Here is a 125,924-nt window from a genome sequence, read left to right as displayed (position 1 = left end):
CAATATTTGGCTCGCATAATTTCACATTTGGGCCCCCCCCCCCTAAGAAATCCTGGATCCGCGCCTGCCATACAGTGATCTCACACATCTCAGCAGCGTTCGGAGAGCTATTCAGGTGCTATGCCGGGCCCAGGGGGCGAAATTTTATTCCCAAACAGGTTTTAAATTTCTTATATTTCCGTTGTTCTGATTAGCTGATATGTTCTACGTCATTAGCAGCTTGGAAAGAGGTCACAAACAATTAGACTTTGATTATTTATTGCTTTGCCTCACTATTTATAAAGAAAAAAACTGAATAAACTCAAAGTGCTATTAGTAACAAGTTTTCCTTACCGATTGAGCCAACGATGGTTAATGAAAAGTGATTCTGCATGATTTCTATAACCCTATCACTCACCCTAACGGTTACGTCATTGCTAATGACGTAACATATCAGCCAATCAGATGACCGGATATATTAGCATTGGCAAACCTGTTTGGGGAAAAAAATCGCGCCCGGCGGGGTGGGGGGGGGGGGGGGTACTCAGATTATAGTCGGACGGGGGTGTGCGGCTAAGACCTCATAACCCATAACCACATCCAAGTGTCCTTTTGCTGTAAATAGGTACCCATGTCTAAGGATTTTTTTTGTGAAAATCGACCCATGTCTAAGGATTTCAAACTTTAATATTACATTTTTCACTCCAGCAAAGCATAGAGAGTCAATGCTAATGCGTATTGACCTTTAGCACTGCATACTTGCTGTGAGGCAGGCATTATACTCAAATATGCACACAATACAATATTGCATTGACTGCACACAATAGGACCGATTGTGCCGATCGGCAAATTTGAATTTTAAATTATTTTGTTTAACATCAGTAAGTTGAAACAAATGTATTTTTATTGCTTTTACTGCTATCATCATTGTCACTAAGGCAGGCGCGGATCCAGGGGGGGGGGGCCGAGCGTGCCTTGGCCCCCCCCCCCCCCGCAAAAAAAAAAAAAAAAAAAAAAGGAGAGAGAGAGAGAAGGAAAAGAAGGGAAAGAGGAGAGAAAGGGGAAAAAAGAGGAAGAAGAAAGAAAAGAGGGAAGAAGGAGATCGGGGGGAAGGACTTGCCTCCCCTCCCCCCCCCCCCCCCCCCAATAAAAAAATAAAAGAGAAGGAAGGAAAGGGAAAGAAAAAAGATAAAGCGGAGATAAAGGGAAGGACAAAATAGGAAGAAGAAAAGAAAAGAAGGGGGATATCAGTTGCAATTTTCCCGCCAACAAGTTGTGGATCGAGGGGGGGGGGGCAAAAGACCCTAGCCTCCCCCCCCCCCCCCCGTCCCCGCTAAAAAAGAGAGAAGGAAGGAAAAGGAAAAGAGGAGAGCTAAAAGGGAACAAAAAGAGGAATAAAAAAAGAAAAGGGAGAAAAGAAGCGGAGATTAGTTGCATATAATCCCGCCAACAATGTGTGGAGCGGGTTGGGGACCGAAATGACCATGCCCCTCCCCTACCCCCCCCCCCAGCAAACCTAAAAGAGAGATAAGGAAGGGAAGGGAAAGTGAAAGAGGAGAGAAAGGGAAAGGAAAAAAAAGAGAATGAAGAAAGGTAAGGGATATCAGTTGCAATTTTTCCAGCCAACAAGGTGTAGATCGGAGGGGGGGGGGGCCAATGGCATACTGATAGGGGAGGGGGGGTTAGAGAAATAGAATTTAAACGTGGTTTATTTATAATTCCATAACGGTGGTTAACAAATAATGCTGAAATGAGATAATTTTCCTCACTTCATGCGTTTGTTGGAAAATGACAAATTCCTAAATTTACAGCCAGGCAAGAAAATGCTTCTTGAGATGCCTACATATCAGGGCCCGCGGAACGGCGGGGATCGGGATCCTCGAGCCCCTCCCCCCACACTTTCTTTGAAAAAGTATATTAAAGAGAAATAGAAAGAAAGAGAGCGAGAAAGAAAAAATAGTTAACTGCCAGTGTCACATTATAATGGGGTATCAAAATATGCTCATCTGACCATGATTAAAATTAATGCCTAAAATGCCCCCTGGATTCCACTTGGGGCCCTAAGTCGGGCCCTTAGATGCTCATATGACGGTCATTTAATGCCTAAAACCTCTGATTTCTGGGGGCTCTGCCCCCTGGACCCCACGCCAAATAGTGTCCTGCTAGTGTCACAAATAATAAGGTATCAAAAATGCTCATCTGACCGTAATTAAACGCCTAAAACCCCTGAACTTGTGGGGGCTCTGCCCCCTGGACCCAACCAAGAGCCCTTAGACGGGCCCCTCGATACTCATCTGACCGTAATTGAGTGCCTAAAACCCTTGAGATTCCAGGGCTCCGCCCCTGAACCCCTAGCCAATTAGTGACCTGCCATTGTAACAATTAGGTATCAAAATAATGCTCATCTGACCGTAATTAAATGCCTAAACTCCTGAACTTCCGGGGCTCTGCCCCCTGGACCCCGTCTAGGGCGCTAAGGCGGACCCCTGAATGCTAATCTGACCGTAAATTAAAACCTTAAAACCCTGAGCTTCCGGGGCGGACAAGGTATCAACATATGTTCATCTGACAGCAGGCGCGTAGCCAGGGGGGCGGTGGGGTGGTCCCCAAATAAACGCCGGCCAAAAAAGAGAGGAGTGTAAAGGAAGAGGACGTAGGAAGAAAAGGAAATAGACAAAGAACATATTTGAAATTCAGACAAGTATTAAGAGTCGAGAACGGTACAACGAATCGTCTTCTTTCTATAATAATTTAATGAAACGTCGAAGCTTCCGGGCTTCGCGCGGAAGGGGGGGGGAATTGATTTAGACAAGGATTAAGAGTCGAGAACGGTACGACGAATCTTCCTCTTTCATTAATGATTTAATGAAAAGTAAAAGCTTCCGCGCTTTGCGCGGGTGGGGGAAACTAAATTATTTTCGAGAGCGGAACAACGAATCGTCTTCATTCTCTAAAAATTTAATGAAACGTCGAAGCGGGGGGAAACTGAATTTAGACAAGGATTAAGAGTCGAGAACGGTACAACGAATCGTCTTCTTTCTTTAATGATTTAATGAAACGTAAAAGCTTCCGCGCTTCGCGTGGGAGGGGGAAAAGGAATTTAGACAAGGATTAAGAGTCGAGAACGGTACGACGAATCTTCCTCTTTCTCTAATGATTTAATGAAAAGTAAAAGCTTCCGCGCTTTGCGCGGGTGGGGGAAACTAAATTATTTTCGAGAGCGGAACAACGAATCGTCTTCATTTTCTAAAATTTTTCTAAAAACTGAATTTAGACAAGGATTAAGAGTCGAGAACGGTACAACAAATCGTTTTATTTCGCTAATGATTTAATGAAACGTAAAACCTGTATTCAGACGAGGATTATTTTCGAAAACGGTACAACGAATCGTCTTCTTTCTCTAATGATTTAATGAAACGTAAAAGCTTCCGAGCTTTGCGCGGGAGAGGGGGGTGAATTAAGACGAGGATTATGAGTAAAAAACTGTACAACGAATCGTCTTCTTTTTCTAATGATTTAATAAAACGTAAAAGTTTCCGCGCTTCGCGCGGGAGGGGAAAAACTATTTTCAGACGAATAGGCACGTACGGAAGGGGGGAGGGGGTTAGGGAGTTGACCCTTCCCCCTTCGGTTTTTTATGTGTGTATTTTGGAGCAACTCCCCCCCCCCCCCTTTCTGTGATTTTTTTTTTTTTTTTTTTAATTTAAAAAAAATAAACAAAAATATGCCAATGGCTGACCTAAAAATGGTGACCTCACCCCCCCCCCCAACGGAACAAAACGAAAAAAATAAGTGTCCTCTTCCCCCCCCCCCCCCCCCCCGCTATTTAGCGGCTGGCTGAGTCGTTACGATTTTTTTTCGGCCCCAAAAAAAAAAGTGGGCCCCCCCCCCTAAGAAATCCTGGATCCGCGCCTGCACTAAGGTACCGACTTTGAGTGAAATTAGTAGAGTTTTGTACAATGGTGTTTGAAATGTTGAGAATCAAAAGCACAGTGTTTACTACACAGCCAGGATAGTAATGCATCTTGTTTAATTGAAGGACTTTTCCTGTTTTTAATAATTGAAAGATTTTTCAAAGTACACCATAATTTTGTTTGCACATAGTATAAAACCATTTATACACTCCTTTTCAATATGACATGATTTATCTTTTATGTTAACTAAATGCACCCCGTACAGGCACGGATCCAGGATTTTTAAAAATTGCGCAGACCATTTTTTCAATTCAACATACCAATACTGACAATTCGGCTAGTGAGCGACGCAAGCGAGCAAAAATTTGAGCATGTATTTTGTGAAAGTGTTATTTATCACCAAAATAAACGAGAAAACATATCAAAAATTTACATTCGAGCAGCTCGCCGTCCCCCTTCCCCCATTACGCGCGAAGCGCAGAAGCTTTGATGTTTCATGAAATTATTAGAGAAAGAAGAGGATTCGTTGTTCCATTCTCGACTCTTAATGCTTGTCTGAATTTAGTTTCTCCCCCCCACCCCTCTCCCGCGCAAAGCGCGGAAGCTTTGACCTTTAATTAATTATTATTAGAGAAAGAGTTCTCGACTCTTAATCCTTCTCTAAATTCAGTTTTTCCCCTCCCATGCAAAGCGCAGAAGCTTAACGTTTCATTATTAGAGAAAGAAGACGATTCGTTGTGGAAGCTTTGACGTTTCATTAAATTATTAGAAAAAGAAGACGATTCATTGTACCAATCTCGACTCTTAATCCTTGTCTGAATTCAGTTGCCCTCCTACCGAGCGAAGCGCGGAAGCTTTGACATTTCATTAAATTATTAGAGAAAGAAGACGATTCGTTGTACCGTTCTCGACTTGTCAGAAATTTCAAAAATGTCCCTTTGTCTTTTTTTTTTGTCCTATGTCCTCTAACTGCCCCTACCGCCCCTGGCTATGATTGTGATAGCACACATTAGGTTAGTAGAAATGAAAGGGAAAAAAGGATTTATTACACCAACCCTGGATAAATCACGGCCGGGAGCGTCATATCATATATAGTTTTGTGTTGTCGGGCTTTCATTTAAATATTAGTATAAAATGTACTATATATTTTATATAGCGCTTAATACAAATGTCTCTAAGCGCTTAACAAATATACTATTACCCCGGTCATTGGATTCAGTGCTTGCCCGCACACACTGTGTGCACAATCTCCACTCCCTGTGGAGCATTCTAGCGGGACGTTACTTGACGCTCACAAGCTGTTTGACCAACAATGACGGCCGCATCCTACCGGGTACCCAATTGACACCATTATCATCATAGCAACGGGACTTAAGAGAGATATATCATTAAATGACATTATACTTCCTCTCAAAATATTAATCTGCTTGATGATAGCATCTACCCGCGATATATTACATTTTGTTTATCTATGGTACCGTTGTTGAGGAGGAGACGGCCCTTAGCAACTAAAATTGTCATTTAACTTCATTCATTTTAATTCTTTCTTCTCAATTCGTTATTCGACCAGCATCAAATAATTTACAATGACAATATACAATATAGTTGTAAGGACACCTTAGAAGCAGAAATCTGCTTGTAATCGGGGGCCTATAACAAACAATAACAAGATAATAAACATAAATTAGCAATAAAAAGTAAAAGACTTGCATAATACAAGTACCCACATACACATCAACACACGCACACACATACATAAAGAAGGTTACACAAAAAGAAGAGAAAGGAACGAAAAATAGGAAAGAAAGAGATAAAAAATAGAATAAAGGTGGAAAAGAGAAGTAATACTAAACCATGGCTACCAATCTTTGAAAAATACCTTTTTTGTACATTGATTTAAATCTGTTACTTGTAGAACTGGATCTTAGGTCATGATTCATATCAAAGTAAATAACAAATAACACGTCACACATAGTAAAATTATGTTCCGTGAAAAAGCAGTTTCCAAAATAGTTTAAAATGGAGTCCAATTTGAAAGCAGCATATTTTCAAGGTTGTCCACCTAAAAATTGTACATGAAGGTGCCCCGAACACATTTTAAAAAACATCCCATGTCAGTATGTTAATCTGATTGAATCAAACGCGAATTTGAATACACAGATCACGAATTCGAACGTTCTAATAACAATGCTGGGACAACTTTAATTTCGATTGAATGGATTGAAAAAGTTGAGAAATTGGCCAGAAAAATACCTTTCTCTTCTTTTCTGATCTTCTTAATATTATTCTTTTCTTCTGTTTTTATTCTTCTTTTCTCACTTGCTTTTCATTTTCTTCATCCTTATTCTTCTTTTTTCGAGGCCTGCTGTAATGCTGTAGCACATGATATAATATGAACCGAATGTTCACTACCAAGACTCCAGTCTTACTCAAGCTTTTGCTTTCTTTGCATGGGTGTCGATCCCGGGGGATGGGGGGATATATCCCCCCCCCCCCCAATATTTCAGGTGGGGGGATGGCCTGTACAATCATCCCCCCTAATAATTCACCATCAAAAAAAAATGAAGAGAAAAATTAAGGATGAGAGCCCGATGACAGTAGTTAATGGTTATTACTCGCAAGATGACCATCAATATACACATTTTGCTATCTCATTTTCATAATACATACATAATACGAAGTAAATAAGACAACCGTTTATGAAACAAGAATAAATTGAATTCTCGCTCATACGGCTTCATCAGGAATTTATGAATTTATTCAATTTGTTCAATCAACAGCATCATAGAAATGCAGTGCGCCAAATGTAAAGACGCAGCATCAAAAAGCAACGAGCTAAATGTTAAGCGCGAAGCGCAAAAATAGCAATCTGCAATGCACATCAGACAATCCTGGACAGTGTAAACATAGATGAACTCTGTGACTATGTCGTGATGAGATTGGAGACAAGGAGACAGATTTTCGGACATTAGTATAACTTACAAACTAGTTCTCTAGTTGTTATGTTGTTTCCGTTCACCCTTTTTAAAATTCACGTCATTGTATCTTTATTTTTGTTTTTTTCACTCATTTTATTTCCTGATATTTCCTAAAAGATTTTTCATTTTTGGAGAAAGATTATTATGTCACAACTTATTTGTAACACAAATTATTTTCAGTGGGGAAACTGAATTCAGACAAGGATTAATATAGAGAACAGTACAACGAATCGTCTTCTTTCTCTAATAATTCAGTGAAAAGGGCAAAGCTGTTAGGGGGCAACTGAATTCAGACGTGGATTAAGCGTAATAATCAAATGAAACGTCAAAGTACACGATACAACGAAGCGTCTTCTTTGACGAATAATTTAATGAAACGTGAAAGCTTCCGCGCTAAGCGCGGAATGGGCGAAAATGAATACAGACAAGGATTAAGAGTAATAATTTATTGAAACGTTAAAGCTTCCACGCTTCGCGCGGTAGGGGGGAAACTGAGTTCATGGAGGACACGATACAACAAGTCGTCGTCTTTCACTAATATGAAAGCTTCCGCGCTTCGCGCAGGAATGGGCGAAAATGAATTCAGACAAGGATTAAGAGTCGAGAATGGTACATAGGATCGTCTTCTTTCTTTAATCATCTAATGAACCATCAGAGCTTCCGCGCTACGCGAGGGGGAAGGGGAACTTGATTCAAACAAGGATTAAGAGTCGAGAACGGTCTATCGAATCGTCTTCTTTCTCTTATAATTTAGTGAAACGTTAAAGCTTCCGCGCTTCGCGCGGTAGGGGAGAAACAGAATTCATGAAGGACACGATACAACAAATCGTCTTCTTTCTCTAATGTGAAAGCTTCCGCGCTTCGTGCAGGAATGGGCGAAAATGAATTCAGACAAGGATTAAGAGACGAGAATGGTACATAGGATCGTCTTCTTTCTTTAATAATCTAATGAAACGTCAGAAGGGGAAGGGGAACTTGATTCTAACAAGGATTAAGAGTCGAGAACGGTCCACCGAATCGTCTTTTCTCTCTAATAATTTAGTGAAACGTCAAAGCTTCCGCGCTTCGCGGGGGGAACTCCCCCTCCCTGAAGGCAACCCCCCAGGGACCGCGCTTCGCGTGCCCACTACCGCCCCCTAAAATGAAATCCTGGCTACGCGCTTGGAAGGGGTACAACTTGCCACACGCTTCTACCTCTTGATGCTTTGATCCATTGCCGAAAATATTTTGGCACCTATTATCCCCCCCCCCCCCCCCAATCACGGATACAAATCGACACCCTTGTTTCTTTGGATGAAGTCACATGGACAGTTATATTTCTTTAAACTTGAACCACACAGCTATTATTCGTTGAATCATCATTCATTTCATCATACCAACATTGCTATCTATAGCATGCCCCATATATCTTGTTCTTGTTTTTGTACACATTTATTACATTATATCATTTCGAAATGTATCAAATACATGCTTATATTGAAATGGACCACGTGTAAAATGGCAAGCAAATCAAATGCAGACTCATGCATGGTAGCCATTTCACTACGATTAAACCTAAACATAAAATACTTACCATTTTACCGATCAATCTTCAAGGGCTTCCAAAAATGATAAAAGAGAACGTTGATAACCTGACGTCTTTCTCGGATAAAAAGGAACAAATTTGGCAACGAAGAATAGACTTGCTTGAATACAGAAGACGGGAACGATGAACCATAAGATCCAAACTGAAGGCTATGGCGATTGATTAATAGAGATCAATTGAAATCACGAGAGGCATCTACCTTCGACCAATTGCAAATGGTAAATGATACGTTTTTCTTCTCTGCAGGCGCTAAACTCGTATGAGAACGGGATCGATATGAACATATATATTACAAAGGAATTACTGACAACTGATGACGATTGGTTGATTAAAATTATGGGATAGCTCTGCAAGGGATGCACATGTAGCTCATTATGATGATTTGTTTTTGTTTTTGTTTGTAAGGCACCCGTTACCTTAGCAACATGTTGTGTAGTGAAAAGAAATAGTGGGGTAGCAATAGACGCAGATGATTGCTGTTCCTGTGTTTGATTTAGCTATTGTTTGAGAAAACTCATGTTGTCTCAGAAACATTATACCTTTGGATCGAAATAGGGGATAACACCTTAAGATAGTTAATAGCCCAAATCATATACGTTGTTTATTTGTTTGAGAAAACGCGATACCGCCGTACTTGCAAGTGCGTGCTGTCTACGTGCAAAAACGTGGGCAAAATTTGGGTATCCGTACGTGATGAGTACCGCCTCCGTACGGATTTGGGAGCACGCAGACACACCGTAGCACTTTTAGTGCACGAGGAACTTTCGCTGCGTTCGGGCTGCGTTTGGGCTACCGATTCACCCCAGTGCGTGGTCCGTGCTTACTCGCCACTTCCCCAGTTCAGCTATCCAATGAGCACGCAGAACTCACGTAGACCGTACCGAGTAAGCACTTACAACGCACGTTGTTCGCACTGATTTATGCAGTATATAGTCTCTTCGGTGGAATGGGCGGCGTCTTAAGGCAGCAACAGCTGGGACTTCTGGAGAACATCGGAATGTCGTCCTATATAAACACCGAGTTCATCGCTCGTGCACGCACTTACAACATGCGAGTGAGTAAGGACACCGTACGTGAGCAGCACTTGTAAGTACGGCATCCGTACGATAACGTGGCAACCGCACGGAGACCGTACGTTGTAAGCACGTTGTAAGCACGTACAACGCACTTACCACGTGCGCAACGTACGTACGATGCACGCAACCGTTCACGGCGAGGCGTGGCGTGCCGCGGGCCACGTACCGTTATACAGGTCGTGTGACGCGCGTTGCCGGTACTCCCTCCCTGCCTTTGCCACTCCCTCCCTACGCTTTCAGAAAAACGTGGCGGCCGTGGCCTCCCCAAAAACCGTACGGACTAAAAACACGCACGGTGGGATGTGACCAACGCTTTATCTCATAAAAATTTGGATCTAATTTATAAAAGGATAGCTCTGTTAGACAGGTATTCACATCGATGAACTTGTTTTGAGGATTGGGACGTACATAACTTTCTCTGTGAAAATACATGTTACGCTATAAAACATGCTAAAAGTGAATAGCAAGTTATGAGTCATCTTCATCCAGATACCTTTTCAGCGCCAATGTTTTTTGAGGGATGGAGTTGTATTTTGTTTGTTTGGGGAAAACACACGTTACCTTAGAAACATGATCGAAATTCTGGGAAAATAGATATTCATAGCATCGACCATTTTTTTGTTATTAAAGGTGCCACAGAAACAAACGAGGTGGTTAAATTGAGGGGGGAAAATATTATTGAAATGCCCATTACAATAGAAACAAGCTGATTAATTTTATAGGTAGTATAGAAGGAAAAAAAGACCGACCGTTATGCACAATCAGACAAGTGATATCGAGCCTCATCACAATTCCCGCCCTGGTTAAAAACATACCAATACCGCGTCACACTTGAATGCTCTCGCTTTGGTAGAATAATGGATGGCATCCTTTTTTCTGAAGATACATGATATGCACAATCAGACAATTTGATATCGCGTCTCATCACATTACCTGCCCTAGATAAACGCAATACCAATATCAAACGCGTCACACTTTAAAGGGATTATGTCCCATTTGCAGGCCAACAAAAATGAAAAGGTTAAAGGTGAAATTCAAAGAAAAACACGATATGTCAACTAATGCATCACTAGAAACTGGTAAGCTAACAGATGGCCATCGTACAAGTCTTAGGTCAACTACATATCGGTTGATTAATACAAATACAAATACAACCACCTCCATAACAGCTGGGATATACGAGAGATTCGCCGGAAAAATAACGATGTTTTAATGACGTCACTATATGGACCAATACTGCCCAAGCAGACGACATCCCATAAAGAATGAACATAAATGCAAAGCTATTATTTCTCAAATGAGTTCAGTGTATATAAATGTAATGGCATGTCAAACCATTCAAAAGGGGATATGACCCGATTCTGATAAAACATAAAACCATGTGCGGGGTTTAGAGTGAGGCAATAGATTATACATTTAGCCTGACGGTAGTGAAGTAAGAGAAAGAACTCAAGAGAAGCTGAAAACACAGGCACTGAAAATGTGTGAGATGTCATGGGACATCGTCTGCTTGTGCAAATCATGTCCATACTTTGATCTGACACATCTCAGCAACGTTCGGAGAGCTCTTCAGGTGCTATGCCGGGCCCAGGGGGCGAAATTTTTATTCCCAAACAGGTTTGCAATTTCTTATATTTCCGTTGTTCTGATTAGCTGATATGTTCTACGTCATGAGCAGCTTGGAAAGAGGTCACAAACAATTAGACTTTGATTATTTATTGCTTTGCCTCACTATTTATAAAGGAAAAAAAAACTGAATAAACTCAAAGTGCTATTAGTAACACGCTGTCCTTACCGATTGAGCCAACGATGGGTTAATGAAAAGTGATTCTGCATGATTTCTACAACCCTATCACTCACCCTGACTCACCCTAACGGTTACGTCATTGCTAATGACGTAACATATCAGCCAATCAGATGACCGGATATATTAGCATTGGCAAACCTGTTTGGAAGAAAAAAAAATCGCGCCCGGCGGGGTGGGGGGGGGGGGGGGTTACTCAGATTATAGTCGGACGGGGGTGTGCGGCTAAGACCTCCGAACCCATAACCACATCCAAGGGTCCTTTTGCTGTAAATAGGTACCCATGTCTAAGGATTTTTTGTGAAAATCGACCCATGTCTAAGGATTTCAAACTTTAAATATTACATTTTTTTTCACTCCAGCAAAGCATAGAGAGTCAATGCTAATGCGTATTGACCTTTAGCACTGCATACTTGCTGTGAGGCAGGCATTATACTCAAATATGCACACCATACAATATTGCATTGACTGCACACAATAGGACCGATTGTGCTGATCGGCAAATTTGACACTAGACTTAAAATTTGAATTTTTAAATTATTTTGTTTAACATCAGTAAGTTGAAACAAATGTATTTTACTGCTTTTACTGCTATCATCATTGTCACTAAGGTACCGATTTTGAGTGAAATTAGTTGAGTTTTGTACAATGGTGTTTGAAATGTTGAGAATCAAAAGCACAGTTTTTACTACACAGCCAGGATAGTAATGCATCTTGTTTAATTGAAGGACTTTTCCTGTTTTTAATAATTGAAAGATTTTTCAAAGTACACCATTTGAAAATTGCGCAGACCGTTTTTTCAATTCAACATACCAATACTGACAATTCGGCTAGTGAGCGAAGTGAGCGAGCAAAAATGTGAGCATGTATTTTGTGAAAGTGTTATTTATCACCAAAATAAACGAGAAAATATATCAAAAATTTACATTCGGGCAGCTCGCTGTCCCACCCCCCCCCCCCCCCATTACGCGCGAAGCGCAGAAGCGTTGATGTTTCATGAAATTATTAGAGAAAGAAGAGGATTCGTTGTACCATTCTCGACTCTTAATCCTTGTCTGAATTTAGTTTCTTCCCCCCCCCCCTCCCCCGCGCAAAGCGCGGAAGCTTTGACCTTTAATTAATTATTATTAGAGAAAGAGTTCTCGACTCTTAATCCTTCTCTGAATTCAGTTTCCCCCCTCCCACGCAAAGCGCAGAAGCTTAACATTTCAGTATTAAAAAAAGAAGACGACTCGTTGTGGAAGCTTTGACGTTTCATTAAATTATTAGAGAAGAAGACGATTCATTGTACCATTTTCGACTCTTAATCCTTGTCTGAATTCAGTTGCCCTCCTACCGAGCGAAGCGCGGAAGCTTTGACATTTCATTAAATTATTAGACAAAGAAGACGATTCGTTGTACCGTTCTTGACTTTTCAGAATTTTCAAAAATGTCTCTTTGTCTGCTCTTTTTTTCGTCCTATGTCCTCCTACTGCCCCTACCGCCCCTGGCTATGATTGTGATAGCACACAATTAGGTTAGTAGAAATAAAAGGGAAAAAAAGGATTTATTACACCAACCCTGGATAATTCACGGCCGGGAGCGTCATATCATATTGTTGTGTTGTCGGGCTTTCATTTAAATATTAGTATAAAATGTACCATATATTTTATATAGCGCTTAATACAAATGTCTCTAAGCGCTTAACAAATATACTATTACCCCGGTCATTGGATTCAGTGCTTGCCCGCACACACTGTGTGCACAATCTCCACTCCCTGTGGAGCATTCTAGCGGGGCGTTACTTGACGCTCACAAGCTATTTGACCAACAATGGCGGCCGCATCCTACCGGGTACCCATTTTACACCATTATCATCATAGCAATGGGAATTAAGAGAGATATATCATTAAATGACATCATACCGTCGCTGTTTTCACGAAGTGACGGTAGTGAAAAAAAATTGCATTCACTTTGCGGTACGATTTTCCTCGCTACCGTCACTTCGTGAAAACAAGGACGATACTTCCTCTCAAAATATTAACCTGCTTGATGATAGCATCTACCCACGATATCTATGGTAACCTTGTTGAGGAGGAGACGGCCCTTAGCAACTAAAATTGTCATTTAACTTCATTCATTCTAATTCTTTCTTCTCAACATATTGCTCCGATTGTCTCATTTTCGCTCGCGTGAACATTGCCAGCACAAACCACTGACCTCTACCTCCTGAACGGATCATCGCCCATTCCCATTCACTATACGTTACGTAAAAGGCTGTATTGTCTGACCGTTCATGAATATTCATGTTTTTGCTAAACTCGGCAAAATGTTTGCTTTTACTAAATGGAAAAATTACGGTGGGGGGTTGGATGAAATGGACATAATGAAATAGGCAGAAGTGATCTATGATAATTCATGCGTTTTATGTTTCGTGTGCTCGACCTATAATCTTCAAATCGCTTGGTAAACTGAGTCCAAAGTTAGACTTGTTTCACATGTGTATTATAGGCAATGACGAGCTTGCAACCTATTTTGAAAAATTACGGTGGGTGAACTTTCAAAAGTCAATGAGACATGAGGGCTCAAATGAAAGAGCTAGTGATAACGTACGTCGGGGTGGATGTGCTTTTCGTTTAAACAAAAAATGAATTTTTAACGATTTTTTAAAAAAAAACGTCCATAGGCTAACATGTTAGGCTGCTGACGCTGACCATGCTCTGACGATAGGGGGCGTCGTGAAATGAGACTAAACGGAGCCATATGTTCGTTATTCGACCAGCATCAAATAATTTACAATGACAATATACAATATAATTGTAAGGACACCTTAGAAGCAGAAATCTGCTTGTAATCGGGGGCCTATAACAAACAATAACAAGATAATAAACATAAATTAGCAATAAAAAGTAGAAGACTTGCATAATACAAGTACGCTGCACGCACATACACATCAACACACGCACACACATCCATAAAGAAGGCTACACAAAAAGAAGAGAAAGGAGCGAAAAATAGGAAAGAAAGAGATAAAAATAGAATAAAGGTGGAAAAGAGAAGTAGTACTAAACCATGGCTACCATTCTTTGAAAAATACCCTTTTTGTACATTGATTTAAATCTGTTACTTGTAGAACTGAATCTTAGGTCATGATTCATATCAAAGTAAATAACAAATAACACCTCACACATAATAAAATGATGTTCCGTTAAAAAGCAATTTTTAAAATAGTTAAAAATGGCAAAGAGGACACCTTTTTTTTTTGGTCTCGAAATCTGAAAAATTGACATTTTGTCTCGTTGGGGGGGGGGGGGGGGGTAAGGTCAACTTTTTTTAGGTCAGCCATTGGCAATTTTTTTTTTTTTTTTTTTTTGTTAAATCTCAAAAGTTTTTTTGTTTTTGTTTAAACAACATACACAAAACATATACATGAAACAAACTCAAGGGGGAGGGGGTTAGGGTTACCTATGGTTCCCCTCCCCCCTTGAGTTTGTTTCATGTATATGTTTTGTGTATGTTGTTAAAAAAAAAAAAAAAAACTTTTGAGATTTAACAAAAACAAAAACAAAAAAAAAAAAAAAAAATTGCCAATGGCTGACCTAAAAAAAGTTGACGCGCCTGCATGGACAGTTATATTTCTTTAAACTTGAACCACACAGCTATTATTCGTTGAATCATCATAGCATATTTTTATACCTTATTTGTGACACTGGCAGGTAACGAGTTGGCGTGGGGTCCAGGGGGCGGAGCCCCCGGAAGCTCAGGGGTTTGGGGCAATAAATATCCGTCAGATGAGCATATTTTTATACCTTATTTGTGACACCGGCAGTACACAAATTGGTGTTGGGTCAAGGGGGCGGAGCCCCAAAAAGCTCAGGGGTTTTATACATTAAATTATCGTCAGATGAGCATATTTTATACCTTATTTGTGACACTGGCAGGTCACGAATTGGCGTGGGGTCTAGTTGGCGGAGCCCCCTAAAGCTCAAGGGTTTGGGGCAATAAACTACTTTAAGATGAGCATATTTTGATACCTTATTTGTTACACTGGCAGGACACAAATTGGTGTTGGGTCCAGGGGGCGGAGCCCTCAGAAGCTCAGGGGTTTTAGATATTGTATAACGGTCAGACAAGCATGCAGGGGCACGGTTTAGGGCCCCTGGTTGGGTCGAGGGGGTGGAGCCCCGGAAACTTAGGGGTTTTAGACATTTAGTTACGGTCAGATGAACGTATTTTGATACCTCATTTGTGACACTGGCAGGACACTAATTGGCGTGAGGTCCAGGGGGCCGAGACCCCAGAAGCTCAGTGGATTTAAGCTTCAAATTACCGTCAGAATTAGCATCCAGCCGTCCGCCTTAGCGCCCTAGGGGGGTCCAGGGGGCAGAGCCACCGGAAGTCAAGGGGCTTTAGGCATTTAATTACGGTCAGATGAGCATATTTTGATACCTTTGATATCTTCCCCCTTTTATTTCCTTCTTTTTTTTTCCTTCTTTTTTTCTTCTGTTTTCTTCTCTTTTTTTTTACTGGGCCCTTCGGCGCCCCCCCCCCCCCTGGATCCGCCACTGTCTGTTAGATAGGTATTCGTGCCGATGAACTTGTTTTGAGGATTTGGACATACATGTACATAACTTTGTTTGTAAAAAAAATACATGTTACGCTAATAACATCCTAAAAGTAGATAACAATTATTAGTCAGCTTCATTGGAATATCTTTCAGCGCCAATGATATGTACAGGGTTGGAGATGTGTTTTGTTTGTTTGGAGTTTCAAATACAAACATGATAGAAATTCTGGGATAGCATAAAGGGATAGATATTTATAGCATCGACTATTTCTGATGTTAAAGTTGCAATAAAAACAAGCGAGCTTGTTAAATTGAGGAAAACAATTATTGTTGAAATGCACGTTACGATAGAAACAAGCTGATTAATTTGATAGGTATGATAGAAGGAAAAAAAGCACGACCGTTACGCACAGTCAGACAAATTAATATCGAGCCTCATCACATTATCTGCCTTGGGGCCCGTTTCATAAAACTTGTTATCTATAACAACTGCTAAATTTTTATGAAAAATTTGCTCTCAGCCAATCAGATGCCATGATTTCAGTAGCTTTTAACAGTAGCTTGTAACTTGTGATTGATATCAAGTTTTATGAAACAGGGCCCTGGTTAGACACATGCCAATACAGCGTCACACTTTAATGCCCTCGCTTTGGTAGAATAATGGGTGACATCGTTTTCTCCCGAAGGTTGGTACTTTCAAAGGTTCGTTTATTCGAATTATGAGAATGAAATAGGGTTAATCACTAGTCTTAACCAGGTTTGAGATCGTGCAAATTGAAATTCTCTTTTCTCTTCGGAAGTAAGAACCCTATTTCATCTTTAGAATTGTCATTAGGGACTTTTAGATTGAGTGGACGAGAACACGACGGACGCCGACTGATCATGCGTGTCAACGTACTCAACTGCCCATGTAGACTACAATTAGAAATCTTTTAGATTGCACTCGACGATATACATGCATGCAGGAAGTAACTGTATATATTTTATGCACACGCGGCATATACTAGTACCGTACTAGATTTAGGAAAATCAAGGTTGACGCATTCTCGATCGCCGACTGAGACGACGTGACGCATGCGCAATGCCTTAAAATGACGTCACACTTCGCAGTCAAAGCTGTCGACGTGCAAATCTAAAAGTCCCTATTATGAACCTTGGAAATGACGAACATTCGGGAAGACGAATTTTCGGAATAATGAACTGTCGGAATTAAGAATTTTTTTCTTATTAAAAAACCTTCGAAATTACGAATCTTCGAAATGTTGAACCTTCAAAAATTTCATCAGCGCCTAAGAATTTAATTTGAGGATTGGGACGTACATAATTTTGTTTGTGAAAATACAAGACACGCTTATAATAACAAGCTAAAATTGGATAGAAAATTCTGAGACAGCTTGTTTGGATGACCTATCAGCGCCAATAATGTTAAGAGGGGTGGAGTTGCATTTTTTGATCTGGTAAAACACACATTAACTTAGAAACGTATTGAGTGGATCGAAATTCTGGGATAGTATCAAGGGATAGATATTGATAGCGTCAATCATTTGTGTTGTTTAAATGCACGTTACCATAGAAATAACCTGGATAAATTGAGACGCATGAAAAACACCAGACCGTTATGCACTGTCAGAAAATGTAATATCGAACTTCATAACATCAATTTCATGAATATTTCCGGCATGAAAAAAGGTTTGAATATTTCATGCGTACTTGTATATAATTTAATTCCAATAATGCATCACGCTTGGATGCTCTTGCTTTGGTAGAATAATGGATGTCATCGTTCTCTCTCTCTCTTTCTCTCTCTCTCTCTCTCTCTCTCTCACACACACACACACACACGCACACACACACACACACACAATTTTTTTGTTTCGTTTTTCAATTAAATTGCACCTTCAAAATTGTATTTTGGAGGCCGCCATCCTAATCAAGCGTCGCTTATGATGGCGGTCTCCTGCACTTTTCCACACATAGCTAGGGTCAGGCACGTAGCCACGGGGGTGGGGGGGGGGGCGCGGGAGGGGGGGACATGTGCCCCCAAAAATGTCCAAGATCGGTTGAACTTTTTTAGACCCCTCCCCAGGACGTCGATAGATTACATGTATGTGCCCCCCCCCCCCCCCCCCCCCTCCAACATCAAACTCTGGCTACGTCCCTGGCTACGTCCCTGGCTAGGGTCATACTTAAAATTCATAATACTATATAATTATAGATATATTAAGTTCATCATCATAATAGACCTATGTGAATCACATTTTGACATGAAGTTATTATTGTTTGCACATTTGTATTATACCTTAAGTTTGCATTTTTTTTTCTCCTTTAGTTATTGTATTTGGAAAAACGAAGAAAACAAGTCGATATAGCGAATTCGTGACAATTTTCAACTTTTATATAAAAAATAGTTTAAGATTTACTAGAATCTTCTCGTTTTGTAACATAAGCTACTACTGTTAAACAATTATATTCAACCAAGTATATACACAACTTGATAAGAATTAACAATGATTTTCTTTGATTCTGCCGAATAAATAATAATAATAACAATTATAATTAAAAATGTACTTACATTTAATTGGTAGTATGGATATGGCCAGCGATGGTGTAAGAAAACAAGCTTGGAAAATTATCTGAAACCAATGGAACTGTCATTTTCTTTTGCGCAGCAGTTACTAAACATCTGTTAAATGGAAAACCACCAAATGAATTAAGATGTCAACCAGGGGATTAGTTGGTATAAAACAATGGCGGCCAGCGTAATTGCAACTAGAACAACATTTGTAATAGAACTAAAGGACATAAAAAGTACATTTTGAGAAGGAAGATACATTAATATTCTTCCATTTCCCTCCATTACAACGTTTCTGATAACATTCCTATGACAAAAATCAGCATCTGTTATGTTTCTCCCTCTCTCTCTCTCTTTCTTTCTGTCTCTCTGTCACTTTTTATCCAACCATTTTCTCTCTTTATCATACACACGCATAATTATGTTGTACTCCCTTTCTCTATTCCTTTCTCTCTCTCTCTCTCTCCCTCCCCCCCCCCCCCTTCTTCCTCACCCTCATATAGCTCCGGTGGTATAATTTATGCTTGGTGGACTTACTGGATATAGGTAGATATAATATATGGGGATGGGGAGATAATCATAACAAATTAACTAACAAAATAATGTAAGGTTGCTGATGTGAAGCACATTGAAAGTCAGGCAACTTCATCATCCCTGACAGAGCGTAGAAAATTGTTTTTGAAGTAGGTTACAAATAGAGAAAAGAGAAAAGACGACCCCAACATTTTTACTACATGTCTGAACATATTTTATTGGGCGATGTGCATCGAAAACACGTTTCCAAGAACGATGAACTGACAGGCGTTTTTGGACAAAATTGGACGGGAAGATTCAGAAAGGACCGAACATGTTGCTATATACATTGTGCTTGAAACAGTAACTATTGTCATGAGCTTATAGAACATAATGCCAAGCTAAATATCACTCCCTCTACAAAATCAAAAGACATTATGAATCTTGAAGGATCTGTAAACAAGCTTGCTCGAAGGATTGTTCGGAAGTACCAATGTATATCAATCAGATACCAAAACAAGGATTCCAACCATACAATAGGGCCCAATCCTTTCGTAGAAAGAAAGTCTTGAAGAAAGACTGCAAAGCTGCGTTAAGTTTTCTCACATATCAAGCTCTCCAGGTCCTCCTTCACAATGAACATGAAGACAACGCTAAAAAAAATCAATAGATAAAGTCAATATTATATTTGATGTAAAGGATAATTGGGCATATCTGATGAAGCGTATCTGATGTTATGTTCTGCGAGCTATTTGTTTAGCATAATACAATCAGAAATGCTATAGCCCACCTCGATCAATCATATAATAATAATGATAATATTCGGTACTTGTAAAGCGCATATCACATTATAACGTCTCTATGCGCTTCCAAAGAGTTCTGGAAATTATTACCACGGCTTTAAGTTATGGCTGTCATTACGGTGCTCTAGCATTTCAAGGAATTCATCCCTGCCAGGTACCCATTTACCTCGCCTGGGTCGAAAGTGGCAAATGTAGATTAATGTCTTACAAAGGATATTAGTGCCGCGGGCGACGGGACTCGAACCGCTGATCTTGTGATCCACAGTCCGGTGACATATATTCACTCGACCACTATACGCCCGCCCCCCCCCCCACTCAGTGTTATTTAGGGTACGCATATGCTCGTACCCTATTTTTGAAAGCACCCCCTATCTGAGGACTGCCAACATTCCCGAACCCCCCTTTCGCGGGCTTTTCGCGGGCTTTTCCTGCTTTGGAGACCCCCCTAAATCAGGAAAAATGCTCAATGTACCCCCCTAAATTCGGAATAATTTCTCAGGAGTCCAAAGAGATGAGAGAAAAAAAGAAAAACACCCCCTTTTTTACAATTCTCGGGCCGGACTTTGTCGCACGAAAAGTACCCCTTTACCGGACATTTTGGCAACACGCATGCGGTCATTCCGACCTCTGAGTGGGGGGGGGGGGGGGGCGGGACTATACGCCTCTAACAAAATACGTACAGGTAAATATTGTAGAAAATCTCTATTCTTTTGGTATCACGTAAGCACAGTTTACAAGACTAAGAGTAGAAATAGATCAGTGCTATACACAAATGATTATTTCGCTTGCTTTTTTAAGGAGTCCCTCCCTGCACTGTGAAAAGGTTGGGCAATATTTTCCAACACTTTGCCAATAGTCAACCCAACCGTCTATTGGGCAATATTTTCGTATTTTTTCCAACAGTTGGTCAAGATTTTCCCAACAAGTATAGGCTACCGTAATCGGGCAGTTGTTAAAGGTCATATTTCTGCCCAAATTTTGGTCAAAATACAAAACAATTGTGTACATGTGAAGTAGGGTACTTACGTTTACCAATACCACTGGGCAAAATATTACACAAAAGATGGTTGGGTTGACTATTGGCACAACGTTGGGCAAATTGTTGAAAAAAAATTGCCCAACCTTTTCACATTGTATAGTTTTACATATATTTTCGCCTAAGGGGAAAGGTGTACATCTTTCTAAAAACATTATGTCAAGGTCATCACTTTAATGTTTCACTCACATTCTGAAATCCCATCCATGGCCAAGCTCCCTACTTACTAAAATGTATCTACTAAATATTTACAACCATTCGGAATGCACACTAATTACCGGCAAAGTAAAATTTAAGTTTGAAAAAAGGTATATTGCTTGTTTTTATACTACAGTTTTGCTGAGGAATGTAATTTTCTAGTACAACAAACTTTAAACACCTGTGAGGGGGTAGTTACTTCCGTCACCTTCGCCCCTCTCGTTCACATTTAATAAATCACTGTATATAATGCTACTATATTTCAATGACTTCAGAAAATGAATCATCCTTTACAATAGGTGAAATGACCTATTATTCTCAGGAGGAACTCGATATCAAAACATGGCTATATGTGTAAAGACCCAAGGCGTCAATATCTAGTGTAACAATGAAACAGTTTAATTAGGCATATTTTAGTCTTTGAAAATTAAAGTGCCCCTCCCTTGCCCCTTTAAAATGAGAGTGGTGAAGTGTGACGTCATCAAAAATCTATTTTTAGAATTTCTCAATTTTTTCTTCATATTCCGAAAGAACATCAAAAATAATGTCCAAATGTCGACAACCAATTGAATATGTTAACTATTGGCTGCGATATGACCATCTGAATGAATATATGTCCTATGGGAACTCAGTGTTATATGCTCTGGCTCCTAACCATTAGGAGCCAGAGCATATAACACTGAGTTCCTATGGGGAGTATATTTATTCAGATGGTCATATCTTAGCCAATACTTAACATATTCAATTGGTTTTCGACATTTGGACATTATTTTTGATGTTCTTTCGGAATATGAAGAAAATATTGAGAAATTCTAAAAATAGATTTTTATGACGTCACAGCTTCGGTACTCTATATCGTTCTGAAATCAAACTGTGATGAAACGTGCATGTGTTATTAGACGCAACATGTACACATCGACTAGTCTTTATATTCAGTCTTAATAATAACCTTGTCATTCAATTAGGATACTTAGGAATTTAAAAATTAATCAGCGTATTATAAAAGATTAATTTACCTACATATAGATATTTTTCAGTTCTTGACTGAGTCATTATTTGAATTAATTATTTCATCTGGAAAAAAAAATGATAAAAATATTTGTGCCCATAATTTAAGCTGGAAACGTGTCTTTGTATATATATGTAACAGACTAGTAAATGTTATGAAGTGAGACACATCGAAGCCAGTCAGTACCTAGAAGGAAAGGAACTAGAAGGAAAGGGTTGAATAAAGTGAACAATATGATCAGACAAACCTTGGTAAGTCTCTAAAAGTTCCATATAGATAACAGAGAAGTTTTTATCTTGATAGGGTTGTGCAAACATGGCAAAAATTGACTGACCTACTTTCGAATTGGCCTCAATATCAAATATGTAGTCCCAGCTACTGTTCCGTGTGTATGTATATGATTCAAGATGGAAGAAGCATTAATTATGGCGATGTCTTTTGTGCATTGAGCCAATGAACGAAGAAGTAATTGATGATGATGGTGGTGCTGGTGGTGGTGGAAATGATGGTGGTAAATATTGTTGACATAGACATAGTCTAGTCTAGTGTCAAGTTAATATCATTCAAGATTTCATTTCATTTGCAGATCAGAAAAAATTTGAGACTATCACCTGATCACTATCACTATCAATAGTATCATTAGTAGGGTAGCGCGCCCGGTATTCGGTCACGTAACTAGGGAAATCACAAATATTTTGAATTCTTACCTCCTTTATTTGGCAATCTACCCATCAAAAGAAAAGAAAATTAGTCCTCTAACAGGATTTTAAAGTCACTTAAAATACATAGAATGATGATAAGCGATTTATTTCCGAAAGAAGAAGGAGCAATTTTCTGCCCAGAATTTGGTCGCGGTCGCGCCGAATAGAATTCGGTCACATGGTTTGTGCATGGTATCTCCGTTGACAAGGAGCGAAGCGTATTTGCGCACTATTTTCACACAATTGCGCGACAAAGCACTGAATGTCAATGCGTTGACCGAATACTGGCTGAGCGATACCGCATGGCAAGGGTACATGTATCGTATAAATACCTCTTGCACATCGGCAAGTGCGTCATTTGCAAATTCGCTGTGATGGAGCGAACACGGAAGAGCTCCTCTTCACACACATACTAAATTCATTGCGACAGCACCCATAGTTGTTTCGCAATAGACTTCTACATATGGCTATGCATGTTAGCGCATGTGCTAACAGAACACGGAAGTGCAGAAAGTTGTGCGACACTGACCAATTTCGAGTTAAGTTGGAGGTCTTTCCGGGGCCCTATACCTGATTTAATTTTGAGAGTTAAGAAAAGTTGTTCAGCTGCCTAATTTGTGCAAGTTTCATGGCTCATAAATTATATTTTAAATTTGTACAGCTGTTGAAACGGCTGTTTGACCGAATACTGGGCGTGCTACCCTAGGCCTATAAGCATCAAACTTTAAAAGTTTAAACAATTCAAAATCAATTAATGCAAACTCAGAATGTTGAAGTCTTCTAACATGATTGAGTGATATGAACATGTTTGCAATCTACATTGTAATATGTTCCATGGATATTTGGAAAGGTTTGTTACTATATGTTGTAAATATTATAAATGAAGAACATTATTGTTGCTATTTGATGCATATTTTTTCCTAAAACCCTACAGCAATAGAGACAGCTCTATTTGTGTAAAGTGTCAAGATACAGTGACCCTTCCCCCGATACTACAGCTAGAAAAAGAGCCTTATGGTTCACTTCCTTTGGATTTTTCTCCTATAAATTACCAACTACCTGAAATATTTTCATTATTTCTGATATTGATAATCATAACGAAGTTGACAGCCCTATGCTACTGTTACATTGGGGATGACACATGTCACATGATGAGCATGATTCAATCATGTGACTCATCATGTGACTTCCTTTTTAAATGAGCATTCTATTCACAGCTCACTTTTATTTGTACTATCTGTGTTCTCCCCTGTACCTCACTCTGCACAATGAGTATTTCAACATGCATGAGAATGTGGCATATGTGGTTTGCAACCAGACTACTTGATGAAAAAGTATGAGTCATGGCATGTGTTTTTAAATCACTTTCTTAAAAGCTTTCTTTTTCAAGTGAAATACGTAATTACTCATTCTGCCATAAAATTTCCTGCTGACTTTCATCACATTTTAAGAATAAATACAGTGTATAGTACAGGGGAGTGTTTCACAAAGACTGAGCTCGACTTTAAAAGTAATGCAAAGTTTTGGTATGGGGTCATGAATTTGGTTCAAATGAACATATTGGAAGCATGCGATCCTATAATATCGAGTGAACGTTGTCGCGGTTGAAATCGAGTCTAAAGTTATGAAATTGTAAATAATAAACTCAAGTTCAAGTTCAACATTATATATAAAACGACTCCAGTTGGAGCAATGTATGTTTTAAAAAGAAGAAAAAAATCAGCAAATGTGGAAGGGGTAGTCAAAAATCAAGAATGATTTGTCGAGGACTACCCCCATATACAACTCTTATGTTGTATAGCTTCCTCTCAAGGTCAAGGTATTAATTAAGCTGTGAAACAGTGTTTCTTGACTGAAATCGACCAACTAGCTATTCCCGTTTGGAAATTATATATCACATCTAAATATTCTGGGATTTTCATGGTCGCAGCTACCATTGTACGTCCATAGTCGCTATTTGAAATTCATCCAAATTTACCGGTAGCACCAGTAAATTTTCATGTTCAATTTTTCTCGAAAGCCGAAGTGTTTTAGGGGGTTAAATTTTCTAGTGCTTATAATTAATACATCCACAGGGAAAACTAAATAAATCAAAATTGTAAAGAATCACTATCCACCCAATTTTCAAAATTTTCCAAAACTTTGTATTACCTTTAAGTCGGACTTAACTATGGAAGGCCATTCACGCCACTGTTTGCTCTCACCATTAATACTGGCATTGGTCTCTCAAGGGACGTACACATCATGGTCACAAATCTACAGAATTTTTATTTCATGATAACTCATTATTAAAGACCATCAATACTACTGGGCCAGAAGGGATTAGACCACACAGCGAGGTCACTGACTCATTAACTCAGCTCTCAACTAACATAAGAAAAAGAGGATCATGGGGGACCAACAGGCACCGATTGGGGAAGTTTTCTCTATATAAAGGGAGCATGTAGCTACAAGTAGGACAGTGGGGCTTTAAAGGAAACAATATTATCTAAAGATCATAATGGTGAGAGCAAACAGTGGCATGAACGGCCTGCCATAGTATAAGTCCAACTTAAAGTTGATCTTCGTCTTTGTGAAACACTCCCCTGAAGTGCTTTTAAATAAACTTGGCCTTGTTATTATCCCTGAAAAGGCCCTATAAAATGTACTTGTAGCACATATAATTGCAGCGCTTGATATGATATTATTCTCACCTTTGTTCTATTTTGTTTCCAGTACGCTTTAACCGCCTGGTGATCATCCCAGCTAAGAGAAAACGATGAAGTTGTACATACATCAAAAAAGCTTCAGAGGTGAGTCTCGGTAATGAGAAACAGAGAAATTCTATTCCCATTTTATTGGAATAATCAAACTATTATTGTTAAAGGCATCTTTTAATAATGTTAAATCTGAGATGCATGGCCCTATGTGTTATCAGTGTCTGTGATATGGTGTAATATTGAAGTCCTAAAAAAATTGCGCTTCAAAATGATCATGAAGTGCCTCAAAAAAGTAAAAATCTTTGAGTGACCGGTTTAACCATACTCGTTTTCCCCAATAGACTGTAGTGTTATAAAAACCGTTTGGAAAATGAAAAATTAAATTTCGATTTGGAATCATAAATATCTTGATAATCAGACAGGCGTTCAGGTTGTAAAAGTCATGGGATACGTGACTGACCTAATGGTTTATGATTATGAATGCAGCATGAGCTAAATCCAGGATTTTGTTTCAGAAGCTGAGGCAATATTACCAAGTCACTTTAAACAAACTCTTGCCATTTTTTAACCAAGAATGTTTGTGTATGTGATATATTATATTTGAAGAACTGCGTAATAATATGAAGCTCTTCTGTAAAAAGCATTCAGCGTGCTATTTTTTGTACGTGCACATGATATTGGACTTAATTCTGGAAAATACAGTTAATTTGTAAATTGTAATACCGTCCTGGTTGACGCTTCTGATCGAGGTTTCCACCCTCTCAGTTTAAATCTTGGTTTACGAATTGAAATTCACTCATCAGGGCAGATATATTTAAATTTTCAATCAGGACTTGGTTTTTGCAACTACACTGTTCTAGTAATTCAATATGCTAAATTTGCTTACTCTTATTTAGGGGATATTTGATAAGCTTTGAGGATATAAATGACACAATTCACATTTTTTTCATCCTGGGTGCAAGCCAACAAATACATGTAATTTACATTAGTTCAAACCTTTGAATATTGTACTCGTGCTGTGAAGCACCCTGTTTAAAGTTAAATAAATACTTGTCATGGTACAACCAGGGACGATGTATCTAGTACTTCACAAGGGGTCAAGTGTCATTTATTTTTTATACCTGTTTCATAAACAGAGGAGCATGTGATCATCAATCCAAATGACTTTCCCTCAATCAAGATTGGAGACTTTCTTGAGATATTCCACCCTGATGACAAACAAAGGTATGTAAACACTCTTATCGTATTTCTCTAATATATAAAAACTTTTTAAAAAGGTTGAAATCGTACATCTCACAAAGATCTAAGTGACTCTATCCCATGCACAAAGAATCTTGCAAACTAAGAGTTGAAATAGGGTCACTTGCAGGGCTTAATTCACGAAAAAATAAAGTATATTATTAACATGATATTTAGTACCGGTAGACATTTCTGATTGTCATGCCATTCAGGTTGCTACCCACTCTGTTTATCTTTGTTTACCAATTGAAATTCACTCCACGTGACGTATTATATATTGCATTTTTAAGGCAGTCGGCAGCACAGGTGGGAACAGTACTTGAATGCATAATATTTTGCTGACATGCTGTAAGCCATCCATAATAATTTTGGTCATATATCTGTGTATATACAGTGTATATGTTACTAACATTGATTTGATTTGATTTGATTTGATTTGATTTATTTTTCCACTCAAATATAAAAAATAAAAAAAATGACATGTATAAACCATACCGTATTACAATATATGATTTTTTTAAATGAATTAAAAGTAGCAAATACTGATAAGTATCTATGTAACAAAATAAGTTTACAGTGTACATTTAAGTTTGAGAACAAGACAAAACATCAAACATATAAATCAATAATAATGTCATTCATACAAGTGCAGTGATATGATTCTTTGATTTATTTTCATTGATTTTTATTTATTTCAGCCATCTTTTAGTCCAGGTGCAAACACTAAGTGTAGAGCTGCCTCAAAAAGGTATGTAATCGTATACTGATCATTGTATCTCAGTTATTATGATATCATAATATATATTTGTACAACAGATGAATTTTTAGTCATCTCTTGGAATTCTGGAATGATATTACAGGTAGAGTTATTTCGCGCTCACATATACATGTACATATATTATTAGAGGCGGCTTACGGAAAGTAACCCAGCATGTACATGTACATTATGTGTAGGTTATACTTGCCAACTTTCGGTGGTAACCTCATTGGATTTTGTTCTCCATTTCATTTTGTAGAAAAAGATAACATTTGGGATGTGGCCATGGACATACATTTAACATGAACAGTCTATTTCTGTGTGCTTATATCCCAAGTTGTTCAATTCTAGTAAAAGTAAGAGATTCTGAACTGAACAATTTAAAGTCCCACTGCACTACTTATAGCTATTTGCGCCCTCTATATAACCACCAATGCCTAATCGGTGCCTGTTGGTCCCCCATGATCCCCTTTTTCTTATGTTAATAGAAAGCTGATTTGACGAGATAACCACCTGTCAGTGACCTTGCAGGTTGGTCTAATCCCCAATGGCTGAACTAGTACAGACTTTAAGACAAATAATTGCTCTGGTAGGTATGATGCCTTACAACCATCTTTTTTTCACTTTCATCTTTGCGTTTTGTGTTCCTGCATCTTCTGCACCGTAGGCGTGGTGAGTGTAGAGCAGGGCGTGGCCTCCCTCTTCCAGCTCCGAGCCTACCAGACGGTCCAAGTGAGACGGGTGGAGCCAGACAGTCAGGATGTGGCCTTAGACCTGGTAGAGTTGGTCTTCAAGGACCAGTACGTCAGCAGGAGCGACATGTGGAGACTCAAGAACAGTCTGGTGAGTACACTGTTCCACAGATAGGATGTTAAATGGAGGGTTTCCGAGACAATTTTATAACAAAATGTCAAGATCACTAAGGTCTAGTCTGGAGATGTGGCCTTAGACCTGATAGAATTTGTCTTGAAGAATCAGTACATCAGAACGATCGACATGTGGAGAATCAAGAACAGTCTGGTGAGTACACGGTTCCTCAGATAGGATGTTAATTGAAGGTCCTGTCTTTTGGAGAGAGGCATCCTATGCACATTATGAATTCACAACTCTACATGTTAGGAGTAGTTGCGAATGTTGTTTTATCAGTTTTAATACAGGTTTAGAATATGTTTTTCCACCCAGGCATAGACTTTGGGGATTGCCAAACTTGATAATGATGATAACAAGATTATGCTGCTGCTGATGATGCTTATGATGATGATGATGCTATTGACAATGTTGATGGTGGTGATGATGATGATGATGATGGTAGTGATGACTGATAATATTAATGAAGATGATATGATGAGGACGATAATGATGATGATGAAAACGATGATGGTGATGACGATGATAATGGTAGAGATGAAGTTACTGAATTATCTCATCAGCCCCTTGAAAAAACCTGTATCTTATTATGGCCAACATTTTTCTGGTAGAACATCATTATTCATTCATCTTTCAATTCAGTGACTCAAAAGACAATACCATTCAATAATGTTAATTTATTTCCAGATGATGGTACCATCATTGTTAACATTTCCTCAGCTATTTCATCATATTTCACGTTACTAATTATTTACTGCCATAATTGTTTTTTGTCGTTATGCTTTATCTTGCTGATCTTTAATAATATGTTTACTGTTATTTTGTGGAATGTAAAACAAAATAAAAAACAAAACAAAAAACAAAACAAACTGTATATTCTCCTCAGGTGAAGTCATGTCTCCACATCCAGCAGAAGGTCGAGAAATGTGGTGTCAGAGCCCAGGTCCAGGACCTGTGGTCCAGGGGCGGCACCGTGGCCTGTGGGATCGTTACCAGTGATACGAGGGTGGCCTTCAGATCGGCTACAGCCATGGTCTATCTCTTCATTCAGATGAGCTCAGAGATGTGGGACTTTGACACATGTGGTAAGAATAAACTCAGGTGCAAAACTGCCAGATTGTGTTCACTGTAAAGGCCCATACATACATGAAGAGCTAGAAACTGTTAAAGGCATCGTTTAACAATTTTAAATCTGAGATGCATGGCCCTACGTGTTATCAGCGTCTGTGATATGGTGTAATATTGACGCCCTAAACAAATTGCGGTTCAAAATATCATGAAGTGCCTCAAAAAAGTAAAAATCTTTGAGTGACCAGTTTTACCATACTCATTTTTCACAATAGACTGTAGTGTTATAAAAGCTGTTTCCATTGTGTCCATTATGGATGTTTATTAAAACAATATTGACTTTATACAGTAAGTTTGCGGTTGCACCATGTGAGAGAGGGGGGGGGGGGGAAGGATTACCGAGAGTTCTTTTCAGGACTCCCCAATCCTTCCCCCTCTCTCACATGGTGCAACCGCAAGCCTACTGTATATCTACATCACCTTGCAAGCCGATACTTATAAGCAGCAATATTGATTTTGATTTCATTTCTTTGATATCAGGTGACTTGTACATGGAGAAGGCAGTGAATGGGTTTCTTATAGAGCTCTTTACAAGATGGAAGGAGAAGAATAGCAATCATGAGTTGAGTATCGTGCTCTTCTCCAGAACCTACTTTGAAGCAGATTCTGTAGGTAAGCAAATCCATAATGATGAATGTCACCATAGCCATATTGATATATTAGATTTATTTCTCACTATGAACATGACGGACAAAGAAAGAGGACAAAATATACAGTTTGTCATTCTACCCTCACGATTGCTGTGGTAGACAAGGGAACATCCCTTCACTGCTATTATGTAAAAATGTGTAGAACAGGTGTCACATGCATATTCACCTGTTCTACACTGGATGTTCCTTTGTCTACCACAGCAATTGTTGAGGGTAGAATGAGGAACTGTATATTTTGTCCTCTTTCTTTGTCTGTCATGTTTATAGTGTCTATCCTCTAGATCCGTTATCATTATGCAGTATACATCATTTGTTGATTTATCTGTCAAACAACAGAAATTCTATTTTTTCCATAAGTTGAACAATAACAAAGATCATGGCACAGCAGAATTATACATAACATAAAAAAAAGTATAAAGAAGTGTAAAATGACAAATACCGGTATATACATTATGTGATCACAAAACAGAAGGAAATGCAATTGCAATTAGAAAATTGCCAAATCTTTATCTTTAACAAATTTTTCAGATTTAGAGCCAAAATTACACTTTTTTATGCTAACAATTTCTATGCCATTTTTGTGATAATGGCAGAATATATTTGATTTTGGATTGTTTTCTCAGATAAGTTTCCAGCTGAAATGCTGCCAAGACTTCATGTTCATGAAAATGGTCGCTTCTATGAAGATTATTACAGGTAATATTTTAAAGGTAAAGACCAGTTCTGGTCATGCGATTGCATTGTGAAAGAAACGTTGTGGAATCGATCAGAAAAGGTTGATCATGTAGCATATAAGTACTGGTGTGTACTCCAAGGTTTTGGAATCATTAAAATGATAAGAAATTTGGTCCAGTCTTGGTAAAGTTACAAGCACTGTACACAGAAAGATGTGTATGGGACTACGCGAAACGTGCCCGATATATATTTGGTCCGGATAGATATAATAATTTACCGAATAAATCAATTAATGGACGGTTTCCTGGCAAAATTGTTATCATGACGTATTGGTTAAACATATTCTTTCACATAATTGGTAATAAGAGCTTGCATTTCATTTTTTTTTAAAGAGGGGGCCGTTTCCAAAACAGGTTTATACCTTTAAGGCAGTATATACAATTTGGCCCACTGCCTACTGTACAATCCTACTTCGATCCAATTTTCAAAGAAATTCCAACATCATTATACAGTGTATCTGAACCTATCGTCGCCTGTCTGGCAGAAAGGCGTTAGTTAAAATTTCAGGTAAAAAATGAAGCGTTAAGCAGAAGGGCGTTAGCACTAAATCGCCTCAAACTTTTATAAATCTGACTCATTTCCGAGAAAAAAATTGTGGCCGTGTTCTGTTATAACATTTTTATTAGTCTTTTAAGTTTTTAAAACCATTTTCGGGACGGAAATCAGTTTAAATATAAAACAAATCTTTAAATGCAAATAATTTGAAAAGTAGTTTTCGAGTCGCTCGCACGCTAACGCCCTTCTGCCAGCAGTGCGACGATATATAGAATCTGGCCACTTTGGGCGTTTGGTCAGAGAAAAATCCGATCAGCTGCAAATCATATTAATGTTAATCCCAAATTTGAAGCTGAATTCACCTTTTCTCTGACTGAAAGACCTGCAATACCTCCCAATTTTGACTTTACTATTTATACATGTATCAACATTAGGACCTTAATCCGAAACTTTTTTGATAATTGCATTTTTATTTCTTCATGATAAGGCAATTTCAGAAGTCATGTAAAGATCGTCAAGTGGGCAGTGAGCTCAAGGGGAATGGGGGTGATACCCTTATTTTTCCAATATTCGATAACATACATGTCACATACACTGTAGTCTGAGGTCACCACGTCCATATCTTAGATTACAAAGAAAAAGCATGGCTCATGTTTGCAAAAGTTCAATTTGCAAGGTTATCAAGGTTTGTTGAATCTACATTATAATGTATCTATTAGTCTTCATCAGAAAATTGTAGGATATTTGCAGGGTATTATTAAATCAAAATGTTTTCCCACTCCCAATGTTTCACACAGTATTTTCATAATTCAAACCATGCTGCATTGTTAGGCCTGATGTCACTATTAAAATATGATTCTGGAATACATCTATGTCCTCTTTTTTAATTATTATTTTTTTATTTTATTCTGTAGGGTATTTGCTCATAATGAGAGAAAAGAAGACTGGTTGCAGGTCCTTGCTCCGCTCAAAGCTACCATGCAGCGCTATGCAAAGGACATCAAAGACCGGCAAAGAAAGGGTAACATTATAAAAACCTATACTGTTCATAAGTCAAAATGAATTTTCAATGTGGTAAAAAAAGAAGTTTACATGTCGCTAAATGTCCTCTTGACAGACATGCACATGCGGTATCATCAATCTAGGGAGTGGTACTGTACATGACAGTGTATTATTTAGTTGAAAATTTCATTTGGATATATATGTCATGAGAGATATCAGCATTTTGGTGAATCAAACCAATAGTTTCTACATGTATATTTGATTATTTGATTCTGTGACTTGTTCAATCCTAATTCTATTTGAAGACTGAACTTAATGACTCGTGTAACCCAATGAAATATGTGATGAAGGTATACACATGTCATATTTTCGACCTAGCAGGGGTGTTAGTACTTGGACTTTGAGATTTTGATTTTCAGTAGTACGTACCGGTATTACCTTTCACATACATGTAATCATGAGTCTCATTTTCAAAAATTGACGTGTTCTTTTTCTTGTTTCAGCTGGATGTGTGATAAAAGGTGAAAACTCTAATGCCTGTCAAGGGAACCTCCTAGAGGCACTTAACCTCAGCTTGAACGGTAAGAATATTGAGGGGAATCTCATCAACAAGATATAGTGCTATGAATGGAACATGTATTGGCACATTTGATGTACAGTGAATCCTGCTTTAGCAACAAGTTAAGATATAAAGACCATCTGCTTTAATGAAGACTTCCCTTCTTGTCTCCTCGAGTGGTGTTTTTATACCGGGTAACTTGTTGCTAAAGCAAACAGGGACAAAATGAAATGTGCAAATGAAGGACTTCTCTTTAAATACTTATTGCAAACCATTCGTTTATGAAAATCTGTTTTTTAGAATTTTCTTTTTCATGGAATTAATTTCATAATGAGATTGTATACAGATGGCTGCATTTTTGATATGTTACATAAACAAATAATTTTAGTGCATTAAATTTCTGTATTGTAAACACATACAAGTTAAAGTTGTGTTTTGTTTAGTATTCACATCTCATTTCCTTCAAAAGGGAAAAGCAAGACCTACCGTACATACTTTTTGATATTCATAATCATACAAGTGAAGGGGAAAAAATATGTAAGTTTTTAAACTGGAATTTGAACATGATCTTGAACTTGAATTTCAGCCTTTTCACACAATTTCAGCCCTTTCACACCTTTTCATTGTATCTAGAGCTGATATCGTAGATACGAAGTCGCGATTCATACGCCGGTCAAGCAGGCTGTAGATACTAAGCCCGGATCTAGAGAGCAAGACATTTTGTGTGTGAACGGATATACGCCCTTAACTAGACCGGGCACTGCTCTTTAAACGCTCAGTAGGGCCATTGCGCATTTACGAGCAGTGAGTAAATGCGCAATGGCCCTACTGAGCGTTTAAAGAGCAGCGAATCTCGAACGACCGCACCAAAATTTTCTGTGTGTAAATAATGTTGTATCTAAAGCTGAGTTTTAAATAATTTTACCCCTGTGTGAAAAGGGGGTTTGATTCAAGTGTGATATGGAGGCCTCATGGGTAAAATTCTCTCTTCCCCCTTGTAGTGTTTGACAACCACTACATGAATCGTAACTTTGACCGGACTGGACAGCTGGTCGTCATGGTAACACCGGGGGCCGGAGTCTTTGAGGTGGACAGGACGCTGTGTAAGCTGACGGAACAACGGATGATTGATTACGGTAAGTAACCAAAGACGGTGCCGACCTGGAAAGTGCCAATATTGAAATAATTTGGGTTCTTCTTCTTCTTCCTTCCCTTCTTCACAATCTCCTACTTATCATTATTATATTATTTTCTTTACTCTTTATTCTATTTTTCTTGTCTTCTCAAATTCAAAGAATCTCGTACTATACTACTCTGTTTTCGCCTCCTATAATACCTTGTGTTACTCAGTACGGGAGCCTATTCACATACAAGCTATGCTTTTTATTTAGGCTCCCTGCATTTTACATTGTTTTACATTGCCTGTCATATCTATATATTTAGAAACTTGGTATCTATTTTCTGTACAATGTACATGTACTTGATTTAAAATCTTTAATCTACGCGTATACGCTTGTATAAAATTAAAAAAAAGAATTTAAACTGTTTTTTGATGTAAATGTGGAACAAATAAACTTCAAACTTCAATTAGACTATGTGGGTAGTAGACGAACTGATTGTAGAGTGCAGACCAAACGACAAATCACTAAAATTTTGATAATGTTCTCATGAAAATGTTTAAATTCAAATCCAAATCTCTTAATAGTTCCGATAATGAGATAGTGAAAGTTGAAGCAATAATCATCCGCTGGACTATAAACCAACCCACTTGGAAATGTAAAAATATCAGTATTTATCATATGGTGGCGTAAAATACTGTATACTAGCCATTGAAAAGGTACTGGTCACAGTAGAGACGAGTTAATTGGAAAAAAAAAAATGTTTCTTATAATTAACCTGCATGAAGCGCCATTGGTTTTTTATATGTATTATATTTTGTTGATAAGTGAGTCGTGTACTATTCCATAAAGAAAGGACACCTATGACTCTGATAACTAAGTTTCTCCAAATAATGATTGTACATGTACTTTCATTCAGGTATTGGTAGTGATGTCGTGTGCTTATCTGAACAACCTCTTCATCCAGTACCTCTCCTCAAGGTAAGATGCGATCAGTACACCGCCTTGTCCTGAAAATTGGCAACACCAATGTGATTAGGGTATAACCATTAGACATCTTTGCCAAATAGTTATCAGAAACTCCTTACGGAGTAGATCACAAGTTTGACATTTCTGAAGTGCTTTATCTACACATGTATGGATGTTACAAATATGGATCTTTAAATTTACAATAATAATTCCAGTGCACTGGCAACACTATTTTGTTAAACAACTATTATTCTTTCTTTGCTAAATGTTTCATAGAAGCTGTGTCTTATACTTTTGTGACATACATATGAATGTGGATTTATAAATATGCATTCATGCTTTGTATTTCTTTTTCAGTTTTTGGATTCACTAAACAAGAGCGCTCCATGCAAAGACAAGTACAACATTCCGCACTGGTTAAACTACAGCTTCTATCTATCGCCTAGTCAGAAGAGAAGGTACCAGTCTACCCAGACTTCTTTCATCTCTAGATTGCGACTTCCCGACCGCATAGTAAGTCTTGTTTAAATTGTATCTTTTCTTATTCATCCAACAATCATGAAATGAACATTCATCATTTACATACAGTTAACAACTATTAACTCATATCCTGCCATGAGACTGCTAGCGCGCTATTGTTATAGTGCTCTGTGCACGCGAGCACGCTATCGATTGATTGCTATGTTCATGCTAGCGAGCTACCGGTTGTCTGCTTTGTGCACGCTAGCAAGCATATGTAATAACAGTTATTGTTCATGCCCATTGCATCGTGCTGAGTGCTTTTGCAGCGCTATTGAAAGTACCATCGCGTGCATCAGATTATCGGCTTTGGATTACGCGTCTTTGTATACAACAGTCAGATTGGATTTTCTCAAGTAATTCAGCGATTTGTTTTTTGTAAAGATTTCAATAACACGCACTTGAACCAACCTTAAAATTAACTTGGCACACAGGAGATTTGTGGCTGGCACAATAGGGATTAGCACCGTGGCACTGGGTGCATTGTATGGGTGGCAGCTTAAGAGTTAAAGTCTTTCTTGTAAATTTTTTGTTTTTGTGTTGTTTGTATTTAAACTCAAGAATGAAAGGTTGACTGGTTGAAATAGTGCCTTTGTTGAATACTTTTAGATGTAAGCTTTCAATCAGTCACATTCTCAAGAAACATACATTGGAACAAAATGGGTGAAAGAACAACTGATATTCTTGCTTTGGTCTCTCCCAGTGGGAATGTATTACTACACAAATGTTCTTATTTTACAAAGAATGGAGCGATCTCAGAAAATACTTTCTTTTCTAAACAGGATGAGGATTCTCCAAGAACACCCAAGGGCTCGTCGGCACTCCCTAAGGTGCCGTCATCGGGTCGTTTCCATGGCGACAGCTCCAGGAGCACACTGAGCAGCGAGGGTTCGTGCGGAGACCTCAAGATGACGGTGCACGAAGAGGAGGATGATGATGAGAAGTTTGAGAGGCACGATAGCAAGCTCTTCCAGCGAGGCAGGAGGAGAATGTCCAAGGTCCAGTCCCTGAACAACCCCTTCTGCCCAGACACCCTGTCGGTCATTCTGACCGCTGACCGCAGAAGGTGGACACACGCTTTTCCTCATGGTAAATACCTTACTTTCATATTTCCATTTGCATTTACTTTGATAAAAAAACAGTTTAATGCAAGAAAATTAGTATCAGAGAAAGCTTCTATATAGAAATGTATTGCTTACTAATTTGTTTTGTGTTTGTGAAGCACACATCGTTTGCGTATTTATGAAACAATGTGTATTTGCCCTCGCTTTAACTGAGCACAATACATCAGAGGGCAAAGATTGGTTACTGCAGTGTACAGTATGTATCTACCACATATATCCCTGTGTTGGGATAGAGCTACCGATACCTTGTCTTATGAAATATGACCAAGGCAGGGATTCAAACTCATGACATCCGTTTGAAGAGTCATTATTTTTCTTCATTATCAGTGCATTACCAATACCTATTCAACTAGGATTCCAACATTTTGTCTACGCAGTGGTTGTTAACCTCCTTGGACCCCCAACCCTGTCTGGCATTCCTCATCATTGTTGTTGCTCTAAAATACAATTGCTTGTCAGTGACATTGCCCTCTGTACTGCAATTGCTTATAGATTTTAATGGGTTGTGTGACCCTTTTATTAACCTCATAAAAGGGCAAAAGATCCCCAGGTTAAATGTAATACAAAGTTTTGGTATGGGGTCATGAATTTGGTTCAAATGAACATATTGGAAGCATATGCGATTTTACAATATTCAATGATAGTTGATGCGGTTGAAATCGAGTCTAAAGTGATGAAATTGTAAATACCGGGTAATAAACTGTTTATGTTGTATAGCTCCCTCTCAAGACTGATATTATTTTCGCTTTAAAACAATGTTTCTTGACTACAATTGACCGATTTGCTATTCCCGTTTGGAAATTTATCAGAACTGCATATTCTGAAATTTTCATGGTCGCAGCTACATGTACTATGGAATGGCCTTAGGCGCTATTTGAAATAGTTGAATTTGATTGTTCAATTTCTTGAAAGCAGAAGAGTTTTAGGGGCTAAATTTTCTAGTGCTTATAGTACATCCACAGGGGCATCCAAATATACATGTATGAACATTTTAAAGAATTACTATCCATCTTTTCTTTTTAATTTCCCAAAACTTTGCATTACCTTTTAATAGTGGCCTTAAATTTGTGTTTGAGAGATAACTGTATACTTACCGGTACATTGATTATTGTTGAGAGTCTGTTTAAAATTCTTTTCTTTTATTCTGCTGTTAAAATTGCCATTGTTCAGGTCCTGATGGTGAGATGATACAGCTTCATCATCGTCAGCTTGTCAAGGTGCCCAGTGAACAGGATATCCTGAACCACACCCTCGATCACGCCCCTAGGGAGGGGGTGAGTGCTTCATCTAGTGGTTCCAGTCTGAACGGTGCCCCAGCAACACCAAGTGAGTACGAAACAGTACCCCACCCCAGTCACATCCATAGCTCCAACGTGCGTGTGTGTAATTGGGTTTTTTACAGCCGTGTATCAATCAGATATGATTATTTACGTCTAGAGACCGACCTTTAATGTCACCATCCGAAAGACGTGACTCAGTTTCGAACCTGCGTCCTTGGCTGAATCAGTTTGTAACTTCCATTGTTAGCTGCACCACAACACCCAGCCCCTAGCCCCTAGCCCCTAGCCCCAACCCCAGCTATACCCTTGGGGAGGGATTTAGTGAGTCATCTAGCAGTTCTAGCCTGAACAGTACCCCAACAACACCAAGCTAAAAAAAATGGTGCAGAATTGGTTCCAGAATGAATATTTTCAAGAGTGTTTGCATATTTACATGAATTTTGTAGATTGAAGTTTTGATGATTTTGGTTTTGCTTTTGTTTTTGTTTTTTTAGCTTCAGACATCTCTCATGGATGGTGGGTGCAAGTGGATACCAGGCGTCGTAGGGGGTGCGTGTGGGGCATCACCGGGGAACAAGTTTGGACCCCATTCCTACAGTCGGGTAAGCATTTTACATGTATTATCATTATTGTTATTAAGTATTTGGCACCACCTGTACCTGGGAGGCGAAAAGGGAAATGAATCCCTGTGACCCATGGGTCTCTCCTCCCGGTATAACTGATTGGGGGTGTGCAGGACCACTACACTGGGGCATTGGACTGTTTTATTTGCATTTAGTGGTCTTCTATAAACTGGGGAAGAATTTCACATTATAGCAATTTTCATTTCAATGCTTGAGGTTCTGCATGAACTCGCTACATACATGAACCGAGTGGTCCCTGTGTACAGCTACAGGGGAGTGTTTCACAAAGACCGAGATTAACTTTACATGACGAAAACTCGTCGTTTAAAATTGAAACCCCCATTTGACTTTCACCATTTCTACTTGTACTAGAGCTGAGATTGTGATAAGCCCTAAGTAAACACTAGCGCTGTAATCCACCCCCACCGAGACCTTGATGAGGTGATAGCGAGAGAGAGATAAGCATGATACAAGGGGAAAGGAAGGGAGAAGGGAGAAAGAGACACATGCAGGGGTTCGCTGCCAGAGTTAAAATTGTTGTTATATCGCCAATTATGGGTCATTTTGCTTCGTTCGAACTTTCATTTTGGTCTTCATCTAAATTATTAGTGACTTTAGGACATGAAAATATCTTAAAACAAGTAAAATACTTATTTCCTACTTCTCATTTCCTTTCAGGCAGACCCCAGTAAGAGTTTGTTTACACTAGTATTACGTAAGATGATGTAGAGTCCAGCTGCAATCCAATATCTTAATCTCTCACTCAAAGCCTCAAGGCTCTGTCCAAGTTTTTAACGAGAGAATTGAAAGTGGGGTAGTGAGACCCCATCAGATTCCCATTGGTGCCTGTGTAATAGTAATAGCTCTCTCAAAGTTTTAACGAGAGAAACGAAACTGGGGTATTGCTACCCCACCAGATTACAAAGTTTTAACGAGAGAAACGAATCTGGGGTAGTGCTACCCCACCAGATTACATTGACTGCTGTGCTATAGTGGTGGGGTATAGTTTTAACGAGAGCTTTTCGTAATGAAGTTGAACTTAACTATGGCAGGCCGTTCATGCCACTAGTTCCTTTAAAAAATCCTGGCATTGGTTTTTCAAGGGATGTACAAATCGTGGTCACAAATCTGCAGAAGTTACATTTTTTTATAGTTTATTATTGGAGGAAAAAATATTATCTAAAGATTGAGAGACCAATGGTGAGGGCAGCCAGTGCCATAGTTAAGTACAAATTAAAATTGATCTTAGTCTTTATGAAACATCCCTCAGGAATACAAGAACTCAGTAATCGACAGATTAATTTCATTTTGACTTCTGCTTTTGACTTATGAATCCTTGAACAGGGATGGATTGGAAATCGATGACAACAACAGCCTGCTTCCCGATAACAACCGACTTCTACCCATTAAAGCAAGCCTTGGATATGGATTATCAGGAGAGACCGTACACCATCTGTATCGAGGGAGAGAACGATACAGAAACGAGCCCATCAAATGTCAACAAGATATTTCAGGAACTCATCTCTCAGAGACTCATACAGGTTTGTTATTTTTTGTTTTCATCTTCGATATGTTTGATATGGGATGATAGGCTAGGTTCTACGACCCATGCTCTGACAACAATTGATCAGTGGTCAAGATCCTGCACCAGCCATGGACCAATTCAACCCTGGCAGACTTAGTACTAAACATAACCCTAGCTGGGAACCTATAACCCAACCCTCGTACTAAAATCAACTCTAGACATTTTGGATCTACTTGCCCACATTGGCAAAGAAATGTGTGTTATAAATTATTTCTTTCTTTGTTGCTGATATTCTGAGCTGTATGCCAATTGACTTAATATTGAGTCCGTCTGGACACATCGGTTTCACCTACTGTATAGTCCTGTCACTGCCAAGTCCTGTCAAGCTATTGAATGAAATGTGCTTTGTTTTCACTGAAATACATGCATGAGAAGATTGCCTTTCTTTATCTAAAGTGACTCGGTAACGTTGCCTCAGATTCTGAAACAAAATCCTGGATTTAGCTCATACTGCAATCATAATTATAACCCCTTAGGTCAGTCAGTAATCCAATTTTGATTAGAAATCAAAATGTCATTTTTCAGTGTCCTAACGGTTTTTATAACACTACAGTCTATTGGGGAAAATGAGTATGGTAAAACCGGTCACTCTTTTAAAGATTCTTACTTTTTTGAGGCACTTCTTGATCATTTTGAAGTGCAATTTCTTTTAGGGCTTCAATATTACACCATATCACAGACACTGATAACACCTAGGGCCATGCATCTCAGATTTAACATTGTTAAACAATGCCAAGTTTTGTTTCCACTCATTTCTTTCAGGATTTCCAGTTGGTTGTTCTGCCACAGCAAGAACAGGCTGGATTGGCACAGAGGAACAGGAAAGACCAACCACTGGCTACTGATCCTCGCAAGGTACACTGTGGGAACATTGTCATTGACACATGAAAAATACTGTTTGACATCGTACACTAATCCAGTCACCTACTTCTATCATGACGTATGGACAGTCTGCAGAAATTGTTGGAAGAGAGAGGAGTGAAAGAACTGGGTGCTAATAGAGAAGGCTAGGAGCCGAGGGTTGTGGAACAGCATGATCGCCAAAGTCAAACGATATGGCACTTAGAGAGAGAGAGAGTCTTGGATCCAACACTATAACCGTAGCCCCTAGTCTAATATAAATAATTATTAAAACAAAAAATTTATTACAACCCAAAACTTAATAATTTTGACAAAATAGATTCTGCCGCCAATAACACTACAGCAAATGTCAAAGGGCACATATGAAAGGTACCCTCAAGTTGTATTACACGTGTTTGAGAAGAGTAGTACACTTTTTTTTAATAGAAACTGCACATGTTGTGAATCATTCATAGACAATTCAGGACCTGTAAAGATACTGACAGTTGTTTTAAAACATATGTAGCCAAATTTGATTTGATTTGATGTTTATTTATTCCATATACATCAACATATTTACATTCAAAATCTTATAATTTTTAATGTACATGTATGATAATGACATGGTACATGTATGATAATGACATGGTACATGTATGATAATGACATGGTACATGTATATAGACAAGTCTTAAACATATACCTGACGTTCGTTTGGGAATTTCAGTATGGTGACTGTACATCAGGCATATTCCTCAGAGAATTGAGTTGGTGCACACATTGTGAACAGTCTTTAATCTGATGTTGGTGTTTCCAGAACCTGTACAATTTTGAAAGAATTTGTGACAATTTCCAATATACAGTACTATATGATTTAAAACAGTATTATATCATTTAATATAAATCAATATTTGTGTACGGTGGTCTACACAATGTTAAATCTTTATTAAATTGTAGCACACACGTATATAAAATACATGTATATGTACATATCTACATACCGGTACCCTATTGAGATTATTATTTAATTTGAATTCATCAGAGACAAAAATATTCAAACAGAATTTCATCAATGATTCCAATGATTCTCTTCTCTTTTCAGGATATGTGTGTGCTGAGCTATGCCAATGCCTTCCACAAACTAACCCTGAGTGCTGATACTAATGACATCGAGGTCGTTCTCTACACTGCCAGGTATGTGAAGAAAAAAAACATTGTTGCTAGACATGTATGAGGTGAGACAAAAGAAACCGTAAAGGGCAATCCAACCTTTGTAAGAAGTTGATTTGTACAAAAGCAGATAAATAACAGAAACAGAATATCAAAAGTTTGAAATGAATCGGACCAATAGTAAGGAAGTTATGTATGTTTGAAATATGAGATCACTACATCTCAATTTGGTAGTTCGGTTAGTGGATTGTGACGTAGGACGTAGATAACTCTCGCATTTGCCCGTGTACAAAAATATCATCAATTCAATCTGTTTTGCTTGTAAGTTCCTTCTTCCTTGAGGCACTATAGCATGTTATTATAGGTCCTCTAAAAAGAAAAAAACCCTCCTGAGCAATAAACTTTTGGAAACTGTAAATTTTAGACATTTTATATGTTGGAGCAGATGGAAAAGTAGTCTGGTTCTACATCACATTGACATTACCGCTTCAGCCAATTTGAAGTGCCCATACGAATAGTGATTAAACTCTTATCTTTCTTATAATTTTCTCTCATCTGAACAATGTTACCAAGTCCCTTTAAAGCCTTTGGTCCCCTGGTTGCTTACTTACAAGCATATATACACATGCTTTCTTTAATAGCAGTCAGGTAAAAACAAATAAAACAAACAATCAAACAATCAAACAAAAAACAACATGTAACAAACGAGTTACAAATAGTTTGTTCCATAACAACAACAAAAAACATCATTTGTGTCCTCTATTCCTTCAACTTTCAGGAAGAGTTCTCCAAGCCCCAAACTGGCCTACTCCTACTCTCTCTGGCCCCTTCACAAGCACGCCTATGAGATAGCATACAGCAGGATGTACCACAAACCGGTGGAGAACGATCGGTGGAACTATCGTGATAGTTACATTTCCTTCTGTGGCATGGCGTCCAGAGAAGGCTTTGAACTGCAAGAGGTATGAAATGTTGAGATGGAACACGTGAATTGATAGCAAGTAGAATTCATTTGAAATAGCAAACTTCCCTTGCGTTTAATTTGCAGAATGAGAAGTACATCTATTTGAACTTGAAAGAATAAAAAATTAGTATTTCTGAATATTACTATATGCATCAAGAAAGACCAGAAAATGATTAGCGAATCAAAATCAAGGTTTCCATGGTAGTTACCATTGATGGCAAAGTTACCATCAATGGTAATTTTTATGACTCGGTGCCCAGGGCTTCGAATAAAGCTTTCGAAACTTCCCCATCATTTAAGATCGGATAACTATGCCCATTGTAACCACCAGACATCTTACTGAAATGTAAGATGTTTCCATTAAACTGGATGTTGATATCTATGCAAGCCGTTGTTGATAATTATAGAAACATCTCTGCCTACAGATGACCATAAGAATACAGATTCAGATTAACCCCGTAAACGATCATCAGATCGGACGCCGATACCGATCCGATCAGGAGTGATCGGATAATGATTTCCGATCGCCGATTAATTAAAATGATCGGAAAAAAAATCGGCAGAATTTTTTTTTTTTTTTTTTTTTTAATGCCAAAAATTTTCAAGTTTTTGGCTATCAAATGTAGGTATGCATTATAATACAAGATGGCGGCCCACATGTTTTGCCTCTTCTCTTAGACCAATATTATTAAAGTCAAAGTCATGAAAGTATTTCAAAGTCATGAAAAGGCACTAAATATCAACAAACATGGTCTACAACAACTCTAAATGACAAAATAATCCCAGCCATGAATTTTTTTTTAGCATTTGGTAACCAAAAACTTGAAAATTTTTGTCAAAAAAAAAAAAAAAAATCTGCCAATTTTTTGTTGGTCGATCTTCCGATCCGATACCGATCAAAGGTGCGAGGGTGTCGCTCCAATCTTCCGATCCGATCAGAGCCCCAACTTACAGGGTTAATTTAGATTCAACTTGGATTTTGATATCTGAAATGATAGATGTATACATCACTGTTTTGTTTGTTTCCTTTGCAATCCCTATTTGATCAGTGTGTGAAATTCTGGCGGTCGCGATTCGTTCTGCTGCCCTCACACTCGTCCACCCTGCGTCAGATGTCCGAGAAGAGTTACCAAGGCCATCTAGATGTGTTCCGGTCTGAGGAAGGGTCATCTAAGCATCCAGCTCTTGTAGAGGGTTTCCTAAGGTTCTTTGAAGGGCTCAATCGAAGGAGGACTCGACTCCACCTACCATCATTAAGCGGTTCCAAAAAGGTAGAATAGATCTTTTTTTTAGAGTTTTGTATCCATATGTTAATGTTAAGAATTCTGAAGAAAATAATTTTGATTTATAAATATGCAGTTAAATTATGTAAGTTAAGGAAACGAAACAAGCCATAACCAAACAAAAGTAATATTATTATGTTTCCCTCTGATTTTTTTCTTCACCAAAATTTTTCTGTCTTTTGTATCATATTTCTGTGTTTTGTACACTTTCTCTGAGCCTAATTTGCTTTACATGTGAGCGAAACAAATATCCATGTTGAACACACATTGGACAAATATACACATTGAATGTACTTGAATTAAATTGAAATAAGAGTTGACGTAGAATCCCATTTACGGAACTCAAGTGGAACATGGGTTCCTGCAGGCCTATGCTTTGCGAGCATGTATTTGTGCAGATTCCTTGACTAGTCCACACACAAGTTGCTTTTTTGTTTATTGACAGTGTATTTAAACTGCAATATATCTTTATAGAAGTACTATTTCAATTTTTTGTTTTGATTATAGCATAGCAACATTAAATCCTTATCATACAAAGCAGGACATTGTTTGAGTGATCGGCACAATTTAATGTGACCGTTTTTTTCCCGAACTTGTACAAGGCCCAGGTAATGGAAGATCACCCACGATTGTTCCAAGACCCCGAACAGCACCCTCAAACCTCCACCACCTAACACCCCTACCACCATCTGCTCCTCGATTCTTTACTAACGTATGCCTTCTTCGATACCAAACTCTGAGAATGGCTCAGGGTGAAATCAGTTAAAGTGCTACCAGTTCTGGTTACCAGAAGATCGGCCACAGTGGTACCTTGAACCCTCCCGGTCTCTGTGCCACACCTACCACACTCTTCTTCTCTTTAAGTTTAATACAACGTCCTCTCTTCTATCTCACACTCAGAGTGTCTCAGACTCTCAGGGTTACATCACTCAGAAAGCTACCAGTCATTGTGAATGGAAGATCGCAAACAGAGGTACATGTACCTGAACACCTATCAGCACTTTTAACCATCCTTCTTCATCCTGCAACATACATGCCACTTTCTATTGTTTTTTTTTTAGTTCTTTTGAATCAGTTATGCCTTCTTCTATTCCAAATTTAGAGAACATCCCAGGGTGACATCAATCAAAGCGCTACCAGTCCCGGCTACCGGAAGATCACCCAGAGTGGCACTTCCACCCCCACCAGCCTCCACGCCTCCCTAAGCCTCACCACCGGCTCCCTGCAGACGCTGCTGTCTGGTGTGGTAGCCAATCGCAAGGAGGACCCCTCCAGCGAACCAGGGAGTCCAAAGTCTCCGGATAAGAGGGATGAAAGACCCCACCAGGGTAGTCTGTATGCTACCATTGTCAAGGCTATGAGAGACCCAAGGTAAGGGGACCCAAGGGTTTGTATTTTCATCATTCATTACGACCCACCAGGCTTGGACTAACTTCCTTTGTTGAACCTGATAATTTTGGACAAAAGCTTAAACCCTACAGCTGAGTTTTAATTTATAAAATACAGGATATAATTATAATTATTTGATAATAATATTAAGAAGTGCTTTTTCCCTAAAGATAGCCACATCAGTATTGATGCTCCTCTTACTGCTGGCCCTACAATTATTATTACCCCCAAACTGCCAGGTACATAATAAGTATACCTTGGTCGAGGGGTCAGATATACATAAAACACCATTTACTTCATGTGGGCACCCGGCAAGGATTGAGCCCAGGACATCTTGTGTGAAAGTCTAAATCCTTCACCACTTTACTACAGTTCTCTCTCCTAAGTTTAAACTTTCAACTTTGTCTCAGAGTATGGGCTTATAAATTGTTAGTTGTGATTCAGTATTGTTATAGTGTGGGAATCCTAAATTTGGTGTGCATCTTAAACTTTGCTTTAAGTGTGAGCCTAAAAACCCAGCATAATGGATTCACCCTACAAATTATGTTTTTCCCTTCATCAGCACTGGGCTTGGCTTCATAGGAGGTGATCATAGAGGGCTCCCTTCAGACTGCTTCACCTCAGCTGAGGCAGTGAGTTGGATCAGGAAGGCATTCATTGATCAGCCAAGCCATGAGCAAGCCGTCAAAGTCTTACAGGTACATAGAACAAAAATAAACTAGCAAAATACCAAATTCTGTTTGACTACATGTACGTAAACAAAATCTTTATTAGCATGATTTTGTCTCAACAAATATCAATGTGCGCTCCATAATTTTCTTTAATATTTTTATCATGTCTGACTCTGGTAGAAGGGTGAAAATAGACGCATTACCAGTGAATGAATGCATTGTGTTGAATACATGATAATGAATGTATGATGTTTGTATGTTGAATGCTTAATTGACATTGAATGTATGATACTTGAATGTTCAATACATGATATTGAATGTACATGTATGATGTTGATTGCATTATGTTCAATGCATGATACTGATTGCATATCATTGACTACCTGTATATACAAAACATGATTGCATGGTTTGAATTGCATACTGTGGCATGCATGATATTGATTACATGTTCAATTGAATGGTAGTGATTGCATTACATCGAGTGCATGCAAGATGCTGATTGTATGACATTGAACGCATAACATTTATTGCATGATATTGATTGCATAATATTGATGGCAAGACTTTGAATGTATTCTTTTTATGACTGTTCTCACCCACAGGAGATGCTTAATGAGGGATATATCTTCTCAGTATTTAGTATCAGAGGAGCCAAGCAGATAATCTATGGCTACTACATCTATTGTCTACCTGATACCCCATCAGGTAACATTTCAATCTTTGAATATATTAAATGATTTAAAGCCCCACTGTACTACTTGTAGCTACATGTACTTGCTGCCGCTATATTGAAAAAATGCCTACCGGTAAGCAGTGCCCATTGGTCCCCCATGATCCTATTTTTCTTATGTCAATTGAGAGCCAATTTGATGAGAAAGTTACCTGTCAGTGACAATGCTGGGTGGTCTAATCCTTCCTGGCCAAACTGGTACAGACGGCCTTTACCCCCTCTATACAACTACATTCTGTAGGTTTACAAGATTTTTCAACATAAAATTTAGGACTTAATTTATTTGTTACCTTCTTGAATAACAGCTTTAAAATTCTATTCTGGGAACAACTTTCCCTACTGTTTGTACATTCACATGTATCTATTGTAAGAAGAATGAAACTCAAGAATCAGGCTCGATAATTACCCGATTTAAATCGGTTTCCCGATTTATTTTTTCCTGATTTTTTTCCGATTTGTCCCTACACCTGAATAGAATGGCACGGGGATACCAGTTGCATTTACCAGTTACCAGTTATTAAAACTCTACATGTACATCTTCAGACAAACTTTAATTACAAAAGGTACATATATACTTTGATCCATTGTGTCACTGACCCCTTGATATATACTGTGATCCATGCGCTTCTCAGATTCAGTGAAGAATGCTTCAAAGCCTGTGATCGGACAGCCAATGTACGAGATACCTCCCCAGCAGGAATGGTTTGAAGCAGCGTGTACCGTCTCTCAGGACAGACAGAATGACGTACAAGAACACACCAATGGACCAGGTAGGGAGATATATCTTAAAGGGAGTGTAGCCTGACGAGACTACATTGTACATGTCTTTCCCGTCGCCTGACTTGAGGCCAATCAGAAATAATACGACTACGGATGACGCAATATATATTTAAGTGTTTGCTGGGTTTTAAATATTGAGCAATTGGAGGGTTGTCTGTCCTTCATTTTCATCATCTCTTCATGAATTGGGTACTACATGTCCTTGAAAGGAATCCAGTAAAATGTAATAAAAATCGGAAGACTAAAATAAAATATGAATATAATATAAATAAATTTATATAGTAGCTGCAATATATAACCTCATTATCATTATTATTATTATTATTATTAAGATGTAAGAGAGAAGTGTAATGTGTATTAAATTTTGGTTTCATTTAATGAAAGAAGGAGCATAATGTTTTGGGTAGTGTTAAATAAATTGAGAAGTCTTATTCCTTTAACAAGGAATGAATACAGTGATGAATATATGTCCTGAATGTATGCAAGGATACACTGTAGGTCAAGTGTCTGAATCATGAAATGAAAATACGACTACCTAAATTCATTTTAATCAGGCTTTTCAATTTATCTTGGCTCCACAATTTATTCTATAAACGTATATGGATTTTACAGGGACAAAGATTTCACAAAGATGATCGTTCGTTCGTTCGTGTCTCCTTAGATCAAGATTACTGTAAATTTGATCTTCGGATCTTCAAAGATGATGAAACCAACCAATCATCATCATACTCTTCTACATGTATTTTATGTAATGAATGCAATGTTGTCAAAATTAATCTTGTGTACTATAGCTGTAAAGAAATTGGATTGAAACTTATCAAATGTGTGCTCGTATTGCCAAATCTTGTTTCAAAAGATAAATAATGATAATGATAATAATAATAATAGTGTAAACTTATAGAGCGCACACACCGTGCAAGATATTCTGCCCGTTATTTTCGATGGATTTCACCGACAATTTTTGTTCTCCTTTGTGTCATTAGGGCTCTGCATCCTGCCTGTTTACAAGAACATTATTCTTGAAATGTGGAATACAGACCTAGATCACATGGAATACTGCCATGCCAGTTTCCATAGCAACTACCAGCCCGACCACGCCTTTGATATGGAGCTTCAGTGGTTGACGTCAACGCCTGGAATTCTGAATGACCTGGTGAGTGTGTCATGTAAACATTGAGATTGCAATTTATCGGTACAGTCAGCCTGTCTAGAAAGACCACCTGTCTGTACAGACCACTTTTTTGTCTCCTTTAAACTGATATCCTGCCATAAGGTCGCATGCACGCTACCGTTATAGTGCTTTGTACACGTGAGCGCGTTATCGATTGGCTGCTTAATTCACGCGAGCGAGCCACAGCTTAGCTGCTTTATGCGTGCATGCTCGCATTCGAAATAGCAGTTATTGTTCATGCTCATTGTACTGTGCTAAGTGCTTCGCACGCGCTATTGATCGCAACATCAGATTATCTCAAAATAAACATGGTACAGGGGGATTTGTGGCTTGGCACAATGCGGATTAGCCCTGTGGCACTGGGCTGTATTCATTATGGCAGGAAAAGAGTTAACAGTGTTTCTGAATTATTCCCATACAAAAGGAAGGTATACATTTACATAGAGACCATCTGCCTACAAAGACCACTACTGTCTCCCTTGAGTAGTGTTTACATTCAGGTATCACTGCATTAAAACTAAAAGTTATATCAATAATGATTACTTTGTAGATTTATGATAGGTTTGGGATGATAGTACCCACATGTGCATATCCATCCCCAGGGATGCTTAGGTAGATGTACATGATTGTTAAAGCAGAACTGTTATTATTGTCACTGTGCTGTTATTGTAGCTGGGGGTGTTTCCCAAAGATCCTAAGTTGAACTTAACTCTAAGTTATGGAGAGTCATTTGTGGCCTTAAAATAAAATATATTCAAAAGTATTTTAGACTTTTCATTAATTCCAAAACAAGAGCATGAAATCTCTTTGATAAATAGAAAATATGAATGATTCGAATCAACATTTTATGCCTTTTAAAAAAACTTAGAGATAAGTTCAACTTAGGATCTTTGTCCCCCCCCCCCCCCCTGGTATTAGCTTTGCTACTCATATGCAAACAAGTGTTATTAAAACCATTACGATTATACCAACTATCATGCAAATAAACCATTATAATAAACAAACTTATTATAAATATATCAAATATTCCTCTTTCTCCTTGTGTCCTTGTAGATCATGAACTGGATGCGCCGAGCCCAGAGTGCAGGCTTCCACCTCATCCCGTCCCACGTTGATCCTTTCTGTTTCTGGGAGGACATCTCTGACCCCCTCTGTAGTCCTGTCTTCATACCTCTTGCCCTACTGGATGGGTCTACTATAGAACCTGATGTATTAGCAAGGGTGCAGGAGTTGATCCTCAACAGGTAAATCTAAAAAACGGTCACTATTAATCCCTTCTGAGGCTTTTCTATGTTTATCCTTTGGGGAGAACATATCTGACCTCCTGATTAGCCCTAGGGGGTGTTTTACAAAGACTAAGATCGACTTTAAGTTGAACTTAACTATGGCAGGCCATTCATGCCATTGGTTGCTCTCACCATTGGTCTCTCAATTATGATCTTTAGATAATATTTTTTCCTTCAATAATGAACCATCAAAAAATGTAAATTTTGTAGATTTTTTACCACAATTTATACGTCCCTTGAGACCAATGACAGTAAATGGTAAGATCAAACAATGGCATGAACGGCTTGCCATAATTACATGTAATACAACTTAAATTCGATCTTAGTCTTTGTGAAACACCCCCAGGTCACTTTCAATCCCTTCTGAGCCTCTTTTATGTTTATCCTTTGGGGACAACATATCTGACCCCCTGTTTAGCCCTGTTTTTATACCTTTGCCATACCATGAGGGTCGACCATGGACCAGGAACTACTAGTAAGGGTGCAGGTTGCTTGTAAGCCGGTAATTACAAATTATATAAGATAAATCCTTTATATTCCTCGCCCATGTTAATCTCTTCTGTTTCTGGGAGGATATATTTGACCTCCTCTGTAACCTAGTCTTTATCCTCCTTGCTCTACAAGATGGGTCATCTGTGGACCCTGATCTGTTAGAAAGAGTGCAAGAGCTGATCCTAAACAGGTACTCGCACCCCCCTCCAGTGCCACTTCCGTGTTAATCTCTTCTGTTTCTGACCCCTCTAACCCCCCTTTGCCTTCATCCTACTTGGGTAGTCTGACATTTGCCCTGTGACATTTTTCTAGATACTGAGATTTATTTCTTCCAAGGTATAGGGTTAGTGCTTATAGGGTTGCTATTTGGGGTTTAGGGTTAGGTTTAGGGTGAGGTATTGATTTTGGTCCAGGGTTGAAGTTAGGAATTTAATATTACAGGAGATTGATCACAGAGAAAATGTCACCAGGGGGTGTTTCACAAAGACTAAGATCAACTTTAAGTTGGAATTAACTATGGCTGGCTATTCATGCCACTGGTTGCTCCCACCATTGGTCTCTCAATTATGATCTTTAGATAATATTTTTTCCTTCAATAATGAACGATCAAAAAGGTAAATTCTTTAGATTTGTGACCACGATGTGTACGTCCCTTGAGAAACCAATGCCAGGAATGGTTAGAGGAACTAGTGCATGAACGGCCTGCCATGGTTAAGTCAAACTTAAAGTCGATATTAGTCTTTGTGAAACACGCCCATATCATGTGTCATAGAACCAGGTTTCGAGGGTTACACTTAGTGTACCCAGGCATTATATTCTCATACCCCCTCCCCTCAAAGCTAGCCAGTATTTATAAAAAAAACATATATTATATTTGTTCTCCCAAGATTTGGCTTCCTAGCCAACCACACATCCTGCGTGAGTCCGTTACCAGGGACGGTATCTAAGGACTCCCCCTACACCAGCATCCATGTGCAGTACGTCCATGTGACCGGCGTGGCCTTTGCCCTACCGACCCCTACCCAGGCTGACACGACATCACCCCGCCCTGACATGCTGCCTTGTCTCTGCTCCGCCTGGAAAGGTAAGAGAGTCTGCTCTATTATTTATTTATTTATTTATTTCTGATATTTATACAGGGTGGCACATATCACCAATTTGAATTGAATTGAATTGAACTTATTTATTCACCACCATTGAAAAAATTGAAACAAAAGATAAATGTACAATGACAATGTCAATATGACATAAATGCATGACATGAATTATAAAAAATACATGTTCTACAGCGATATACATGTACATTATGACAAATATAAAGTAAACTTTGCTTCAAGAGTAAAACAATAAATGACTATTTACAATGAGTTTGTGATCGATGGTAAAATAGAGTAAAAAATAGCACATGTGCTAGTCGAGTCTGACTCTCGTTATCTAAAGCCTAAAACAAAGTTATTTTAAAAATACATGGTGGGTTTCCAAATCTTATAAATTAGATTTGTGTATAATATTAAAATGGTGGTCTTCCACGAGGCCCTGTTTGGTAAGAATAAAAACAAATAACAGCATCAAAAACAAAAATAGATAAATACACAAGCATATAAACAGGTAAAATACAAACTAATTGGTATCCCCATGAAATATCTGATCATTCAAGAATCATCCTTGATCAAGATAAAAATGTTCTTAAGGTTTTGTTTGATCAGCTTTTTGTCTTCGAATTGGCAACATACATGTAGGTACTTTTCCTTAATTGTTTGCCACATTTTTCTATTTGAAGGTCATTTGTGTGGGAAGAAAATATATGGACAGAAACTGTCCTGAAAAGATAAGAAGTTACCAGATGTACAATTAAGATGTTACATGTATTATGAACTTTTTTCGTTGTGCCACTTTGAAGATTTGAATGCCATACTACTCAAAATTAGTGGTAAAAATGAAAATGTGGTAACACAACAAACAACCCCTTCCCACTGAAAAAAATGAATATTTTTACTGCAAGTAATCACCTACCGTAAACCTTTCATGGATATTTATTTCCTATTACATGAAGGAAATACAGTCAGTCACTGTTGTACTCATCAACTTATGCTCTGTACATTTGTTTTGATCATTTCATCTTTTCTCTACTGATTTCTTAGATTCCTATCTAGACTTAAAATAGGGGCTGTATGTTGACCATCCATTGATATAATGAAGACATTTTCCCTTTACTTGTAATGATCTGGCATGGAATTTACTAGGTGCCTTGGAGGTCTGTTAATGTCCTTTGGCAAGATATTAATCTACATTTGCCACTCTCCACCCAGGTGTTGAATGGGTACCGGTAGGAAGCAATTCTTTGAATGCTGTGAGCGTCGAAATCGGCTGTCTAGCAGAGCCGGGGTAATAGTTGGAGCGCCTTGAGCACCATGCATGGTGGATACTGGATGTGCCCTATATAAATATCCAATATTATTATTATTATTATTAATGATGATGCATGTAGAAAACAAACATCTTCTTTTTTCCTTCACAGAATCGAGTAACAACAACTCCAACGTTGGCAGAGGCAGCCATCTTTGCCATTCAACCAGGAGATCTAGGAAACGAGAGACTCCTTCAAGACCAGGCTTCCTGTGGGTCAACAACCACCTCCTCACCAAGAAATGGAAATCCAGTGCTTCCGGGGACGATGCCTTCAGGGAGGCGCTCCTCAACGACTTCAGAAGGCTCTGTGGTAATGAGGTTGGGCGCCTGGATGCTCTTGTTAGTATGGTAATGGAAGAGCAGAAGTCTGAGTAGTTCTTTGGGGGGAAGCGGCATTTGGATGAAAGAAATGTCTTCAGAAGGCTTTTCACCAATGTGGAAGGGAGCCTGGTTGTGCTGGTCAGTGTGGTAGCTGAAGAGCAGAAGTCTGAGTAGTTCTTTGCAGAAAAGTGGCTTTTGGGTGAAAGTGAGGTCTTCAGAAGGCTATGTGGCAGTGAGGAAGGGCGTCTGGATGCGCTGGTTGGTTGGTAACTGAAGAGCAACAGCAGTGAGTAGTTCTTGTGGGGAAGTGGCATTTGGGTAAGAGTGAGGTCTTCAAAGGGCTCTGTGCCAATGAGGAAGGGCACCTGGATGCGATGGTTAGTATGGTAACTAAAGAGCAGAAGCCAGAGTAGTTCTTTGCAGAGAAGTGGCATTTGGATGAAAGTAATGTCTTCAGAAGGCATTGCACCATGGAGATGGGCACCTGGATGCATTGGTTACCTTGGTACATGTAACTGAAGAGAAGTTGGCTAAGTAGTTATCGGGAATAGTTCTTCGGGGAATATGCTTTCATAAAAATGCTCTTAAATACCTTCAGAAAACTCTGCACCGATAAGGATCGGTATATTATCTGAACATTCTGAAGGGCAAAGGTCTGTCATTGAGTTATTCAAGTATTAAAGTAATGTCTTCAGAAGGTTTTTCACCCGTGAGGATGGGTACGGGGTTGTGCTAGTCAGTGTGGTAACTTAATCGATTGACTACTGGAACTGGGTGGCCCCTGTATTAAGCCTATGGCAATGAATGAATTCAGTAGTCAATGGGTTAAGAGCAAAAGACAGTAGTTTTTTGTAAGTGGCATTTCGGTGACATTTCTTCATCGAGTCTGCAAGGCTCTGTCCTATTGAGGATCTGCTGGTGGCTAAAGCAATGGAGCAGCAGAGGTCTGATTTTTCTTGGAGATGCATTTGGGTAAATGATCTTCAGAAGGCTCTCTTCAGCTATGGTCATCATGCAGGGAAGGTCTAAGTAGCTCTTTGGGGGAAAGGTGCAGGGTAAATGCTCCTCAGTGACTTTAGAAAGCCATATGCCACAGAGGATAGGCCTCTGCAATCTGCATGTGCCAATTTCTATGGCAACCAAACAACAGAAATCTCAAGTAGTTCTTCAGTGGCACAACCATTAGGATGAGTGCTCTTCAAGGACTTCAGAAGGCTCTATGCCAACGAGGATAGGGCATCTGGAGGTACTGGTTACCATTGTAACAGAACAGCATGTTGCCATAGCAATAGAAAAGTATCAACCTTCTTGCAGATGATAACAATTTTAGAGTATTCATGTCAGTCTCACGTTGACGAGTATCGCCTTGATGTCCAGAATCATTTGTAGAGAAATATACAAAGGAACATACTAGTACAAGAAAAAGAGGCTGTTAATTTAGTTATGCATATCTACATGTATATCTTATTTTCTTTCATTCTGGATTTGTAATATTCATGTGCCTTTGTATTTATATGTTCATGTCAAACCTGCCTTGAATTATCTATTGCCAAGTACCTGTAGATATCTGCCTGTAAAAGAATTTCATACATGTATTATTCTGTTATCTTATTAATATGTTTGGCAACCTACATTGTGTATTTTGATACTGAAGAAAAAGAGGATGGCGATATTTGTACAGTTCATATTGGACTACAGTATGTCAGAGTCTCTTTTCACACCTACGTCACGGGATGAACCAAAGTGGTAGTCCTGTAAAGAAAGGAGGGATGTTATTCTGAAAGATATGTTCTATTTGTTGGTAAATTATATGTAAATTCACACAACGAATCTACATTATTTCCATGTACATTTGGAGAATCATTTTTGTCTCGCCTGCATAGCAAAAGCGAGACATATGTGCCACTTTTCCGGTGACGGCGACTGCAGTGGCGGCGTCAACATCAAAAACTTAACCTAAGGTTAAGTTTTTAAATTTTTGATATCATTTTGACAGTAGAAGTTCTTATTCAATGAAACTTATACTAAAGGGTTATTAACTATTCCCAATCTTCTGAGTAGAATTTCAAGTCGCAAAAAAGGTTAATTAGAAATATGTTAAATGAATCTCTATTAGCTACATGTATGAATTACATTCTGAAGCTTTTATGTCTTGTTAAATGGGACATTTAGTGTATCTGTCCGAAAATCCCAACCTGTTGTACAATTTAATCCTGTTTCTTGTCATATTTTTCATCAATAGGCAATACAAAAAGTCAGTGGCAGTACATGGGTGTTTGTATGTGTTATTTTCTCATGTATTCACACTTGGTTGATATTACTGTTCTATGCACAATTCAATAACAGAAGCAGTACTGTGCTACAAACATCAATTATTTATCATACTGTTTACCTTGCTTTTGTTCAACAAATCTTGTAACTTAATCAGCGTACAATCAGTGTCTACCACTTTAACTAAATGTACATGTTCATATATAGTATAAATTAGCATGAAGAATAATGTTGTGGTATTTTCAGATTCTGAATAATCAGTGTTGCATAGATTTTATCTTTGTAATTGGTTCAAAGTGAACATTTTTGTCTTTCTCGTTGTACTATGTTGTCATATATTTTCCTTATTGAGTGCCTTGATCCGTTGTATTTCACATATTTTGTTATTCTGAATATCATTATAATATCATTGTTATAACTGTACGTTATTGGCCGCAAAATTATTACAATTTTCTTGCCTACTCATTAAGTGTGGTTGAACCATCCTTACAAATTACATGTAAGTATTGATTTAGCAGGGTTTTGTTTTCTTCTCTCAATCATACGGCTGTTATTCTTGTGTTGTTTAGAGAGAATTTTAACTTGATTATATATTTTTCTAGAAATCAACTTTTCAATTTGTTACGATTATGATATTTGGTACTTGATTGTAAACTTTGTAAAGCAAATGATTTGCTCTAATAGAAGCACACTTTAATGTACCCCGATTTGCTTTATAAAAATAATACATGAAGGTTTAGATCTGCTAGTATTTTCATTACCAACATTTATTTGTACATGTGTATATCCCTTTTTTCTGTCACTCTTCCCCCACCCCTCTCTCTCTCTCTCTCTCTCTCTCTCCCTCTCTCCCTCTCTCTCTCTCACTCACTCTCTCTCTCTCCCTCTCTCCCTCTCTCCCTCTCTCTCCCTCTCCCTCTCTCTCTCATTATTGTTACTGTTTTTCTCCTTCTTTCTTGCTTTTTTCTCTATTTGTCTCCCTCTCTCTCTCTCTCCCTCCTCTCTCTCTTTGTTTATCTGTCTATCTCTCTCCCTCATTTAAGTCGCTCTCTTTCTCCTTCATCCTCTCTATTCTTCTACTTGTCTTCCTCTCGCCCATTCTCTCTCTCTCTCTCTCTCTCTCTCTCACTCTCTCTCCCCTTCTGTAATCATGTCTGATGACGTGTATTACAACCCATTCTATCTTACTTACATGTGCATGTCCCTGATTTGTGAAGGAAAAACAACGTGAGTTTTGGTCGTGTATGTTTGTTCTCTGAAAGTACATTGTAAATACGTCAAAACTGAGCAAACACAGGGTATTCAAATACATGTAGTATCTCCAACTGCATTTTCCACATGATCTTATTTTAGCAATGACTTTGTACTATTTCTACTTCTGCATGCCTATTCAGTTACACTTCCCATCATTTTGTATGACATGCAATGTAGTTTCAAATGTACTGAGTTTTCATGATGTATTGATATTTCATTCAGCGAAGGATTTGATTGAATCAAATAGCATGTTGTATGTGTATGTAATAAATACAATCAATAAAATTAATTGGAATAATATTACATGTAAGTGTGAAACACTGTAAGATAATGGAGTATAAGTCAAGAGGAAATGACACGTTCAAAACATACATGTATATTTCATATGACAATTGTTGATATTTAGTGTATGATATAGAAATTTAAAAGTTGATTGTATAGCCGATTAAAATCTGTGATTTTTTTCTTCATGCCTGTACATGTACAGTAAATCTTTGATTGATAATTGAGAAAGCAATTTTTTTTTTTTTTTGGGGGGGGGGTAGGGGCTTTGGAGGAACTATTTCATTTTTCATAGAATGTAAATACTATGACTGTCTTGATATTACTGAACTTCTAATCAGGTCACATGTTAACCCGTTGACTACTGAATTATCTAATTCCCATAGACTTAACGCAGAGACCTCCAGGTTCCAGTAAGCAATGGGTTAACTACATAATGTGTGCTAGAATGAGTGAATAGTTCAGTCACTTTCGTCTTACCAAGAACATTTTCTTTAGAAGTACAACTTCAGTGTCAAGAGAATCTGTGAGCATGAATTCAACTTGAATTCTTCTGGTGTAAAGAATGAATATTTATCAGCAATATACTTTTGTGTGTGACATATTCTAGTACTACCACTGTACATGTACATGTGTATCTGTGTTTGCAAAGGATTTATTCTCTGTCAAGGGCAACATTTTCTATTCCATCATTTGCACAACAGGATACTTGGCTCATTCAAGATGGACATTTGTTAAAGCCCAAGTCCACTCCAAATATAACTTACTTTCAATAGAACCAGAAAAATCAGACAAACCAATCAAAAAAGTCTGAACAAAATCGGATAACTAATAAGAAAGTTATGAATTTTTAATGACATGAAAAACTTTGAAAATCACTACAAAAATTGGCAAATTACTCATGAGTCTGTGACGTATGGTCCTCACTATCCACTAATTATTTTCTGTATATTGATGATATAAATTTCCTATTTTCACCCTAAGAATATTATTTCTTCACACCAGCATCCAAGTTAGATTGATAGTAACATGTTTTTGTGTGGATGCACAAGTAAAGAGTAATTTGTGTCCAGTTAAATCATGAAAAGTTGAATTTTGATAAACTATTTATATAAAAATCAATAATTATGAAATACAATATTCAGAAAATAGTATCACTTCTTCAAAATTCATAAAAGTTTTTGGGAAATGTCATGCACGCAATAGGATACAAATCATATAACCTGGGCAAAGGCATGGAGAAATCTAGTTTTGGGGGATAAAAAGGGAAATTAATGGGATTAAACTATATAAAGCAATTGATAAGTTGTGAGGACATGACGTCACAAACTGATAACCATCTTGGCAATTTGTGTTGTGATTCTAATTGTTCCATAGTTTTACATACTTTTTCTAAAATTCATAACTTTCTTATTAGGTATCCGATTTTGCTCAAACTTTTTTTGATTGGTTTGTCTGATTTTTCTGCTTTTATTGAAAGTAAGTTATTTTTGGAATGGACTTGCCCTTTAAAGGCTGAATTGATTAGTTTTCTTCAAATTGGCAACTGTTGTAATCGATTGTATTGTGACAATCTTCTAATGATAAAAATGTTGTATCAAGAAAGAAATGGATATCAATTATGTCACAATAAAAAGAAAAGTACCTGCCTAATATTGTATGTAAGGTAACTACATTGATTTTGAACTTTGTATCAATTGTGTTGCCATTTTAGAGATCTTAAAATTATTTTGTGTTTAAAGTATTTAACAATTCTTGGCATCAAATGACTTGTTAGCACACATGCACACGTACCCACCTGCAAAGAAGCCACGGGTCGTGCAGAAAATCTGCTCAAGGATCAGGAGACTGTTTCATAAAACTTGTTACCAATAACAAATGCTTGCATTCTATGAAAAATTAGCTCTCGGCCAATCAGATGCTACGATTTCAGTAGCTTATAACAGTTATTGTAACTTGTTATTAATAAAAAGTTCTGATGAAACAGGGCCCTGGCTTGTGTATTTTATAGAACTTTGAATCAATAGTTACTGAGGCAGTTACCACATGAATGTCATTTGGTAATTTGTTTTTAACGGTTATAAGTATGCTTTTAATATGTGTTCTGTTCCTATATGAGACGCTACCGGTTTACAACTTTGAATTCTTCCATCATGGTTTCAGGATTTTTACACTGCTCGATGATTGATTATAATAAAAATGGAGATTACTTGAAATACATTGATTAATTATAATTATATACCTATGTACATGTTTTCTTCATTTTAGTTCACCTTTTGGTGCTGTCTTTTTATTATTTTTTATTACTTTTGATTTACCCTATTCATGCAATTTACACAAAGTACATGTATCAAAGATGATTATGGTAAGATATGTTCTGCTGAGAGTAGACAAGATAAGATCAAATTGATATAAAATCTTTTTTAATGCATACATAGATAGAAATAAAAAAAATCATGAATGCATTGCAGCCTCACAATCATTTATGTTTCAAACACAATAGTAACTACTTTTGAAAAATCACCTTTTTGAAATGTGCAAACACTACATGATTTCTATGGGGCATACAATAGGGTATTTAAATCGCCCTTGAGTCAATTTTAATATCAAAAATAGTTGCGATCGTAATATCTAAGCAAATTAAGATGACATGATAAGTAAAACAATAGAATATTTATTTTACTTATTGTAAGTACAATATAAAACGGACCAAATACAATGCTTTTGTAAAATCATTCAATATGTGCATTATATTTTCATCTAAATATATTTCTGATTTGGGAGTTCAAACCTCAACAGTACAAACAGTATAAACATTACCTAAACATTTATTATATATTTCCCAAGAAGAGACATAATTATTCCTCTATCCATTTATAGTCCTTAACCCGTCATGGTTGCATGTTTCTGAATTTCAAGCTACACATGTACAGGCAGGCCTGCACTTTAAAAACGGAGTTTAATTGCATCTGTGTAATTTGTTAAATGAAAACGAATTTTCCATGAAACATCTATAATGAGGTGTAGATATATATATATATATATATATGACGTCAGACTGTCTTTCGTAGACAATGGAAAATGATGATTTTAAAGTATACCAATCTCCCAAACATGTTTTGGTCTTGATGTGATGGGTTCCATGTAGATACTGTATTCAATATATATATATATATATATATGTGAGCTTCAATTATTACTTCTACAAATAGAAATTGTAATCTAAATACATTCCCACCTGAAGTATTCCAGGTAAAGTTTACTTTGCGTTGGTTTTTATTAAACCTAGATATACACAAATATTTCCCTTTTTCAGATGATTGGTACACTATAAGTATATATATAATTATATATATATATATATATATATATATATATATATACAACATATCAAATATTCCTTTGTATCTCTTTCATGAATCATATATGCAGAGACGAAATATATATAAATCCTATTTAAGTTAATTCACTAATGTTGAGACTTTGAGTATGATCTTTTGTGAAGGCCCCGCCAAAATACTTCCTGTAATTGTTCACGTTATATCAAGGTAAAATACATGAAGCTATAATGGGGGAAACAAGAGCTTATGATGATAAGATGTTGCAATGCAGTGCACAACTTTACAGTAGGTACTCGAGTAGTCATATTTGCGTTCTTAGCAGTAACTTGATTTTAAAAGAACTTCCAATACATGGGTTATAGAATTGTTTTGATAATAAAAACAACTTGAAAGTTCACTTAAATAACGGGAGTAATCGGCTTCCCATCACTCTTTTTACAAAAAGAAGACAACTGGCCGTGATTTTTTTCTGGTCCAATCGTGCGGCAAAGCGATATGAAGAAGAAAGTCCCAGTCGCCCAACTGCACACCATGATGATCTGGAGAGCGATGCCGAGCTGGGTAAAGATGATGACATCGGCTGGGAGCATGAGAGACCCGGCGACGAAGCTGGATAACGCCGCCATCGAGTTGGCGCGCGAGATAGTCGAGATGGAGTAGTGGCTCCGAGACCGACGATCGGTGTCGGGGCCGTGAAGATACGCGACGCCGTAATGCAATGTGAAGTCTACCGTCAGACCGACGATCAGTGCCATCATCGACGATTCGAAGACGTTAAGCTCCCAGCCGGCGAAGACCAGAGCCGCCAATGCCGTGATCACCGCGCCTCCGATCGACAGGATAATCAGGAGCACCATGATGATGTTGCGGCTGGTTAGGAGGACAACACCTGCAGCAATGGCGATGGACAAGGCCAGGGAAGTCCGGGCTCCTCTTGCGAAGCCTAGGGTGTTGTCAAGAAAGTAAGGTTGTTTGTCACTGAAGGTCACAAACCAACCCTTACGGAGTCCTTCCGGGGCAGATTGCATTCGGTCATTGACCCAGGATGAAGCATTGTTCCAAAACTCATTCGTCTCTTGAAACTCGAATCTTTCAAGAACGGAACTTTCGAATTGCACATAAAGGGCACTTATCGAGTTGTTAGGGCCGAAGCGCGGACCAGGAATTGGCGAATTACAGGGATACCTCTTGCAACGATATGCTATAAATTGCGGTAGACATTCATCGAAGAGAACTGATGGCAAAGGAAAGGTGTCTTGATTACAGCATCTATCTATCTGATCCCCTTCAATTGCAGGTTGTACGCAAGGTTGTTGCATGAATTGCCCAAAGGATTCAATAAAGCAGTCTTCGGTGATCATCGTCGGTCTTTGATAGAAGCCCTGTCGACGCATCTCCTGGCAAAAGTTTAATAGCCACTGTTGACTGTCTTGGCTTGAAAGGTTCAATGGTGCTTCTAAGAGAACATGACCCCTGTCGTCGGGGTCCCAATGATCCCCGTTGTCTAACGGAATGATTCCCCAAACTACAATGATCGGGAGCTGAGAAACGCTTGCATTTTCAAAGTCGAATTTCCACTTAAGAACTTGATCGTACCTTTCGATGGGATGCGCTGGTTTATAGAGCAGTATATCACCACCAGATGGTAGAGATAGCCCTGGCTTGAAGAAAACTACAACTAACGACCCAATAAAGAGAATGGGAAACAAAATCAGCCAGACGAAACGAAATCTTAGAACAAACTTCGGCAGATGAACCCTAAAGAAAGAATGAATGATATCACCCAATATTCTCATTGTCTTTGCGAAGAAAACTTTATGCTTTGCAGAAGGGGGTTTGGACGTCACCTTTCTCCTGTGGATATACTTCTCTGATATCATGACTGCAGGTGGAAGCCAGATGATCGTAAGACAAAAGTTTGCTAAGATCACCATTCCGGAGTAGATGGAGAAGAGACGAACAGTTGTAACAGCACTGAAGGCGGTCACAAAAAGCGCAGCGGCATTGGTGAAACTCGTGACGAACATGGTGAGTGTGGCCTCCTTGAGGGTTGTCCTCAAGTCGTTCACTCGAGAATGGTCAGTGGATAGTTTTAGATTCTTCCTCCAGATGTCCATGAATATGAAAGCATCGTCTGCACCTACAGCTATCACAAGGATCACCGCCAGGAGCGACATGAACGGGAAGAACGCGAAGCGAAACACAACGAAATGGAAGAAGTATCCGATCATGAGCGACAGTGCCATCTGCAACAGGACTAGGATGGCTGTGAGCAGAGACTCCATGTAGATCCAGATGATGGCCACAATGACGGCACATCCTATGCCGACGTAGAGGAAGTCTCCTCGGAGTGCATTGGAGTAGGTGCTTAACTTGACCTTCCGGGTATCCACTCCGATGCCTGTAACCATGGTAACCCCATCATCCAGAGGTTGGTGGTAGATGTTTTCCAGGTAGATCAACTTCAGAGCGTCCGCATCATCACTTAAAGGATACAGGTGAAGATTCAGGTTTAACTCGGCATCAACGGTGTTCAGAGACGATGCGAATGAACCAGGAGTGAGGGCATAGAAGATTAAGTACACCGCATCATCATATCCGATGCATTCAAAAGGTACCCGCGATGAGCAATTCTGTTCTTCACTGCACCCGGGTTGCAGATCGCCGGAACTGTAAAAGGGTGCGCAGTGCTGAAGGAGAGGCATCATGCGATCAACGTCATCACCCGTGATGTCAAAGCAGGAAACCCTGTTGTTCATAGTCGCGATGTAGTTGGCGAGAGACCATGTGGCACAGCAGGCACCCGATGCATCTCTCTTACAAGCTGTTTGAAAGTGGGACGTGTTGCGAACGATGACGTCATCATGACGACACATTGAAATCAGGTGCTCACGGGTGAGAAGGTTGGGGTTAGATGGTGATGAAGACTCGAAAACCATTCGAAATCCACTGAAATCTACGTTCATAAGAAATTAGAGGAAATGGGAATGGAAATAAAAAAAGCAATAGATAAATAGAGTGAGGGGAGAGAGAAAGGGGTGGGTAAAAGAAGGCGATGAAAGACGAAAAACAATCGATGATAATGGTATGCAAATCCTCGTCCTTGCCACATAAGAATTTAGATTAAATTACCCAAACATCGGCACATACTCAAAATATGATACTAATAACTAAACATTTATTAGCTTCTCGTCTTTTTGTATTTTCGATTCACCTATTGACACGTTTCTGTATTTTACTACTGAATTTTCCATCATCTATAACACTTTTTTCTCTTTCTTTAATTATAGGTCATTTTTTGTTGTTGCACTTTTGCTATTACGTGATGGATGTCACCTTAACACTCTATTCGTATATATTTTGTAACGTTTTTGTGAGGAAGGGATTCCAATCCAATCGTAAGTCATTCTCCAAAGCACGATCAGAAGAAATTTTTTGATTCGTGTTGGCCTGTTCATTCCACATTTATTTCAATGCAAACATTACAAATAACAATACGGTACACTAAATTATATTGCTTCGTTATATTGGTATATACCAATACCTGGAGTGCCGCAAAAGTTAATGGTGCCTTCTGGTTGCGTGGTGTTTTCGACGGATTGTGAAAATGACTGATCATCGGGTTCATCAACGGATGCGACGTCGACTCCGTTTGGTAAGACAGAAAAGAGTTCTTCCTCTCTCAGAAGATTCTCAAACGCGATGAGGCGATCGTGGATAGGTGTTCCTCTGGCTTCAACGCCCTTTGAAGAAGAAAACAAGAAATAGTGGTGTAGCCAGTCATAAGGAGAAAAAACGGGCTGGGGTGTAGGGGGTGGGAGGGACGGGGGAGAGAGAGAGGGGGAGAACGAGAGAGAGAGAGAGAGAGAGAGGGAGAGAGAGAGAGAGAGAGAGAGAGAGAGAGAGAGAGAGAGAGAGAGAGAGTCGTTTAGAGAGAAAAGGGAAAGGATGCCACAACCCCTAGCTCTCAAACCCACTAAAATTGGTCTTGCCTGTCAATTCGCCTTTCATATATCGAGGAAGACCAGGGCCGCCCCGTCGCCACCCCTACCCCAGCATGGCGATGCGCCCTCTTTATTCCTAGACCTTTACCATGTCACAATCATTAAGCAAAGATTCGAGTAGGCGAAAATTGATTGTGATAAATTTATTTCCAGTTTTTCCATGAAAACATTTATTTGTCGACTTGTACAATGAAATTCATATCTATATATTGCCCACCAATAAAAAATGAAAAAAAAAAAAATATGCAAGCTCAGCCTATCCTTTTATCGCCGGCATGAGCAATAGTGTTGGGTAAATATCATTTTCATACTGTCATAAAATCATAACGTAATTAATATTAATATTCTAATACCTTTGATGCATCATCAAAAGCAGGCGAACCATATAAAGAGACAACCGTAGCACCCATTAATATGAGCAGCACGAACTCAATGACACAGACTGTCACGGGAAAGCTCCAAAAACACTTGGCCAATCTGAAATGAAACATGAAGAATAGGACAGAAGAATGGAAGATGTGATGACAATTCATTTCTACTATTGAATTGAAATGAATTTATTTCCACATTTGCATTAAAAATACAGAAACAAAGTTATATACAACAGAAAAAGTAAACAAACATCAAATACATGCAAATTAAGAAGATAAAAGGGCAAATTTACACGACTTAAAAAACATACAATGTAAATGTGGGGGGATCCAAAAAAGGTGTTGTCAAATTATGTTTCCGTACGGTTTAGAAGCATTTATACAGTTTAAAGACAGCATAAAGCACACCAAACAACAATACAATATATCGATATTAATAAAAGGCAAGAATGTTATTGCACTTATACAGATAGTGACATAAAAACTCAGATGTTCTTCCTATTTTTTAAGTCTTTTTCTCTTGCGTATTCACACAATTTGATTCCTTGGTTTTGTTGCTTCCCCAACAAGCCAACTTTTCTCCCCTCGAAATGTGTTCAGAGAAATAATACTTCAACAAAGTATACAGGCATCAGTCAGTCACTCTATCACTCCCGTCGCTCACTCAATATCACCCACTCATGCACTCACTCACTCACTCAATCAATCGATCAGTCAATAATTTAATCAATCTCTCAATCTCGTATAATCACTCACTCAATCACTTTATTAGTAAATCAATCACTTAATCAATCAATAATAACCAATCACTCACTCAATCAATCAAGCAATCAATGACCCAATCAGGCAATCAATCAGTCACCCACTCACTCAATCAACCACTACCTTACTCAATCAATCAATCAATCGATCGTTCAATCAATAATTTAATCAATCTCTCTATCGCGTATAATCACTCACTCAATCACTCAATTAGTAAATCAATCCCTCACTCACTCACTCACTCAATCAATCAATGACCCAATCAGTCAATTAATCAGTTACCCACTCATTCACTCAATCACTCAATCAAACACTCCCTTACTCAATCAATCAATCTATCAATCAATAATTTAATCAATCTCTCTATCGCGTATAATCACTCACGCAATCACTCAATCAATGACCCAATCAATCAATCAATCAATCAGGCAATACATGATAATAATAATTGGACAATATATAGCGTCTTTTCCAAAGGATACAATAAGGCGCTGTCTCTTAGACTATTAACACTTTAAGAGGAGTTGTACAAATATGTTTTCAGTTGTTTGTGAAGAAATCTAGTGAAATACAGTTTCTTAAGAACGAGGAAAGTGATAAAATATTCGGGGTAGCAATGAGATAATACCACATGACAACAATATTGTACCAATTCAATACTTTGGAATATATTTGTTTTTATAATTAAGAACATTAATATTTTCCCCATACATAGTGATATAGTTTTCAGAATAACACCCGTGTCATCTATACAGCTGAACAAAATTTCCTTAAATTTCTTTAAATTCTAAAACAGAAGTTACTTTGACATTTCATAACAAAACTTAACTTGTGTAATAACTCCCATTTCCAAATAATTTTCATCTCTTTTTTTATTTTTAAAAGAAATTGAGTACCTTCTCCCTCACGTAGCCCTTATTAATGAGAGAAAAGGGAGTGGTTTCCCTAATCTGTATAACTATTTTCAGAATACATAACATGTGTAATGTAAATATGGTATATTTAGTAAAATAAGATGTAACTATATATTTAACTTTCTTTTTATCCCCTATTTTCCTTAATTATAATCATGTTAAGTTTAGTTAAAGAGAGTGTTGGTCTCCGAATAGTACACAAGCAGCTGCGATGGCCGAGTGGTTAAGGCGTTGGACTTGAAATCCAATGGGATCTTCCCGCGTAGGTTCGAACCCTACTCGCAGCGTCATGTGGTTACCTTTTACTTTTTATCTCTGTCAATGTCATTTTGACAAATATTTCGTTATACGATGACTGCTAAGTATGCTATTGTAAGATAAACAGTATTGGGATGTGATAATTCCATTGTAATTTGATTACCATAAATTCATTAGGGTTTTGTTGTTCGAATGATTTACAAAACCTTTGGTATGTGTCATTAAAAAAAAAATCCAATGTAACATTAAGTTGACAGTGCAGTACAGGCTCATTTGATGCAATATGTTGTGTTAATTTCTTTAGTAATGTTAGTAATGTTTGATCTTCTTGGTGATTGAAGTTACGTTAATTTGTTCAGTTATGTTAGTAATATTTTATTTTCTTGGTAATTTAAGTAATGTTAATTTCATTAATAGTATTGATTTTTCTTGAAGTAATCTTGATTTATGTACAGCGCTTTGAAACTGTTATGTCACAAGCGCTATATGAATTGTTCGTATTATTATTATTATTATTATTATTATTATTCCAACTTACATGCCGAAGAAGGTGTTGTTCCTTTTAGGTAGCCCACTTTCGTCCTCGTCACTTAAGCCATCCCGCCATTGTGATATAACAGAGGGAGGGGAAGGTGGAGGGATTGAAGTAACCACGATTGATGAAGCTTGATTCGGCATGTTAATGGAGTCTTCTGTGACACCTTAGCAGAAGAAGACAGTACTAAAGTATAATGATAATAAAGTCAATTTTATATAGCGCATAATAATACATTCTCTATGCGCCTTATAAACAGTCAGTTACACAATATATTACATGATTAATCTAAAGGTTTAAATATGCATGAATTAACATAAATATATATCGTATATAATGATGAAAAAATCAAATATAATATAAATGGTATAAACTTATGAGCACAATTACAATAGTTAAAAAATTACGATCTTATTGTAGTAAGGAAATAACATTACTTGACGTAAACTAGTCATATACAGACTATTGAACGAACATAAATGTCTTCAGAAGTGATTTGATATGGAAGTACTCACAATCCCAAAGTCTTGGAAATTGAATGGCACTGATGGTGTCGACTCAAGCCACGGTATGAACATTTAAAGAAATTGGTAGCTATATCAAGCAGAGCGTTTCATTTCGCCTTAGCAATCCCGCTCTGAGCGTTACACCTTAGCAGAAAAAGTACTCACAATCCAAAAGTCTTGGAAATGAAATGGCGCTGGTGTCGTTTCAAGCCACGGTATGTTTATCTGAAGAAGTTGGTAGCTATATAGCAAGCAGAGCGTTTCATTTCACTTAGCGATCCCGCTCTGATTCTCAAACACTCATATATTTGATTCCAACAAACTATTTTGCTGTGTGGGACAATAGAATAAAAGCATTCATGCTCTTGCAAGGGATTGCTAGTCTGGGGGTGTTTCACAAAGATCCTAAGTTGAACTTATCTCTAAGTTGGACTTAAAAATTATGGAAAGCCATTAGCATCTTTGAGAATATTTTGTAAAAGTTATTTTGAAAGGCATAAATTGTTTATTCAAATCATTCATATTTTCTATCGTCAAGGAGATTTCATGTTCTGGATGTGGAATTTATAAAAAGTCTAAAATACTTGAATTTCTGCTTTTGAATATATTTCATTTTAAGACTCCAACGGCTGTCCATAATTTTTAATTCCAACTTAGAGTTAAGTTCTACTTAGGATCTTTGTGAAACACCCCCCAGATGGCTTAAATATCAGTGAACCAGGAAGCTAATGCTCCATGAATAATTTTGTTTGGCATAATATTAAGACCATTGATCAATATCATGCGTTATTTGATTGCAAACAATACACACTGTCGTTGCTCCCCCCCCCCCCCCCCTCTCTCTCTCTCTCTCCCCCCCTCTCTCTCTCTCTCTCTCTCCCTCCCTCTTGTTCTCTCTCTGGTCTTTTCTGCCTCCACCTCCTCTCTCTCCGATCTTTCTGTCCCTCTAATCTTGTTACTCTCCATTCTCCACTTCTCTCTCTCTCTCTCTCTCTCTCTCTCTCTCTCTCTCTCCCTCCCTCTCTCCCTCTCTCTCTCTCCCTATGTCTGTATGTCTGTCTCTCCATGTCTCTTTATATAAATATATTTCTTTCTCGCTCCCTTTATTTTAATTTTATTCTTAAGGGTCTATTGTTGTATTTAGTTTCCTTCAAATAAATTACGCTCCACTTTCTTTTTCTCTCTCCCTCTTTTGTTTCTCTCTCTCTCTCTCTCTCTCTCTCTCTCTCTCTATGTCTGTCTGTTTGTCTCTCACTCTCTCTCTCTCTCTCTCTTTATATCAATATATTTCTCTTCCCCCCTCACTTTATTTTACTTTTATCCTGAAGGGTCTATTGTTGTATTCAGTTTCCTTCAAATCAATTACATTCCACTCGAAACTTCAAACTTCAAACTTGAAAAATAGCAACGGTTTCGATCAAAGTAGTGCAGATAAGTGTAAACATAAGATGTCAAGCGAAATGAATGTAGGTCTCAGGTTATTGAATGATCTCTGTAAGGTTCAAGAGCTCTTTTCTCGAACTTTGGACTTTACTTGAATTCTTTGTTCATTTTTTTTTTCCTGTAATGTCGAGACCCAAGAAACGATTTTCATCAAAAAGGGCTGAACAATGGAGATCTGGTCTGGTCTCGTTTTATCTATTTTCAGTCAACGCACGAACTTTGGTGAAAAACTGAAAATATATTGTTTAAATCTGTTAATCTCCATTCTATCCCTCTCTTGTTTACTCCTTCCTCCCATTTCTTATTTTAGTTTTCCACTTTTTCTTCTTCATAGAAATCTTTCTCCTTTGCAACATTTTATTATATTTCATATATCATCCTACATCAACTTTTCTCTTGCATATTCCATGTTTTCTTCTTCTTCTTCTTCTTCTTCTCTCTCTCTCTCTCTCTCTCTCTCTCTATCTCCATCATCATTCTCTCTACTTCTGTCTAGCCAAGTCCTCCTTTCTCTTACCCACACTCTCTCTCTATCTCTCTCTCTCTCTATATATATATATCAATCACTCAATAACTCAAATCTACATATATCTAATGTATTCATTTATGTAGCTCACTCCCTCTCTCTTCTTCCTTCAAACTTTTCTGTACACTTTCTCTATCTCCTTCTTTTTGATTTCATCTTCATTTCAGTTTCATTTGACACATTCTCCATTTGTAAACCAGCATGTTCTACTGCATGTATAAAAATGCAAAATTAGTCATCATTTCTTTCGGCATATCATATAGATATAATTCATTTTTGTATTTTTAAACATAAATATATATCTTTGTCTATACATTGAATAATAGAGTAATACTCGTATGTAACAAGTCAACCGCTTCACCGAGATGACTCTACATGTACATATATATATAAAATATTAGTATACTAAGGAAGTTTTATGTCTTGATAAATATGAAGTACATGTAGTACATTCTCCACAAATTACTTCAATAGCCCAGATACGTGCACTTAAAAACTACACAAGTCTGTCGATCCTTGAGTGTACTTATTAAGTAAACATATCTGGGCTATTGAAGACATTCATGAAGAATGAACTACATCACCATGTCCTTCATATTTATTCTAGCCCTTGTAAATACAATATGAATATAATAGACCACAACGCCGACTATCCATGAGTGAGTTTTAACTAAAGAAATGTTAAGTTGAATAATACTGACCTACTGTTTGAACAAGACTGTGTCATAGGGTGGTCTTTTATTTTGTTTTCCTTTTAAATTTAAGAATCAAGGTATGGAAAGGAAAACAGAGATACAGAGAGAAAGAGAGAGAGGGGATGGGAGAGAGGCAGAGAGATCGAAACAGAGAGTGTGGAGACAGAGAAAGAGACATGCACAGACAGATGGACAGAGCGGAGAGAAAGAGAGAGAGAGAGATAGAGAGAGAGAGAGAGTCTATCAACAGCAAAGCAATGAAATATCATTACATAAATTAAATGGCACCAAAAACAAAATGTATCAAAATGACAAATGACTGAATTTTCAGTGATGACTAATTGATTGTCGAGTAATACTTGGTCAGCTCTTGTACAATTCTCATAAAAGGCATACAAACGTTTCTCCTACAAGTGCATGTAAGACAGGCTCAATTCACTCCAAACATGTACAGCAGATCTAACTCAGGGTTAGAGTATAGCATTGCATTGCTAGTAATAACAGAACAAAGAAATCACTTGGTAGACATGATTATATGTACATTAAAAGATGGCATTTCCATTTGATATGCTGTTTTAGGTCCCAACCATCAATGAATCAAGAATGTAGATGTACATACAACATTCGCATATTGGATTTCATTTTCTGATCGAAAGTAAAACTCCCAAACTTTTTGTGCAAAACAAATTTGCATTCACCAATGCAACCCCTGTACAAATACCCTTGCAAATGAAACTATTTTGAGTCAAACATTTTTGTGGTAAAAAAGAAACATGCAATGATTTGCAGCATAAAAACTTTCATGTATCTGAACCACCCAAGATATTGGCCAAAGATTATGTTCCTTCATTCTTATCAAAATTCATCAGCACCTATGGATCAAGAAAACATGGACAACTGTTTCGATTCATTAAGAATACAGCAAACTCCTTTACCATTTCAATTTTGCCAACTCCACCCAAGATATTGGCCAAAGATTATGTTCCTTCATTCTTATCAAAATTCATCAGCACCTATGGATCAAGAAAACATGGACAACTGTTTCGATTCATTAAGAATACAGCAAACTCCTTTACCATTTCAATTTTGCCAACTCCCCCACCCCCCCCCCCCCCCCACCCCCTCCCCTCTCCCCCGGCCCCCTTCAATCTCTCTACACCCACAATAAAAATTGCAGCACAAATCAAACCAAAAAAATAGTATTGCTTCAGCACCAGGGTATTAAAAGGAAGGAAAATCAGTTGCTTGACACTTGACCTCCATGTAAGTAAGAGTTCAACGACCTCAAAATCTTTGTCATATATTCACAATATGTTTCAAGAAAAGTAACATTATTCTGTAGCACTAATGTCACATGAATTGAAAAATTATATGGCTGTTCTAAGAAAGAAAGAAATGTCTGATATTGGCACCAGATTAAAAGAAAGGGAATGAGTTGCTTCACATTTTTTTGCATGCAAGAAGAGTTCACTAGATCGATCATATTTGGCATGTATTAATAGTCTGTTTCGAGACAATTAAAACTGATCTGTATCACTAATGTAACATAAGGAAAATTACATGGTTGTTCTACTAAAAGATGTATAATCATTGTATAGAGGCACCAAATTTATAAAAGGGGAAACGTTGCTTTAACTACGGTAAGCAAGAGTTCAATTGACTTATTGTTATCTTTGCTCTACACTCAAGATATGTTCCGAGACAATCAATGTTGTTCTGCAGAACTTATGCAAACAAGAAAAGAAAAGTGGACAGAACATTGTTGTTCAACTCAACTAAACAAAAGTATTAAATTGAAACCCAGTTCAGAGGAAGAGAATATCAATTTCAATTCACTTATTATCTTTGGTATTCACAATATTCTTAAAGACAATCAATAAACAGAATAATGCAGCAATGATGTTAAAAAAAAAAAAAAAAAAAAAAAAAAAATGATACAACTGCTCTACTCATCAATAAAAATTTCAATAATGTACTGTTATGGCAATGTCCAATATGAAAATTAATGCTAAGCTGCAATAAACTTATGGCAAACTCAAATTGAAGTACTTTTATGAAAATAAATTGTATAAATTATTCTTTGTCTTAATTTAACAAGCAATAGGCAAGATCCCTGGCTAAAATCTCATTCACACAACAGAGTAATCAGCAAAAAAGAACAAACTAAAAACAACAAATAAAATAATTGTATGCCAATGAATGGGAATTCAATTGGCCTCACGCTACAAAGGCAGCCATGCTGATTCAGTTATCAGTTTGTTATGAGATACAGATTTGGACATGTACTGTGATCATTTAATTTTAATTAGCTGCAGCAGTTTTTCTTTTCAGGTGGTTTACTGTTTCATACATGTATCTGTACAAGTCTTCTATTAATCAATTAAATTTCATTTGAAGAAAAACAAATCAAGAACAACAATTTGGTTAGATGCTGCTTATAAGTATCGGCTTGCATGGTGATGTACATGGTGCAGCCGTACTGTATAACAATTTGGTTGTTATCTTTCACTTTGGTCTGGGATCATGGCTCATTGGCTCCATGGGCAAGAATGGAACATAAACTGTATACAACAAAACATGTGCAGCATCCTAAGCATAGAGTCACATCGAGGTCCCAAAAGGGAATATACAATCAAAAATGCAATAGACATGACTTACATGTACAATACTAACAAATATATTATTAAGTATTTTGCAAGTGGTGTCTTTGGCAGACTTACAAAGACAATAAAATGAATATAAAGCTCTTGTACCTATTAATTAAAGCATTTTGTCCGAACTTCATGTACAGTTGTGGCAAAGTCAAGAAGAATCAACATCAAAAAGTAATCTGAACTGTATTTCATATTCCAGGCCAATTGACGTTGGGGAAAGCCAAAAGACAAAAGACAAGTGAAATGAAATATACTTTTGGGGTGGACAATATTTTAAATAATATTATTAAATCATGAATTTATCCATTTCATTTTTTCTTATCTGTACACAAAAAGTGATAATTTGATAATTTGAATTTCTACTTATTCAAGATGCAGGAAGACAAGACAAAAAAAAATGTGTAAGTGTGCACATCAGAAATATGCACGCAAAACAAGCAATATTTACTGTTTTTAATGTTTTGATAATTGCACTCCACATTCATGCACATACATCATATTTGGTATGAATAACAGGAACACTTGCTTCAACTTTGTTTCATGTGATTTCTAAAAAAAAAGGTTACAAATCAAAGACACACAGAGGTTTATAAACCATTCAAAATTATCATGAATCTCTTGTTATGTTAAAATTTCTTCTACATACTATTATAAAATTGTTTTTATTATGGCTAATCATATACATGTACGAATTCTGAAAATAACTTCTATGGTTCTATCTTTACAAACAAAGTCCAACTGTGATTGCAACTTGTGTCCTAATTTATGTTTCAACTCCTGTCCAAATTTGAATCCAAACATACGTTTAAAGTTGTGTCCAAACGAATATGGGCTAAAGTCAAGATTACCGGTAGGCACTGAGGTACGGTGGTTCATTCATTTAGCTGTCAGGTAGAGGGTTCAAATCTCTGCACAATACAGATGTCCTTAGAAATAAGACATTACATACAGAGTATGTTCTTGGAGATGGCTCAAAGTAATACTACAGCATTTATTATGCGCCATTGGTCTAGTAAACTATTCTGAGTCGCAGAGGGAGATTATAACCCTAGCTTTAGCACAGCTGCCATTGTGGCGCTCTAGCATTTCAAGGAATTAATTCCTGCCAGGTACCCATTTACATCACCATGTCTTGCCAAAGGATATTAGTGATGCGGCAGGAATCGAACCGCACACCTTGTGATCGACAGTCCGGTGACATATCCACTGCACCCTGACACCTCTACATAGTATTGAAATATGACAGCCTTGTATGATGTATTCATCATGTTTTTGCATATTGAATAGTAATAAAATGTCAGAGAGTTTACAGGGAACTTAAACAACCATCAGTAAATTTGTATACTTGTATGTCAGCATTAGATTTTTAGTATTTAGGTTAACCCTATTTAGTCCCTCAACATTTTTCGCGATAATTTTTTTAACGCAAGAAAATCTTGCACTGAAATTTTGTGACTTATTTCTTTCGAGTCTTGCACATCTTTTGAAAGAAATTTTTCGAAAATCGGACCTACCGTTACAAAGTCACGTGTCGTTTTGTCTTTGCATGTCAGCCCGAAAATCGCTCATTTTTGTGATTTGTGTACAAAACATATCATGAAAATCTCATTTTTCAAATAATGAGATAAAACATTGGTTATTTGGTCTTGTTTATAGTTTAGGTGTTTATTTTGGGGTCAAAATAGTTGAATTATAGCTGGAAATGAAATAAAACAACAAAAACAATGAAATACATGCAGTGTAAGTTAAAAAAAACAAAGAAAATTATCAAAACAATAGATAACATAAGGAATAACCCTGGTTTTTCAATTTTTTGTGTTGTATTATTATTCCAAATGGTCTAACAAATATATGTAGTGAGAAAGAATGCTTAAATATGAATAATGTCTGATTTATGGGCAAAAATGTTAATTTTATGACCTTATTTGCACAAATTACCATAGATATGCAAATGAGTAAATTTTTCAAAAAATTGAAATTACCATAGTGTTCTATACACTTCACTTGACATGTACGCAAATTTTCGCGGCGATCGGGCGTTTCACGGCCGAGATCATGGGGGGGGGGGGGTGGGCCTTAGAAGCCCCCCCCCCCCCCCCCCCCCCCCCCCCCCCCCCCCCCCCCGGGCTATGCAGTTTCAAAATAGCCCGGGCTAAATAAGGTTAAAGCTCCAGTCCTAGAACCAGTAAACCTTAGGTGAAACTTTAGTTAGATTTTACATTATCCAGCTCTGTGCAAAGTACATGGCGATAGGCTTCCTGGCACTGGGAATCTATGGACACATACTTATTCTTTTATAGCTTTGTAGATAAAAATATATTCAAGCATATTGTCCACATTGTCAAATAAACAGCGTTCTTCCCAGGATAAAGGATCAAAATGTCAGAGTCTCTGTATTCTCAAGCCAGAAATCTGTAAGCTTACCCTTTACATTCCGACTCATGCTGATCACCTCTCTCATAATACTGTCATACACTTTCTCGTCCCCGCAAGCGCTACAGCGCCATCGCTTGGTCAGCATGTGGTTCATGGACCAGAGGAAGCCTACGTTGTCGAACCGGCCATCCACGTGCTTCTCGCGGACCTCCCTGATGCTCCCACTCCGCATCGTCCTCCTCTCTTCCGTGAACGCGACGTCAGGCTCGTCGTCGTCCATGGTGTCGACGATGTCGAAGCTGCTGTCGCGTCCCACCATGATGGGGATGCCGCCGCTGGAGTTCCTCCGCCGAGGAGCCTTCACGACCTCGCAGGGCGAACTTCGTCCCTGACCTGTCGGGGTCACGGAGGGGACGATGGGAGTCTCGTCCGGGGAGTTGATTAGAGAGACGAAGCATACTCCTGATTTGTGGATGTATTCCATCTGGTGACCACGCCTACTGGAATGGAAGCCGAACCCGTCAAAGGTGCCACGCCCCTTATCACGTATCAAGGTAAAGCCAAACCTGGAGAACAAGAATGCAAATAAGATATAGTATTAACTATCTGTATCTTCCAATTGTCTAATAATAATAATAATTATAGGCATCTCTATAGCGTCGTCTAGCTAGGGTTACTTTTCGGAGGCGCAATAACTATTACCCCGGCTTTAGCCTTGCTGCCATTGCAGCGCTCCAGCATTTCAATGAATTAATTCCTGCCAGATACCCATTTACCTCATTTGGGTCGAGTGTGGCAAATGAAGATTAATGCCTTGCCAAAGGACATTGCAATATCGGGGATCGAATACAACTGTTCAGTACTTGCAATCCTTTCTCAGCAATCTGTAATTAGTGATTGGTTTAGGGATAGGGAAAGTTGTCAGGGAAGGTGTTGGAAATTTGAAAACCAAGAAACAGACTGCAAAATGATAAGTCTACTTCTAAAGAAAAGCATTTGTGAATTCAATTTCATTGTTAGTCAAATAATTGGTTACAGAGCCAGAAGAGCGTTAAGTCTGCATAAGAGCACATGAGTTAACCCCCTTCTGGCTCCAAACATACGGTATCTAAATCACCATAATTTAAAGCCCCACTGTACTACTTGTACCTACTTGCTCCCTCTATATAGAAAACAATGCCTTAGCGGTGCCCATTGGTCCCCCATGATCCTCTTTTTCTTATGTTAATTGAGAGCTGAGTTGATGAGATAGCCACCTGTCAGTGACCATGCTGGGTGGTCTAATCCCTCCTGGCCAAACTAGTACAGACAGGCTTAAAGTCAAATACCTTGTATATTCCTTATCATGCAAATGACTATTATACTTGCATAACATCCATTTCCCCCCCCCCCCCCCCATTATATTAACTGTTGCGAAATTTGGAAATCATCTCCAAAAGAGACTGCAAACTCACTTTTTCATGATGAGTTCTTGGAAGAGGTCTATGGCTTTGTTCCCCGGTTCCAGGCCCAGCCAGCTTCCACCACCACCACCGGCGACGCCCTCCTCATCCAGCATCTCACCACCGATGTGCCTCCGGTTCACGTCGTCCTTGAGGGACTGGATATCGAGGGGTATGAAGAGGGGGCAGCGCAGGGGGTTGGCAAACTCGGGGTGCTGGTGGAAGGGGTCGGTGGGGGCGGGGACGAGGTGGTAGCCAAACGTGTTGGCCTTTCTGGACCACCCCTGAAGCTGTGGGGCGGAAATGAGACAGGGGAAGATTGGAATATAAGAATATTTCTATTTTGTCTACCTCTCATTTGATGGTTCTTCTATGGTTTTAAACACAATGATATAGTTTCTCATATATACATTATATATTTTTACAATGTGTGACCAAAACAAATTTCCATGTATTCTTGTGAATTTGGATGTATAAAAAGAATTGAATTGAATTGAACAAATTGAAATGAAGAAAACATTTAGTAGTACATGAGATTTAATCAATTATTAAATATATTTCAGATTTAGGTAACAAAAAATAGATAAAATTTAGATCATCCCTTACTTACTATCTCATACATTTATAATAATAGATAATCACTTTCAATCAAGCACATGATTGAAAAACTTGACATCATGAAAATGTCAGTGCCAAACTCATACAACAACTGTCAACTAATTGTTTGTTCTCGTAAAGTTTGTATCGTACATTTCACAATAACAGGGATTAGAACTCGAATGCAAAGAAATGAATGTCCATGTCACTAATTGCCCATAATGTCCAAAACAAGACTGATATTAGACTCTTATGATGCTAGAGGGTGATTAATATGTGGACATGCACATAGCTGTTTGATTACAAATACTTACCATTTCATTCAAGAGGCTGGGGGTGCAGACTAGCCACTCCACCTGGATATCGAACGCCCGATCCACACTGTACTGGCCATCATAAGTCACATGACACCACTCTACACGGTCCGTCTTATTACAGTCGATCTCTAGCATCACGTTCCTGATCTCTTGGGGCTTAAACGCTGTGAGAAGAGAGAGATGGTAGGAATGTAAGGTGGTTTTCTCCATTGGTAACAAGATTCGCCTGTAATTCACACCTACTATTTCAGAGGAATTTAGATGTACATTTTCATTTTGTTTACTAACAAAAAAAAGGAGGGACATAAAATGCATTTAGAGTTGCTCAGAAACGATGGGCAATTCTCGCTACCCTAAATAGGTACGAAAATCTCGAAATTCGCGAGACGAGGTAATTTTCACTCTCTCGGGTCGTCACTACAACTTCCGGTATAGAGTCCCATCCCAAGTCACGGCCTTCATCCACCCCCATTTTTCAGGGTTCTTACGCTTGGAATCATGAGCCCAGCACTGTGCAGCCTCACAAAAGAAAACCATCGTCACTGATGTCAAAAGACGCAAAAAACAACGAATGAAATGTTCAAATAAACTTTGAAATATTTGCGAAAAAAAAACAAGACCGAGCAGACGACATATTCGGTGCATACACGTTGTGTGGCGACGGCGTTTTACGTTTGCGCTATCGCGCGCCTGCACAGGAAGCTGTAATGTCGAAAAGCTATCCCATAATGAAATGCGCGTTTTCAGGATTTTCCCCGGATCTCGGCAGAATCGCTATTTGGGGTAGCGAGAATTGAATAGTCAACATGTACACAACACCTCTTCAATACAATTCAAAGCAAATAAGCTATCCCCCAACAACAAGTTTACAGCTACATGTAAAACTTGTCACAGAAAGTGTTTGAAGAACACCACTACAAGTAATGCAGATGCATCACTGCTTTCCATATACAGTCAAACCTGTCTATAGCGACTGCCCAAGGGAAACACAAAAAGTGGTCCTTGTAGACAGGTGGCCTGTGTAGTCAGGTGGTCACTAAAGCAGGTTTGACTGTATAGTAAGGGAAAGATTATGACCCCTGCCATCTCCAAATTATGCTCTAACCAAAGGACAGTTGTTTTGCAAAGATAGACATGGAAGTTTAACATTTCTGGCTTGTAACTCACCTCGACTACTAGAAGGCGCAGATCCAAAGCCGGGCGTGCTACCCGACATCTCACGCATGCTCCACGGTGATATGGGATGGAAGTCCTTATCTACACCACTGCAAGGCATCTCATTGGCATTCTGTTTCCATGACAACTCCTCCATCACAGCAACCTAGAAGGTACAGTAGGATGACAGATGGTGAATAGACGATTACTTGGTGATAGCAGTTCTTGTTAATTAGCATGAAAAAGCCTGCAGGACGTGACACTGCGTTTAATAATAATAATAATAAATTTATATAGCGCAGCTTTTATACAAAATATATTCAGCTGCGCTGGTTAAGAGCTCCTTTTTACTAAATTCTACAAAATAAGATCACTCAGTTGAACAAATAAGTTTTTAAATTGGATTTAAAAACATTAAGAGATGAAGCGCTTCGTATTTCTATTGGCAAGCTATTCCATAGTTTGGGGGCAGCAATAGCAAAAGCACGGTCCCCAAGAGTTACTTTAGTTTTGCCATGGGGAATCGGAAACAATAATTTATCTGTGGAACTGCTCAGGCTACGACTGTGTGATTGGACTTTGAGTTGAAGTAATTCTTTGATGTGATTAGGGGCTTGACCACTCAATGATTTATAGACAATTAACAATATTTTGAATGAGATTAGCCTGAAAACTAGCATCCTTTCCTTCTTGCATCCTGTCTCCCTCATCCCTCCTCACTACTTTCCTCCCCTCGCTCTCCTCCTCCTCCTCCCTTGCATCCTTCTCTATCTTCCTCCTCTATATTCCTCCTCCCTCCCCCTATCCTCTGCTACCTCCTCCTCCTTTTTCCTCCTCCTGCTCCTACCTTCTTCTTCCCTCCTTCCTCTTCCTTCTCCTCCTCCCCTCCGTCCTCACCATCACCATCAATAATAATAATAAGAGTTCGTTCTTATACATCCCTTTTCAGGACCCCAGGCCCTCTCAAAGCGCTTTACAGAGGTATCTTATTACCCGGGCCATCGGATTCAGGTTTACCCGCACACAATATATGCACATTCTCCACTCCCTGGGGAGCATTCCAGCCAGGCGGCATTCACCATCACTATCACCATTATCATCATCATCATCACCACCACAAACACTAGAACTTGCATCACCACCACCATCATTATCATCAAAACCCCATCATCTCCATCAATATCATTATAATCACCGGCATCCTCACTATCATTATCAATACCAACAACCATCATTAGCACCAATTCAATTTTGTAGTTATACAGTGAAACCTGTCTATAAAGACCACCCAAGGTAGACAAGAAAAGTGGTCTTTATGTACAGGTTCCTTTAGTACATGTTTCAATGAGAACCCATTTTCAAGGGAAACAAAAAATGTGGTCTTTGTAGACAGGTGGTCTTTCTATACAGGTTGTCATTCAAGCAGGTCTGACTATATATACAATACCAACACGAACGTCCATTATCAGCACCAAGTCCATTTTGTTCATACCTCAAACCAGTGGCTAGTGAAGTCATTGTTGATGGGAAGCTGAGGGATGTAGTCACCCCACAAGTGCGATTTGGTTGCATCCGAAATGGGAGGTACATTCTCTGGAAGCATCAAGCAGTAGACGTAGAAGCCATGGAGGAAGGGGATGTGAGGTAAGCCGGATGCATGCTGGATCAACCTATTATCTGACATGTTCTGAGTAACACAAACGAGAGGCAAAAATAATAGCATTACGACAAATGAAATCTCAGTTTTCTAAATTCCTTTGTTCCTTTCTCTATCCACAAATACAATCAAAATGCTACCTGAATTTCACTTTCTTCTTTATTTCTGTAATGTTATTGTTATAATCTTTTCGTGCCATCTGCTCACTCAAACACTTGAAATAATTCACTCATTTTGTTTATAATAACGTAAGAAAACTTTTGTATAGCAATACAATGAAGGATTTTTATGTCAAAGTATAATGTAAACTTATTTTGATTTCCAATATTGACCTATGAATTGAATTGAAATGAAACTGAAATTTTAATATTATAATTTCTTGCACAGTGATCCACTATTTCATAACTAGCGATTACACATACATGTAAATAATACTTAGAAAAAAGTAAACTTTGCAGGAATGGTTTTTGATTTTACATACATACATGTGTGTATATGCAGTGTGCTAATTTACACTACAACATTAATGGGAAGGTCAATTTCTTATAAAGTAATAATGATAGCAGAAAATAGGAGATACTGAACAGTGAGAGTTTGAGAAAAGTTATATAAAGGATAAGAAACTTATGAATTTTTAAATCTGTACTCAATGAAATGCAAATTGGCAACTATGTGATTTGCCTCTTTCATTTGTTTTGTATCAAAAATGAAGAATACATCTATTTCATAGAAGGAGTATATTAATGTGAAGATGGCTGAGCAAAAAATAAATCTAGGGCACAGGTACTCACTCACCTTCAACAGATCAAAAGCTTCTACATCGGTGACCTCATCGCTGAATGACCTCTGAACCCAGGTCATAGCCTCACCAGACATGAAGCAGTTTGGGGGGACCCCTTTCTGTCCAGGGGCAATGAACCTCAACCCTTTACTGGAAAGACATAGAAAGGAAAGAAACGAAATTGCATCAGTGCTGGTTTTCAATTTATGAACCCATTGCTTACTGGACCCTGGTAGTTCCTGTATAAAAGCCTATGGGTATGAAAGATTCAGTAGTCAAAAGGTTAAGTCATCATTTCACTGAGCCTTCATCTTGGCTATTAAAGTAAAAGGGCTTCAATCTTATTCAGAATCATTATCGAGTAGTGTACTTTAGCAAGCAAAGCCTTTTGCCTGAATATTAACATGAGCTAACAAGTCTATGGAATCTGATGCTGGTTTGTGAATATTGGTTTTTGTTTGACAAGCAAAGTAAAGTACTGGCTGCTTTTGTGGGCAGGTATATGACCTTGGCAGGCATATGACCTTGTGACCTTGGGCCACTCCAATGGTACAACAGCTGAGGGTTATTTGTGTTTCCGTCTGCTGGCTGAAGATGATGTCATTTTATGAGGTCACAATGAGCAACTGATCAAGTCATAATAACTCTTTAAATATTATTCCTTACCTTACAAATGTGGTAAAACTTACTACTCAAAGGTGGAGGACATAAAATATTTGCAAACACTCGCTTCATTTGAGACACCTGCAGAATCTTTGCGGTCTCAAATATCGCAAGAGTACCAATTCTTCTGATCTATGCCCTTCTGGAATACTGTAAACGATGTTATTTTTGCACGATTAATTTTTCGCGTTGAGCAACCCCAAAACATATTCGCGGGTCTACAAATTCACGTTGCACGCAATTCAGCCCGTTCAAAACATGCATAAGAAGTCATGCTTATATTTTTGCGAGTTCTAAAATTTGCTATTGGAGATCTTAGCGCAAAATCCGTGAAAATTAATGTAACGCAAATATTTCCACGTTTACAGTAGTTGAAACTAAATTGAACTCAAGTTTCAGATGAGATGTGTACTTGTATACTGACCTTGGATCAGCCATAGCCTTAGCAATGACTTGTAGTGGAGTGCATATTGTAAGGGATTCTTCACTGGTAGTGGCGACAGCAGGTGCATTAGGAGGGTGTGGCGCTGGGCTACCAGTCCCACTAGCATGTCTCTGTCTATCAGGCACTGGAGAGGACCTACTACCAGGGTGTGTCAGGTCCCCTGCGATGGGTGTCTGGCGACCAGAAGAAGCCTATTGATGGTTTTGGATGGTTTCATGGTGATATAGAAAAACTAAATTATGTCACATTAATGATAAATATTAATATTTGTACAGCACATATCACAATATTACGATATAACATTCTAATACTCTTCCAAAGTGCCTTGCAATTTCATATATTACTCTGGTGGATATATCCTCTTTGATATCCACTTGATGTCTTGGTTGTGAGAGACAGTTGTACATAAATGCCAAACCTCCAAACTTTTATATATTCTACCCCCCCCCCCCCCAAAAAAAAAAAAAACATTTGTGACACATTTTCTCTGGACTCATAAAAGACTCATCTCAAAAGTTCTGGCATATGATTGACACAAAAGCAGATATATAGTTGTCCCCCATAAATGGTGGCCCAGAAGGATTAAAATTAAAAAAACATACCTTTGGACCTCTTGATGTGCTCGTCTGCCTGCGGATACCATTGAGGATCTCAACGAATCTCAGGAACGCATCGGTCTGGTATTGTCTGAAGGCGTGGTCCCTGTCACATGACACTGCCTCTGTCGTGCTGATCCCATGCTCGTCTGCAAAACGCTTCACCAGCACGGGCGTGTTGGGGATCAGCAAAAAGCGGGACCTCCAGAATTTCAAGGACTGTGAGAAGGAGGCCATATTTGAAGAGGGTTACTGAACAAGAAGAACTTCACACAGTAAAACTTTTAAAGTTTTAAGCACACCATATTTATACGAGGAGGAGAAGGCAGTGGATGTGGTGGAGGAGGAATAGAAGTATTCTGCTTATGTATAGCAAGTATCTTATCTAACATCCCAATACGATCAGGGGGGGGGGGGGGGCTTTCAAAATCATTGCTGGCATACAGGGTCTTGGAGCCCATCCCCAATACACACTGCAATAAAAACTAAATAATAAATTTTCAGGGAACCTTTACCTCATATTCAGGCTGTGAGGGTTTAAAAAAATAGAGAGGCGTCAGCCCCCAGGCAAAATAGTAAGCATATGACTTTACATCTCTACATACTTAATCTATTCTTGTACATTTCAAGAAAACTGATACTCAGTAAAAACTTACATCTACCAGAGAGAATTCATTGTCGTGCGAAGAGATGTAGTTATCCAGATAGTTCCAGTTGTATCTCTCTATCTCCTCGTGTCTGAATGTGGTCTGAATGGGTGAGTAGCCTTCATTCTGTACGGACCAGAGCTGGTAGGTGTACTGGATGGGTTCACACAGGGATGGATGCCTGCATAGAACACATACAATGTACGGTCATTATGTAATCATTTAATTCTGTACAGATTATTGCTAGTATCAACACAACATAGGTTGCGTTAATTGACCAATTTTTTGCCGAGAATCAGTGTTTTCAAATGCCTTTTAGGCAAATTTTTAAGGTGAAAAACGCAAAGCCTTTTTCAAACATCTTTAGATATGGGCATATTGTAAAACAAACAAAAAGTGCATTTTGAATGTCATATACAGCCAGAATCACATTTACGAGACATGATAAAAGCAAAGCTGTTTTGAACCCCACATACGAATCGGACCTTCCCAGATTAATTTCCGGTTCGGAGGCTAGCGCCCACCATGTGTTGTGTTATGTTGTTGTACAAGCATGTGTGTGTAGTTGACTTCCGAGAAACTGTCTGAAATGTTTGAATGCTGAAGGAGGCAATTATGCTACATACCTTGGTTTATAGATCGTGACTGTAATAGTCTTCCTCTCGAGATGCAGGCATAGCTTGTGGAAGATACGACCAATACTCAGCACATACTCCTTCTACAAAATCATGAGTGAAAAAAAAACCGCACAGATGGATTAGTATTTTCTATGGTACAGCCACACTTTCTTGGAATCTCAGTGAATTTAATGGGTATGTTATACCTGGGGGGCATTTCATGAAACAATTAGACTTCAGAAGAACCTCCACGTAATGTAATTCAACAGTATCGATTCCTCATCTGAACTATGGATGAGCCTTTTCTGGTCTCTCACAGGCAAGCTCTGAATAATTTCAAACAATTTGCAAGTTTTGCTGCATGCAAAATTTGTACACATTGAAGATTCCACCAATGCTTTGGTATAAGGTGTGATGCATTGTGCATGGAGCCTCAAATAGTATGTCTTTTAATCCATGAAAGACTATTAAATCCTCACATAATAAATCAATAAAGTTGGCCATGTAGTTTGGGTTTTTACAGCTGTGTATCAATCAGATTATTTATGTCTGGGGACCGACCTTTAACATCACCATCCTAAAGACATAACTCAGTCTCAAACCGGGGTCCGCTGAGTCAGTTTGTAGGCAAAGACGGAGAGCTGACCAAGTGAACGTACCACTAGACCAAATCACATCACATCCAAAAGCATCAAATATTTAATGCAAAACTCATAAAAAAGAGGACATGTTCCCTTTTGAGGGGTAATGTATGACAGATTAAAATATTCTCCTGCTTCGATCAAATGATTTGTGTATAGTTTATACTCTTGAAAACATCTGCCTACCTTCTCTGGATTAGTGATCAATGGAGGATGACGTTGGCTCCTGGTAACAGATGATAAGTCGAGGCTGGGTAGGACCACCAACTGGAAACCCTGATAAGAAGCAACAATATAGTCACAGTGAAGTGATTAATATATGTCTTACAACTTGTACAAGTATCTACATCATTGGTGATAGTGAGCACCACACAAAAAAGGTTTTTTTTTTTCCCCTCAACCACGCCCCCCCCCCTCCTTGAGTAAAAAAAGAAAGAAGAGGATTTGGGGGGGGGGAAATGGCATCCAACAACATTCCCCCCTTTTGAGTATGAAAATTGGGAAAAAATAGGGGAAAATAGAGAAAATAAGGGAAAAATAGGGATAACATTGGGAAGAAGAAAATAAATCAGGAAAAAAATTGGGAAACCGATTTAAATTGGGTAATTATCAGGCCTGCTTCTAATTATACATGTACATGTACATGTATACAAACATTAGGAGAAAAAGGCACCTCATCATCAACATGAGATGCCGTTCTGAGGCAGGGGCTAGCAGCTAAGCAACTCCAAGTTCTTTGATCATCAATCCTTGTTCTGAACTCGCCATGGCAAAATTCTGTCCACTGCTTGTTGTTCTAAAAGAAAGCGATACGCTGGCAAGGAACAGTGTATTTCTTGGTTTCTTTATCACTCCTTCAAGAAAGGCACCTAAAGAATTGTAAGAATCTTACTCCTTCGGAGACCATTTATAGATGGGCTTAACTGTCATGAAAGGACCGATGATGTCCTCCACTGCTAAGAGCTCATAGTTGAACCCCAGGAAGTCCATTCCCAGCTCTAATGTCCTTTGGCAAGACGTTAATCTACATTTGCACACTCCACCCAGGTGTTCAATGGGTACGCGGTAGGATGCAAAAGTTCATGTGGTTGGATGAGCAAGTGTGTGCTTGTAAAATAGAGACTGGCTGGAATGCTCGCCAGGGAGAGGACAATGTGCATACATTGTGTTCGGGTAAGCCTGAATCCGATGACCGGGGTAATAATATATCTGTAAAGCGCTTAGGCATATCGTTGTATCGATGTATTTGGCGCTATATAAAAGCGGAATATTATGATTATTATTAATAGCAAGTAAATGAAAGAAGAGCTTACCTGTAGAAGTCTTTGTGGTATAAGCTCCTGAAAACAGCCACCCCGTCATGAAATCATAGTTGAATTCTACAAAATATTTTTCCCAATAACTGAGGGAAATGAGAGCTCACCTGTAGTAGTCTTTGTGATATAAGCTCCTGAAATATGGCCTCCACTGTCATGAAAGGACCGATGATGTCCTCCTCTGCTAGGAGCTCATAGTTGAACTCCAGAAAGTCCCTTTCCAGTGATAGCCTGTCAGGATAGAAGTCGGTTGACACTGGCAGACAGGCCGTGGCAGTCAAGGACTTCCAGTCGACACCTGTGTATAGTAAAGGGAAAATGACATTAACCCTTCCTATCCAACCCCATCTACGGAATTTGCACATCATCAACATTCATAGACAGGTTCTACAACACATGTACTCCTTTCTATAGAGACAAAAATAAGGAACTATTGATCAATGTAGACAGGTGGTCTTGTATAAACAGGTGATCACTATAAAGGTTGTACAATTTGTAGACCATTGCAAGGCATTTTACTATCATTATGATACACCAGTTGGGTTCTCATTATAAAAAATGAAACATTATCAACAAACACCTGAAGGTCTTGGCGCTCAAAATTAGCTTTTCTTCCCCAAAACAGAGTCTTTGTCTTGATCTAAGAAGGTAAGTTGGAATGTAGTCATAGCAATAGATATATTGTGCTTGGAATTCAACTTGATTTTTAGCTTGGTTTATTGCAGAGACAACTTATTTCATATTTGATCTTAAAAGGCATGAACGATGTGAGTGTGTACAGATATACAGATAAGAGTGCATGGTCAATTCATACAAAGTATAGTGCTTTACAGTAATTAAAGGCGATGTTCAAATACACACACATGCAAATCATACCGAATGTCATACAGATATAAATAGGAAACATGGATAATGGTATATCACATACATACATGTAAATGTAAACATGTAGAAATTATTAGTGTATCACAGAATGGAATGTTTCTATTATAAGGCGGTACAAAAAAAATCAATAAACCAGATATAGTGTATAAATAAAAGCTGTTGCATGTTCCACATTATGTAAATGTATGGTGGGCAAAATGAGAAATGTTGAAATATATGCTTTTTTAGGCAGAAAAGAAAGCAAAATGATAGTACTGTATATAAAGTTCAAAAAACACAAATCTAAATTAAAGTGGAGTAATAATGATGAGGGAATATACATGAATGTATGGTGCTGGATACAAGACAAAGAAGAATTCTTTTTAACTCAGGGTAAATCATTTGTGAGAATTGTGAGAAGATGAAAAAGAAAGAAACTCTGCTATTTTTCCAAAAAAATTAAAGATGGTGATTGAGAAATCTTAATGAGAAATCTTAATGATACTGATGTGTACACATTTACACTGTATATGCTCTTTTTTTTATAGGACAAAAAACATGTAGCAGACACAGACAAAGGCAAACAGATGAAGGCAAACAGACAAAGGTAAACAGACAAAGGCAGCAATGAAAAGTAAAGAGAAGTGAATAAGAAATTTTCAAAATATATATGTAAAGACAAAAGGAAAAACAAGGAAGATCAAACACGGGTAGAGTTTGGTCCAGGAATGAAGTTGGTAATTCAGTTAAAGTGCAGAAAATTCACCAAGGAGGGATTGTCACCAGAGCATGGGCCATGCAATGAGACAAACATAACACTAGAAACAGAAATGAGGAAAAGAATAAAGCAGATGTGAAGACAATGGAAGGAGACGAGGAACAGTACCAAAGCAAAAATCAATTCAATACATAAGAGTATTAAGCCGAAACACAAAAATGAGGAGCCACCAATTTAAGAATAAATGAATGAAAGAAAGAAAGAAAGAAAATATTGGGAAGTGGGGGATAGGGGGAACAAAAGGAGGGGGGAGGGGGTTGATGAGCTCTATGACAGATAATGGTTTGAACATTCATCATCAATAATATGTAGAATGACATCAATAGCAAATAAAACACACAGAGAATAGAAACTGCATGAAGACTGCACACACAACACGATTAAGGGGTGAGAAACTTGAAAAGGCAGTGACACACGACAAAGGCACATGAACTCAACAACGAGTTCGAAAGAGGGGCATAAGAGAGAGAGGGAGAGAGGAGGGGGCATGCATTGCACCTGTCAGATAATGGTTTGAACATTCAAAATCAATAGCAAATAAAGGGCAGAGAGAATTGAAACTGCATGATGACTGCACACACAACACAGCTTAAGGAGAGAAAACCTTTTAAAAGGCAGTGACACACGACAAAGGCACATGAACTCAGAAACGAATTGGAAAGAGGGGGGAGGGGGGGGGGCAAGAGAGAGAGGAGGGGGCAAGCATTGCACCTGTCAGGGTGTATGGGGTCCACTCTTGATTGCCCGTTAAGCTCCAAAGGATGTTGAGCCTCCGTAGCGAAGGGTGCTGCTGCATGAGATGATCCAGGGAGCCTGGCCCATCCGACAGACCGCGTGTGCCTGGGCCGGGTGGAAATGTGTGACATGACTGACTGAGATAGGACAAGCATACATGGCTCAATTTAACGTTACTAAACCCAGTGGTGTGAAAGCTTTTGCGATATGGTCAAAATCTGGTTTGTCCGGTCACTCCTCTAAAGCCTCTTTCACACATGAGATGTTAAACAACGTTTTTTTTTTTTTTAATGCAGTAAATAAACGTTACATACATGTCCATGTATGTAAGCATAGCAGGCTTCCTATTTCTGTAGCTCCTATCACACAGATATGTAAGATTGCTGGGGGGGGGGATTTGTAGCATGCAGCTATTTTTTTTCATACCCAATCTTAATTTATTTACATGTAAAGATGTTTTTATTTTTCCTCAGCATTTTTTCTCAAGGCTGTTTACCATGTAATGTGTTAATTGAGGCTCAACGTTTTGGCAAGTAGAGTGTGCAATTGGACACTAGTTAGGTCTGTCTAATTCTGATAAACTCTTATGTAACCACAAATATTTTGAACCTGTTTAAAACAAATCTGTCATGTGAGCTTCTACAGCAGCCGAGGAGGATCTGCATCCAACTCAGGAGTAGGGATATGTCATTAACATAATTATATAAACTGAAGGCAAACTATACGTACCGATCAATATGTACATTCCTAAAAACATTAATTCATTCAGTATTCACTCACTAAATGCTAAACCTAGGTTGATAAAGATTATTTGAACTCAGATAACATCTATCAAGCACACATGATGATATGAGCAAGCTGATTGAATCAAAAATTTCATATATACCGGTAGGTATTTCTAAGAAATTTCTACTTCAAAGAAAATTGATGAAATTAAAGAGCAGCATTTATTTTTGTTTTTGTGTGTTTTTTTTCTTTTCCCCCTTCTTTCTTTTACATCATTTTTGCAAGAAAGAACATACTTTTCCGTATAATTTTCATGACATTTTGCGCACATAATTATTCTCTCTCTTATTTGTTCTGGGCCCCATCTTACAAAGAGTAGGAGACTGCAAACTTGCGACTGGTTGGAGGACTTGCGATTGATTTGGATCAATTTCAACTCTTTGTAAGACGGGGCCCTGATCTGCAAATTAAATGTTTGAAAAAAGTGATGCAAAAGCATAGCAGACGTGCATATTTGACTGGCTAAATATTTTTTTTGTGTGCATAAAGCTTAGCATAAAAGCTTGGCATAAAAGCTTGGCATAAAAGCTTGGCATAAAAGCTTGGCATTAAAGCTTGGCATAGCTCCTATTCATATCTAATGGGCAAGATTATACTAGAGATCATTTGTATACAATGCAGTACAATATAATGACAGATCAGATGCAGCTATTCAAAGAAGAATCGCAATTTAGTACCACTTGCTTTTAAATGAAAATTTGGTAACCTCAAATAGTGCTAAGTACAAAGAATAACCCTATTATTGAGTTCTATGAGAAGTGAGAATTGAAGAAGAAAAAAAGAAGACCTACCAGTACCCCGTTTCCGATCTTAAGTGTTACATTCCAAGAAACCAAAGCATAAAAGAGTTGAAAATAAACAAAGTCATATCAATTTATTCTATAATCCTTAATGTACATGTAAATCAACTCTGTTTCGGAACTTAAATGTTAAAGATTTACAAAAATCAACTTAAATTTCACAACAGTTCAACTAACAACCAAACATTTGTTTTATAAGCCTCTTCATTGGAGATTGAAGACCCATTTGAAATCACCCATTTAATTTTGAGAACAAATTCTTATTTTATTCTTTTCACTTCTATATGGAACTAGATTTTGTGTAAACTTGTTTACTTCTACCAACATAAAAATGAATTTATCCAAGCATTAATTGCCAATTTTAGGTAGGCACAGCCTTATAATTTTAATTATCTCTATGGTATCAAATTTACAGTGCATGTACATAAGGAAAAGATAATACAGCTTATAATAAGAAATAAGGAATCCCCCATCACTATAATTTTTTTTAATCAAGACTAAAACCCCACTTGTTCATGCAGTATGTATAGCACAGCATTTACGAGCTCTTGCAGCGCAGTAGAATATATCCACATAGTTATTGCGCTTTACAAATGAATATGTTATTATTATTATTGTTATTGTTATAATCAACAAGAGAAATGCAAAGCTGAAAACATGTAGAAGTCCTTTTCTGTCATACCTGCGCTGCCAGGCCTCTGCAAGACTGTGTCTGTACTCGGAGATGAACCAGTGCTGAAGAGACTGCTTCCACTAGCAGAGGGGCGGAGTCGATTCTCACTGGCACTACGCGGTAACGACGGCCTCTCGGTGCCATCGGTAGGGGTACGTGCCCCGCCCCCGTTGATGACGGGGCCAGCCCAGTGGTAGTGGGGGCTGGAGGGGGAGGAACCTAGGGTGCTGGAGTTTCGTTGGTGGTAGGGGTTGGAGGAATTGGACGGATAGTAATGGGAGAAGTAGTAGGACGGAGTGATCTGGTTACGATGGTGGGTTTGTATGGCGCCCCCGCTTGGGCCTGGATGGGTCAGTGACATGGAAAGAACGAATGGTGAGTAATGAGTTAAATGCAGGTTGGTGTTATAGTTCAGTATGATACGAGTTCACTGACAATGTAAAAACAGTAATTTTTGATAGATACAATTTCACTGCTAAGGTCAATACAAAATATGTAAAAACATATTGAGAAAACTCACAGATGCTTTATCCCTTGAACTCATTTGAGTTGCAGAAAGTAAAAGTATGTGTATTTTTTACATAGACCAACATTTTGAATTTCTTTAGATGAGCAAAATTTACTACGTTATTCATATTTTTACAACAACTGGCAAATCGGGTATAAATTCATCACCAATAATCTCATATCACTTTTGAAAATTAATGTATTACATTGTCAGTAACTGAGATGGGAATATACAGAATATGAAACCCACAAATATTAGTTATAGTGATAATGACCCAATAGATAATGTATAAATAAAACTAAATGATACAACAAGATAAAAGTTTGAATCTCAGAGGAAGGTCTTACCCTGAAGTGAATAATAGTTATTATTATTCTCAATGACAGTAAACTCTATGCATAAAAAAAGGATCAAATGATTATTTGGGATGCCAGAGGATATATCCTCTTATTAAAGCAAAGAACATCTCAATTACTTTGTAAGACATAAAACCAGGAACAGATTTCATAATAAAGGCTATACAGAGGGGCAGCTCTGATAACCAGGGTAATAGTGTGTAAAGCGCCAAGAGCGTCAGGGCCTGGCGGATATCGGCGTTATACAAATACATGTATCCATATTATCATAAGGACAATCTAGCTCTACATGTATATACTTGGTATCTGATAACATACATATAAATAACCATACTACAGGTAGTTAACAAACACGAAAATTATATATATTCTAAAACATGACTTGAGATATCAAATTTTTCAGAGAAGTTCTACTTACATATGCATACATGTACACTGATTTTTGAATACCTCCAATAACAATACCAGAAAATAAGTTTACTTTAAAAAAATGATACCAAGGGTATTCAAAGTTAACGATGCACGAAGCAAAAACATATATACTATTGGCTTGATATTGAATACAGAGTAACTTCTTACATTTTCCCTGTTATTTCTATCATGGGTACTCTACTGCTATGCTTTTTTTATGGTATTCATCCAGAACAACTAAGCAATTTTATCTTCTTCTCCTGAATAACCAAAAATAAATGAAAATGGTGTCCTAGCTCACCCTGTGGAAAGGTGTGTGTCCACCTGCGTCTGTTAGAGGTCAGCTTGACCACCAAGCTGGACGTTCCGAATGGATTCACCAATGCCCTTGGCTGGCCCTGACCGGCCTGGTTGAAATGGGCAGTGGTAGCCCCAGCGCTTCCCACCACGATGCCCTTGGGAGAGGTCGAGGCGGTAGTGCTCTCTGAAGAGTCTCTACGTCTTGCTTCAAAACTATGGCTAATCACGTTGGCTGGACATAGAGATAGAGACCAATATATATGCATGATATTAAATTTATGGTATTTTGTTAAAAACTCACTATGAACCTGATGTAGACTTGTTTGAACTGTCTCAAGAAGAATTTATCTGTTTCTTATAACAAACAATGAAGACTATTGTGGATGCCAAGAATATACAAAAATCTATCACTTACATAACATTGTGACGTACATGTAATTCAAATTAATCTCTTACGAGTAGAGTACATGTAGTTCCTTCCTACAACACATACAGATGTTCAATATTAAAGATTGTATGAAAATTAATTAATTCACAAAAATACTGCTAATACTTTTTCCAAGATATTGCCAATTTGACCATTCTTTATCTCTTATTTTATTGTTAAATGGGCAGGATTTTGCAGCTGAAGAGAAATCACTAGTATGGATATCAGATCATAGCTTGAGATTCACATATATATGTATGCAGCTTTGAAGACAAAAAATAAATATTCAGCAAACATATCATTTACATATCGTCTTACAAACGGTTGGGATTAATCGCAACTTATTACATACATAAGAGATAGGAAACTGCAAACTTGCAATTGCAAATCATCATGAGACGGGGCCCAGATTGTACAGAAACTGTCGGCTTACCTTCTCTTTGGATTCTGGCAAGTGGGTTGGCTTTATTGCCCCTCCCTGGAATGGCTATTGCAGCATCCCCATCTTCTGAATGGTAGCTTCCCTGCTTGGCACCAGGAGAGCTATTCCTTCTACCTGGATCTATCACGTCTGGCTTGGTCCATTTGTTCTGAACATGGTATACAGGGGGGTGGGGAACGTGAAGAAGTTAAAGAGGGAGTCAACCCTGATATTAAGTTGGTTTTAACAGAAGCAGAAAAAAAAGAGAGGAGCATGTCAGTAAAGTTTGAGCAAAGTCTTATAAAAAAAATAAGAAAGTTATGAATTTTTGAAGTTGTGATCAGTCAAATACAAATTGTCAACACTGTGACGTATCTTGTGAGCTCTAATCCCTCCTTGGCAAACTAGTGCAGATAGGCTATAAACTAACTTAATATCAGGTGGACTTTCTCTTTAATAACATATCAACTTATCTCTGTGGTAGTATTTCACATGGAAAACTTGAATTAAATAATGAGAGATGTACAAAACATACTGAAATTATGACATTTAATGAAGGGTAACTCTCACCTGAGGTGATCCCTGTTTGTCAAAAGTCACATGACCTACAGATCCAGGTTGCCGTTGACGATGCTGACCACCTGATGATGGACGCATAGAAGCTGGTGTCCTAGAAACGTGGAAAAAGACAAACAGACATACGCATTCATACGTATGAACACAAATACACAAATGAGATACAGTGAGATACGCACATGAAACAAGCAAGTAATGTTGTCAACCTCTGTGTGGTGAGCCGTGTGAACTGATTTCTGTCTGTTGAATGACCACAACTGAGATAACAAGCAACACACCTCTAGAAATTTATGTTAGAGACTTTTCGGTTTGATTGTATTTTTGGTCCCTGTTCACCATTTTGGGGTACCAAGGCTTGAATGGCTGTAGTTGAATGGAATTGTACATGGTTTCAACTACACGTATAGCGGAGCCCATACATAAAAACCACTTAAAAGGTAAAAAAGAAACATAGTCTCTATATGGAGGTGGTCTTAAATGGAGTGGGTCGTTGGTTTCCATGTGCAGAAGGACACAATTCGCTGACACCAGACTTGGTGGAAATACCATAAATATAATGGGTGTACAAATCTGCACACAGCAAATATGTAGGCCTGTTAAGAAATACCCCCTAGTCTCTCGGAGAGCCTTTGGGTGAGGGAAAAGTCAAAGCATTACATAAGGCCTGTTGGTCCTCAAACCGAAGGCTAATCCTGGTGATTGACAACACCTGAATTGGGTAAACACCTGAAAGGTGTCTATTTCCCCATGAGAGCCCACTCCTATGCATCTTTAACGTCCAAGTTTCTTGAAGACAACAGGCCAGTCTAATTCAAATAAATAATTCCTTTTAAGAGAAGCAACTACTGTCACGTGATATTTCTGGACAGGTGGTATCTCTGCAGGAACATGGATGCAGCCATTACCTAGGTTTGGGTGATTTGCCACTGAGTACACCAAAGACACCCTCATCATACTCCTCACACAGGTAGTCTATATCATCCGGTTTGGGGAGGGAGTGGTCCGAGGATATGTGACGCAGCAGGGCGTGTCTGCTCATCACCTGTGGGCAGCACTTGACTAGGGTGGGAAGGGCGTCTCCATTCTGAGATGTGTATATCTTGGATGAAATGGAGTGGCGACAGAATAGAAAGTGATTAGTTATTAAAATTACATTTCATGGATCTTATCCTTTTCTATGTGTATTCATCTAGAGGCATTGGAAATACATGTATCTGATGTGTTTAAAAAAACAAAAAAACAATCTCTGCAGCACTTTTTACACACCTACTTTTTTTTCTATCAGGAAAATTCATTAGTATTATTTTTGAGAATAAAAAATTTGATCTCAATACACACAAAGTGTGACCAAAAGTTTAATTCTCAAACGAAAGTAATTGTTTATTTCATTACAAACCCTGTATCAATATCATAAATGAAAATTTCAATAATAATAATACAAGAAGGCATGGCATTATGCATTCTAAGAAAAGCACTAAATCAAACAATCTTGATGATGATCAAGTTATCAAAAAAATAATTCTCTTCTTCTTTCTAATTTTGTCCAACATGATTTCACATCCCTAGGAGTGATTAAACAGGCAGGGTAAGATGTGATTGTTGATATTTGGGCAGAGAGAGAGAGAGAAAGAGAGAGGGGTAGGGAGGAAAAGGGAGAGAGAGGGAGAGAAATAACAGCCTTTTTTTTCTTTTGCTCGAAAAAGATGATGGTGGATTTCTATTTTTAAACTTATCTCTCTCATAACGCTATCATAACGCATCACATAAATTTACCTTCTCTGCTAGCTTGATTCTTGGTTTGAATTTATCATTAATGCCATGTACCCCCTCTTTGGTGTAGAAGCTGTAGTTGAGCCAGTGAGGGATGTTGTAGTCTCCTCTCTGGACATGCACGTCTTTGGTCTTGTTATGGAACTGCAAAAGAAGGACATTATTATTCCACTACTTGCAGAATCAAACAGAGAATAACACAGCATTCATAATGTATTCCAGATAAATGATGATCTCTCAGTATGACATTTTACATTATGAATGGAGATTTGTCTTAGGAACAGTTCGATACAGTCGATTCAAATATTGCATATAAATCAATAAAAGTAATTTGATTTAACCCAAATAAAAAGTTTCATAATTCATCATTAAAATTGTCACAAAATTGCTATATACTGTATAAAGCCATTGAAAAAAAAAGTAACTTTTTAGAGTATCATACTTTTCTTAGTCTTTTCCACAAACAGATACCAAAAGAAACCAACTTTGTAACTTTGACCGACTGCTCTATTAACTTGTGAACTAAAAATTGTAATATTTTGTATATGTACTTACCCTAAACAGAGGCACTGCATGTAGAGGCTGTTCAGCTAGACATACTAGATCACTGCCTATACCTGATACAAAAAGAAACAAAAATAAGAAACAAATGTTAGAGGGAAACACGCACACGAAATAGAGATGAAAATGAAGAACAATTAATATACTTCTAACTAAAATATGCTGGTCTTTTTCTTGAAAGTTTAGAATATTTTTACGAATGTGAATAGATTCATAGATTGTGAAGTAGCTTGAAGATGCTTCATAGTAGATACAATACAGTGCATGCTTCACGGTTTGAGTCCTGACACAGCACTATTGTCATCTGGCTAGATGTTACTCTACATTTGCCACTCTCTACCCAGGGGGGGGGGGGGGGGTCATATAGCTGTTTGTAAAGTTATGCATGACTTTACGAAGGACTGTATATGAAGTGCCAGATAGAATGCCCAAAGTTTTTTCTGATATTTTCAATAACCTCAATTAAATTATGGCAGAAAAATTAACTTGCATTACAAATGTTTGTTATCATAAGAACGTTAATCTACATCTGCACAGTTCAACTTTCGTTGATGTATTTAATAATGATTGAGCATCCCATTTGGCTTTTCATATACAAGTCGTTTGTAAAGTCATGCGTAGCTTTACGAACAGCTTTATGAAACACCTCCCAGGTGTACTAAATGTGTAACTGGTAGAAAGACATTCCTTGAATGCTTGTTGCACCATACGGCAGCTGGGCAAAACCCAAGGTAGTATTATGTTGCTTTGTATATGCCTTGAGCATCCCTTGAGATGGATATGTGTGCAATATAGATGTAGCAACAAATGTACACTGCTTATATCAACATTTTATCAAACACTAGAAAATGGACTGCAACAAATTCTTGTCTCATGAAATTGTATTAGATTCAATAATTAATTAACTGTCATTTTGAAAATTTAGTGGCACAGCTAAATCCTTCCTTACCATTATCAATCATTCTCTGTCTGGTGATTTTGCACATTTCCCTGTCGACATCAAAGACTCCAGCTCCCGGGGTCAGTAACACGACCAGCTGACCGGTGCGCTCAAAGTTACGGTCAACATAATGCTTGTCAAACACTGGATAGGAGGTACAAAAAAGAAAACTGGACATTAAGCCTTGTTCAATATTGACACAGTATAATGTCTTCAAAAGTGACCAAAGAAAAAAAGAAATCATAGTGCATTTCATAATTCTGTACCTCATTACGTACAGATACGCCAATGCACTTGGGGGCGTTTGTTGTGCGCACCTACCGTTTTTTTAAATTTCAACTTGCCATTCATTTCAATGTAAAATGTTTTACATTTGCAACTGCAGTCTTTTGAGGCAGTTTACCTACTTAAGACTGAAAATAGCTTTACACTGCCATTACGATAATATCCTCAATGCACATTCTGAAGCAGTATATCATATAAAGGTTCATTTCAATGGGCATTAAGTTCATGTAAAAAGTAAATAAGTTAATATCTTCTGGCTGTCAGCAGACAATATATTTGCAAAATACTAAACGTATTGAATGCTGCATAATTATGATCATCTATTCCTCACCATTGAGAGTCATGTTTAGAGTTTCCAAGAAGTTTCCTTCTGCAGCTGATGAGTTGTAGCCTGGGGGTATTTGTCCACCTAGATGGAGAAAACAAAAAATGGTGGAGAAACACTTAATCTCTCAAGCTTACTATTATAATGATGACTCAACAGTTTTCCAAAGTGAATGTTATGACATTCAAGAAAAAGGGCCCATGCACAATTGGATCTGAATGAAAGACAATGTTTACACATGTACTCTTTATCATATATACGTACATTAAAATGTTTCTGGGTTTCACATAAAAGACTCCTTTAGAGAGTTCAATGAGTCTTGAGGGCACTTAACTTGTGTTTCGTATAAGACTCGATTATAGTATACAATTATTATAAGTGAGCATTAAGCGTGCTTACCTCCTAGAGTTTCACAGAAGACTTCTTTGAATTACACTTGAAATAAGTTGTAAAAAGTGTAACTTTTTTCATATTATTTAATTTCCATATTGGAATAGTAAATAAAGTAGACTGCATTTGAGGTAGCGAGTCTTGAGAGTGCCTACCTTCTTGAGTTTCACATAAGATATATTTGAGGTAGACTGTAAATCAGGTGTATGTGTACATTCTTTCATCTTACTTGTCTTACAAATAAGATTCCCATTCAATTTTTCTTTGAGGCAGCGAGACTTGAGAATGCTAACTTTCCTGAGTTTCACATAAGACTTTTTTTTAGTTACACTGTACATAAGGTACACTGCATTTGAGGTAGTGAGTCTAGGGAGTGCTTACTTTCTTGAGTTTCACATAAGACTTCTTTGAGTTAAACTGTAAATAAGGTACACTGCATTTGAAGTAGTGGGTCTTGAGAGTGCTTACTTTCTTGAGTTTCACATAAGACTTCTTTGAGGTAGACGATAAAGTGAGCCTTGAGTGTCTGGAGTAGCCCATGCCATTCATCTCTTCTCTCGTGATGGACGACGGCACGATAGAAATCTTGGTAGAACCGACCGGCGTAGTCAACCTTCACATTGTCTCGCATCCACTTGGGGAACTGGTCTGCTTGAACAGAGATAAATGACAACTCACTGAAAGGGAACACTTGATCAATAGGGAATATACAGATCTTAAATGATTTCAGACATTCATATTTAAGTGTTATGGGCAACAATACAACCCTCCCCCAAAAAAAAATTTCCACAGAAATACCTTCTTTAAAAAAGTTTTGTGAATAACGCAGTTACTGAATGTTACTGGATGTCATCAACAAAAATGAGGGGAAAAGGGTGGGCAAATTCTTCTTTTCACAAGGTAATGGACTTTAATAGAGATAGGTCGAGATCAATGTTGCTGTATATGATAAATCATGTAAATTAATGGACAAATTTAACCACAGAAGAAACTTGAAAGATGACCATTTGCTTTAACTTTTAAAAAATAATGGGCGCTTTGCTTTCATATCAGATAAAGTTAGTGTAATCAATACAAGACAGGAAATAATATTAAAGTCAAGTATGAACTCACCAAGTGACTTAGCTTTGAAGAATGTACGAGAGAAGAGAACCACAGTGGCCTCATTGTTGACCCCTTTATCTCTCCATTTGTTAAAGAGATCTGTCAGAAATCCACCGACAGCCTTCTCCCAGTAAAGGTCACCTATAGGAAACAGTATAAGATAACAGATAAAGTTTTTGAACACATTAAAAAAGAAAATTTATTAGGATCGCTGTATACAAGTAGGAGAGAAGTACAGTGACCTCATAGTTGACCCTTTATCTCTTTATTGCTGAAGAGTAAATAATCTGCCAACAGCCTTCTCCCAGTAAAGGTCACCTGTGGTACATATTAAACGTTTGAAGACTGATTGATCAAAATAATTATTTTTTTAATTAGATATTTCACCATAGGGTCCATGTTAGGCACCATAGTAATACTAGTAAACTTTACTGCAGAACTTGTTAGTACGATGCTAATCTGCCACACGATCAAATCTACACATTGACCAACACAACCTTGACAATTGCCATTACCTTACAAGTTCAGTTTTTAGGCAGTTTATCACACCATGTCTAAACAGGTTTAACTGTTCACAAAATCTTGAACCATTGAATTTGCAATTTTAATCTTACCACATGTATCAAAGTCCCACATCTCTGAGCTCATCTGAATGAAGAGATAGACCATGGCTGTAGCTGATCTAAAGGCTACCCTTGTATCGTTGGTGATGGCTCCGCAGGACACCCTCTCCCAACGAGACCAGAGTTCCTGGACCTGGGCACGGATCCCACTCAGTTCTAACTTCTGCTGAATGTGAATACATGTGTCCACCTAAAATATGGAGATGACAATCAATAAGGTTTGGGACCTGTCTTATAAAGAGCTGTGATTGATCCAGAAGGATGGCATTCCCCCCATCGATGCGAACTTACAAATTCCTATCTCTTTGGTATAGAGTTCACATTGATTTCAGGTTGCAATCAATTTTTAACCAAATACCTTGGACTCACACAAATATAAAGTATTTATGTCTGCGATTTTACCATACTGTGTTTTGATGGTTGATGTTTATTTTTCCTAACTGCTAGCTAAGAAAGCATGTGTAACTTGTAAGTAAGCAGCCAGGGGACCGACAGCTTTAAGTCCTCCCTGAGGGACTTGGTAATAAAGATTAATGATTTACCAAAGGGAACGAGTGCATTGACTTGGTTTCAAACCTGGGACCTCTCAGTTACGAGGCCACTGCTCTACTACATGTACAGAGCCATCATGCCTCCTCCTTTTTTAAGTCTCTACATATCATTTGTGCTGCTACTGGTGAACTTGTGTACAACTTCTGCAGGCTGGACCTTTATAACTGAGACTTTCGATTTGACATCCTATCTGAGGAACAGTGTACTCACCAGGCTGTTCTTGAGTCTCCACATGTCGATCATGCTGATGTACTGTTCCTTGAAGACCAACTCCACCAGGTCTAAGGCCACATCTTCAGGCTAGACCTTAGTGATCCTGACATTTTATTACAAATGGTCTCGGGGTGACCCTCTATTTAACATCCTATCTGAGGAACAGTGTACTCACCAGGCTGTTCTTGAGTCTCCACATGTCACTCCTGCTGATGTACTGTTCCTTGAAGACCAACTCGACCAGGTCTAAGGCCACATCTCCAGGCTGAACCTTGGTCACCTTGACATTCTTGTAAGCCCTCAGCTGAAACAGGGACGCCACTCCCTGCTCTACACTTATGATTTCTGTGGGGAAATGCAATATTTGTTAGCAATGAAGAGATAATCTAATAATTCAATTATATTACTTGGCTAAAAACATACAGTGTAGCTTTGGATATTTTATCTGGAATTGACAGGGTCATGACTGAAGAATTATTAACCAATGCATTTACACATTTAAAGGTTACACAGATAATGCACATAGGCATCTAGAATATAATGGCATCACATTACCTAGACAGGTATTATCACAGTTCCAAATGAACTCCGGTACAGATTTGAAGATTATTCATTATATTGATGAATGATTGTACCATCTGTTTGGAGCCAGAAGTACATTAACTTCTGTATAACACAGAGTTAACAGCCTTCTGGCTCTGTACAGATGATTTGTAATGATGCTAAAGATACATTTTATTCACCTTTACTGTTCTGTTGAAGCTCATCTTTGAAGGATTTGACTTGCAACAGCAAGTGACTGAAAGACAAAATGAACGAAATATGACTTTCTTATGTGTGACTGCTAGAATTGGACAAGGGTCAGAGTATTGCATGTACTATGAACATACCAAGATCAAAGAGGGATCTATCAAAAGTTGTGAAATGATTCTTCTAAAATTTGTCAGAGTGAACACAATGAATCCTCTGGATGAAAAACTAAAAATTGAAAACTTGTATCAAAACATATTAAACAATACAAACCTTTATTTAAACAATTAGATTTCAGGAAATCTATTTGTCCTTTATATCAATTTGCGAGCATTGCATAATAATATTCTGACTTCTAGAGTAGACTTCAATCACATGGTTAGATTTTTATTTTTATTTCGGGCTTACACCTTCAGATACAACATTTATCTTCAGTTGCAATCACCCCAAGTCAGTTATCCAAAAACAAATAAAAAAATTATGAGATGATATATGAATTGAAATCCTGTAATTGGTCCAATAGGTCATTTGAATTTCTTTTATCCCTTTGATAAATACATCTTCAATGTTTATGTGGGTGGGAAAGTGGATTCTCTCTAAGGGCTTCACAGGGTGCTATCTTACCTGCTTTCTTCATCAGGATGATAAATTTCCAGGATATCACCAATCTTGACATCAGGGAACTCTTTCGGGTTGATCAGTAATTCATTTTCTGTATCAAGAAGAACAAAATATTATAGCTTCAGTCCATTGTAAGGTGAAGAAAAAATGGGGAATTTCAATCCTACACTTCAGTTCATTTGCAAGTAAATTATATATTCATATTATAATAGAGAGGCTGTGCCCTCATTTGCACACCGCAAAAGCTATCAAGGTCTAGATCTCAATGCAAACAGCAATACTTGATGTGACCTGAAAGACACCCACAAACAGCCCTGAGTCTGAAATCACTGTGACCAAAAATATAAAGCACATGGAGATTTGACAGTAGTTTTTTAGTTGGTTTTCTACCTAATTATTCACATCTGAAGTGAAAAACCATGCATGGCACGTTTTTGTTAAAAACACGTTAGCCATAAATGAATGGCAACTTGTTAAAGATAAACTCAAGTTTTAAAAAAAAGAAAATTTATTCTCACAGAATCAAACGAAACTTACACTGAATGTTCAAGATTACAAATAAATGACATGTGCTAAACAATTTTGGAAGATAATGTATACTGGCTGTCTGGCTGAGTAATGAGCATAGAAAGACAAGGAAATCAAGGTAGTACTAGCCCCTACACCATGTGTGTTGTCCCATATATAGCTTTCTGTGTACAGTGCTTGTTACTTTACCAAGACTCGGTCAAATTTATTATGATTTTGATGACTCCAGAACCTTGCAGTGTACACCAATACAATGTACTTACATGCTACATGATCAACTGTTTCTGATCCTTCCACACCTTTTCTTTCACAATATCGCATTACCAGTACTAAAGTTTATCTTAAATCTTTAATGTGCGTAACATATTCGCATATTCACTGAGCTGTGTGTGATCAGAGTTGGAAAATATGAAGCTTCTTGCACACGTCTCATGTTTAAGATCATTCCCCGGATCGGAATAGACCTACTACAATTTATATGTTTGTAAAAAGACTAAAAACTAAAAGTAAAAGCCTACACTCACAAACACACACACATATTCACACTAGGCCTACTGTCGAGCCGTGTCGACGCAACATATTTGTTAGAGGATGCATGAAAACTGTTATAGAGTTGGATAATTGATCATCGATCATGAAGCCGGGACAACCAACCTGTTCGGACTAGCTATGCCGCATTATTGGCTATGGAATTGTGGCCTGTTTATTTCACAACCCATCTTGGCAAGCATGACATTGACAAGATCTAACTTTATTAGACCTGTTTGCAGAGATTATATTATTATTTGTAAAATCAGTAATCAATATGAATCATATTAGGGTCCAAAATGGTAGACGTCGTTTGAAAGTTTTGTCTGACTAAACACAAAATGCAGTGATGACAGACAGCTGACAGAAAACCAAACAGCTGGGACGCACGTTCCCACGGATTCTCGTTAAATTTCTACGGGAAACGAGCGGCGCAGTGTTTTGAGCTCTCGATGAATCTCAAGGCTAGTCGCGTGACTCTGAGCTGAAGATGGCGAGTTTCTGCGCTTTTACTTACCACTAAATGCCTTTTGATGAACCCACAGCTTGAAATTCTTCATCTTGAAAGAGTCTGTCAGACGTCATCTGAATCACTTACCACCAATGTATTATAATTATCGAATAAAAAAACATGTTTTTCGTTGTTTTGATAAATGACTTGCGATCAGCTCTTTGTCGAGATCGATACCGATCGCATTGATTTTATGGTGATCGGATTTTTCTCTTTCTGATTAAATTCTTCTTCTTCTTCTTCTTTTTTACCCTAGCTAAAGTGCAAATGCAAAAATTATCGAAATCATTTCGCCTTTTCACCAAAATCTTAATAGTGGGTACCTTTTTCTCTTCCAAAGAATATATAAGCCTCTATCACTTCCAAGTTCTAAACCAAATCTGACTAGCCCCCCCCCCCCCCCCCCAACCCCCACCACCACCACCACTACCAGTAGAGTACGCAGGATTTTTTCAAGGGGGGGGGGGAGCGGGGGTTGAAAATAGCGCTGAAAATTTTGCAACGACTCAGCCAGCCGCTGAATAAGCGGGGGGGGGGGGGGGGGGGGGGGGGGAATGAGCACAATTTTTTTTTTTTGGGGGGGGGGGGTGTCCAGTTTTTGAGGGGAAATTTCGCAACAACTCAGCCGGTCGCTGAATAAGCAGGGGGGGGGGGGGGGGGGACGGGGTTGGTTATAGCACACTTTTTTTGTCCCGAAAATTTGAATTTTTTAAACAATTTATTTTATTTGACAAAAAGTGAGGGGGAGGGGGATATCCTCCGATACCAACACATTAAACAAATTTGAGGGGGTTAACTCCACCCCCCCCCCCCACCCGTCTGCGTACGCGCCTGACAACCACACCCCGGTTTTCGGTGGGGAGTATAGGCAGTGTCTACAGTCTGGGATTCTATTGGCTAAGTTTTGAAATTGGCGAGATGCATTATGCAGTTTGAATGAAGGAATATAAATCAGCAAAAAAAATATGTTAAAGCATTTGCAGATCTCATGGGGGGTGGGAATTTGTACCCAACTGAGGCAATTATTTCTTTGCAGTTTTTACTGCTGGTAGAGACAAATGAAAATAATAAAAACAAAATAAGAGTAATTAAAATCCTCATTATAGTTTTGGCAAAATGTGAGATTTCTTTACTTTTTCTGTGCCTCTCTTTTTTTCTTCTCCTGGCTCTTTAATTATTTATCTCACGAGGCTTATTTAGATTTCTCCTTTTTTTTATATTTCATGTTTTATGGATCCTTTTTATTTCAGATGAAACATCAAATCATTATAAATTATGGTGCATCGTAAAAATTTAAATATAAATGACGTGTATAACAATCATCATACAAACCTAACAAAAAACAACTAGGTCTAGTTGTCGAATTTCATATTTCTTTCTTGCTTGTCAGACATTTTGTCTCACATATACACATTGATCTTACCATCAGTGGCGTAATGAGTGGAGCCAATAAGCGGCCAATAAGACTTTGGATAGGCCTATTATAAATAAGCATGGTACCGTGAGAATAACAAAGGCAAATACTTCTTCTTCTTCTTATTATTATTATTATTATTTGATCTCCTTCATCTTTTTTTGTTTCATCCTCCGATAGTTTCGAAGAATATCCAAAGCTTATCTAGGCCTAACGATTTACGATAATAATTATTATATTCCACATACTAAGAATCTTGCTCTACGATTGGTCAAAAGTAAATCACGTGATGAAAGATAGTTCGCCCATTATTGATGGGAGAAGCAAAAAGTTCGTTACACTGTGTAGATAGTATTACTATCTACACAGTGCAACGCACTTTCACTGAAGTTAGAGGTACTATCTACACAGGGCAATCTATTTTTTCCGACAAAAGTACAGAAAATTTGCATAATGGTCTTTTTATATAATTATACTTTATAAAATGTTACCCGAGTGATGCTCCCGGGTACCCCAATGCTGGGAAGAAACGCACATTTTAGAAAACTTCACTTTTTCATAGAAAAATGCTTATTTTGTTTTATGCACGCAAGTCAGATTGATTGGATGATACAACGTTTCCATATGAGAGGACAACGATTACCGACAAAACTAGCCACAAATTAAATGTCCCAATATTTACAAATTTAACCTTATCTATAGTATACTTGCGTATGCGCAAATGGTCATTTTCCTCGACAACATAAATATACGAATTATTTCGTCAACTTAGTCAGCATCATAGCTATATATTTTAATGGAGGCGCGGAGCGAGGATCTTTTTAGGGAGGGGCGCGGTATAGTGATCAAGCGAATCACTTGGGGTGGGTAATAATTATGCCTCCCGCGCAAAGCGCGAAGCTTAAGACGTTTCCTTAAATTAATAGGAAAAGAAGACGATTTATTGTACCGTTCTCGACTGTTAATCCTTGTCTGAATAAAGTTCCCCCCCCCCCTCACGCGCGAAGCGCGGAAGTTTGGCGTTTCATTGATTATTAGATAAAGTAGACGATTCGTTAAACCATGCTTGACTCTTAACCCTAGGCTTGTCTGAATTCAGTTTCTCCCCCTCCCGCGCAAATCGCGGAAGCTTTTACGTTTCATTAAATTATGAGAAAAGAAGACGATTCGTTGTACCGTTCTCGACTCGTCTAAATGAAATTTTCCCCTCCCGCGCGAAATTTTGGGCGTTTCATCAAATATATAGAGAAAAGAAGACGATTCGTCGTACCGTTGTTGACTCTTAATCCTTCAAGTTCTTTGAATTTAGTTTCCCTGAAAAAAATTAAACCTCTGATTTCTTTAGCTGATATTATAGAAAAGTGAAACTTCGAGAAAATACAAGTATTGTAGTCGTAGTCACTCTCGAAGTCGTCACAGTTCGTAGGGAAAAAAAACTTGTCGGCAAACGGACAATATACATCTCACCGACTTCAAACTTCTGCATTGATATAGTACTCGAGGATCGAGCAAGAATACCGACACAGCTGACCCGACACAGTAACATATTTACCCGTGTCTTTCTCGCTCCCTCGACGAGGCGACTCCACCCAACAACCCCCTCTCTCTTTTACTCCCACTCCTCCTCTCTCAGACTCTTACCAGGGGTACCTCCCCTCTCTCTCCTCTCTTTTACCCTCTTTCTTTTGTTATCCTTTTCTTTCTTTTCTTTTTTCCCTTTCTTTCCTCTCCTCTCCCCCCCCCCCCTTTCCCTTCTTATTTTCCCTCCGCCCCTCTTCTCTTTTTTCCCGACGGCAGCGCAATTTTACCGACAATATCCTGACAGGTGCCGGGGGGGGGGGGGGTGTCGCACCCCCACACCCCCTTTGGAGACGCCCCTGCTGGCACCTGCCAATCTGCTTTGAAAAGAAAAAGAAGAAGACAAAAAGGGGTATCGACCGAAATTAAAGGTGGAAATGATTACCCCAAAAAAGAAGAAGAAGAGAAAGAAAAAGATCGAAGAAGCTAGAAGACCGAAAAAGGTGGAAAAGATTACACAAAGAAGAAAAAGTAGAAGAAGAAGACGAGAAGAGGAAACAAGAATACGAATACACCAAAGGAGGAGGAGGAGGAGGGGTGGCCGGGATGATTACTAAAACAAAAACAAATTTGTGAAATAAAGAATGAGCAATTATTTAGCACTTCTGTATATAGCACTCGAAACGTACGTACGTTTTAGGCGAATCGGTTATCACGCACATCCTCAACGTGTGCGTACACATCAGGAGCGAAAAGCTGACTGCTACAGCTTCATTTATCCGAAAACACACTCAAGGAGGGAGGATTGATAGCTGGCATTTGTTGAACAAATTCATGAGTTGGACAGAGACTGATACTAGGTAAGAGTACATTTATATCAATTAGAGTAATGTGTAGAATGTATCCTGTATGTATGATCAAACAACAGCTGGTTGGCGTTTATTCGCCTCTAGCTCAGGTAGTTAGCGCTACATGCAGTTTTCGTGCGGCACTCCCTTGGGCGCGATTCGCTGTACTATAGCTACTGTACTAGCACAGGTAAGGGCTCGGGCTCATCATATTACGTTCAAAGGGATGCACATTGGCTCCGCGATCTACCAGCATCGGCACCACCACCTTGCAGGCTTGCATCGATGTCGGGTGTGCGGCATCCTCTATGCCCGCCCAAAAGGACAATTACGGAAATAACACATAGGCCTACTCTTCTTCAGCATATTATAAAAATAGGGGATTATAGGATCAAGGTATTGCAACATTTACAAGTAAATACATGCATTTTGATTTGATGATGATGATGATGATTATGGTGCTGATATTAATAATGATGATAATGATATGATGATGATGATGATGATGATGATGATGATGATGATGATGATGATGATGATGATGATGATGATGATGATGATGATGACTAGTGATGATATTATGATGATGATGATGATGATGATGATGATAATGATGATGATGATGATGGTAATGATAATGACATTAATATACAAGATGATGTTGAAATTGATAATAATAAATATATAATTATGATGGATGATGATGATAATGATAATGATTATAATATAAACAATTACTATCTGGATTTTAAAAAAGTAAGTAAGAAAGAGAAATGTGATATAATTTTATGGCAAAATTAAATAAGTTAAAGAAGAGCTGAATTATTATTATTGTTATTATTATTAGTAGTATTATTTCCATGATTTGAAGTATTATTATTATTACCATTATCATTATTATTATTATCATTATTGTTATTATCTATATTATCTATATTTATTTTGAATAGTGAACTTCAATTTGTAACTGATACCGGTATCTATAAATGTATTTTCTTATCATATTTTGAATGGCCAGGAATATTATTTTGAATTTCTGCATGTAAAAACCAATTCTTGTATACATAATAATGTGAACGATATTATTTAATAAAGGATCCCTGTGGAAGGGAAAAAAAAAAAAAAAAAAAAAAAATTATTGTTATTATCATCATATGTATTATTATTATTATTGTCATTATCATTACTATTATTGCTATTATTGTTATTATTATTTTTATTTTCATTGCTGTGGAATTGCTTGCCAATTACATTTGGTGGAAAGTCTGTAGTTACAGTATTATGTGTGAAGCAGATTTATTTACTTTTTTTATTGCTGTCAAATTTATAAATGATTATTCTTTCTCTTGTCTAATAATTTCAACAGTAGCTCTATTTACAAGATTCAAAATCAGTCTAATTCTACCGAATTACATCAACCAAATACATGTACTTTAAATGATAAATATTTTACAATTATATACTGTTTTTCTCACTGCATGTATACTGGTAGAGAGATAGGCCTGTACATTTAACTGAAAGTATTATCATATTAAACATGAAATGTTATGTACGTGTTACACCATGTTTTTTTCCAGTGGAATGAAAATGGCAAATGCATAACATTTTAATCATAATATCATGATGTACATGTATTGCTTTAGATTATACATCAATTACTAAATGTTGTGTGTGATACAGTTATATAGGCCATAGTGTGCCAAGTTGAGAGTCAATAAAATAGGAGGTATTATACTTTCATGTACCGGTTATGTGGAAATTGAACGTAAACAATACCTATAAAAGTATCACAATTTTTTAATTTGCAAAACTTGAAAAAAGGGTGTTTGTGTTAAGGTAGTGAATTATTCCCTTTCCAGGATAATTGATGCTTGACAATTGATATTCCTCATGATTGTGTTCTCTTTGTGAGCTGCATGTATTTCAGGATTTTGTCAATATGAGTGTGAATGATCATAAAATGATCACACAAAATAGATTACCTGGGAAAGTCATTGAGGGCCATGTTCTCTATGCGCTTCCTGGTTCCGCCACCGCTCGAAAAGAAAGACCATTTTTTTCTTAACAAATATTGCAGACAATAATAAACTTTTGATAATTAAAACCACTTACATGTATATGTCACTTAAAGGTAATAAAAAGTTTTGGGAAATTTTGAAAATTGGGTGGATAGTGAATCTTTAAAATTTGGATATATTTGGATGCCCCTGTGGATGTATTATAAGCACTACAAAAATTAGCCCTAAAACACTTCTGTTTTCGAGAAAAATTGAATATAAAAATTTACTGGTGCTCCCTGTAAATTTTGATAAATTTCAAATAGCGCCTACGGCCGTACAGTGGTAGGTGTGACCATGAAATTCACAGAATATGTAGTTGTTATATATAATTTCCAAACGGGAATAGCTCAAGAAATATTGTTTCGTAGCTAAATTAATATCTTGACCTTGAGAGGGAGCTATACAACATAAAGAGTTTATTATTTATAATTTCATAAATTTAGACTCGATTTCAACCGCGACAACGATCAATCAATATTTTAGGAACGCATATGCTTCGAATATGTTAATTTGAACCAAATTCATGACCCCATGCCAACACTTTGTAATACCTTTAAATCTTTATATGCCACAAAAGTATTATCCTTGTTCTCCATTAAATTTGATATACCAAATGCTTACAAGTCTAGTCTAAAGATACCGATGTGAATGGGTTGTCATGGAGCTAATCAAGACCGGAAATGGGTAATTGCAAAAAGCAATCCTTCTATCTCTTGGTACCCATTATTTGTTTTTGTGCGAATGCTCATGTTTGGTAAACAAGCCACTGTGCAGAGAGGTGGATAAAGCACCCAAAGTGTTTTAAGGGTTAAAGGCTGCGAACTCATCTGAAGGCTTTGCAACAGCCAGTACCTTACTCGATCTGTCTCACCACTAATCAGCCTATCTTTGTTTTCTGCTGGTACATGCATCATAGTAAATGTACATGCCCATATGTATTAAAAAGAGATACCAGTATATTATTCTAGATCCTGTTTCACATTTTACACCTTCCCTGTTAAAGAGGATTTATGACCTTGACATTGGAATAAATGTGTTTTTATGGACGTGATCTTTAATAGATGTATATTCAGCTTGTATTGGAAAATGTATTGAAGTCTTAAAAGCAATCAAATTTCATGTTCAGATTTAAGAAGTTGTATACTTTTATGACAGTGATGGTGATGAGAACGGGACGAAAAAAGTTAAAAAAAAATCCCTCCATTATGTTTTTTTTCTTTTCCTCTTTCCTAAGTTCCTCTTTTTTCATTTTTGTGTATCTTCATTTTTTATCACTGTTTTGTTGTTGCTTTATTCGCCTCTCTGTGGTTCGTTTGCCACACGTGCAATTTTGTAGGCCTATACAACAATGGACGGAAGGATTGCTTTGTGCGACACAATGGCTTTGGAAAATTACCCTTTTCCTTAACTTGATTGGCTCCAAGACAACCACTTTAGTTAGGTAGCTTAATTAGTGAATGAATTGTATAAGGCACTTATAACAAAACGTGTCCGGAACTGCAAAATGCATATTTTGTTAAAAATCATAATTTTTTCACACTAAGGGGAGAACCACATCTTTATGATAATTTTGGAGCAGGTAACACCATACACCATGTCAATGAGGTATAATGTTAGATAAACTTTGACTCGGATATATGTCATAAAAGAACTTTTGATTAAAATAACATCACTGGCTACTATGTATTTTGTGTTCCAGATGCATCTTTTTGTGACAATAAATTTAGCTAAACTACCTAAAAAACCGGTATAGATTGATCTTACACTGGAAACAGTTAAATAATATTGAAGCCTTCGGTAAACTTCCATGCTAAATACAATGTTTCACAGAGATATTATTTGTATGACATATAAAGTTTTACCCTTCCCACTTTGGCAGAACGAGAATCATAAATGTTCATTTTGTATTTCTCTCTGGCAAATCAGATCCATCAAAAATAATGTTTACCTGTATCTGCAATCTGCATGCATATTTAAAGGGGAGGGGAGCTAGGGGCATGACAGATATAATACTCTTCATGTATTAATGCCTTGCTTGATTTATTTCCCAGCCTCTCAGGTTTCCTCATTTCCCAGCACGGTATTTCAATTGAGACATGACATTTATTTCAAACCATCAAATCCGATCCCTCCATACAGTAGGCCTGTTTTCATCATCTCGAGATTGCCAAATAGCACGCTATTTCTGATTTGGCAAATAATCCCAAAGTTACAAATAGTGTCCTCACACTATGAAGATGACTGACAAAGAAAGCGTACAAAATGTACAGTTCCTCAGGTAGACAAAAGAACATCCCTTCACTGCTATTATGTAAAAATGTGTAGAACAGGTGTCACATGCATATTCACCTTTTTACATAATAGCAGTGAAGGGATGTTCCTTTGTCTACCTAAGGAACTGTATATTTTGTCCGCTTTCTTTGTCTGTCATGTTCATAGTGTCATCAGCTTGAGATATGACCTTAAAACTTGAGACTCGAGCTCGAGATATTTTGCTCAGCGTTCGCGCATAGTGCAAGTCTTAGGGCTGGTGAAGGCGCATCCGATAAATAGTTGGATATTTTGCAAACTAGCCCAAGATAAATTATACCGGAGTGTTGGCTCAGTCAGAAGAGCATCCGCCTCACAACCGGGAGGTCGTGGGTTCGAACCCCGGCCGCGTCATACCAAAAGACGTTAAAAGATGGGAGTTGTTGCTACCTTGTTTGGCGTTCAACAATAAAGGATAGAGCAATGTCGGTCTGGCGCTGCTCAGTGGCTGCTGGGCTCACGATCAATTGGGCAAAAAGAATTTCTGTTTCGATGTACTAAAATTTAGAGTGGACTATTAGGCTATTATTATTATCTCGACCAAATATCCCGCTAATTGCAACTTCGGGCTGATGGAGACGCATATTAAATGGATAATTTGCGATCGGGATGTTTCAAATAGCGGGATATTTGGCAATCTCGAGCTGATGAAAACAGGCCTAATGCCCTCAAAATATCCCTCCACTCCCATCTTAACGAGTCCTCCTGATCTTGAACAGAGCAATCTGGGATGTAATAATCCCGCCATTTTGTAATGTCATCATCAATCTAATTAAATTGGTTCTCCAATAATATGCCGAGCCCCTCCTTTGTGAGGGGTATGGAAATCGTGCATGTGTGTGTGTGCAGTGGCTCGTTATAGGGGAACGTACTCAGGAAAGGTCAGTCCGATAATGCAGTGGCAATGAATGTCGATAAAATATCTATAGATTCTTGAGCATGCATGAACATGTATGCCAAGTCCGCAGGGGATTTCATTTGCGTCAAACTTTATGGAAAGGAAAATCAATGCAGATAGGAAAATCAATGCAGGAAGGAGCCATTTGAAGGGGGATTTAAAGTAACTTACCTATTTTAAGTTATTGGTTGTATGAAAGAGTTGATCTGTCCCACCATGTGCCGGTTTCTACAAATAAAATATTTATTACTAGCATATAGACAAAAATTAACTAGAAATGAGTTCACCTTAATAAAGGTATGAGACAGCTCAAAGCAAGCAAGCTCTCAGTGTACAATAACAACACTGCAAAAATTTACTCTTCAATGAGTGTGAGTGGTGTGGGAAGCGTGCGTGTAGTGGCTTGTTATATGGAAACATACTCTAAAAAGGTTGGGTTACAGTAATGCAATAGCAATGAATTGTGATAGCCATGGACTATTAAGACTGTAAATGTGCTCGAGGGATTTCGGTTTGCGTCAAAAACTTCCTGGAAAAAGAAAATCAATACTGTGGGGAGCCGTATGAAGAGGGGATGCATCTTTATTTCCTTGTGTAGTTTGTTCTAGCTGAATGCATATCAAAAATTGGATACACTGAAAGTTATCCAGTTCGCACTTGATTTCAACAGATGTATGTTTACATACTTTATAGAAGAAAAAAAAACAAGAAAAAATAGTTTTTAATTACATTAATTTCTGAGAGCACTTTTAATTTTGCTTTTAAAATATCAAAATCAGCTTTGGATAACAAAAAACATGTTTGGAGAAACCTTGTCTTTTAAAAGAAATATCAAAGGAGCTCCTGTTTCACTGAAATTGAACTGTGATTTTCACTACAATACAGGGAAAAAATATTTAAATCTTTTCGGGGGCTACTTTTCAAGCTTGCTTGCATGAAAATAACACTCTTTAATTTGTTTTGCATTGAACTCTATGCAAATTTTAGGGGGCTCTTTTATGACTTTCAGGGGCTCTTTTGGGCATTTCGGGGCAGATTTGCCCAAGCCCCTGTGTTTTTTTCCCCTGCTACAATATTATTTTGTATCCATTGTAATTCATTGTATGGCTTACATGTCAATGAGTAAGATTCCCGGCCCCCCCCCACTCAGAGGTCGGAATGACCGCATGCGTGTTGCCAAAATGTCCGGTAAAGGGGTACTTTTCGTGCGACAAAGTCCGGCCCGAGAATTGTAAAAAAAGGGGTGTATTTGACTTTTCACCCGGAGATTTCTTTAAAAAGGGGGTGTTTTTCTTTTTTTCTCTCATCTCTTTGGACTCCTGAGAAATTATTCCGAATTTAGGGGGGTACATTGAGCATTTTTCCTGATTTAGGGGGGTCTCCAAGGCAGGAAAAGCCCGCGAAAAGCCCGCGAAAGGGGGGTTCGGAAATGTTGGCAGTCCTCAGATAGGGGGTGCTTTCAAAAAGAGGGTACGAGCATATGCGTACCCTAAATAACACTGAGTGGGGGGGCCGGGGTAAGATTATAACACAGACTACACTGTACTCCTACATGTGTACATACATGTTAAAATAGATAAAGAATTCCTAACAAAGTAAACAAACACATAGCAGTTTTTTTTATTAAACATGAATGTAAATCTAAGCCTGTACAATTGAATCGTATCATTTGCTGCCCATCATACAAACATCAGTGACACTGTATTTTGTGCATATAATTGCACATTCAGTCACTTAGACTCAGCCTTCAATCAATAACCAGAGCATCAATTAATGATTCATCACGAGGCAAACACATACTGTGGGTACACACATACATGTAAGTACGGTAAATCTCTCCATCCATATACCCTTGCCTTTCATTATGATTTTCATGCGCTTTTATTAAAGGTAATACAAAGTTTTGGGAAATTTTGAAAATTGGGTGGATAGTGATTCTTTACAATTTGGATATATTTGGATGCCCCTGTGGATGTATTATAAGCACTAGAAGATTTAGCCTCTAAAACACTTCTGCTTTCAAGAAAAATTGAATATAAAAATTTTCCGGTGCTCCCGGTAAACTTTGATGAATTTCAAATAGCGCCTATGGCCGTACAATGGTAGCTGCGACCATGACAATCTCAGAATATGTAGATGTGATATATAACTTCCAAACGAGAATAGCAAATTGGTCGATTTTAGTCAAGAAACACTGTTTTATAGCTTAATTGATATCTTGACCTTGAGAGGGAGCTATAAAACAAAAAGAGTCTATTATTTACAATTTCATAAATTACTTACGACTCGATTTTAACTGCGACAATGATCACTTTAAGGAAACTATAGAAAGCTACATGTTTGTTGGCATTAATTGGGCAAAAAGAATTTCCGTTTCGGTTTAATAAAATTTGGAGTGGACTATTAGGCTATTATTATTATTATTATTATTATTAAAATGAATCTACCTGTATGCATTGTGGAAAGGTCATTAGTTTAATGATTTTTTGTGTCGTTTTGTTAGTTTTGTTAAAAAAAAATAGCTGACAACTTATTATTGTGTATGTGAAATGTACATGTTTATGTGTATGCACAGGTGATGGGGTTGTTCAGATATGAAAAAAAAGTCTTAACATTTTGTTTAATGTGTAAAATAAATGGCAACTGCGCAACAAAGCACTGAGCCCCAAGCAAATATACTTTATATCATCATTGAAAAAACGCTGATGTTTTGCTGCGTCATATCTCACTGGGCCTTTAATGATCTAAAAAATGTTTGACATTACAGCTATCACCAGCTTTGCAAAGTCATATTGAAAAAGAATGACTCATTATTTATTACCTGATTTGAATTATCAATATAATTTAACAACAACAACCACATTAGGGAATCTAAACCGTTCTCTATTCAAACTGCACCATTTCTCATCTCTCCGTCGCATGATGATGATGAATGCCATATTTCCCTTTGAGCGATTGACCTTCGGGAGCTCCGTTCAATCCACTTGGTAAATTATAAATCTATCGCCCTTTATCGGGATACGGTCATCCATTACAGGTGCTCAATCTAAACCGTTGATACCATTTGCTTGAAAGGTTTCCAGGTACATGTGTGTTGGTTGAATTGTTAATGGAGTGATATCTAAAGTAGATATGGGATTAGTACATGTCATACAGTAATTTATTAATTTGAAATTGTTTATCATAAAAATCATTAATGAACAGTAAACTGCATTCATGCTTTATTTTACAAAGTATATGCTTACAAAAATATATTAAAAGATGTACCATAAACAGTAATTATGGTAATGTTTTATGTACATTGATCATGACAAATATTGGAATGTAATTCTGCATTGCTGTATATTTTCAACAGGAAATAATTTCCATTTGTAATATTTTGCAGTCAGTGTAGGTTACTTTAAAAAAGGAAAATACCTATTTAAAGCCCCACTGTCCTACTTGTAGCTACTTGCTCCCTCTATATAGAAAACTTCCCCAATCGGTGCCTGTTGGTCCCCCATGATCCTCTTTTTCTTATGTTAGTTGAGAGCTGAGTTATTGAGATAGCCACCTGTCAGTGACCTCGCTGTGTGGTCTAATCCCTTCTGGCCCAGTAGTATTGATAATCTTTAAGTTAAATTTCCTCCTTTAAATTATTTTTTCAGAGCTCACGATTACATGAGCACAATATAGAAATTGTCACTTTTATTCATCACATACATTTATTTCTTTTTTGGGGTTCCATCCTGAGTTAACTCATGCTTAGTATCTGTTTGAACTATTTATAGGAATTGTCTACTCTCATACGGTTTATCTAAAAGTCAGAAAATATGAGAAATTAGCCTTTTACCATTTTGAATAGCTTGTGCTTAAACTTTAAATTTACATCAACTTATTTAAATTCCTATATGGTTTTGATTATGAGCTAATGATGATTTTTACAAATATTTTGAAATTTTAAAAGGAAATATTAATAACATTAGTATATTCTCGTAAGTGCATGCTGAATGGATTTTATACGTTTCAAGAGAAATTTGCAATTAATTATAATCAAAGAAATTGAAAAAGGTTTGTAAGGTTCAATACTGTAGAATTTAACCTCATCAAATACTATGCTTGGGGATATATTTTACAAATTTTGTAAATTCTACATACATGTGTTCTCAAGGTTTGTACATGTACATGTGCCTGTATTGAAGACAGACATTCATTCATTCTTTCAATATCTTTCTTGTAAATGTACACGATTCTTTGTCAATGATATGTGTTTCCTAATATTTTGAAGCGCATTGAGCATTTAATTAAAATGGATAATGGCGCTATATAAATCTCATGTATTATTATAATTATTACACTAAGTAGTACAGCATGCAGTAAATGTACAGGCACATTTAGGTCATATTCTGTGTAGATTTGAAGGTTACAAATCTTAAGCTCTGCCTTCAAGCCGAACCCGACCGATCGCAGATGTGTCCATAATAATCAGTGCCTGTGTCTTAACCGTCACTGCGCCCGCACAGTGCCCGCACCGCTCCAGACGTTGCCAATTAAGCCTCGCATAAATTACCCATCTCCCCACTGCCAGCGCTAGCTGACAGCTCGATCTGCTCCCTAGCTCTCTCTCTATCATGCGCTGGGTACATAATCACAACCACCATCGCGATCAGCAGAGCGTGTACATGCTGGGTGCATGTTATGATCCAGTGCTGTTTATGAATATGCTTTGACCGTCCGTCCGGTAGCGTGCATCTTCTTAACGAGCGTATAAGGATTGATCTAGGGCAGGTGGATGATTATTAGATATACTGTGATATTGGAGTACCAAATTGGTACATGCACGTACATGAAGAGGTTCTCCATGTATTAAACCAATTGTTTTAGGATAAAGGTGATATAGAAAGAGTGATATTTGGTGAGTAGACCTGTTTTTGTGGAGGTTTGGGATTTTATTTGATTCTGTTTGATGATTTGTAATGCATCCGAGGATATACATGTAATTGTACAAGAATGTTGTTCCTGGATATATTAGTACAGTGTTTTACTTGTTCCAAAAATTTACTCAAATTCATTAGTATATTGAATCTAGGTTTGCAAGCCCATATACATGTACATGTACATTTACTGAGTGAAGATGGTTGTTCAGTATTTTTATCTGGGTTTGTGAAAAATATCAGATTTCAAATGAGCAGTTCAATCAACCAAAGTGATATATAAAAAAAAGTTTATTGAAATCACTAATCATAAAAAGGGATGACTGAATAAGTGATATAGATGAGTGTTGACGTTTTATGCCTGTTTTTGTGTTGCATTTCATGATATAACTTCCTGTATGTTAATGAAAATTAATTTGAAATGCAATAACATTATGTATATTTTGCTAAATTGATATCTGAAATAATCATTCTCCAATGAATGGTTGTTAAATAGATTGATTATGAATTATTAATGTTTGGTTTCCCTTCCTCATTTATATTATTTGTAAGTCAAAGAAAGAATAAAGACCAACCTACTGAGAGATAAATCCCTGAAAATCAAAGATAGGAAAATAATCAAATCTGGTGACCTTTTTCCTGTGATCGATCATTGTCCTTGATATGGAAAATCTGATATTTCCTAGTATACCAGCACAATAAACAGAATTCAACCCACATTGGTCTCACTTTTCACTGGCAAAGGTTAAATTTCAGGTCTTTTTGTAGGCAAATCATACATGTATATACATGTATCCTTCTTCTAATTTATGGTGGCCATACTTCGTTCCCTTTCATTATCTTTTGGACCCATTTTCAGCATGTATTTTGGGTTTATTTTATATTAAGAATAGCAGTTCTGCTGAAGCGTTAAAAAACAATCTTAAGAAATATCTGCTTAATTTAGCTTATAATTGATTACCATTACCTTTCATGTCTGTACCTTTCCTATTGCACTTTTGTATATCATGTATTTCATCTTTTGCACAAGCTGCGCCTTGAGCATTTGACTGTCAAGTGGATTTGGCGCCTTATAAATATTTTGTATTATTATTATTATTATTATTATGAGATTTGGAGGTTTAAATGATCGATAAGCCTGTACTTTATATACCTCACTTATTTAGACAGAAGAAACTGCTCTTCCAGGACATGTTTGTATTCGTATAGTGTACATGTACATGTAGGCATGTAATTCTTTAAAATATACCCGATGGAAACAAGATATTGGTTTCATTAAATGAACCTTGCAGCTTGTTAGGATGCATATTGATTATGCAGTTTACAAGTAATTATACGGGTTGACTGAGGTCGGGCAGGAATTAGATTTGCAAATGGCGATGTGTATGTATTTAAACTGTACATGTACATATAGGCTCATTGGAAAGGGGAGGGGGTTGCAATGGCTTTAGTTGCACTGGACCCCCCCCCCTTTTTTTTTCCGGGATTAAAACATACATGTACATGTATATCTGCCAAATGCTAATTAGTTGTTCATATTTTTTTTCTTTGAATTAAAAAATAAAATGTTTTGCTTCTGTAACAGGGAATTTCGAATAGTGTGCCCCTGTCACATCAAAAGATAGATTACCAGTCATGAAATATTTCTGTGAATGAAAACGTTCCCCCTTTTAAAAAAAAGGAGAAGCTTTGTATAAAAGTGGTTCATGTCCATGTAGGGCCTACATGCAGCTTTTGATATGTTCATCAGTGACTGTTAAAATATGCTGTGTGACTTGAAGGATATTATATTGATTTTATTAATGAGGCAATATATGGCAATGAGCTAATTGCTTAAACGATTATTCGTCCACTGTCATTGTTTGATGAATCATAATACGTCATATCCCAAAGTTTCATGACCCTCTTGTAAAACAGTGATGGAATCATATTCCGATGATCGCCACCCTCTTAAAATAAGACTAAATGAATGAATAAATAAATAAATATTGAGGTTATCAATCAGTTTACAGAATCTGATGCGCTGGTCACTCATCACCATTAACGACAACTATAACTGTAAAATCAGACTATGCAAAAAATGTATTGTATATCTGTGTTGCTCATGGATGTGAGGTAATGAGCCTTTTTTTTTCTTTTACAGATTTTCTCTTATCCAATACCTGTCCAAATAGACTGATGCAATACACATTTTTATTGGTGATATGGGACCATGCAGTCCTTTTGGAAACTTTTTATCCAGTGACTTGAGAGAGAGAGAGACAAAGAAGTGGATGTAAAACCATAGATTTTAAATAACACAGGCATGCAAATATGAAAGCATAATCTGATGAAAATTCTAACATTTTTATCATGTAATTTCTGATACCCTTGGTCTACATGTACGTATGTGTACGTATAGATAACATGGACCCTGTTATACCAAACCCCCTGGCCTGGGAAGCTGAAGAAATTACTTCGCTGTGTACTGAAACTATAATTATAAATTTATTAAAATAAATTACTTGATGGTTCATTCAATATACATATACATGTAGCACTAAATTTGATACTGTTTTTGTGTATTTACAAAGATTTAAACAGCCAAAAAATTATATTCATAACACAGAGAAGCAAATTATTCTATGTTTGTGCAAACTTTATATTTTTTTAATTATACTGATCAGGTTCCCTGTACATCATTGTGCATGAAATTAGCTTGATGATGTTCTCTAAATACATTTGGGACATATACTAATACATGTATTAACTTACAATTAAACCCAGGCATGGGATTGTTGTATACACGTGCAGGAACAAGCTATTAGAATCTTTCTTGTTGACACAGTGTCAGTGCAAATATTGACAGCTGGAAATGGGGAACCATCCTGGTGGCAAACAGTCGTAATGGTTGTAAACAACAAAGGAAAATTACTAATTTAAATCAAATTAATATTCCAGCCCAATCGATTATTGAATAGACATTTGCATATTTATACATTATAAAAGGTTACTTACTGCAGTTACTTGAAATGAAATGAAATGAAATTTAATAGGGGTTGAGAATTTATAATTATACTATACTGTAATAATGGTTTGTTTATTCAGAAATATACAGTACAGCTCGGGGCTGAATTGTACAACATTTTTACAAGAATATTTACATGATATACCATTGACTAATTTGCAATTTTTAACTGTACAGTTGAAATGTCAAAAAAAGTGTTTGCAAAGGATGACTGTACTAGAAAAAAAAGTGATATGGTACATGCTCCATCATGAGAGTGAGAGAGAGAGAGAGAGAGAGAGAGGAAGAGAGAGAGAGAGAGAGAGAGAGAGGGGGGGGGGGGACTGTGAGTAATTAGAAAGAGCTTGATATTAAGGTTTAAAATGAATCTACAAATATAATCAATCACAAGCAGAACTTGATTAACAGTATGCAATAGACTGATAATGGAAAGACTCGCCATCACTTAATTTCCAATCTGTCTCTTTAATATCTATTAGTGTTTTTACCTCTTTCTCATTTTTGAAGCAAAAGTATCTTTAATTCTTGATCTACAGGGCATGGCTATAACACTGAAGTCTATTCCCTCTGATAATTATATATATATACAACAATTATTGTTGGTGCAATTAAAAGTCACACGCTAGATAGATTCGTATGTTATCTTGTCTCTAAATCTTAGATATACATCTGTAGAAACAAGATAACATACAATTCCATTTGCAAATTTCAACACCCTCCAAGGTTTATGCACCTTCTGCAGCACTGTAAATGTCAATATGATAAATCATAGGACAAGTATAATTTCTAAATGTCAAGTGAGGTAAACACTTCATATTCATCATTATGGACATTATTGTTAGATGAGTGGATAAAATCACACCTTACCGTAGTGGTGTAGCCTAGCTGCATGTCTCCATGACAAATATGCACAGGTGCCAGAGAGCAATTTGGGACTGGAAATTATAAGGTCCAGAAGAATTGTGCAAACTCAACAGAGTGGTTTGAAAAACAAAAGATATTAAATAAAAAGTGCAAGGATGCCTCATTTCCTCCCCCCCCCCTTCTATGTTGTACCTACATGTAGGCCTATAATCTGTAATTCTCGAACATTTGAATGGGTTGCAACGACACATGCTTCAGTGATGATTAGTTCATCAGCAATTTTGTACACTTACCAAATTCCTGACTGTACCCTGGACCAAACTTTATACCTAACCTTAATCCTAGTTGGCCCTAACCTATAACTTTAACCCCGAACTAAACTGAACCTAAAACCCAATTACAATTATAAAACCTTAATCCTTAGATTACCCTTTGTAGTTGTCCCTCTTTTCCAAAAAAGTGCCCTTTATTTTGTTGGTTCCCTTCCCCCACTTTAAAAGATGCTCCCCCACCCCTGCTCAGATAAACTTTTTTTTTTTTCTTGTTTATATTAATGTTCGATGTTGATATTTTTTAGTATAATTAATGTTGATCTTTTTATGTATTGGTGGCCCCTTTTTATAAGCTCTGCTTTCTCCGGGGTCACCAAACCATCATTGCGTTATTCTAAATCTTGATGTAACTTATTTTGATTGTATATATATTTTGATGGTTGAACAATAAATGAAATTTAAATTGAAAAAAAATTCAGGATTTTAAAAAGTATAATTGAGGCTAAAAAATCAAACAGACACCCATATGTCCATCAACTTGGGGTGTGTTATGATTAAATCAAATCAAGGGAAGTAAAAATCACTGAATTCCTCTAAAAGCAAGGCTTGCATCCTTTGAGTTTATTACAGGTCGTAGCAACACCTCAACATGTACATGTATACCATGGCTATTCCTTAGATTACACAGTTGACATTTCAGCGGAGGGTAAACTTGTGGTCCATCATGCATATTTATACCCCACTGCCTGATGTACCATGTGAAATGATCAATTTAACGTAGGCCTGTTTTCACTATCTCGAGATTGCCAAATATCCAGCTATTTGAACTATCCCGACACAAACTATCCAGCTAATTTGTGTCTCCATCAGACCGAAGTGGCAATTAGAAGGATATTTGGTCAGGATTGTCATCCCAAGATATCTTGGGATAGTTTGCAAAATATCCCACTATTTGGCAAAATATCCAGCTATTTGTCCCGTGCGTCTTCACTAGACCGAAGATTCGCAATACGCGCTAACGCTGAGCAAAATATCTTGAGCTAATTTCTCAAGGTCGAGTTTCAAGTTTCGAGGTCGAATCTCGAGATAGTGAAGACGCGATTTGTTACTTCGGGATTATTTCCCAAATCAGAAATAGCGGGCTATTTGGCAATCTCGAGATGATGAAGACGCGCCTAGTGTGAGGGTTCATGCTCTGTACGTGGCTGCATGCAAAATGGTGATTTATTACGAGGATGACATCATGCTTTCTGTGACACTGAGAGTCAAATTTTACTGTTATGGGTTGAATGAGGTGTAGTCCATAAATTGGTTAAGGTTTCCGAACTTTGTATTGTTGGATTGAATTGGTATAATAATCTTCTTAAAAGGTAATGAGTAATTAGCTGAAAGAAAAATATAAGAAGATTTACGATAAATTTCTCACCTTATTTTTGTTTGGATGACAAGAATTGTGATTAATTTAGTTCTGTCCAAGGAGCTAAGTAAATAAATAGTTTAATCTGCCTAGAATTTGTTTAATTTGAAATTTAATACATATATATAGATAATAATCTTTCTAATGGATGAATAATGGACTAATGCAAAATTCATTGAAAAGGTCACAGAATTTATTCTTTGAAGGACTCCATGCAGGCCGAATCCTTACAACTCGGGAATAGACTCTATCTCATTTCATGATGGGAGAATAACCGTGAGAATCCATGAGAATATATAGTGCTATATGTTTACCTCCTTCAATACCACAGGTACATTCTAATATACACTAAAGTGCTCTTGTGGTGTCTTAGATTGCAAAAGTACATATACTTGTAGATTTGGTTTCTCTGTGGTTGCTGTGAAGCATTGATATGGTCTTTATCAGTATATGCAAACAAGATTATCAACAAGTGGGAAATTGCCCCGCAGCTGATGGCACTGTTCTTCTATTCCAGCCTTTATTTACAACTACAAAACTTGACATAACTTTAACACCCTCGCATTTTGTCTCTTTTTCTCCATTCTGTTTTTCTTTTGCTTGGGAGCCAGGGTTTAGAGCGTATTTCCTAGTTAGAGCTCTGAGATAAAGAATTTATGTTTTTACCCATTGACTTCTGAAATCTCTCATTCCTATATAGGCTCAATTATTTGCTGATGTCTTAAAAGTCACCAAATCCTCTTTTGGTGTTGTATGTTTCATCAATTTGATTTGAAAACCTGGGCCCCGTATTGTATGAAGAGTTACGATTGATCCAAATCGTTAGTCCTCCAATCAATCGCAAGTTTGCATATCAATTGCAAATAAGTTACGATTGATATCAACTCTTTATAAGACGGGGGCCCTGATCAATTTGAACTGAAACCTTTAATGTTTACTCCTGTGAAATAGAATTTGATTTCTTTATTTTTTCTCCAGTTCGGCATCCTGAACAACCTCACCCTGGGCTGAGAGGCGCAACGAGAGGTCCTCCACTGTATCACCTTGATGGACCGCCCTCTCTTATCCGTTACCAAGGCAACCGCTTCCAAGCAGGGTTACTGATCAGAGCCAACAGGAACAAATAAGTATTTGATAACCTTGGCAAGATTCCTGACACACTACTCCACAGTGGACCCTTAGACGACTCGAGGGAGAGATATTTCAACGGCCTGTACTGTCACTACTGCCACTACTATCACTTCCACCACAATAAGGATGGGGGAGTTTGCAGGGGGAAATGCTGTGGATAGATGGACCTGTCCGAATGATAGACAGCTGGCTCTAAGAGCAAAGTAAGTATATACAACACTAACCCTAGCCTATCCGATAGGCGTCGGGCTAAAAGACAAGTGTACTAATCGCGTTATGGAGACGCGGGCGTCAGCACAAGCGCCTATCATCACTGGTGAACTCATCATTATTCATATACGTGTATCGTATGTGTGATGAGCGTATTGTCATGCATGATTCATAAGACTAGCCTTATTTGGCGATTGATCACTTTGATTTATATCATCTCCAGGTTCCCCATCGCTCATTTGCCTATTTTGGTCCATGCTACATAAATATTCATGAAAGAGCTTTACAGGGGGTTCGTAGATTTTCTACGAAACGAAACATGGTACATAAAAGAAAATAAAACTTTTCGCATGCACCAGTGATGATAGGCGCTCGGGCTGATGCCTGCGCTGATGTCACTCTCCATATTAAACGCGATTAGAATACTTGTAAAGCCCGTTGCATATCGGATAGGCTACACTAACCCTTGAGGAATCCAAGGGTATATGGAGACACACTCTCCCCTCTAAACAAAACAAAACAAAACAAAACAATACAACACGAAAACAAAGCATAACCAGCAGATGTTTTAGATAAATACCATGATTTATAGGATTATAACACCCTTCTCGCTCTCAGTTACTGAAATGGAAATTATAGGGGGACAAGTGGAGAAAGTTTAAGTGAGATAACAGAGAGAAGAGAGACAAAATGATAGGTCCAGCTAACAACTAAATTATTAATATTTTGTAAAATTAATGTTGTTTTTTCCTCCCCGTAATTTAAGAAAGAAAATTGGACTGGTTGAATTAAGACCTTTGTTAAATACTTTAAGATATAGAAAGCTTTGATATAAAAACATAAACCAAGCGACGAATTGATTTTTCACACACTTAAAAATCGACCTAACTTAATGAGAGTATAAATAAAGAAGAAAGACAGAGAGAGAGAGAGACAGAGACAGAGAGATACAGACATAGAAAGAGAGGGAGAGAGAGAGAGATAGAGATAGAGAGAGAGAAAACAATTTACAACAAATACACATACATGTTATATATCATGATGATATACCAGTACACGTAAATCTGTACCTCCTTTCTGTCTTTCTA

At 37.7% G+C, this 125,924-nt stretch overlaps 3 protein-coding genes and 1 non-coding gene across 4 annotated transcripts; 2 read left to right on the top strand and 2 right to left on the bottom strand.

Moving 5' to 3' along the window:
- Positions 1-22,156: 22,156 nt before the first annotated feature.
- On the top strand, positions 22,157-54,120 carry LOC115926467 (GATOR complex protein DEPDC5-like). The gene is made up of 29 exons (XM_030991205.1): positions 22,157-22,264; positions 25,430-25,506; positions 26,550-26,637; positions 27,351-27,400; positions 28,077-28,252; positions 29,163-29,361; positions 29,885-30,016; positions 30,678-30,750; positions 32,199-32,305; positions 32,790-32,867; positions 33,847-33,981; positions 34,883-34,944; positions 35,290-35,445; positions 36,234-36,540; positions 37,746-37,901; positions 38,350-38,457; positions 39,823-40,019; positions 40,826-40,918; positions 42,006-42,097; positions 42,852-43,035; positions 44,087-44,308; positions 45,423-45,691; positions 46,272-46,407; positions 46,986-47,088; positions 47,746-47,883; positions 48,877-49,046; positions 50,118-50,308; positions 51,730-51,926; positions 53,361-54,120. The coding sequence occupies exons 2-29, from the start codon at positions 25,473-25,475 to the stop codon at positions 53,624-53,626; spliced, it is 4,119 nt and encodes a 1,372-aa protein (XP_030847065.1). The 5' UTR covers positions 22,157-22,264; positions 25,430-25,472; the 3' UTR covers positions 53,627-54,120.
- Positions 53,795-67,737, bottom strand: LOC589259 (protein dispatched homolog 1). The gene is made up of 5 exons (XM_030991204.1): positions 67,568-67,737; positions 65,078-65,201; positions 64,265-64,463; positions 61,244-63,676; positions 53,795-53,868 (listed from the first exon to the last, which is right to left on the bottom strand). The coding sequence occupies exons 1-5, from the start codon at positions 67,705-67,707 to the stop codon at positions 53,795-53,797; spliced, it is 2,970 nt and encodes a 989-aa protein (XP_030847064.1). The 5' UTR covers positions 67,708-67,737.
- On the top strand, positions 66,977-67,058 carry TRNAS-UGA. Its single transcript has one exon. It is a non-coding gene; the product is annotated as a tRNA-Ser (tRNA).
- An 8,025-nt stretch (positions 67,738-75,762) lies between the features above and the next one.
- On the bottom strand, positions 75,763-104,170 carry LOC589283 (GATOR complex protein DEPDC5). The gene is made up of 28 exons (XM_030991203.1): positions 103,981-104,170; positions 102,411-102,498; positions 101,780-101,835; positions 101,212-101,381; positions 100,263-100,461; positions 99,658-99,789; positions 99,013-99,192; positions 98,161-98,238; positions 97,554-97,688; positions 96,599-96,660; positions 96,047-96,187; positions 95,179-95,372; positions 94,268-94,367; positions 93,710-93,866; positions 92,851-93,081; positions 91,284-91,616; positions 86,746-86,936; positions 85,509-85,598; positions 84,691-84,782; positions 84,074-84,245; positions 83,424-83,636; positions 82,801-83,012; positions 81,728-81,863; positions 80,768-80,962; positions 79,288-79,441; positions 78,118-78,284; positions 77,219-77,496; positions 75,763-76,330 (listed from the first exon to the last, which is right to left on the bottom strand). Exons 1-28 carry the CDS (start codon positions 104,021-104,023, stop codon positions 75,763-75,765), a joined length of 4,767 nt encoding a protein of 1,588 aa, XP_030847063.1. The 5' UTR covers positions 104,024-104,170.
- Between the last annotated feature and the right edge of the window lie 21,754 nt (positions 104,171-125,924).

Source organism: Strongylocentrotus purpuratus, unplaced genomic scaffold, assembly GCF_000002235.5.
Source record: "Strongylocentrotus purpuratus isolate Spur 01 unplaced genomic scaffold, Spur_5.0 spur5_scaffold_2, whole genome shotgun sequence".
Taxonomy (NCBI): domain Eukaryota; kingdom Metazoa; phylum Echinodermata; class Echinoidea; order Camarodonta; family Strongylocentrotidae; genus Strongylocentrotus; species Strongylocentrotus purpuratus.
This window is presented reverse-complemented; position numbering and strand designations above follow the sequence as displayed.

What these genes read in the sequence shown, in the direction of transcription:
- LOC115926467 (XM_030991205.1), top strand. Translation starts at nt 25,473, where the DNA reads ATGAAGTTGTACATACATCAAAAAAGCTTCAGAG. An exon ending in GACCCCATTCCTACAGTCGG is followed by an intron (nt 38,458 to 39,822) that starts GTAAGCATTTTA and finishes ATCCTTGAACAG; the next exon opens with GGATGGATTGGAAATCGATG. An exon ending in CAGGAGTTGATCCTCAACAG is followed by an intron (nt 50,309 to 51,729) that starts GTAAATCTAAAA and finishes TGTTCTCCCAAG; the next exon opens with ATTTGGCTTCCTAGCCAACC.
- LOC589259 (XM_030991204.1), bottom strand. Translation starts at nt 67,707, where the DNA reads ATGCCGAATCAAGCTTCATCAATCGTGGTTACTTCAATCCCTCCACCT. An exon ending in AACAACACCTTCTTCGGCAT is followed by an intron (nt 65,202 to 67,567) that starts GTAAGTTGGAAT and finishes GTTTCATTTCAG; the next exon opens with ATTGGCCAAGTGTTTTTGGA. An exon ending in CTTTTGATGATGCATCAAAG is followed by an intron (nt 64,464 to 65,077) that starts GTATTAGAATAT and finishes TCTTCTTCAAAG; the next exon opens with GGCGTTGAAGCCAGAGGAAC.
- LOC589283 (XM_030991203.1), bottom strand. Translation starts at nt 104,023, where the DNA reads ATGAAGAATTTCAAGCTGTGGGTTCATCAAAAGGCATTTAGTG. An exon ending in TCTAAACATGACTCTCAATG is followed by an intron (nt 97,689 to 98,160) that starts GTGAGGAATAGA and finishes CCTCCTATCCAG; the next exon opens with TGTTTGACAAGCATTATGTT. An exon ending in CAAGAACTCATCATGAAAAA is followed by an intron (nt 76,331 to 77,218) that starts GTGAGTTTGCAG and finishes CTTGTTCTCCAG; the next exon opens with GTTTGGCTTTACCTTGATAC.